We start from the raw sequence: 144,179 nt of genomic DNA, 5'->3' as shown, positions 1-144,179 counted from the left end.
GGAGCACAGGCTCCGGACGCGCAGGCTCAGCGGCCATGGCTCACGGGCCCAGCCGCTCCGCGGCACGGGGGACCCTCCCGGACCGGGGCACGAACCCGTGTCCCCTGCATCGGCAGGCGGACTTTCAACCACTGCGCCACCAGGGAAGCCCCTAAGTACTATATTTTTTATAACTATTACTTTGAACTAGTTTCCTTACTCCATATTAACAGTCATTGTTTGACCTGTTGAAGATTTAGCCTATAGGTCATTTTTTTTCCCATTACCTTCGACGTTAATGATGCCATTCTAGTTTTGTAAAACAATGCAATATATGACATGCTTTTTATGTCTAAAGAGTCTTTAGCTAATCCCTTGGTAATACGCTTTTGATAATTATTTTTGTGGAAGTTATATTCTTCAAGGATTTATGCACTGAGACTTGGCTGTAGATTTATTAATGATTTATTAATGTCCTCTTTTGCATTACCCTGTGTTGGTGGTCTATCGTGTACAATTTCTGCTGTGTTTTTCTCTTCCCTTCATGACAGGCCTGAGAGTGAAATTAATACAAAGATGTATAATTTCCTGTTTTTCCTTCCCTGTACTATCTTTTTGTAACCTTTAGCTCATATGTGGCCATTTCTTTAAATATATGAATTTGTAGGGATTTATACTGCATACAAAATTGACAGTGCACTGACCTTACTTCTTACTTATAGTACTGCAATTTGCAAAAATTTCATTGCAAACAATGGACTTTGACGGTTATGGAAAACATCCAGAAACACAATCTAGAACCTTTGGATTAAATAAGAAGCAAAATGAGCAAAGTAGATCATACAAAAGGGATTTTTTGAAGTGTCATTTTTAATCTTAACAATTCATGTGAAATTTGCCTTTTTGTCTAATGTAATCATATGAGTTTTAATATATATATATCACACTCAAATTATCAATATTTATTGATACAATTATGTAACTTTATCTCTCAAAATCTTAAAGTAAAATTAACTTGTCAGGAAGATATACTATATGTATCTTGTAGTGCTTACATATTCTGTGGCACAGAACCAATGGGGCGTAGGCCTCAGTGTTAGGGCACCATATACTGCTTTTGGTTAAATTGTCCTTAGGAGCATTTAACTTTGGTTTAAAGTTTTATCTACAACAGCAAAATGGGATAAAGATACTGCAAGTGTCTGTTTCATTCAGGCAAATGATTTGAACATAGACTCATAGTCAATTAAGTTTCATTTCTAGGAATTGAAGTTGTACTTCCAGATTATGTTGCCTAGTTTTTTGTTTTTTGGTTTTTTTCATTTTGTAGCATAAGTTCTTCGGTGATAAGGGTTGCTAGCTATTTGGTGTTTTAGCATCCAACACAGTATGTGGCACATAAGAGGTGATCAGACAATAAATGTTACATAAAGGAATGAAGATGGATAAGTGAATTACCTGTGTTCAGTATGCTCTAGCTGCAGTGCTTTCTGACCCACTTTTTAATTGGCTACTAATATATGGAATCCATTTGGACAGTGTTGAAAGGGTTCTTAAAAATAATGTTCAAAATTTCAAGTGTATTTTATAGATTCTCAGAACGTGCTAACATAGCCTCATAGCATACAGTTATTGGACATTAGGGGGGAAATGGTATTTAGAAGATGGAGAATATCCAGTTAAATTTCTAAATTAATTTTTCTTATAGATGTAAAAGGTTGAAATACAGGCCTCAAGAATAAATGAGACTGTGGTTTTCTAACTAAATGAAATTCATTTCTGAATATCTGCTTATTTTTTCATAAACTGTACTACATGTTGACATTACTTTGGAGGTTGTCTTCTACGGCTTTATTCTTAATTACTCTGAATTTTTTTCTTTTATCCTTTATTGTGTATTATCTTTAAAAGCTGTTGCAATTCTTGAATAGTTGCAAATTTTCAAAGACTGGACTCTAATCATTTAATTATCTCCTTAAGGTGGTTGTCTAAAAAAAGGTATCTTCTAATTTTAAATATAGTTTTAAATTAAGTCAGAGGAAGCAAGGTTTGAAGTAAAGATATTTTCTTAAGTTAATTTTAATTTTGACAGCCTGCAGCTATTAGCTAATTATGGAGAGCTGCCTAAAAGAAAAACTCATTAGTATGTGAATAATAAGGCCATGTTCCTCATGTTCAGTTCAGTGTTCTTATGAAAAAAATCTTGCAAGTAAATATATCCACAGTGTTTTGAATTCACTAGTGTCTTGAATTTACTGGACTTTCAAATTTTACTACAAAAGACAGTTTTCTTCACAGTAAATTACCTATCCCACCAAAGCTCCATGTTAATGCAAACTAAAGTTGAAACAGATGGAGTAACAATAGGTCAGTCATGTAGCTGAGATTTTGTGAAGCTTTGGAAACGTATAATATATCTTGATGTTAAAAAGGATTCATTTATATCATTTTTATATCTTTATTACGTCTTCATACGGGTCAATCAGTGAAGTAGATGAAAAGGATAATATATGAAGCCTTTACTGATTTTATGAGACATTAATCCATGTTTAAAAGGATGTCAAGGGCTTCCCTGGTGGTGCAGTGGTTGAGAGTCTGCCTGCCGATGCAGGGGACACGGGTTCGTGCCCCGGTCCGGGAAGATCCCACATGCCGCGGAGTGGCTGGGCCCGTGAGCCATGGTCGCTGAGCCTGCGTGTCCGGGGCTTTTGCTCTGCAACGTGAGAGGCCACAACAGTGAGAGGCCCGCATACTGCAAAAAAAAAAAAAAGGATGTCAAAACACTTCCACTTCCAGGAAGATGTAGTAAATACATTTTTCTTCTTCATTCCCCTAAGTACAATTTTTAAAAACTTGGACATTATACATAAAACGAACACAAGAAAACTGAAAAGTAGAAAGACCAGTTAGGGATTTGGGGACTGAAGGAATGATGCGTTGGTCAGTTCCCAGGGTTTTTTTTGGCCTCATACATTCCAGACTTGGGGCTGGAGAAACCAGAAACCAGGGATACCAAAGAGCTCAGACAAAAAAAAAAAGAAAAGAAACAACAAAACAACCCAAAACCAAAAATTCAACAAAAGTCTGCTTTTTCTAGCCAAGGACCAGGAAAAGGACAACCTAGCTAGACAGAAAACCTTTACATAATAACCTTCTATTACAGGCAAATAACACAGATTAAACTGTGGCCTCACTCCTACCCCACCAGCAAAGGTTGAGTGAGGCCCCTAGATTTCCACTTTTGCCAGGCTGTAATAAGGTGCATCCAAAACTTCATCCTCTAGAGAAAAACAAAACAAAACTCATGTTCGCACAAAAACCTACGCACAGATGTCCATAGGGGCTTTATATGTAATAGCTAAATCTGGAATCAGCCTCCATGTCCTTCAGTGGTTGAAAGATTACATAAGTTGTTGTATGTCTATACCATGGAATGGTACTCAGCAGTAAAAACGAATAAACTGTTGTTGACATGTGACAACCTGGGTGAATCTTCAGAGAATTATGCTGAATGAAAAAAGCCAATATCAAAGGCTACATTCTAATTAAAACATTCTTGAAATGACACCAGCGTAAAAATGGAGAAGAGATAATGGTTTCCAAGGGCTAAAGAGGGTACAGGAAGGAGGGGAGGGAAGTAAGCGTAGCTGTAGAAGGGCCACATGAGGGATCTTGGTGGTGATGGAAATGTTCTCTGTTTGACTGTATGAGTGTTAATATCCCAGTAGTGATATTGGACTATAGTTTTGCAATTTATTGCTATTGGGAGAAGCTGTGTAAATGGTACGGGGTTCTCTCTGTGTTAGTTCTTACAACTCCATGTGAATCTATAATTATCTTAAAATTAAAAGTGAAATTAAAAAACCTCAGGTGAAAAGTAGACATTTTCCATGAATGAGATCAGATACTACAATTCCTCGCACAAAGAGGAAGATTTCCCACTTACAATGATTCTTTAACATGTTCCTCTCATGGGCTGTTTAAGCCTCTAATACCTGGTTTGGCTCGCCCTGGATTTGAAATGTAGCGGGGATAGGTGGAGATATGGCGGTCTTAAAAACTAGAGGGGCCATGTTGCCAAGATCTCTCCTTAAACTTCCTTAAAGATTCCTTGGTTGTCATTAGGCCAAACTTTTAAGTACCTTCAAATCCCAGTTCTCGGTTATCCACTCCCTACTGTCTTAACCAGCTTCCTTCTTGAAATAGTTTGAGTCACTCTATGAAGAGTGCACACAGAGTCAGCCCATTAAAATAAAGATAAAAACCAAGAGTTGTGTAATGCAGCCAGGGAGAAATGGGAGAGAAGATACTGTATTAAAAAATTTACTATTAAAAAATCTAAGTCCCCCACCACTTTTTGGGTAAAAATGAAAAGAATTTAATCTTGGTTTTCTGGTATCTTTAGCAAAAGAGGCACCATGATGGTTTACATAACTTCCATCATGACATAAAAGTGAGTATATTAGTTTATCAGGAGAGAGAACCTTTTGCTAGGAATAAATTCTGAATGCAATTTATTGTATGGCTCTTAACTAGTGATCTTTAACAACAAAATTATTTTTTTTACAAATGTGCTTTTACAAAAACTGCATATTATAAACTGTGTGGCTGGTCAAAAAAAAATTAAAGACCAGAACCAAAGAGCATTGAACAAATGATAAGGCCATACATTGAATAAGGCCCAGGGATTTTTCCCATTGTAGATAGAGAGGGGAGGGTCTAGACTGAGTCACAGACTCAGGGCATCTGGCTGTCTGGTTGTTACCCTGAACTCACATCCCATCATCATACACTGGCCTCTGCAGTCAGCTTAGTGTCCTCACCATCCCCTGCCTGGTAGCCTGACAGTCACTCCTCTGTCCCTGCAGCACAATGTATCCCTTGAATAAGGGGTCCTCATTACAGTTCTCCTCTGCTTCTCTACATCCCTCTTTCCCCTGGCTTTCAAAACTGGGTCCTTCAGGAGTCATCACTGTCTACATAGATCCCCAGCTACCCAGGTTGCTTTCACTTCCATAACTCCTGTTAATGTAATTTCTAGAGCACAGTGCACAAGACGACTCTATATATGGCTTATTATTTTTCCATGCATGTGGATTATATATTCCCAATGAGACTGCAAATGTCTTGAGAGAAGGATATATCCAGCTATCTGCTGATCCACCTCTTTGCTTATAGGTGCAGTCTCCAGAGTGAGTCTAGCTGGATTCCTGGCTCTGCCACTTACTAGCTATGTAACCATGAAAAAATTGCTTACTATTTCTGGGTCTTTGTTGCCTGATCTGTATGGATGTGGGGATAGTTGAATTACATACCTCAAGGGTTTGTGAGAATTGAATTAAATTATACATGTATTGCCCATAGAACAGTATTTAGCACATTGTGAAACCTCAGTAAGGTTATCTATTGTCATCTCTTCTCTGTATTACTTAGCCCTGTGTGGGAGAATCGTTATCCAACCTTATATAATTAGAAGAATATCCTAAAGACAGAGCCTGCAAGCTTCTCACCAGAACATAAGTCCTCCTTTTCATTCTGTGTCCTCAGCTGGACCTTATTTCCCAACTCCTTTTGGGACTGAGGGTTGGCCAATAGAATGTAAGAAGGAGTGATATGTATCATCTCAGACTTGATTCATTAAAAACTTCCCAATGTACTCCTCCATACTTCTGGCCAGTTAGAATGGAGGTGATTTGAGATGTGGGAGTCATGTGTTGAAGATGGCAGAGTCTTTGTCAGCCTGTCACACCAAACTGTTCACCTACCTGGTCAGTTGTGTCAGGCTGCAAGAAATAAACTAGTCTTGAATAAGATCCATAATCCATTTCTTGGGTCTGTTTGTTATAGCAGGTTATACAACCCTGCTGTTTCTCACAATGAGGAGCTCTAACAACTGTGCATGTGAGAAGCAGCTTGACATACATCAATGCCTCTATCTTAGCGTATCTGCCCAGTTGTCTTCTAGAGTGGGCCTCCCATCAAACAGCTGCTTGTTTCCTGTCTACAACATGTCTACATGCATGGCTAATGTCTCCCACTCAGCGATCTCATGGGATTGCATCTGTGTCTTAATTTTAGCTCTATTAAATAAGATTGCCCATCTTTCTTGAGTTTATCTCAGGATCCTCTGAAGCAAAAATTGCCGTTGGCTGTGCAGCCCCAGTTTTAAGTAAGAGCATCCCAAACATTAAACACCACCCCCAAAATAGGTTTAGCATTTTTCAAATGACTTGATGACACAGACATGTATGTGTGTGAACGTGTGTATTGGTTTGTTTGTGACTTTCCTAGGTCATCTAGCACAGGGCTGGCTGGGCTCAATAATGTATAAATTCACTGATCAGTTGAACACAGCCTACTCCACCTTCCCATAACTGCCAGAGCTGAGGTAAAGTGTTCTGGGTAACAGAGGAAGTTTATAGGTTGGAAAAGATGGGTATGCTTGAGTAATCACTACTTTCTGTTCTTGGAAGCAGACTTTTTCTGCTTATTCGTGTTTCTCAATTCTCTTTCACTGCTTTGCTCATTCAGCAAACTTGGCTTTGTTTGAGGTGATGGGCAGACAAAGATGCATCAGTGCACGTGACATTCTCAGGAGAGGTGCCGATGCATCTTCCCATCCTATGACTTTACTGAAGAACCTATTCAAGAGCCACTTTATGGGATATTTCTACATGGGCTTGGAATTTTAGGATAAGAAAACATGTAAGATAAGCCTTCAAAATAATACTGACTGAGAAAAATTAAGTTCCAACATGGAAAAAAAAAAAACCCTTTAGTCAGGGTCAGAAGTAGATGCTTTCCTTGAGATATAAGTTTGTTATCCCTTTTAGCACCTCTCTGGTTTGGGAACTAAACTCCCTGCCCCGGAAAGTGAAGTACATAAGCTATTTCTTTCTGTGAGGCACCTGAATTATAATAAAGTGACTCTAGAATTACTACCAGCGTGACTCAGTCCAAGCTGGAATGAGGGGAATTGTGCGCCCTGTGACTGGGAATTCTCAGATTCCTGGAGTAGTGTCAGAATGACAGTATCTTGACTGATAGAGGCTTGTTTCTTTGCTGGTGCTTGACGGAGGGTGAACCAGTACTAGTAGCCAAAGAAAGTCAAGGTTGAGCAATAGTCACCCTCCTTTTCTCCTCCCACTTCCCTTCAGAACTGCCTTCTCCAAGTCCCAGCAGACGTTAGTGTTTGTGGGATGACATTGCAGATGGCTGTGTCAGGACAAATTTGTGAGTTCCTGAGCTCCTCTCTTCTCCCTTTCCTTCCCCTCCCTGCAGCTGACAGTGCTGGAGAAAAAGAGAAGTGTCCTGATGGTTGGGACAAAGCAAGGAACAAGTCATGAGTTTGCTATTTTTTGAGGGGCTACTGCAACATTGCACAGCGTCGCACAGCGTCGCTCACTAGGCTAGTAGTCTCAGTATGACACAGCATTTTTTTTTGACCCTTAAATGCAGTCTTAGAATTTTTAATACCACTTTAAGTAACTCATCATAAGACTGAAAGCTTAATGTCTCCTGATCCAACAAAACATGTGAGTCAAGTACCAGCTGTGTAGTAATACTTTTAAAATTCAGGATCTTGATCCTGAGGCTTGAGATACAAAACAATTGAAATATACCCATTTGGAAATTTGTTAAATGCTGTAACTACATATTCTCCTACAGTACTTTTTAGCTCCAAAAGTTAGTTCTTATAGAAATCATAGATAGTTATTCTAGGAGTGGGCCAAATCAGGTAGGCCCACTGACAATGGAGAAAGATAATCTATTTTCAACCTCAGTTTGAATGTGGATTCCTTCTCAAATAATCCTTTGAGCTTACTCATTGGACTTTGAAGGAAATAAGAGCAATACTATAAAATATGATGTATAAGCATGTGTATCTAAACATTGTTTAGAATAGGACTCATTGAAATTAATCTAAGTACCCACCAGTGTGATACTGGTCAAAAGAATTATGTTAGATTCATAAAATGGAATGTGTTGGATTCATTTAAAATAATATTTTATAAATATAAATTTATTTAATATATTTTATTATTATTATTAAAAATTGAAATCAATTTTTAAAGTGTTTAACATAAGAAAAGGGTAACAAACAAAAACTATACACTAATGTGGTAAAATAATATTACACATGTATGATATTTTATTTAAAATATAAATATATATATTAAAAGTTCTCACTATATTATCATAGAAAAATACTATCTCAGTGTTAATGATTATCACTTCATGGTAGAATTACAGATTTTTTTTCTTTCATTTTCATACATATAGAGGTGTGTGTGTGCTTGTGAGTGTGTGTATGTAAACATGTATTGCTTCTGCCACAAAGATAAATTAATATTAAAATACTATAGATTTCAGGCTGAAATGGAAGAATAAAGCTGGAGCTCAGAAACTCTATCTATAGCAGGTAACAAAAATGAATCAAGCATAGTAATATATAAATAAGAGTATAAAATATAAGCAACAATCAAACAAGTTCAAAATGTGATGTTTGAGACAAAACCCACAATTTCTCACATGGAGCCGAGTATAGTGGCTCCTAACGTTACCTCCACATTCAGGTAGTCATATTGTGTAGAAAGTCGAATCATCAAAATTCTCAGCATTCTCATTAAGATCTGTACCCACCACTACTAGTTTATAGAGCTGGAAGCAGGCTGAACTGGGAAGATGAGAAAGTTACTCCAAGAAGAGTTAAGGACAAATCCTGTAGAGAAATGGCCACATTAGCAGAGCCAATAGAAATGGACGCAAAAATCACTGGAGAGGCTTGAGATTATCCAGGACTTCCTGATGAATTTTGGAAAAAGTTCAAAGCCCCAGTGCATTCCCTTTCAGGACTAAAACACTTTCCAAACTAGGTGAAATGATCCAGAACATTTAAGAAAATCCCAAAGGAGAGAGCAGAGCTGGTGACCTTCAATGAAGTATACACACAGACCCGGCTGAGTCCTCCCCACTCCCGTTTCCCTTCCTCAACATCGCCAGTGCCTCTAGGCTACAGAAAAGCAGATGGAACACTGCTCAGCCTTCAAGATGGTAGAAGGGCAGACAAACAGGTTCTAAATCCAGCGTGGTAGGGATCAAGAAAAATTTAAACGCTTAAAGGAAAACCACTCTACTCATAACCCTTCTGATATCCAGTGTGTGGGTTTTCCACACCAAGCAGTTCTACGATTCTCTGTAGTCACCAAGTGGTGTCCTGCAGTTTAATTCCATTGTGGCCCTAACTATCCGAAGTTAGCACAGATCCCACAGGTTAATGGCTCAGTCCCACAAGACTACCCCCCGGCTTCAGATGCTAATCACAAGTCCCCAGGTTACCTACACTTCTGTCCAGCTTGGCTACCAATCAGAGATTCCCACAACCCCCTCCTCAGTTTCTATAATCTGCTATAAAGACTCACAGAACTCTGGGAAACACTTTACTTACATTTGTGGGTTTATTATAAAGGCTATTGTGAGAAATACACATGAGGAGGCGGATGAAGAGGAACACAGGGTAAGGTTTGGAAGGGTCCTGAGCTCTGGAGCTTCACTCCACGTGTAGTTGGGGTGTGTGCGTTCACCAATCCAGAAGCTCCCTAAACCCCATTGTTTAGGGTTCTTATGGAGATCCCATTATGTAAGTATGATTAATTAACTCAATTTCCACTAGTGATAAACTCAATCTCCCCTCCCTAGAGGTCAGGGGGTGGTACAGAGCATTCCAACCCTCTAATCACATGGCTAGTTCCTCTGGCAAACCCAGCCCTCACCCTGAAGCTCACCAGGGGTCACCAGTCATCTCGTTAATAAACAAAAGGATACTCTTACCACTCTGGAGATTCTAAGGGTCTTAAAAACTCACTCAAAAAATTACAAGGGTTTTAGGAGCTTTGTGCCATGAACTGGGGACTTAGACCAAATATATATTTCTTCTTTTTTTTAATAGTATTTATTTGGCTGCGCCGGGTCTTAGTTGCGGCATGTGGGATCTTTAGTTGCAGCACACGATCTCTTAGCTGCGGCATGTGGGATCCAGTTCCCTGACCAGGGATCGAACCTGGGCCCCCTGCATTGGGAGCGTGGAGTCCCAGCCACTGGACCACCAGGGAAGTCCCTATATTTTTTATTATATCAACATTACAATACTATATCCAAAATATAGGTCTGGGTAAATGTAGGAGAAATTCCTTTTAATTATGCTTGTCCATTTTGCCTTTCTCTAATATTTCATATTTAATTCATCAGCTAATTCTGTCAGCTGTACTTTCAAAATATATCTAGAATCCAACTACTTCTCACCATCTCAACTGCTAACGCTCAGGTCCAAATCTCCATCACCTCTTGGCTAAGTGGGGACTGGTCTCCCCACTTCTGCACCCGCATCCCCTACAGTCTTGTCTCAGTGCAGGATGATAACTATAAAGATGTTGGTCAGTCTCCTTCTATTTCATTAAATGGTGTCCTATCTTACTCAGAATAAAATCCAGGGTCATTACTAGGGCCGCAATACCCTACATGGAGTTTGTGATTTCTTGCCCTCTTTCTGCCCTGCTTTACTTCCCTCCAGCCACACTCACTGATTCACACTTGGAGCATATGCCAAGCACGCTCGTACCTGAGGCCTTTGCATTAACTATTCCACGACCCTGGAATGACCTTCCTCCACATGTCTGCATGGCATTTCATGACCACACTTCATTCACATCTCTGCTCCAATATCACTTAATCAGAAAGGCCTTTGTCAATCACCCAGAATATAAAAGCACCCACCTTTCTCTCTTTACCTCATTTTAATTTTTTCATAATAGACACCATATCCAGCTATAATTAATATATATGTAGTATATATTTTTATATGTATATAAAATGCATTATGTAAATACTACATTTGCTATACATCAATATATAAAAATACCTATCAAGAGTATATAAATATGTATACATGTTGCCTTATCATCTGACACACACGCCCACACACACAAGAATGCAAACAAACTCCATGTGAACAGGGACTTTGTTTTGTCAGTGCTATAACTCCCACGCTCAGCACAGTATCTGGCATATAGTGGGTGTCCTCACTAATTATTTGTTTAAAGAATACTCAACAATTAAGGAAAACCAAAGATATACAAAGAATCTTTAAATATCTAGTAAAACATATCCATGTAATAGTAAACTATTTTTGATTGAAGGAATGGCAAGAAACGTGCAGGTATCCTCATAGCTTTGCCCACGTGAAAGTGAGGTCCAGAGATATGGAATCATTTGCTCAAGGAGGTACTGAGGTATGAAGGAGACCCTGCCTGGGCTTTGGAGTCAGGCAGAACTGGAATCTACTGCTTCCTAGCCCTGTGACCTTAGGAAAGTTATTTACTCTCGTTGTCCCTTTACTTTCTCATGTGGAATATTTAGGCTTCACACCCTGCAGAACTGTCAAAATAATTAAAAGCAATACTGAATGCATGGAATTTTTCTGTTGCTATAGAATTAAGACAGGAATCCACAAATGAAAACAAAGAGGCATTAAAGACTCCCATTGTAAAGAGAGATGAAAGCAACTGGGTCCTCCTTCCCAGTCCCAGCGCTTACTATTGGGTTGGCCAAAAAGCTCATTCGGATTTTTTCCATACCATCTTATGGAAAAGCCCGGATGGACTTTTTGGCCAACACAATAAATGCAGCAGAGTTAAAACAGCCACCCCGAACAAAACCATTCTTTACTTCCAGAGTGGGAGAGGAATCGGAAGAGAGAAGGCCACTGGGGACATGGGCCTTCAGGGCAGTTTAGCGTTAGTAATGAAAGATTTTACTTTCCCACCCATGAAGGAGGAGGAAGGGTTCTCCTACCCAAGTGATAGGAAGGCTCCCACAAAATCATAGACACTAAGGATGTCCATGGAGGGGGAAACTGGTGTCTACTCCCTGGCTGGATGCTTACTGAGCCATGGAATGTTCGGGCCCATCATCTTGCTTTGCTCAAGTGAAATAGAATATGGTGAAGGAGTTCAGCATCACCTGGAATTTTAAATGTTGAATCCACCGCACTGGTGACTGCCCCTCTTCCCAAGATCCCAGGATGTTCAAAGCTTATTGGTGCAGAATACACTAGCATGGGTAGTGGATCTGGGGAAAGAAAAGGATGTCCAGCCCTGTTCTCCACAACACTTGGAAGACCTCAGTGGTTCCTGTGGCTCCATATGAAGGAGAACAGATTTCAAAAGAGGAAGCAGAAGATTCAAAGTTGACCAAGAGGCCATGACACAAAAAGACAGTGCTTACCAGGGAGGAATGGCCAAAGGAAGATGTGTATGAACTACACTTTGAGGGTGTTTTTAAAGATGGGCAGGACTCAGTGAGCTGCCTGTCATCTCAGAAAAACCACAGACAGAATTTATATTGAGACAGCATATCAGCAGAGGCCACCAGCAGTGATGGAACCAGACCAAGTCAGAGAATATCAGAGGTGCCTCTACACCACTGTTGCGGGTGGTTATGAGTGGAGATCCCTCCCTCCTCTTTCCCCTTCCTCACTCCTTCTTTTCTTTCCTCTCCTCATCTTCCTTCTCTTTAGTACAGATATATTAGCAAGAGAGAATGTCAGAGACTGATTTGTGGAAACTTGAACGGAGGTTTGTGTGTGAATGGGTGTTGGGGACTATGTAACCAGGGTTGGCATGGAGGAATATGGTAGGAGGCAGGATAGATACTCCTGATGCCACAGTGATAGTCTCAGAGGGGAAACTGCCAGGCCAGGTCCGGCTATTTTAGGCTTCAGCATATGAATAGGTGTTCCCACCTTGCTGAAGCTGTTTGCATCTAATGGAGGACGACTTAAACTTTCAGAAGACTCTAGTCTAAGGTACTCTTTTTTAAATAAATTTATTTTATTAAAAACATTTGATAAATTTTTTTATAAATTTATTAAAATTTAAAAAGTTTTAAATAAATTTATTTATTTTTGGCTGCGTTGGGTCTTCGTTGCTGCGTGAGCTTTTCTCCCGTTGTGGGGATCAGGGGCTACTCTTCATTGCGGTGCACAGGCTTCTCGTTGTGGTGGCTTCTCTTGTTGCGGAGCACAGGCTCTAGGCTTCAGTAGTTGTGGCACATGGGCTCAGTAGTTGTGGTGCACGGACTTAGTTGCTCTGCAGCATGTGGGATCTTCCTGGACCAGGGCTCAAACCCGTACCCCCTGCATTGGCAGGCGGATTCTTAACCACTGTGCCATAAGGTACTCTTTTTTTAAAAGCTGATGTGCCTGTCTTAAGACTTCATTCCTAGCAGAATGTATTTAAAGTAATCCTTTTAAGGGAATTCCATGATGGTCCAGTGGTTAGCACTTGGTGCTTTCACTGCTGGGGCCTGAGTTCTATCCCTGGTCAGGGAACTAAGATCCTGTAAGCTGTGTGGTGTGGCCAAAAAAAAAAAAATTAAGAAAGAAAAGTAATCCTTTTAAAATATAGTAGAGAATTTGTGGCAAATTCCAATTAAAAATGATAACTTCTGAGTAGACATGTTAGCAAGTAGAATTATTTTGATAATATTTTCACCAAATCTCTGTAAGGTAGAATATAGAGTTATTTAGTCAGTTGAGCTTTTTTGAAAATACAGTTTTAAATCCTGAATAATGGAGCATAACTTTTTGTAATTCTAGCATAAAGACATTTCCCTATATAGTTATGCAACAAATTAGACAATCCCATAGTCCACTGAGGACTTTAACTTTGTTTCACATGAAAACATGGACAGTATGTCAAGTTCTAGATTAGGTATATAGCTTGTGGCTATAGAGACCAAATGAGATAGGAGGTTTAGGAAAGTATTTGGTTAAAATTGACAAAAGAGTTAAGTAAGTGCTATGTCATATAAAAAAAAAAAAGTTTGGTTTTCTGATCTGAATTATTTGAATTAATTGCACAAAATGACAAACAGAAAAAAAGTAAGATAGAAAAGTGAAAAGAAAAGCACAATAGAATAATTCTTAACTTAGATGCAGATTTTATTAATATCTCCTTTCTCTACTCCAGTTTGATCTTTCTTCATATCACTCACACTTTCAAGTTTAACTAACAAGAAAAAGTGAAATGTACATACAATTCAGATACCTTTTCTCTTGAGCCAGAGAGACAAATCCCTTCCATTAAATTCCTGAATTAAGAGACAGGAAGTTCACCATGTAGGATAATGTGTTCACCTCTTACTCACAGAGAATGGGCTTTGATGAATAATCAGCTGGACAGCAGTTGTGCAATCACTTAGAGGACATCAGAAGTCAGTGCTGGGAAAGGGGAAGGAAGTCTGAAGAATACAAGAGGGGAGGGCTCCACCTCCGCTCCTGAAATCAGGATTTACAGGTTCATATAAAGGTAAGGTATTTTGGTATTTCTGGCTCAGAAATATACAGGAGGTTGTGCAAAACAAAAGTGAGTGGGTCCACAGTCATTAATTTTATTTAGGAAAAACAAAACAAAACTAGAGAAAAATTTTAGGAGCATCTTTACACAACAAAGGTTTAAAAAAAGAAAAGTGCCCTTTGCTACTCTATCGGATGCAATATTCAGAAGCATTACAAGGTATTTCTGTCCCTCTGCAGGGAACCCTGATGATTTAGGGAAGTGATTCATTTAAATCTGTAACCTTTTTTCCATTCCCTTTTAGATTCTCATTTTAGCATCATAGTGGAGAAGCTTAAAAGTTCTTACAACTCCCCTTGCTGGCAGCAAATAAGAAGTGCAGCTTTAATATGGAAAACTTCAGCATATATACCCTGAATATAATGGCTAAATGTTAAGATCAACTTTTTATTTATTTTATTTTTTAAGTTTTTAATTATATTTTATTGTTATTTGATTTCACAGGCATACAAATTCAGTCAGGGCAAAATTAATATGTGCATTCGGTTTCATTTCTATATAGGAGAAAAAGATATTTGAATTCAGACTTTTTTTTTTTAAACAATAAAAAATTATCTCTCACAGTTCTGGAGGCCAGAAGTCTAAGATCAAGGTGTTAGCAGGTTTGGCTTCTCCTGAGGTTTCTCTCCTTGGCTTACAGGCGGCTGCCTCCTTGCTGTGTCCTTGCAAGTTCTTTCCTCTGTGTGTGTGCATCCCTGGTGTATCTTCCTCTTCTTATAAGGACATCAGTCCTATTGGATTAGAACCCCATCCCGAAGACTTTATTTAACCTTAATTAACACTTTAAAGGCCTTATCTCCAAATATGGCCACAGTCTAAGGTACTGGTGGTTAGGACTTCAACAAGCCAATAATGATTGTCTAGTGTGTAGAAAGGTCCTGAGCCGGGCTGGAGACTGAATCTGGACTCCTGGATGACTCAGCTGTTAGTGGAATTTCCTTCTGAAACTTTAAAAAGCTTGAGGACTATCTTAGACCTTTTTTTTTTTTTTGCGGTATGCGGGCCTCTCACTTTTGTGGCCTCACCCGTTGCGGAGCACAGGCTCTGGACACGCAGGCTCAGCGGTCATGGCTCACGGGCCCAGCCGCTCCGCGGCATATGGGATCTTCCCAGACTGGGGCATGAACCCGTGTCCCCTGCAGCGGCAGGCGGACTCTCAACCACTGCGCCACCAGGGAAGCCCAGACTTCTTTTTTTTTAATTAATGTTTATTGGAGTATAGTTGCTTTACAATGTTGTGTTAGTTTCTGCTGGACAGCAAAGTGAATCAGCCATATGTATACGTATATCCCCTCTTTTTTGGATTTCTTTCCCATTTAGGTCACCTCAGAGCACCAAGTAGAGTTCCCTGTGCTATACAGTAGGTTCTCATTAGTTATCTATCTTATACATAGTAGTATATATATGTCAATGCCAATCTCTCAGTTCATCCCACCCCCGCTTCCCACCTTGGTATCCATACGTTTGTTCTCTACATCTGTGTCTCTATTTCTGCTTTGCAAATGAGATCATCCTTACCAGTTTTCCACATATATGTGTTAATATATGAAATTTGTTTTTCTCTTTCTGACTTACTTTACTCTCTATGACAGACTCTAGATTCATCCATGTCACTACAAATGACCCAATTTCATCCGTTTTTATGGCTGAGTAATATTCCATTGTATGGACCACATCCTCTTTATACATTCATCTGTTGATGGACATTTAGGTTGCTTCCATGCCCTAGCTATTGTAAATAGTGCTGCAATGAACGTTGGGGTGCATGTAGCTTTCTGAATTACGGTTTTCTCCTGTATATGCCCAGGAGTGGGATTTCTGGGTCATATGGTAGTTCTATTTTTAGTTTTTTAAGGAACCTCCATACTGTTCTCCATAGTGGCGGTATGAATTTACATTCCTACCAACAGTGTAAGAGTGTTCCCTTTTCTCCACACCCGTTCCAGCATTTATTGTTTGTACATTTTTGTGATGATGGCCATTCTGACCAGTGTGAGGTGATATCTCATTGTAGTTTCCATTTGCATTTCTCTAATAATTAGCGATGTTGAGCATCTTTTCCTGTGTTTGCTGACCATCTGTATGTCTTCTTTGGAGAAATGTCTATTTAGGTATTCCACCCATTTTTTGATTGGTTGTTTGTTTTTTTGATATTGAGCTGCATGAGCTGTTTGTATATTTTGGAGATTAATCCTTTGTCCATTGATTCATTTGCAAATATTTTCTCCCATTCTGAGGGCTGTCTTTTTGTCTTGTTTATGTTTTCCTTTGTTGTGCAAAAGGTTTTAAGTTTAATTAGGTCCCATTTGTTTATTTTTGTTTTTATTGTCATTACTCTACGAGGTGGATCAAAAAGGATCTTGCTGCAATTTATGTCAAAGAGTGTTCTGCCTATGTTTTTCTCTAAGGGTTTTATAGTGGCTGGCCTTACATTTAGGTCTTTAATCCATTTTGAGTTTATTTTTATGTATGGTGTTAGGGAGAGTTCTAATTTCATTCTTTTACATGTAGCTGTCCAGTTTTCCCAGCACCATTTATTGAAGAGACTGTCTTTTCTCCATTGTATATTCTTGCCTCTTTTGTCATAGATTAGTTGATCATAGGTGTGTAGTTTTATCTCTGAACTTTCTGTCCTGTTCCACTGATCTATGTTTCTGTTTTTGTGCCAGTACCATACTGTCTTGATTACTATAGCTTTGTAGTATAGTCAGAAGTCAGGGAGTCTGATTCCTCCAGCTCTGTTTTTCTTTCTCAAGATCACTTTGACTATTCAGGGTCTTTAGTGTTTCTATACAAATTGTAAAATTTTTTGTTCTAATTCTGTGAAAAATGACATCAGTAATTTGATAGGGATTGTACTGAATACATAGATTGCTTTGGGTAGTATAGTCATTTTCACAATATCGGTTCTTCCAGTTCAAGAACATGGTATATCTCTCCATCTGTTTGTGTTATCTTTGATTTCTTTCATCAGTGTCTTATAGTTTTCCGCATACTGGTCTTTTGCCTCCTTAGGTAGGTTTATTCCTAGATATTTTATTCTTTTTGTTGCAATGGTAAATGGGAGTGTTTTCTTAATTTCTTTTTCTGATCTTTCATTGTTAGTGTATAGGAATGCAAGGGATTTCTGTGTAGTTTTGTATCCTGCAACTTTACTAAATTCATTGATTAGCTCTAGTAGTTTTCTGGTGGCATCTTTAGGATTTTCTATATATAGTATCATATCATCTACAAACACTGACAGTTTTACTTCTTCTTTTCCAGTTTGGATTCCTTTTCTTTCTTTTTCTTCTCTGATTGCCTTGGCTAGGACTTCCAAAGCTATTTTGAATAATTGTGGTGAGAGTGGACATCCTTACCTTGTTCCTGAAGATCAACTTTTTGTTCTAAAAACAAGATCCCTTCCAGCTCCGATTTCTGAATAAGTTTGAAACATTATTTAAAAACATGAATAGTATCAATCAAATTTGTTGGAGATACTAATTTCCAGATCAGACCAACAATAAATCTTACATTAGAGCATTTAATTCAGTAGCTTAGCTTCAAAAATTTATATTTCTGAAATTTGATTCAGAATAACCTTATGATTTGGGGGGCTTTTAGGTTGTACCTCTGCTTTCTGTCATTTTCTCTCCATAGATCCATATTATCTGTGGCTGACACAGGAGGTCCACTAATCATTTAATGTCCTCCCACACACTTTCCAGCCCCTTGCTGTTTTTGCAGTTGGGCAGCCGTGAATGATGTGTGTCACTTATTGGTCCACAAGTAAAAGATCCAGCCCTCCACCCCAGCTGTCTCCTCCACTGCTGAGCTCACTGAACACATCTCAGGTAAAGTCCATTGGCCTAGGTACCTGAGTGCCTCTGTGGAGCAGAGTCCCCCTGTGTACCTCCTCCTCCCATTGACGTACAGTGGACTTTGTGTGAGTAAAACAAACCTGTTAGGAGTTAAGCAATGGAGATTTTGAGGTTCTTTTGTCCTGAAAATAACAAAGTATCTGAAGTTTATAGAACACTTGCAGCATATTAGGCTCAATCCTGAATACTGTATGTCTCACTTGATCCTTACAACAGCACTAGGAAGTATTTTAGATATTTTATTAGCCACATTTATCTATGACAAAACTGTGGCAAAGGTAGATTAAGTAGCTGATCCCAGGTCACATGGCTAGGAAGCGACAGAACTAGGAATCAATTCAGTCTCCAAATTCTTTCAATTTTTATGTCTGTGCTACACTGTCTCATAAAATCCAGATTTCACACTGATTTAAGGTTAATTAAATTAAGTTAAATGTTATCATTCTATTTAAAAAGTTATAAAAGCAAGTAATCATACACTGACCCAGTTAACCAAAAATATTCATCAAGAGTCTAGTTTGTTGAAAACACAGTCCTAAGCATTGTGAGATATATAAAGAAGTATGAAAGGCGTTCCTTTATCCTCATAGAGCTTATATTCAGGCTAGAGAGACCAATCAAGAAACTTGAAAAGCTCAGTAGCAATAGAAGAGACTTACAAATAGTCCATGACCAGTTGGCAAATTAGCCTTTCACATGGTAGAGTATCAGGAAATATTTGTCAGGGAGAAGAAAGAAGGATGATCAGGAAGGAAAGGTGGAGAAAAACTGGTGAAGAAGGTAAATGATGGGATTACAGTGCTTATTCCCATCCTTCAGGGTGGGGGTGGTCAGGCTCCATGGAAGAAGCAGGGCTTGAGCATTATCTTTTTTTAAATTTTTGGCTGCGTTGGGTCTTCGTTGCTGTGCGTGGGCTTTCTCAGGCTTTCTCTAGTTGTGGCGAGCAGGGGCTACTCTTTGTTACGGTGCGCGGCCTTCTCATTGCGGTAGCTTCTCTTATTGCAGAGCACGGGCTCTAGGCACGCAGGCTTCAGTAGTTGTGGCACATGGGCTCAGTAGTTATGGCTCGCGGGCTCAGTAGTTGTGGTGCATGGACTTAGTTGCTCCGCGGCATGTGGGATCTTCCTGGATCAGGGCTCAAACCTGTGTTCCCTGCATTGGCAGGCTGATTCTTAACCACTGTGCCACCAGGGAAGTCCTGAAAGTAAGCTGTTTTACCTGTCTCTTTTAGTTTGTGGTGAAAATTACCTTCATAACTCTAAATGATATACATCTACCCCTATTTCTTTCTTTTTTTTTTTTTTTTTTTGCGGTATGTGGGCCTCTCACTGTTGTGGCCTCTTCCGTTGCGGAGCACAGACTCCGGACGCGCAGGCTCAACGGCCATGGCTCACGGGCCCAGCCGCTCCGCGGCATGTGGGATCTTCCCGGACCGGGGCACGAACCCGTGTCCCCTGCATCGGCAGGCGGACTCTCAACCACTGCGCCACCAGGGAAGCCCTACCCATTGTTTAATTTCAAAATTCATTTCCATCCTTTCTGGCTTTCAGACAATTTTTGAAATTTTTTTCATTGATAACAGCTTTTCCCAGTCATCTTGTTCTCTCAGATGCTATGGGTATATTCTTTTTGTATTTTATCTTACCCCACCTCAGCCTGCTGCCATTGGAGGTTGAAAAAGATGAAAGGCAAACAGGGGTGCCAATCATAATGTCTTCTGTTTCTCACAGACATCACATGTTTTAGAATCTCAAATTAAAGAATCTCTTAGTTCCAAGAGGAAAATCAATATGAAGGGTAAGAATTAGAGGCTGCTACTTGAGGAGCCAAGTGGTAGGAAGGCTATGAACACATAGTGGTGATGTGCTAGTGATCATATTTCTCAGCCTTGTGAAGGGGAGCTGGCCAGGCTGATTTTTGATCAAGGAAATACACTTTTCTAATCCTGTATTCCTGCCCTTTCAACTGCATCTGTTTCAGTGTTTGCTCTCTCAGTGCTTCTGCACATTAGGTTTCCTGACTCAATGTCTTGAAGAGGAATATTTTCTTTCACATCTCTCTTCATGATGTCTCCACGAAAGAATTTATCCAGAGTTTTTGTTTTATCACCATCAACATCATTGTTATTATTACTTAAAGGGTTGGATGTTACCGATTCCTATTTCTAACTCCTTAAAATCCCTTTGGATTTTTAATCTGCAATTCCCAGTGTTTGCCAGTTCAGTACCAGCTGCAAATTAGTTAATGTGCAGTTTAGCCTTTCTTTGAAATCAGTAATTAAGATGTAAAGTAAGACCGAGCCCAGCACTAATTCCCTGGGCTTCCCACTGGGACCCCTCCTGAGCTCAATAACTCTTTTACCACCACCTCTGGTTTATCATCTTCCAGCCAAGGCTCAAGCCATTCCACTAGGTATATAATTAAGTTGATTTATGAGGGTCAGTAGATTAATTTTATTTTGTAAATGTTGTCTGATACATATATTTATTTTTCTGAGCTTCATATTTACTTATGTTGAAATATTATAGCCAAAGAAGGAAGCATATTTTCAGCCAGGCTAAGCCTGATATTTTCTGATAGACAATCACTTAGTCTGGAGATATACATAGATGGTCTCTTAATGTTACTAGTTCTATCATCTATCTGCAGACAAAGTTCAGCCTCTAGAAAAAAATTACAATTCAATGATCTTTTTTCTTCTATCTTAATTATTTTTTATATCTTTTCAGTTTTCTAGTATCTTTCCACTTCTTTAGGATAAAGACAATGAAAAAAAGTATCTCTATTTTGGTAAATTTATTCACTGATTCCCTGATCAACCATAGAAGAATCTTTTGTTTTCGGGTCTTAGGCATCTTCTATTAGCTGCCAATTATCTATGTCTCAGACTGACATTCAAATAATTAAATATTCAGGTGCACTGATCTTGCCACCAAGGGTTTTATGAGCGTTTGAGAAATTTGTTTAAGTTTAATTGGGAAATTAAGCCATGGGGCAACGTTACTGCAAAGCTATACTGCTGTGTTCTGAGTAACTAGACTAATCTAGGTCAGAAAAGCCCAACAGGACACACAAACACCCAAAGAACTCAAAATCGTGCTTTTGATGACTGACAAATTTTGAGATACTTTAATTTTCCTATTCTGGGACTCTTTCTTCTTTGGGCGTGCAGACTGGGCTCTGGTTTATAACCTAAATCTTCTGAATGATTTGTAGCCCTTGCCTCTTTCCTCTGGCTCTTCGTTCTCCCTTCAGAACTTACTCAAGGATTTTATTACTTGTGTGTTTGTGAAACATATTGCTTTTCTGTCTGTAGTATCAGATAACACTCCTAGCACTCTGAGTTAGATGTTGTTTCTCTGTTTCTGAGAAACGCATCCAGACAGTAAATATTTTTATTTCACTATAAATCCTTGAGAGTTTATCATGTATACAAGACTGTGGAATGATGGATTATTTTTTTTCCCAGCTGATTCTTGACCACCTCTTGGCAGAGAAGACCAAATGAATGGCCCTTTCTCACTTCATGTTTTCCTTAAGACCTGCTTAACATAAGTGAAAATTATCAAAAAGTAAAGGAAAAAATGGAAAAGAAGAGAAGGGAAGGGAAGGGAAGGGTAGGGAAGGGAAGGGTAGGGAAGGGAAGGGAAGGGAAGGAAGAGAAAGCATGAGAGTATGTAAACTTATTTCTAATATTGAACACAAACTTTCCCAGCTGTTTTCTACCATCTCTACAGTCACTAGGCTTTAAAAAAAATTAAAACCTCCTGAATTCTCCGTCTTAGTAAGTACAGTGATTAATTGAAAACATTAAATTGCTTTAAGAGACAATTTTACACATTTAAGATTTCTGAAATCATGAACCTCGTGAGATGGATCCAGAAGTATTAAATTCATGTTTTAATGGAAGCTTCTAAATTAGGAGTTTGAGTAAAATTGAAGAGAATTTTGTCAGTGTTGTTCCAAGCTCTGCTATTCTTTGTGCATTAGGTAGCTACCTGTCTCCGTCTGATTTAATGAGCTTCTGTAATCCTGATTTTAGTCTGTTATTATTTTATTCTTGTTTTTAACTATATACTATTTTATTCTTCTCCCCGCTATTTTACATTGATAGTGACTTAGAGCAAAGCTCTACTACACCTAAAATATACTATGTCAGAATAATTCACATGCTTCTTTGTTTCTCCATGCATATTATATAAACATAGCATACACATACATAGATAAAATATATTATCTTGAATATTATTTTAATCATAATAGGCTCATGTTTATTCTGTGTACATTCTCTTACTTCGTGGTTAAAAATATCATCTTGCAATCGCTTATTTTTCAGATAATATGATAAACCAGATTAGCAACATGGGGATAAGAGTGTTCTTAATAAGTAGCTAGAATTTATTTACCTGATGAATAATCATTATTTTCTACCTCTAGCTGTATCAAATGGTTTCAGGCACAGAGCTATGTCTGTAAAGACTTTTTGCCCATGATGTCGAATTACATTATGATCCTACACGTATCCTAGATGGATATGACATGAAAATGACATTCTTTTAAAGCTAATGACATTCTTTTAAAGCTATGGGGCAACTTAGAAATAAACTACCCTTTCAACTAGGAGGTAAGATAACTGAAGTTCAGGAAGTAAATTCCTCAGCCAAGGTAATACTGAGTGCTTGAAGCAGCTACAGAACTGGAAGAAACTAGAACTAGAGCTGGTCAGATTGCTTTTCCATTCTCCCTCCATAAAGATGACTACTTCCTATGAGTATGATAGAACCACTGAAGGAAATACATGCTTGTCTTTTAAGAGGAAATACCTATGGGTCTTGCCAGCCCCAAAGTAAAATCTCAGGAAATGTACACAAATGAAGAAATAAATCCATATGCTACTTGTGAATTATCAAATAATAGGGAGGTTGATAATTATTGAAAGTCTTTGGCTATAGCTCAGAGAGAAATGATCAGAGTACAAGCCTACAGAAGTAAATATCCTGGATTAATCTGTTTGATATTAAAATCAGCTCTAAAGAATCCACTATTTTAATATGCAAACAACTTAAAACATGAAAACTGGTTTTAAATGTGTTCATTCTTTTCATTATATAAAACATTTTTTCTAAAAATTCTTCAAATCTGGGAATTGTGTTTTAATTAATAACTTGTTCTCCTATTAAATATGTGCAATTGGGACTTCCCTGGTGGCGCAGCGGTTAAGAATCCACCTGTCAATGCAGGGGACATGGGTTCAAGCCCTGGTCCGGGAAGATCCCACAAGCTGAGGAGCAACTAAGCCCATGCGCCACAACTACTGAGCCTGTGCTCTAGAGCCCATGAGCCACAGCTACGGAGCCCACGTGCCACAAGTACTGAAGCCAGCGTGCCTAGAGCCCGTGCTCCACAACAAGAGAAGTCACTGCATTGAGAAGCCCGCACACCACAAGGAAGAGTAGCCCCTGCTCACCACAACTAGAGAAAGCCCGCAATCAACAATGAAGACCCAACGTAGCCAAATTTTAAAAATTAATTAATTAAAAAATATGTACAATTAATTATGGAAGAAGTCCAGCATCATGGACACCATTAGATGGCAGTATGACACAAAACTGTTATTTCCATTGAAAGTTTACAGCACAGTTCACATATTCATCTGCACTGCATTGACAGTAAGTTTTTAAGTTTAAAAAAAATGAAATGCAGATTGGAGATTCTGATACAAGAGAATGAGACAGAACTCAGGGAAAGTAAAAAGACTGAGAAAGAGCAATAGGAACATGAAAGCTGATGACAGGGAAAATATATATTCCAGGAAGGCAAACAGGACCTCTGTCTACCATGCTGGCTCCATGACCATGTGATGCAAATATTGCGAAGTTTGGTAAATTTTTTTGGACAAAATTTTTATATTGAAAAATAAAGGAAAGGAAAGTCATTTAATTTCTCTGAGGCATTCTAACTTCAAAATAAAAAGCAACTCATATTCCATCTATCATTAAGTGTGTCGGGATCAAAAATTTTGAGTTCCTAAGAGTTGGGTATTTACCTGAGTATAATTTTGTATACTAATAATTTAGCATATAAGAGAGAAATTTTTTAAAGAAAAAACTTAAGTTTAATAAATCTGTTTTAAAAATAATCCAGTTCTTTTTTGGAGATAGGTGTTAGCCTATACAAAATTGGACTGTAGTATATGGTATGTGACTTACTCTAAAAGTTTGACATCCCTTGTAGATGGCCTGCATTATGTGTTAACAGGAAGAAAAAAATTGAGGGAGTGACAGAAACATTTTTACATCCAAAAATTATTTTGTATAATGTGCAATAAACACCATGTCTAGAGAGTATTCTTTGCTGATATAGAAATACTGTATTTCTAGGTAAGGATGTAGCAGGAAGCAAGGCTGGAAGGCTCTACTCCTGTTTTACTCGGGCAATGGTGGACATCCGTTTTGAAAGGCACAACATGACTACTCCATTGTAACACTTTTCACTCCTCTACTCCTTCCTTTGTATGGCCAGCTCCTGACATAATGAGAGAAAAGTAGCCTATTGGGACCAGCTCAATTCCGTGACATGTTTTAACAAGGCAAGCTCCTCATTAATACCAGGGGCTTTTTGGAATCCCAGTGGTACCCTCTTATAAACATAGTTTGTCCAGTACCCAGATCTGCAATAGTATATACTTTACTGCCACGGTCTTCCTTCTTCAGTTCATTCCTCATAGTACTGGCTAGTCTGGTTAGTATTTTAGCCCACAGTCATAGACTGTTAAATAGAGAGTGCTATCGTTGCTGTACATAGAGATGTTTGAAGCTAAAAATTTTCCCCACCCTTTCAGAAAAAAACACAGTAAGGAGCTGCCTTATATTCAGGGTGCGCGATTCTTTCATGCTCCAGGGCATATTGTTATCACCAGCTGTGGTCAGGGAAAAAAAAAATCCCCATCTCTGTGACGTAATACAGTACAATTAGGCACATAATGTAGATTTTATGCTTTTCCCTGAAACATCTGGCATGTACTACTTTCTAAAACCAAACCTCGGAGAGCCAGGCCTCCTGTAGCATTTTAATATCAATGTGCCTTTTCACACATTAGTTATCTAATGTTTGTGCCAGTTTTTGAAAAAAATACCACATCCTCAATATCATCTCTTGAATGAGTGTAAATTTAAAATGCCTGCCAGGGGGTTATGTGTTTGGGGGAGAAGCTAATATCTGCCCTAATCTAAATACCAAATGAATTTTAGACTGTCATTCTAGCCCAGCATTAGCATCGGCCCTTGGGAAAATCATTGTTTATGTATTCTTTTCAGATACTAAGAATTAAGAATCAATCTATTTAAACCTTGTTGCTAATATTCCCTTTGTATAACTGACATATTAGGGAAATGTGTATGGAGTTATTACTTTTGTCCAGAGAGAAAAAGTTGGCCATGAAAAGTTTTAAACAAATTATCTCCAAGTTCTCAGGAAAAAGGAATTGAGTCACTTGGGGAAAAGATAAAATGTTATACTGAAATCCTTGTGAACAGAAAAGTTTCTCACTGAGATTCAGGAACTCTTCAAGTCAGGGCAGTGGGTGTGAAAGGAACTGCCTTAGCAAGGTAGCAAAGTGTACTTTACCTGTTACGCCATCTTCATAGGATTCCATCTTCCTGTAAAATCCACCTCAGAACCAACAAAAAATAAAAAGAAACACAGATTACACAAAAGTAAAACCAAAAATAAAATGAGAGAAGAAAATTTTATGTGATCCATATAGTCTGAGGATTTACTAATATAGTAAAATGTTGATAAAACATTTACAAATGTACCTGCAAAATGGCTTATATTGGTTTATAAAGACTGTTAGTTGGCATTTAGTCGTTTCCATGAATCACGTTGAAATTTTTAAAAAAATGATGAAATTGTTTGAACCAAATACAATGTAAGAGAACTCTAAAACGTTAGAAAATTAAAACAAAAATGTTATACATTGCATAGACAACTATCCACATGCCCAGATAATAGCTTTAAGATTTATTGTTAATAAATTTAATGGAGAGATTAATAAGTTTAATTAAAGAGATACTTATTTTAACATTAGAATGTTGCTATTTTGGTAGAGGTATTGCAAAGAATTTAGGAAATTGTTCTTGAACTCTCAGGGCCTTGGTTTTCTCATTTATAAAAGTTGGTTACAGTGAGATGGTTTTTAAGATACTTTCCAGCTCTAAAAAAATTGAGTTCATGGATTTTAATGTAATTCCGTATGATTGTGTGGTGAACGACTTGCTTTAGAAGAATATTGAGTTCATTATTTATACATTTTGGTACTCTCACACCCTAGTGGTTCTTAATAAAGGTCAAAAAGCATTGGTCACAACACCATAATATAAAACGTGTTAGAAACAGATGGCAGCACTGGATATGTCTAAGTAGAAAGACAGATGGAGCAGGACTTAGATTCTGACCCTGGAAGCTTGGAAGGGGTTGAATGACATGACTTATTTTTTTTCCTCTAATTCAAGAAGTAATTTGGTGTAAGGACAAAGAGACCACTTCAACTATATGAAACAACATATAGACAGGGAAAGAATTGAGTTCCAGCAATGTGGTAGACTGACCTAATATGAACTACTTCCCCTTAAAGAAAACTCACTTAATGCTGCATAAAATATACCAGTATTGTTTTAGTAAAAATACAAAAATGGGTTAGAAAGAAAGACAAGAAAAGTCCTAGCTGCAGAGTTAAGGAGAGTAACCATAGGCAAGTGTAAGCATATAAATGAAGTCTCTGGTCCTTGGGACACTGACAAGCAAATATAGATCCATGAAATCAAATATAGAAGCATGGAAGGTAAAACCAGCAGCCTGGGAGGGCTGCCTCTTTCTTAAAGAAGAGCCTGGGAAGAGTCAAGAATGCTTATCTCTGAAAGAAGATATAAATGTCCCATGAGAAATAAAACTCTCAAGTACAGAATCCAAACTTATACATCCATGTTGTGTACAATTCCCAAGTAGAGAAGTTAGTGGAAGATCTAGTCCTAGACTAACAAAATCTCTGGGGCATTCTGTGTGAACAAACACAGGGATTCTTCCATAATGCAGAGTGTACAAGACCTCCAAAGGAAAAACAAACAAACTACAAAAAAACTACGGCGGCAGTAATAAAATACTAACTGAAGATGAGCTCACAATAAAAATTATAAACTACATAAGGAAATGGTAACCATAAGGGAAAGTCAGCAGAAACACAAAACAAGAAGCACCTCAACAAAACACAATCAAAAGTTTAATACAAAATATGTGTACGTCAACAATATTTAAATCAGGTGTTTGGCTTCTTGGATGGATTCATGCGGTCTTGGATGTCACCTCTTCCAAACTAGAGCCTTCAGGGGCCTCTCTTACCCCCAGAGTTATAAATAAACTGGTATTTATTTTATAACAAGGAAAAGATCGTGAAGTTTTCTATTTTGCAGCATTCACTATACTGATTCTTGGGGAAATCTGTCACGTTGCTCTCAGGTTAACGGTAACACAAATGTAAAAAATTCCTGATGAATCTGTTTATGTGAAATGCTGTGAACACTTCTAATATTTTGGTTTTTCCTGAAATTCTATTTTTATCCTTGAATAAGCCTTCCATCGCTTGCTTTTTTTTTTCCTCTCCCTCCCATCCTCCCTATCCCCCCCTCCCCCTTTCATTGCTTGCTTTTTTAATCAATATTCTGGAAATACTTCTGTAATCATGGAAATCATTATTTTCCCAGCTTGATAGTATATCCCAAAGATCTCTATACCTGGTCTCTAATGGCAATATAAAGGGTATGGCAGGCTCAATTATGAAATGATATTTTTATTAGTACATTGTCTTAATTTGATGATTAAAATATGACACTTCATTAATATCAGGGTTTTCAGACATTAGTACGTTAGAAAGCAAAGAGTGTGGAGTTAGAGGTAGCCATAGATCTTCCCTGTATGTCTGTAGAAAAACAAATAACCTTTCTTTTTCTTCAAAAATATCTGCATGGAGCCCAGAGGGGGGCACACTCAGCTCTCGGTGAAAGGAGGGGGCAGGGCTAACCAGGGGCTGCCTTCAAAGATGGTTGAAACGCAGGAGGATTTTCATCACAGGTTTTTGGCATTGGAAGGTCTTTGAAGATTTTGGGATTTTCGCTTAACAGGTGGTCTCCGAGCCTGCTGCAGTCTGCTGATCTGAAGCCACACAGCTCTGCAGGACTCCTACTTGCTTGGTTTTCTGGAGGTAAGACCGCAGGAACCTCTCCCTGCTTTTATCCAATGATTATTTTCTTATGGGAGGGTTACGGTTTCCCTTCCCCACCTACTACCAACTGCCCCGCAATCGGAAAGGGGAAGCCCCGAAGGAAAAGCGGTAGCATGGGAAGTGCCCACTAGATGGCAGAATTGATTAAGCAGATAACGTGTTAAGGCTGTGATCTCAGAACAAAAACAGGATGGGAAAGGAGTCCCAGTATGGCTTCTAACCCGCCCATGGGTGCTGAGCTAACCATGGCCGCACTGCTTTTACCTTCCAAAAAGGAAGTGGCACTTTAGAGAGGGACATCGTCGTGGCTGCCAGTTAGCCGTGTTAAACGCTGTGGTGCTGCTCATGAGGGTAAGAGAGGCCCCTGAAGGCTCAAATTTGGAAGAGGTGACGTCCAAGACCGCATCCATCCATCCAAGAAGCCAAACACCTGTTGTTGAAGTTCCCAAGGAAGATACTGAGAACATCTCTTATTTTGAGAGAATGTATTGTCTACAAACTCGAAATTCTGTTTCAAATTGTCCCAACCGAAGCAACAGAAAGGAGACATTATCTCTTCAGTTAACAGCTCGGATTTACACTGGCACTTTTTGCATTGCTCTGTCAGCATCCATTAGCTTGACAGAGTACCTCAAGACTGAAACAAACATTATGGAAAACTATGTAAGAATTCAGCATTGGGAATGCAGGCTGAATTTTGTTCAGCTCTAATTTGGCCTCATCTCACATCCACCCACTTATATTGGCTTGCTACCTGTAGCCAGTTTCATTTAACAGCAGTTTTATGCTATTTAGAAGGCACACAGAGTGCTTTAGGGCCTGAAGTTTAGACCCATTCCCATCTATGACTCTCTGTTTTCACCAATAGCTTTTGCGTCAACAGCCCTGGGATTCCTAGTGATGAAGAAACTGTTATAAAATGTTACTGAATGCTTATGATCAGGAATGGGCCTCCGTTACCTCATTTAATCTTTTCAGCAAACCTAGAACCCACATGTTTTTATTACCAGCTCTGATTTGGGGGACTTTTGGATGAAGGAACTGAGGCATAGAGCAGTTGAGAAACTCAGAGCATATGAAAGGGATTTCCGTCTGCAGTGTGTAAATTTTATTCCTTTCTTAGTTGAATTTGAACATGATAGAATTATACCTCTATTTAATGGCTGTGTATAGGATCAATTTTAATTTTCCCTTATTTGTAAATAAACAGTCACCGAACCTTGTGCTTGTTCTGAATAATGGCTGGTGTACGCTATGGGGTCTCAATTATTTTTTTTTTTTTTTTTTTTTTTTTTTTTGCGGTATGCGGGCCTCTCACTGTTGTGGCCTCTCCCGTTGTGGAGCACAGGCTCCGGATGCGCAGGCTCAGCGGCCATGGCTCACGGGCCCAGCCGCTCCGCGGCATGTGGGATCTTCCCGGACCGGGGCACGAACCCGTGTCCCCTGCATCGGCAGGCAGACTCTCAACCACTGCGCCACCAGGGAAGCCCGGTCTCAATTATTTTAATTAATTGGGATCTAGAACATAGAGCTTATGTTTTCTGGACAAGTGTGGAATGATGTGTTAGACTCTATACATACAAAGCTGAGGGAAGAAAATGAAACTTGGACGTGAGTGGTTATGTGAACCCAGCCTAACAATAGTCAATTGTCTTTCACTTTGGCAATTATGGAAATTAGTGGTATTATAATTCCTGTGTCTGTTGATGGGATATGTTATTGAGTGATAATCTTATTTTAGATTTTATATTTCTTCTATAACAATGAGCCAACAGCTGAAGAGGAATCAAGAACTACCATTCTTGCTATCTCTCTCATCTCTCTTTTTGTTACTTTTTTATGTTGGAATAATTTTAGATTTAGAGAGATGTTGCAGAGACAGCACGAGAGTTCCTGTCAACGCTTCATCTAGTTTTATTTCATGTTAACACATCACTTAACATGATATATTTCTCAAAACTTAGACACTAACTTTGGGAAAATACTATTAACTAAGCTACAAACATTATTCGGATTTCACTAGTTTTTCCACTAATACTCTTTGTTCCAGGATCTAATCTAGGACACCATGGTTCATTTTGTATCCTTCTCTTTTTATCCAGTTACTGCTGAAATGTGAGGTAGCATCATGCACTCCATCTTCTGCTGCCCATTTGCTTTGGTGTGAACCACCTAAGCCCAGATATTTAATGCAAGTCTCCTGGGTATTGGGTCAAATGGGAGCCCTTCTCTATCAGAATTAGGCCTGGGATACTCAGATTGTATCAGTGCTTTTAAGCTCATTCCTAACTTCTCTGCTTCCCTGTCTTACTGAGCTACTTAAAAAGAGACATTTTCATCTCTTCTGTTGAAAAAAACAAAAACAAAACTCCAGGTAGTACTTTGCCATTGAGAAGAAGCAAACGAATTTTTATTTATTTATTTTTGGCTGTGCGGGGGTTTTCTCTAGTTGCGGCGAGCGGGGGCAACTCTTCGTTGCGGGGCGCGGGCTTTTCATTGCGGTGGCTTCCCTTGTTGCGGAGTTCGGGCTGTAGGCCTAGCTTCAGTAGTTGTGGCATGTGGGCTTAGTAGTTGTAGGTCGCGGGCTCTAGAGCGCAGGCTCAGTAGTTGTGGCACACGGGCTTAGTTGCTCCGCGGCATGTGGGATCTTTCCCGACCAGGGCTCGAAACCGTGTCCCCTGCATTGGCAGGCAGATTCTTAACCACTGCGCCACCAGGGAAGTCCAGCAAATGGATTTTTAAAGCATCCTTTGACCCTGTTCTTTTTCATTTGTGTTTGGTTTATGCAATGAGTGAAGCACTGCTTCTTTAGGAAAAATAGCAAAGAAGTCTCCTTATCATCAAGAGATTTTGATATATAAAATCCAGTTATCCTTACTTTGCTTGTCTTACTTTGTTTCCTTGTTACTTTTCCAGTATCACAAGTCATTCAGTATCTACACAGCCAAAGGTGCTGCAATTCTCTATTGGTCATGCAAAATAATTGTTAGCTAGAAAAAGAATTACACAGAATGGAGAAGAATAATACAGAATTAATGTAAATTTCTAAAAAAGGATCTCAGGACAAAATAACTTTTAATTTCATATGCAACAGGAGAGAGCTTCATACACTGACAACCACTTAGAAACAATACACTCAAGAGTCACTTGGGTGAATGAAAAGGTTACATTTTTTATTAGTAGTAGTAATTTATTTTTTTGGTATAATGAATGAGGCTGCCTATATGTGATTGAAAAATAACTTTCTGGTTTCTCAGCTGCCGTCTCTGTGCTGTGTTATGCCCGTGACAGTCACACAGATAGGAAGCTTATATTAAAACCAGAATCAAAGGCAACGGGAGTGGGAATCTGCCTTCTAATGAACCATTGAAGCTTCTCTCCAGCATGGATGAACACTAAATCACTGGTTAGATCTCTGGTGAGTTCCCATTTGAGAGATGTGAAGGAAATGGTACATTCAGACTAACAGCACAGCCTTAGAAACTTGTCAAAATACTTTCAAACATGCAGGCTTTAAAATTATTTTTAAAATTATCTTTATAGAGCTACTGGAAATATTCCCACCAAGGATTTGATTTGGCAGTGACCCTGGAAGGAGCAAGTCATTGCACATGGAAGCATTGGGATTCACCTGATAAGTCTTCTCTTGCATTATCAACACTTTGGTCACAATAAACAAGGGTTCTTTTTTCAAAATTCATTTTATTGAGGTATAGTTGATTTACAATGTTGTGTTAATTTCTGCTGAACAGCAAAGTGATTCAGCTATACATATGTATACATTCTTTTCCATATTCTTTTCTATTATGGTTTATCACAGGATATTGAATATAGTTACCAGTGCCATCCAGTAGGACCTTGCTGTTAATCCATTCTATGTATAATAATTTGCATCTGCTAATCCTAAATTCCCAATCCATCCCTCCCTTTGCCCCCTCTCCCTGGCAACCACAGGTCTTGAATAAGGGTTCTTTTAATGGCTCAAAACAGAGCTGAGAGCTAAGTGACATAAAATTATGAGTCTTTCTCCAATGGAGTAGATCATTACGTTGACTATTCTCTTTTGCTTGTGAATACCTGCACTATAGTTGTACCATCAATTATATCATTTTTTAAATACAGAGTGCTCCACATTGGGCTAATTTCTGGTGCACATTAAGAGACTGGTAGCAGATCTTGATGCCGATTGCTGCATCTTGCAATTAAGATTTACATTATAAAGATAAAATTCACTTTTTGGGGGACTTCCCTGGTGGCGCAGTGGTTGAGAGTCCGCCTGCCGATGCAGGGGACGCGGGTTCATGCCCCGGTCCGCGAAGATCCCACATGCCGCGGAGCGGCTGGGCCCGTGAGCCATGGCCGCTGAGCCTGCGCGTCCGGAGCCTGTGCTCCGCAACGGGAGAGGCCACAACAGTGAGAGGCCCGCGCACCGCAAAAAAAAATTCACTTTTTGGTTCTCTGTAAAGAAGTTGTACCTTATTTTAAATTAAGTCAAAAATATATATTGAGCATCTGTTCTGTATCTGTTTAGCTACACGCATGGTTTTTTGCAATTTAATTATCATGCATTTGTGGTACACATTCTGTGTACTATGCAATTTGGGGGTTTGAGAGTAGTGAAACTCATAGTCCTTAAATTTTTTAGTATACAGCTGGGGAGAGAAGGAAGGAAAGTAAATAAAATAGGGCAAGATGAAAAACAATATATCAATTATTATTTTGCTAAGATGTAATCTTAGTTGTGGAGAGGAAGAGTTTGGTTTTAGAAAGTCTGGAAGAAGAATCAAAGTAATTCCAAGTGGACATAATATGGCGAGAATAAAGTTTCAGAGTTACACAATTATCAGATGTGCCTTGGAAATTATAGTAGACCTATTTTATATGGGCACATAAGGAAATAAAATTACAAAAGTGAGGGCAGATCTTTAGTGCCATGTTAAGGAGTTTAGAATGGTCTTGAAAGCATTAAGAAGTCACAGGTTTTTAACAGGATGACATGATTAAAGTAATATTTTAGAAGGTTAATTTAGAAATAAACATGATAATGTTGATACGGAAATTAGTTAGAAGTGGGGTAACAAATTGGAAGGTTTTTGCAGTAGCCCAGCTATGTAGCCAAAGGCCCTGTACCACAGGGGAATTGGAAACATAAGGAAAGAAAAGGATGTGAGAGGCATTTCGAAGCTAAAATTGTCAGGATGAGATTTTGCACTTAATAGGATTTGAGAAATGAGGTAGGGAGGAGAGTTGAAAATAGTATGAAAGCTCTGAGTCTCCAAGACTGAGACAATGATGATAAAATGAATTCAGACTAAGAACAAGAATACCCGAATTACAGGGCTGTCATGAGAAGAAGTCTAAATAACAATCAATAGGGTGAGGAGGTGATTAATTCATTATGAGGAATCTTGAGTTTATTGTTACCCCAGTGGAGATGGTCAGAAGTACCATTCTCAATTATCTCCATGGGTATAAACATGAAAATCTACTATTAGGAATGAAAGGATAGAGACCAGCATAGAATCAGCTGTGAACATTACCGGAAACATGATCCAAATGTTCAAGTCCATTTGGTGGTGGGTTGAATGAATAAGGAAGGCAACAAGGCATGACACAAGGAGAAATAAAGGAAGAGTATTTATTGAGTGTGTACGCAACATACCAAGTGCTTTCACACACACATTTCATTTAACATAATCATTATGCTAAGTGGCAGGATCCTTACTTTAGAGGTGAGAAATGTGGCAATCAGAGATTTTAAGTGAATTAACCAAGACTTCTCAATTAATAAGCATGAAAGCTGGTTTTCTGATTCCAAGGCTATTGTCTTTAACTAGACTGTCTGTATCTTCATCTTAACATCGTTGGGAAACTCAACATGGGCAATGTAACCCCTCTGAACTTTAGTTCCTACATCTATAAGGTGGGAATGATAACTTTTCATTTACGTGATTGTTGTAAGATTAAAATAATGTGAAAGAGTTGTGTAAATTGTTGTATAGTGGGGAAACTTCGTTATTATTAGTGTGTGATGAGCAACACACTGCTTTAAATATGCATTTGTACCATTCTTCTTGGAAGAGGTAGCTATGAGATGACTGAGGTATGGGTGACATTCTCTAATAATCTGACTTAAAATTTCCAAAAGTATTTTTTATTAGACAAATACCTCTCAAATATTTCTTCTACTTGATATATTTATGTAAAATGGAACAACAGAATTGTTGTCTATTCTGCTGAGACAAAAAGTTTTAAGAATCACTTCAAATTAACTACGAAATTCCTTGATCTCAAAACTTAAAAATCTTTGAATCTATTATCCTAACATGGCTCTTTCATAAAGACCACACTCCCCTACTGAACTGATAGCAATGCTTATTTTAAAGCCTTTTGAATACTTAAGAACATGCCCAGACTTTCAAAATTATGGTTGCCATTTTGTTCCATAATATTGTTTGTCTTCTGTGAAATCCTGCCACATTCAATAGCCATATGTATGTTAATGAAAGAACAATCATGACAACTAATAGAAGACAAGAGCCATGTCAGTGTAGGACCATCAGAGCAAATCAAAAGAAAACTGCATAAAGACAATATGAATCAAGATCTGAAGCTTCGTGGTTTTTAACTAGTTTTATGTTAATGAAACAATTATTAGAACACACAAAACCCTTCCTTTTTAATTTGATAAATTGAGTGGTGATGTGAGTTAATTGAACCATTGGTGAGATAATAAGATGCAATTGGTATGATTTATCAGAGGATGACATGGTTACAGGCATTGCTTCCACAGAAAATAATGGCTGTTATTACCACTTCCTGAGGTGAGCAGGTAAGTCATAAACCTAGTTATTGCTACAGAGGTCAGAAAGATGAGGGGTCCATTCTGACTTTCATCTAAGTGACTATTTTAAGGCTGTCTTTTTAGAGGCACACATACCAATTTTGTACTTATTTTGCATTTCTCATAAACAATATCAATACTCTTTGTTTAGGCCATTTCATAATCTTAATCTATTTAGCTAAGTATTGAAGTGAAAAACCCCCAAGTCTCCAAGAGCTTTGAGTTCTAATGTTGGTAATTAAGGGGTCATCTTGGGTCTTCCTTTCTAAGTCGTATTATCTTGTGGAGATATTTTCACAAGCTGTTATTCTAGCAGAATAATCCTCTAGGGTTCTGTAGCTTAAGAAGCAAGGCCTGTGCTTTCTCATACGTGATTCAGAGAGAATATTACAAGCTACCCACCTTCTAGTGGGGGAGAAAGAAAGAAATGATCACAAAGCCCGTTGCATTGTACAAAAAAATGGCATTCACATTGCTATATTTTTTGATATAGCATTAAGATGCTATATCTTAAACGACTTCAAAATAAATAAAAAATAAAATCAATGTCATTAGATACCTGACATATATTTATATGGACATGGGATGTATTTCTGCCACACAGAGATACTGGCAAAAACACTCCGTATGTAAGTTCATACTATGATAAATAAGTCCAGGATCAGGGGATAAGCTTGTGCGTATGCTAAGGAGGAGATATCTTAAAATACCAATTAAATCTCCATTCTCCAGTAATCTTATATTCATTTGTTGGATTTCTTGTTTTTAAAATTCCATTTATATACATCTAGGCAATTTTTTGTGCACAAACACACACACACATTCATTGAATTCTTACAACCACTTCTGATGTTGGCATGATCGATCCAAGTTTTAAAGATGAAATAAGATGTAAGGTGATCAAAAAATGAATATAAATAATGAGAAACTGTTGAGAGGGTGAGACAGGACAATCAAGGACAACAAGTATGAACCAGGACTGCCCTGGGACCAGAAAATAGTCATTCTAGGTAAGAGGCTCATCAAAATTAAGAAATTTTACCAAGGTAATACATCTGGAAAGTGGCAGAGCCAGAATTTGGTTCCATGCCTTTAGGACTTAACCTCTCTTACTAATTTCCCAGTAGATTTGGTGATTTTCTTGTTTACTAATCATGACGTGATTAGAGGGAAACAAGTCAAGAGAGCCTCCCTGCAATATATCAGTGCTAAAGTAGATGCCATGTCTTGTTTATCTCTGCATATCTAACTTGAAACACATCAGGTCTTCAATAAACATTTGTGGATCTGAGCCAAATCGTATTGCTTGACACTTCATCACTTTGGATGCATCCCCATTCCTTCAGATGGTAAGGATTTTTCTGTCTCTGAGAGTCAGTGAATGATTGGAACAATGCACACATACATAGGGAGATACATACTCAGACCAGCCATTCCTTCATTGTCTGTTCATCTTGTTTACAATATCCTGGACAGAAGTTTTCTCCAGAATGATGATGACTGTCAGATAATTTCTAGGCTTAGAAGGATACAGAACACTGTCTAGGAAGGTAGCAAAAGATTAACTTTGATCTTTCACTATTTCTTCAAATGGCCAGTCCTTATGCCAGTTTTTACCTTGTTCATTTTAACAGCTTCACTGGCTGCACAGACAATGCAATTTGGAACATTTTCCTTTTATAAGACCTTCTGGTCTAGGTAAAAATTTTAATTTAGTTAACCGTATTTAACAATTAGAAAGTAGAAGCTACGACAAGGCCACTCTTAGTACTACATTAGGCCACTGCCTAATGAGATGTGGAAAATATTAAGGAAAAAGAATCAGACATTGTAATCATGACATATTGAATAAAACCCAGGACTATATCAGTAACTTCATTTTCTGGACCTCAGATTTCCCACCTGTAATAAAGTCAATTAGCTAAGATCATATAACATTTTAAAATAGTTCTAATACTCCATTGTTTTGTAAACCAGATGCAGTTGGTTGTGCAATATAATCCTTACCGTTAACACACGAGGACACTTACCTTGCCTCTGTCCCTTAGCACAAGTCACCTGGACACTGAATGTTGTTCTCTCTCTAAAAGAAAGAAGAGTTTCAAACATTAATTTTCCATATTGCTATCATACTAAGAGCTATAAATAAAAATTAAATTTAAGAGTTACAACATGGAAAAATCTCCACTTTCCTACATATTTAAATATTAGGAAATATTTCTGGAAGTAATTTCTGGAGGTGTTTTGCTACATTATCAGGTTGTCAAGATGACACATTCCCATTTAATATTTAATTCTATTATTTCTCAATTGTTCCCTCACCCCCTTCCTCATTCTGCAATGATTTACTTTGAACTCTAACTTGCCACACTACTTAGCGGTGGTGGGATGTTAGGTATATTTCTTACCTTTTCTGAACTTGTTTATGCATCTACAAAATGGGGTTGGTGACATCTCCACCTGATCTCAGAAGAAAGGGCTAAGCTTTCAATTTAACTTTGCATGTAAATAAAGCTTTTTGACCATCATTTAAAAATTAGAGAGCCACTACACTATCGCCCATGATTTATGAATCAGATCTTAGCTACTTATTCCCAGGCCAGTTCTTCCTAAGAGTTCTTGGACACTTCCAGGCATCAGTAGGAACTTGAGATATATAGTTCTGAAATGTTGAAGGATTTTTTACCCACGTTTTAAAGACGGCATATTTACAAGTTACAACAATTATCTGTTGTTGATCATATTATCTTCTGTTCACAACAGGACAGGGACCGCAGAAACATAGGTTATGATTCCAATTTCTTTATTTCATGTTTAGCTTGGGCCATATTTGTTGTCCTAGAAAATGACTTATTTATAGATAGCTTCTTACATTTGGATTCAATGAGTAATTTTTGACGTCCCATCTAACATCATTTCCAACACTATTAGCAGTCAACACTTAAGAGAAGTACATCTTTCTGGATTGTGACAATGCAAAGTTAGCTATGTTGCTGTGGTTGAATCATATCCTTATTATGTAGCAGAAGGAGTAGGGAGCAAGAATGAATTCTTCACATTATGATGAAGACATTAGATTGCAAACTTCCAAAGGAGAAAGAGGATTATCTCTTACTCATTTTCTGCCTCCTACAAATACATAAGTCACGGTCTTATAGATATTCATCCCTCAGGCACTTATGGAATTTGATGTTTCAAATAAGCAAGTTCAGAGGTCATAAAACTGAATTTAGTTTTGTGGCGAATTATAATACTTTGACTTTAGAGTGAGTGCTGAACATAGATAAACTTTTCTAAACCTTAAAATCTTTGAAGTCAGAAAACTTTCAAGACACTGAAGACGATTTAGTAAGCTCTCAACATAAGCAACTGGAAGGCAAACGTGTTTAACACCAAGTTTATAATCTGCAAATCTTATTGGCAAGTCAAAGATGTTTAAACAAACATGAAAAAATGCAGACACCCATAGTTTTAAGGTTTCTTTGTCAGTATTCAATCAATATTCATGAGTAAAGGCGGGCCTGGCATATGACAGGAGATAAATAAATGGTGACTCCCATTATTATTATTAGGCATCTTTCCAAAGGTTTATTTTAAGAAAACAATCATAATTGCCATTGATAGAAAAAAATGGTGAACAATGTTCTATTTGAGCACCTCGATACTTCCCTACTGCATGAAAATTCTATCTGCAAGTTCTTTGTATCAAATACTTTCTGTTGAAATCAAACTAATAATGTGATACTAGGTATCAGTGAAGTAAACTGATGTGATTTGAGCAGTATGCCATCAAATGAACAGTGCCAGGAACAGCCTCCAAGTATCTACATTAAATCATTAAATTGACGAAAGCATTTATTTTTTCTGTCATCATGAGCCCACATTCAGGAAGTTGATAGGGCTGCTTCCACCTAGAGGTATGTATTCATGAGCCAGGCTGGGCTTGCTGGGAAATGTGAGAGGTACAGCTAGTTGTGTTATGTTGTGTTGACGGTCTTTTGTGTGATTTGTTCTGTATCTCCAGTGGCCTGTGGAGAGATTATGTTTCCAGTCTTCTCGTACCCATAAGATGACATGAAATATACTGATGACCCTATTGCACTGTCAGTGCACGGCTACAGACCCACGATCTAACTTCAGAGGGTGGAAGTTATGCATCAGCTTGCTCTAGAGAAACCCGATACATAAAGATCTCTAAAGGTGATACAGCGCTTAAAACTCCCAAAGAATGTTTCTATGTTGCAATGTGATCTATAATGATAGATGTGCCAGACTAAAACCTAGCAAATGAGATCTAGGTGGTAATCTAAACTTCACAAAAAGCTGAAGACAAAGTGACAACTAATGGTCATGCTTGTTAATTTGAAATGTAAGCCATATTCCCGGCATCAGCTGACATTTCTGCTTTTAATTGAAAGAAGTATTGATATGCTATAAAATGCAATTAAGATGCATAATAGACAAATGGACAGAATAGAACAGAATAGAAAGCATAGAAATAGACTCAGATATACATGGGAATTTAGGTTATAGTAAAGATGGCAACTCAGATCAATGGAATAAAAATGGATTATTTTTTTTTTAATGGGCTATTTTAATAAATGCCTTTGGAGCAAATGGATAACTATTTGTGAAAAAGACAAAGTTGGGTCCTTTGTATTATACATCAAGATAAATAAATAAAAGATGTAAATGTGAAAAGGGAAACCAGAGAAGTCCTAGAAGAAAGCATGGGTTCATTTTTTTTTATAACCTTGGACTGGAAAAAAGTTTTTCTAACTACAACCCAAAATTCAGAAGCCATAAAAGAAAGGATTGAAAACTTTTGCTACATAAAAATAAAAAATATCTTGTCAAGACAAAAACAAAACAAAAACAAAAAACTCTCCATAAGCAGTCAAAAGACAAATGTCAAATTAGGGAAAAGTATCTACAACTTATACCAGATAAAAGGATTAATCTTCATAATATATAAAGAGCTACTAGAAATTGAGATGAAATAGTCCAATAACCTTATAGAAAAAATGAGCAAGCCTCATGCAGACAGTTCATAGAAAAAAGAACCACAACTGGTATTAAAAATACGAAAAGAAGATAAACCTTGTTCATAACGAGAGATGTAAAATGAAACTAGGTATCTTTTCTCAATTTTTGGATTGGCAAAAACCCAAAAAGTTGTTAACATGTTCTGTTGACAAGGCCATGGAGAAGCAGGTACTGTTATACATTTCCGGAAAAACGTCAAATGGTACAAACTTTATGGAGGTAAATTCGGCAGTAGTTATCAAATTTACAGATGCGTTTACTCTTGAACCCAGAAATCCTGTTTCTGGGAATCTAGCCTAAGATACACTGCCGGCTCAAATAACACAATTATATTACACTCTGATATCACTTATAGTAACAAAATATTGGAAACAAGGCAATATCAACTATGATATAGTCACAAATTGGAATATTATGCAGCTGTAAAGAAGAGGTTTGGATATTTCTGTATATAGAATGGCAGAGATACAGAATACATTTTTGGATGAAAAAGCAAGGTCCCGAACAGGTAGCATGCTATTTTTGGTATATGAAAACAAGGAAGGGTAAGACTATATTATATTAACATATGCATAAAAATATTCTGGAACATAAAAATTCCTAGGAAGATGAGAAAGACTAGGAAAAATAGTGGTAAGAGCATGAGGTGTAGCACTTGTTAATAAAAAAATTAAAAGAAAACCTGAAAACCATAAGATTTAAGAATTTTAGAGATGCACAGAGACATGGCTTTATTTAAGGTGAAAATTTCTTGAAGATAATCTAATAAAATGTGCTAATGCTTTGAGTACTGTGTGGTGCAAAAAAAATGTAATTAATAGATCATTTAGTAGCCTGTTGAATTAGAATTGAGAATTTTACACAACTTCATGGTAATCTTATTTTATATGACTCTATCTTAGGCACGTTTCAAAAATACTCCATAAGGAATACTTAGCTACCGACCCTTTACTCTTAACCATAGGAGGATGAAGATTTGGCCTCCTTCTGAAGCTCAACAAGAATTTGAGAACCTCTGATGATTGAGTCATCCTTAGGATTAAAGATACCGTTCAGTGTATCTATTCAAGACGTATTGAGATCTTACTAAAAGACAGCCAATGCTATAAGTGCCAAGAAAGTATAAATAAACACTGGACCTTAAAGGATTCCATAGTATACTAGGTATCCAGATATATTAATAGCTAACTAAGTATAATGGGACACATACTTGGAGACATAAATGAGAGGTGACAAGGTAACTTGCAGCATATCCAGAAAGCAAATATCTGTTTTAAAATCAACATTTTCTTTTATTTTATAATTGAATTTATTTATTTATATTATTGGGGTATACTTGTTTTACAATGTTGTGTTAGTTTCTACTATACAGCAAAGTGAAGTAGAGTTCCCTGTGTTATACAGCAGTTTCTTATTAGTTGTCTATTTTATACATATTAGTATATATATGTCAAACCCAATCTCCCAATTCATCCCACCCACACCCTGATTTCCCCACTGGTGTCCATACATTTGTTCTCTACATTTGTGTCTCTATTTCTGCCTTGCAAACCGGTTCATCAGTACCATTTTTCTAGATTCTGCATATATGCATTAATATACGATATTTGTTTTTCTCTTTCTGGCTTCACTCTGTATGACAGTCTCTAGGTCCATCCACCTCACTACAAATGACTCAATTTCATTTATTTTTATGGCTGAGTAATATTCCATTGTATATATGTGCCACATCATCTTTATCCATTCATCTGTTGATGGACATTTAGGTTGCTTCCATGTCCTGGCTATTGTAAATAGTGCTGCAATGAACATTGGGGTACATGTAGCTTTTTGAATTATGGTTTTCTCAGGGTATATGCCCAGGAATGGGATTGCTGGGTTGTATGGTAGTTCTACTTTTAGTTTTTTAAGGCACCTCCATGCTGTTCTCCATAGTGGCTGTACCAATTTACATTCCCACCAACAGGGCAAGAGGGCTCCCTTTTCTCCACACCCTCTCCAGCATTTATTGTTTGTAGATGTTTTGATGATGGCCATTCTGACTGGTGTGAAGTGATACCTCATTGTAGTTTTGATTTGCATTTCTCTAATGATTAGTGGTGTTAAGCATCTTTTCATGTGTTTGTTGGAAATCTGTATATCTTCTCTGGAAAAACATCTATTTAGGTCTTCAACCCATTTTTGGATTGGGTTGTTGTTGTTTTTTTGAATTTTAGAATTTTATTGTTTTTTTATACAGGAGGTACTTATTAGTGATCCATATTATACATATTAGTGTATATATCCCAATCCCAATCTCCCAATTCATCCCACCCCCACTTTCCCACTTTCCCCCCTTGGTGTCCATAAGTTTGTTCTCTACATCTGTGTCTCCAGTTCTGCCTTGCAAACCGGTTCACCTGTACCATTTTTCTAGGTTCCACATATGTACGTTAATATACGATATTTGTTTTTCTCTTTCTGACTTGCTTCACTCTGTATGACAGTCTCTAGATCCATACACATCTCTACAAATGACCCAATTTTGTTCCTTTTTCTGGCTGAGTAATATTCCATTGTATATATGTACCACAGCTTTTTTATCCATTTGTCTGTCAATGGGCATTTAGTTTGCTTCTATGACCTGACTATTGTAAATAGTGCTGCAATGAACATTGGGGTGCATGTGTCTTTTTGAATTATGGTGTTCTCTGGGTATATGCCCAGTAGTGGGATTGCTGGGTCATATGGTAATTCTATTTTTAGTTTTTTAAGGAGCCTCCATACTGTTCTCCACAGTGGCTGTACCAATTTACATTCCCACCAACAGGGCAAGAGGGTTCCCTTTTCTCCACACCCTCTCCAGCATTTATTGTTTGTAGATGTTTTGACGATGGCCATTCTGACTGGTGTGAGGTGACACCTCATTGTAGTTTTGATTTGCATTTCTCTAATGGTTAGTGGTGTTAAGCATCTTTTCATGTGCTTCTTGGCCATCTGTATGTCTCCTTTGGAGAAATGTCTATTTAGGTCTTCTGCCCATTTTTGGATTGGGTTGTTTGTTTTTTTGTTATTGAGCTGCATGAGCTGCTTATATATTTTGGAGATTAATCCTTTGTCAGTTGCTTCATTTGCAAATATTTTCTCCCATTCTGAGGGTTGTCTTTTGGTCTTATTTATGGTTTCCTTTGCTGTGCAAACGCTTTGAAGTTTCATTAGGTCCCATTTGTTTATTTTTGTTTTTATTTCCATTTCTCTAGGAGGTGGGTCAAAAAGGATCTTGCTGTGATTTATGTCATAGAGTGTTCTGCCTATGTTTTCCTCTAAGAGTTTGATAGTTTCTGGCCTTACATTTAGGTCTTTAATCCATTTTGAGCTTATTTTTGTGTATGGTGTTAGGGAGTGTTCTAAATTCATTCTTCTACATGTACCTGTCCAGTTTTCCTAGCACCACTTATCAAGAGACTGTCTTTTCTCCATTGTATAGCCTTGCCTCCTTTGTCATAGATTAGTTGACCATAGGTGTGTGGGCTTATCTCTGAGCTTTCTATCCTGTTCCATTCATCTATATTTCTTTTTTTGTGCCATACCATATTGTCTTGATTACTGTAGCTTTGTGGCATAGTCTGATGTCAGGGATCTGATTCCTCCAGCTCTGTCTTTTTTTTTTTTCCTCAAGATTTCTTTGGCTATATGGCATCTTTTGTGTCTCCATTCAAATTTTAAGATATTTTGCTCTAGCTCTGTAAATAAAATCAGCATATTAAAGAGGTCCTTCATATCTTGCTTTGTCCACTCTGATCCTCAGAAGTCTTGATGCTAAGAGTGAGATAGTGGACATACAGTATCTGGAGGCTACATACATAGTGTTTCCTGCTGGACAAGTTGTGCTCGCTGCACAAGTTTAAATTCAGATTCCACCACTTAACAGCTGGGTGAGGCTGACCATTGCATCCTCATTGGAAAGATAGAGAACAGTGCACTGAATCAATTAGTGAAAGGATGTTTACTTTAATGAAAAAAAAATGTGCTTCACATTGACAGCAAAAGAGAAAAACTTGAAAGCAGTGACACTTTTTTTTTTTTTTTGGCCGTGCTGAGTTGCTTATGGGATCTTAGTTCCCCCACCAGGGATGGAACCCATGCCGCCTGCAGTGGAAGCGCAAAGTCTTCACCACTGGACAGCCAGGGAAGTCCCAGCAATGACACTTTGACCCTAGCAGTGGGGACTAAAGGTAGAGGAAACAGTCTAGTTACCTTAGACATAATCCATGTGCACAAGCATTTTTGTACACGTGGAAACAACCTTGTCAGCCCAGGCATATCTGGCTGAAAAAGATACCCCATGAGAGAAGTAGGAGAAAAGCTGATCTGCCTAGATTCTAAAAGTATTAGCTCTTTTTTCCTTTGCCTCTAGTGAAACCATAAACATCTGTTCTGTAAATCCATGTGAACTTGTAAACATGCAGAGAATTAAAGAGATAGTAGGACTTCCCTGGTGGCGCAGTGGTTGAGAGTCCGCCTGCCGATGCAGGGGACACGGGTTCGTGCCCCGGTCCGGGAAGACCCCACATGCCGCGGAGTGGCTGGGCCCGTGAGCCATGGCCACTGGGCCTGTGTGTCCGGAGCCTGTGCTCCGCAATGGGAGAAGCCACAACAGTGAGAGGCCCGTGTACCGCAAAAAAAAAAAAGAGATAGTAGAACATCAAAATGATTAGGAAAATTAAAGGGACTAGATGAGTTTCAACTAGGAATTCTAAAAATACACACTAAATTCCCTGAATTGGACTGCTAAGGATATTGAGGATGTAAAAATAGGTATATAAGGTAGCTGGAGGGGCAGACAATATAAAATAATGTTGTGAATGAATCTTGAAGTTGTCATCATTATTGTAAGATTTTACGAAAAATAGCTTATCCAAAGTTTGAATTTAATTAAATACAAGTCAAGGAGTACTTATCAAATACCTACCATGTGCCATGTATCAATATAATCTTAGGTGCTACGGAAGAAGGGGACCAAATGACAGAATGTGGTCCCTCCTGTCAGTGCACATGAACAAGATGGGGGACAAACATGGGACAATTAATAAAGCAACATGGTAGGAGTGTTAGAGTTACAGATAGAAGCAAAGTGCTGTGAAAACAGGAAGAAGCAATTACGTCATTACAAAACCAAGCAAGACTTCACAGAGAATTTGGCAAATGAACTTGGTCTTGAGGAGTAATTGGAATTCTAGAGGCAGAAATGCTGGAAGAGGACCCTCTAGGGTAAAGAAGGAAATATGTAAGTATAGAAAAATATTGCATGTTTAAGGGCTGGGAATACTCTAGAGTGGCAGAAACCTGGGATGTAAGAAATAAAATAGGAAATTAGTATGGAAATAAATTGAGACCAGGTGATAAAGTGCCATATGTATATCCTAAGGGGTTTGTAAATAATTCCAAGAGCTTTTGAACTGTATTGAGAAGAGGCATGATAAGCTTTATATTTCTGGCATTAGTATGAAGGCCAACTAATTGATCAGCATGGAGGCCAGGCCAGAAGTCCATGAAAGATTCAAAGTCTGAATAAGAACAGCGAAAATGGAAATTGAAAGGAAGAATAAAATATTCAATGAAATAACAACTCTTCCTTCAATTTTAATCTCTATAATAGAACTTTCACTTTTTAAGAAAACATTCTATCAACTGAATTTTAAGTTCTGCAATTCAGGCAAAAATAGAAATTTCACTTTTTTTTTTTTTTTTTTGCAGTACACGGGCCTCTCACTGTTGTGGCCTCTCCCATTGCGGAGCACAGGCTCCAGATGCGCAGGCTCAGCGGCCATGGCTCACAGGCCCAGCCGCTCCGCGGCATGTGGGGTCTTCCCGGACCGGGGCACGAACCCGCATCCCCTGCATCGGCAGGCGGACTCTCAACCACTGCGCCACCAGGGAAGCCCTAGAAATTTCACTTTTATATACTTGGCACATAGTAGATGCTTAATAAATGTTTACTATAAAGTTTGATTGATTGTATTACTGATGGCATTTTCTTTGTTTGTGTTTGTTTAAATTTGGGGTATCTTTAAAAACATACTAAATTTTATAGAAAGATCAAGAGTTTTAATGAGTGTGGTATTTAGCCTTAGACTAGAGGTCAACAACCTTTTGCAAAGGGCCAGATAATAAACATCTGAGGATTTATGGACCATATGTTGTCTGTCACAAATACTCAGCTTTGCCATTGGAATGTTAAAGCATCCATAAATAAAGTTTGGCTATGTCCCAATAAAAACTTTATTTATAAAAATAAGTGGTGGGCCAGATTTGGCCTATGGGCTGAAGTTTGCCAGTCCCTACCCTAGACCAGTCAGAGGTTAACTATCTCATCTACAGTTAAAGGATTAAAACATTTATATTTTCAGTTTTTGAAAGGTCATAATTCTTGATAAGTTCTTATGTTAATTCCATGTTATTGCAATTTCAAGTTTATAGAAATTTAATTTACATATAATAAAATTTACCCTTTTTTAGTATAAAACTCCATGAGTTTTAACAAATGCATACATTTATATAATACTACTACAATTATGATATCAAAAAGTTCTTCCTTCATGCTCCTTAGTAGTTAACTGCCCCCAGCTCCCAGCCCTTGCCAAGCACTGATCTGTTTTCTGTTCCCTTTTTGCTTTGCCTTTTTAAGAATGTCATATAAATGAAATCATATACTGTGTAGCCTTTTGAGTCTGGCTCCTTTCATTTAGCATATGCATTTGAGATTTATATAAGATATTGTGTGTATCAGTAGTTTATAACTCTTTATTACTTTATTTCATTGTGTGAATATTCCCAAGTTTCTTTATTCATTCACCAGTAAAAGGCTATTTGGATTGTCTCTATTTTTTTGCCATTATGAACAAAGCCATCGTAAACATTTGTGAACAGGTTTATGTTTAAATATAAGATTGCATTTCTCCTGGGTGAGTACCTAGGAATCAGATTGCTGGTTGTATGTTGTTTGTTTAATGTTATAAGGAACTGCCAAACTGTTTACAAAAAGTTGTACCATTGAATTCCTGCCAACAGTGTGTGAGAGTTCCAATTGCTCCATATCCTCTCCAGTGCTTGACATTGTCAGTTCTTTTTATTTTAGTCTTTGTTTCCAGTAGGTGGGTGATAGTATCTCACTGAGGTTTTGATTTTTTTTCCCAGATAACTAGCAGTGTTGAATGTATTTTCATGTGTTTACTTGCTATCTACATATCTTCTTTGTCAAGTATCAGTCCAGATCTTTTGCTCAATTTTAAGTTGAATTTTGTTTATTTATTGTTGAATTTTCAGAATTCTTTGTGTATTTTGGATGTAAGTCCCTTATCAGATACATGTTTGGCAAATATTTCCTCCTGGCCTGTGGCTTTTCTTTTCATTTTCTTAACAATATCTCAAATTATTACATTTTGAAATGTTATCACTACTATTATTATGATTAGTTTCACATGTTTTACATTTTTCTGAAAGAAAATTCAACGAATGAGAATATTAGAATCTTTTCTTTGATGGACAATTTAAAAAATTATATCCATGAATATTATAAAACCAAATAGAAATTTTTATCATGCCACAGCTTTATCTTCAATCTGAACCTTAGTCTTGACAACAAAGTCTAGATTCACAGATACTCTTTATCATATATTTAATTGTGAAGAACTTTAAACCTTTGAGAAGTGACAAAGGAAACCGACACATCTACAAAATAGGATATCAATCTGCCTGCCTTGGCTTTCGAAGCAAAGTAAAAGGGAACATTTTCAAATAGTGAGCTGTCTCTTTTATTTATTGATCTTCAGCTAGAAATAAAGCTATAGTAAAATGCTCTCTCCATATCTTTCTCGCTGTATAAAAACAAGGTTACAGATCAATTGATTTACCATCACCATTGTTTAGGTACCTTCCCTACTATCTCTATTGTGACACAAGACATGCAGTCATATAGATCTTTCATTAGGAAAGTCATTGAAAAGCTAAGGCTCACTGCATGCTTAAATGGTTTGTAGCCCACTCATTAAGCCATTAACAAACCATTAATATTGCTTACCCTCAAACCTTACAGATAAAATAAGTTATTGCCATTTTATCTTCCCAGTGCACCTTTGCAAAGTGAACAAGTACATTATTTTGTTACAATCTGACTTAAATATTTAGAGACATGCCAAGGAACTCAGGTATCTAGACTATTAACACTAATAAGATTTATTGTGTGATTCCTTTAGATGTATACCCTGGAGCATAAAGAGTGGGAGAGCAACACAGAGGCATTACTTAAAATTGCTTTTTTCCCACCAATTTAATCTGTTTTTAATATTTTCTACATGTTATTACTACTATCAATAACATTCATTTCAATAAGAAATTTTCTTTGTGATGTTCTTAACCATACAGGAAAAATAAAGAAAAAAATAACTCTGTAAGGAGAAGTTAAGAATTTTAAGACTGTTTAACATCTTTGTACTCAAGCTTTAAGTACAGGTGAGTAAATGATCATGTAAAACATCTAACCATCCTCTACTGGTATGTTTCCCTTGAAATGCGAATGGGTCCTAGTTATTTCAATAATAATACAAAATATGTTGTATGCCTTGTACAGAGTAAAACATAATTGAGGATATCCACTCTAATCTTTCCATCGGGTGAACTATAATGAATGTACAATTCCTTGCACATAATTTTTTTTGAAGATTTCTTTTACATCCAGAAGGAAAAATGTAAATACTTGAACAAGAACTCCATATATTTAACGGCATATGTGCAAGAAGGAATATGAACAGAGTTGAATGTGCAATCAGGGAAAACTATAAATAGAGTTTCCAGTTCATATAAAAGAGAATCACAAAACCATAGGGGCTGCTGTACAGTATGTAAAATGTGAATGACCTTTACAGACCCTTCTACAAAGAGGAACAAATTGATATATATCTAGCAACTGTACTGAAATATTGCCATTCGATGTCACTCAAACGTCTACTTTGGTCAAATCAGGGGTGAATTTTATTTTTCAGTTTCTAACTATTTAAAACTTTTAGCATTTAGCATTTCTTGGGCCATAGACATTAAGTACCGGGTCATGTGACATCTCATTGAAAAATGACACTTGGGTCCATGTAATATCATTACTTCTATAAAATTCATGTATGCAGTTTACAGAATAACTTATAAACTGATAATCAACTTAAAGGGCCAACCATAGAAGACCTAAAATGTCTGGTTGTAGTTTGCATTTATTAAAGTCATTTATAACAGCTCAGCCTTCCTCCATGGCTGGTCAGAGGAGCCTGGGCTGGTTTCTTACAGGCAGGTGAATGTGAGAAGCAGGGAACTAGTGCCTTGGGCCATACCTTTCTGAGGCATTTTAATTATTTTCAATATGCAGAGAGGACAATGACACATGTCCAAAGAATCGTGAGAATATCCCTTTGCTGCAAATATGTCCTATACCTCGAGGCACTGGAGAGTGTGGAAATGAACTTTGTAAGAATTAGGAGTCAGTGCACCATAGCATTGAAAGGAGAGGGATGCAGGGACAACAGGGCTTTTTAAGTGTGGCTAACCTGCCTGTTCTTTCTCCATGTGTCTATTAAATCTTCTCGATCTTATACAGAAGTATGTGTGCCTGGGATTCTGTTTTTGAGAAGGAGGGACAGGATGAGGAAAGGTAAGATGATCACCTTATTTCTTTGTTAAATAAAGCCGACAGATAGGACTAGATTACCCAGAAAGCAAGAAGATGCGTTATCTGTAGACAAGTCCACATTTTCTTTGTGTTTTCTCAAGATTGATCCAAAAGAACAATGACTCACAGTAGATACAGGGATTTCTTTCTAGACTAGTGCCAGAGAAAAGACCACACATAGGAGGACCAATAGTCCTGGGGTTGGCTCCTGGATCTCCCCAGAGCATTTACATTGCTCAGAAAATTTCACATGCTACTAAGTTCCGCTCCAGCATTCTCTAGAGCTATCCTAAACTAGGAACAGAGCCTCTGTGGTATTTTCTTGAGATAATGACAGAGACTCACAGCGATCTGGGAGAGAACAGAGGCTTGGAATATGGTGAGTGTCCTGTGGAGGAAATCTCAGAACATGGTAACACTCTCTTCACAGAAGCTTTCTCTGGAATATAAGACACTGGTCAAAGTTTGGCTAAAGGACAGTGCTCCACATGGGGGCCATAGGCAGTGAAGTGCCAGCCCTGACTTTCCCTCCTTGACATCAGTATGGTTACATTCTATACCCAAGTGAGGAACTCTGGGCTTCCCGGGGGTTTTAGGGGCTAACCTTGGTCATCTGGCAGTTCTAGGGTATGCACAGTTAAGGAATGCTTGTAGAAAACTGATTTGACTTTACAATTAAGAGACATGAATAGGTATTTCCAGAATAGTCTGGTATGACCATGCAGGGGAAGGTTGATCAAAGTAACTTTATAGTTCCCCCAAGGCTATCTCTGGATGTTAATGGGATATTGACGCAGAGCTGACTGGGTCTCCTTTGTTGCTAGCATTAGAATGTCTCTTTCATCATCCAGCAGCTCAATGCTATTGTGCATTGGCTTAGCATTTTGGGGTGAGAAATCAGCCCATGGACTTTATCACGGAACTTCCCCCAACCAAATAAGTCCTCTGGCCACTAGATTCCCTCACATACTGGCAGTATCCTAAAATCAAAATAAGAAAATGAAAGAAAATTATCTACCATCTATCTATCTATCTCTCTATTTATCTACCCATCCTCTTTCACACCTGTCCCTCTTGTCATCCCCTTCATAAATAACGTAATGGCCTCTTAATGACCTAAGGTAGCAATTTAATTTAAGCAGTTCTTATAGATACAAATAACCCAGAAAATATTAGCAGAACTCCCTCTCCCTTTTTGTTATGTACAAGAATTTTAAATTAGATACTCAAATATTTGTTCTTTTAGATATTTATACTAAGAGAAAGAGAAGCTAAATAAGAGGGATTTTTGTCTATTCCAAAAATTTTTGTTACCTAATTTATAATTTTCCTTAACTTCATATTTTCTAAACAATATCTGCGATTGGGAAGACTGCATAATTTGCTATGCACTAAAATATTTTCAGTTTTCCGAAAATATTATTTTCATGAGAAAGCAGTTATTATAAAGTCAAGTGATATAAAACAAGATCTCTTCATGCTAAAATTGTATTAATAATTAATTGGAGGGAAGGTATTTCACCATGATAAATGAGACACTGTATAGAAGGAAAAATACCATTCTGTTGCAGAAATAATATAGTAACACTCTGTTAAATACAAGCCATCATATTAAATTTTACAAAGCACAAAGATATCAAAATTTATTAAAATGTGAATTGATTATGCTTCCTAAAATTCCTGTTCTGGAGACAGTAATTAGAGTTTTGTCAATATAATTATTAAAACAAGGGGAAGCAGGAAAAATGTTTAGTGGAAACGTAACAACAGTTTGCTAGAGAGAAAACTGGTTGCTAGTAAAGTAAAGCAATATTAAATGAGAGGGAATCTCATGCTGTAGGCTTAATGTAATAAGGTTATGATTTTAATCAAAATCAGGTCCATGGTCAACAAGGACACAGCTCTAATGGCAAGGTAGCCCGGATGCTAACTTGTATAGGAATAATTGTGCTAAATTGAAACATGATGGCTAAATTAACAATAGTTATTAACCTTTATAACAGAGATGTCTGTGAGAGTATAAAATATTCACTGAAGATTGTCAGAAAAGGCCCAGTTCCACAAATTTACAAGTGCAGACACTCCATTTGTGTGTTCTTTTACTAAACATGGTTTTTAAAGAACTCTTTGTTATTAAATACTATTTTTATAAATTGAATATTGAGAAGTTGCAAAAGAACACTTACAAAATATATGTACAATATAAAGATTCAAGAATAATGGTATAATATACACCCATATCCCCAGCACCGTGTCTAAGGAAAATAACGCAACTGCTTTGCTTTTTTCTTTATCCCACCCCATTCCATCCCTCCTCAGTATTAGTCACTGTTCTAAACTTTGTGTTTATCTTTATGGTTTTTCTGTATATATTTCTATTGCTGAACCATATTTTGTTTGGAATATTGATCACTTTATAAAATAGATGCTTTTGCTTAGGTTTTAGGTGTAAATGTGCCTTCCTGAGATTCATCCATATTGTTGAAAACAGCTGGAATTTATTAATTTTTAGTGCAGTATAATATTCAATTGTAAGGCTATACTATAATTTATTTATACTTTTAAAGTTGATGGATTAGTGTGGCAATTGTATATGTGTTTGTTCATTTCTTTTCAAATTTAATTACATTAAGTTTCTACAATATTTGAGCATCCCAGAACTAGGAAGAAGGTAACACTCTATGGACCAAACGAAACCCAACAGGCATTGGAAGTCAACGGATAAATGCTTCTCCCTTTTGTTCCTTAGGTGGCTGTTTCTATCACAAAACTGCTGCCTACAGGAACACACTATTTAATAATGTTCCTTTGTATTAGCTTTTCCAATTCTCTGTTTATGCTCCTTTTGTTCAGTACTATTTCCTGGAAACATGCTATCAGATAAGCTACCTTATAAAACTTTGTGCCAGTGTCTGCTTTGGTAGGGGTGAGGCACCCAGGCTAAGACCAGTATATTCACGTGCACATATTCTTTAGAAGTCTATATGAGGATGCACAGATATGGGTAGCAAATGAAATCAATGTCAAATGTTAATGAAAAGAGGTAAATGTAGCAACGTATCTCTGAGACTTGGTATAATGATATCCTTATATTCAGAACATTATGACAGAAACAAAAGGTTCTGTAGAAAAAAACATACTCTATTTCATGGAGATTTAACTTCATGGAATTTTACAATTTGCAGCTAAAAGCGATGTGAAGATAAAAGAAGAAATGGAAGTGATGTCACTGTGAGTGGGAAGTATATGTCCCCATTTAGATGGAGCAAATAGGTGATGCAGTCCACAAAATGATCACAGATCTTGAACATTATGAAAAAATGTCTGACTTCTTCTTAAAGTTTAATGTAGGTAAGGACAGTAATAGTCTACATAATTCTACATAATATTAATAGTAATGGGGACCTGGGCTGTCCAGACATCAGGTGAAACACTCACTAATTTAAAACAGAGAATCATATAAATTAATTTACTTTTCTCAATGAAAATTTACAGAAGGTAGTGGAATTAAGAAGAACTTTTGGTTGGAACAGATTTTGACCACTGAAGAAATATGTGGAATAGTAAATATGGGGGCAATAAAGCAAAAATGTCATCTTAAGTTTATTGAACATGAGGGATCAGTACACCATAAGTTATTTTGAAAAGATTTAGAGAACACATATATGTTCTAAAATTCTTTTTTTTAATTAATTTTTATTGGAGTATAGTTGCTTTACAATGTATATTCTAAAATTCTTAATGGGAAGATCTTTACAAGGAAAAGGACACTCTCTAAAACAAAATTCAATCAGTAAACTCAAGGATTATCTCTTACAGGAATATGTACAAAATGTGAAAAACTGGACATTTAATCAAGGATTATGTCTTAGTCTATTTGAACTGCTATTAAAAAAATACCATAAACTGAATGACTTATAAACAACAAACATTTATTTCTCACAGTTCTGGAGGCTGGAAAATTCAAGATCAATTTTTCTGAAGATATGGTGTCTAGTTAGACCGCCGCTCTCATTCATAGATGCCATCTTCTCCCTGTGTCCTCACATGGCAGAAGGGAAAGGGAAGTTCCCTGGGGTCTCTTTCATAAGGGAACTAATTCCATTCATGAGGCATCTTCCCTCATGACCTGATAACCTCCCAAAGGCTCACCTTCAAATACCATCACATTGGGGATTAGATTTCAACATATGAATTTTCAGGGGACACAAATACTCAGTCTATATCAGGTGGCTACAAGAGTGTTTCTTAAAACCATAAAAATAACATAATAAACTTTTAAAGTGGCTAGGGCTTTCTTTCAGAAAGATCCAAAGGAGCTAATTTTAATTTGTTAAAAGCAGGAAGGTTAAGAAAGGAATAGGTCCATTGCCTGGAAGATCTACCTGAAACAGATGGAGCCCTTTGTTCCAGGCACTCTGTCAGGCACTGGGATTCCAGCATAAAATTTGGTGGAAGAAAGAGATAATTAACTACAAGTAGTCCTCACCTTGCACGATCCAGTGGGATTGTGTAAGCTGGAAATGCACAAAGCAATCCTCATAATCAACAGGAAAAATTAAGATTGTCATTTTTGTCAAAATATTAAAAACTTTCTGTTTGTTGTAAATGTATAGGGAAATGAACAAACAGTAAAACTAATATTTTTAGTACACTATAATTTAAAATATTAAAACACTAAGAATTAAAGCATTTTATTTCTTTATAAAAAGTTAAGAATAATGTGATATATAAATTATGATGTGGAACAGGCACCTTCTTGATACATTGGTAAATTGTCAGGGTCCTTTCTAAGTTTGGATCAGTTTTCAGTATTTTATCTTTTGTACTTTCGATGTCCTGAAATATCTCTGGGAATTCCTTTAATGTGAAGTTTTTGCTGGGACATCACATATCCTCTTCATAATAACCACTTTCCTCATGTATGTTGACAAATTCACCTGCACTAAGTTCCTCTGGCATCATATCTAGAGTTTCTTAAACAGCAGCAGTATTGATATTCTCATGGTCAGCTATCTTTTCTAAAACTCCATTTACATACAATTTGTATTTCATTTCTTTTTTTTTTTTTTTTGCAGTACTCGGGCCTCTCAATGTTGTGGCCTCTCCCGTTGCGGAGCACAGGCTCCGGACGCGCAGGCTCAGCGGCCATGGCTCACGGGCCCAGCCGCTCCGCGGCATGTGAGATCTTCCCGAACCGGGGCACGAACCCGTGTCCCCTGCATCGGCAGGCAGACTCTCAACCACTGCGCCACCAGGGAAGCCCTGTATTTCATTTCTAACATGGCCACTTTTTGTTTCATTGCTGCACTTTCATTTTTGTTAATTTCCTCTTTCTATCATCCATTTTTGTAAAATGTAATGTGGGTTAATTACAGGGAGACTAGGAGCTAACAGAACTAAATGCTTTGTCGTCTATATGTGAACTGAATGACAGATGCACAGTGACCAATCATGGACAGACTTTGAAAGAAGTGCCGTGATTGGTAACTGATCCTGATGTACACCTGTTATCTATGTAGCAACTTGTGGATTGGAGAGCTAGCAGCGAAGTTTTTACATTATGCAGTTACAAATCGTTAATATAATCCGTTAACTTAAATTTGAACCATGTTGTTGGGGGACTGAGGTTAGTTAACTAAATCAAGGTAACCAAAATTTGTGCATACAGGAACCATGCAAAGTGAGGACTGCTTACATATAATTAAAACAAAATATGATAATCACCATGCTATGAAGAATTGTCCACTGTTTTGGATATAAGAGAAAATGACAATCCTAGATTTGGAGAGGGTTTTAAAAAATAGCTTCCCTGAAGAATTAATATTAACACTGTGATCCATAATCAACCAAATGAGGAATAAAGAAGAAAATTCTTATTCTAGTTCACACAGTGAAGAAAGAGCAGGGTAGAATTAAGTTTGACGTTGGACTTCCTGGTGTTCCAGTGGTAAAGAATCTGCCTTCCAATGCAGGGGACGTGGGTTCCATCCCTGGTCAGGGAACTGAGATCCCACGTGCTGCCCACGCACCCTGGAGCCCAAGAGCCACAACTAGAGAGAGAAAAACCTGCATGCCACAATTAGAAGCCCGAGCCACAACAAAAGATCCTGAACACCTAAATGAAGACCCTGCGTGCCACAACTAAGACCACACGCAGCCAAAAAAAAAAGGAAGAAGAATTAAGTTTGATGTGGCTGGAGTACAAATGGGGAGAGCTAAAAATCATGAAGGAAAAGTATGATATGTTTAGGATTTTGTATTTTATTCTAAACAGGATAGGAAGTCATTGAAGAATTTTAATGAGGACATGATTAGCATGATCCAATTTGAATTTTGAGGATATCAATATAAAGAATAGATTAGAAGGCACAAGACCAAAGCGCTAAGGAGCGAACTTAGGAAGTGGTTACAGTTATATGCCATAGGAGAGTCCTGATCCAAATATGTTTGCTGATAATAGAAAATGGAAAAGAAAATTTAGTGATTCCTTTAGGAGATAGAAATGTTAGCCTTGGCAATGATTAAATATGTGTTGGGTCTGTTAATCCCGAACTCCCAGTTCTTCTCTTCCCCACCTTCCTCCCCCTTGGCAACGGCAAGTCCGTTCTTTATATCTGTAAGTCTGTTTTTGTTTATAGATATGTTCGTTTGTGTCATATTTTAGACACAGTAGTTTGGGATTAACAGATGCAAACTATTATGTATAGGATGGATAAACAACAAGGTCCTACTGTATAGCACAGGAAACTATATTCAATATCCTGTGATAAACCTTAATGGAAAAGAATATATATATGTATAACTGAGTCAATTTGCTGTACAGCAGAAATTAAACACACATTTGTAAATCAACTGTACTTCAATAAAATTTAAAAAAATGTGTTGAGGAGCAGAAAGTATGAAATAGGGAATAAGTGTAGGATGATGCCAAGAGTCATTTAGTGTATTATGGTGTGATTCACTGAAAGGTCATCGGAGGAGGCAGTTCTTGAGACCAAGGTAGATGGAGGATGATGAGATTAACTTTGAAACAATTACATTTGCATCACCTATGGGACAGTGAGATGGAGACTTCCGGAAGGCTTGAAACTCAGGACCAAGAGCTGTAAGGTTTGAAATTCATCAGCAGGTAGATATTAATTAGAAGTGGGGGAGTGGATTAGATCTCCTCAGGAATGTGAGGAGAGTAATGGTGGAATAGAACCAGGGGGAAATGCTGTGTAACTTAGGAACACCATGATTCAAGGTATTGGGTGAGGAAAAAAAAGAATCTACATAAGAGGATATTTTATGTCTTCCCAAATTATTGTGGCTTAATGCCAATTTTTAACAAACAGTAATATCACCAGTTATACCTTAGGAGCAATACTTTCATTTGTATTCCTTCTACTTTTTAAACAGATAATTAAAAAACTCAAATCCTTAATTTTCTCTTCAATTCTTCCATCATTTTAAATTCCTCATCTTGTGGATGATGTGCTAGAGATGGTGTGCATCCATCCCTCCACTGTTACACTTAAGGCTCTGCTTTATTGGCAGAAACTAATTTTAGTTATTAGCAAAAATATGAGATAAAAATTGTGTATTTTTCAAGACATAAAACTACTGGGACAATTAGTGACTCAGATCATTCTCATTTTATAAGATCTTCTTTTTTTTTATAAATCCCTAACCATCTCTTTGTTAGGGGAACATATAATGGTTACAGTTCAGAAATCAAGAGGCAAAAAGGAAATAATCAATTTCAATGACTAAAATCAGCTTTTAGCCCTTTGTCTAAACTTTTACTTTCCAAAAAATGTGCTTTTGGTAAAGATTTATCAGTTTTTAAAAACGTGTTTGTTCAAATGTCTGTATTAAAATGTTACCATTTACATATATTTGTCCATGGTAATGAATTAGATAAATTCTCAAATTTGTTTTAAAACTAAACCTAATGAACATTCTTTTTCTAGAGCGTTAATGGAATAGTAAGTTTATAGATGTGTTTAATAATTTTTTGTGATACAGATGATAAGCAATATAATAAACATAATTTAAAATAGTTATAATACTGATAGAAGCTGAGTCAGACACCCATTATAAGGAAAGTAAATTAATAGTGAGTGGTGAGCTTATGTATATTAAAGTTTTGAATTATATTATGCTATCTAACTTCATAGTCCATGCGGTGATAGCTACCATTCAAGTTTAGTTTTCCTGGGAGATCTGCTCTTGGCTTTTGCTGTTCATAGACATGGTTCAGTGGATAAATATTGATTATACATGTTAGATGCATATCAGGGTACAACTCAAAGTGTCTGAAAGTGCCTCTGTTTGAAGAGTGAAAATATGGCATTGTTAAAGTTAATTCAAGCCAATCCCACCCCTCTGCCCGTCTCTGGGCAAAATCGAACTAAAAAAATATAAGTGAACTCTCTTGTCAAGCTTTTGTGACTGTGGCATTTTTAGAGAAAAAGAACTTGGAACATCTCAAGACTTCAGGTAAAAGCAAACTAATATCTTATTCAGAATTCAGAGCTGTAGCTAACTGCCTGACTTCAAGCTAAATCTTAAAACATGATATGTGATTATAGTATGGTACTTAAGGTTTCCCATAAAAATGAGGACCCGGCATCAACCACAGTTGCTGAAAGTCAGTCTAAGCAATCAAATCCTACTCAGCTCTTTTCTTCTCTGCTCTTTTTAAATGTCACATTATGCTGTATCACTTTGATAACAGCCTCTTCTGCTTTTTAAATCTTTATTAGCTGACTTTTGTCCCTCCTTTGCAATTCCTACACATTGCTTTTCTAACCTAATCCCATAGTTTATTTGTTACTGTAAATAACATTTAATTCTTCTAGAATGGCCACCCTGAAGCATTCCATCTTCTTTCTTTTCAACCACCTTAGTGGGTATCTAAATTTCCTTTATAAAAATATTATTTATTAAGTTTATTCTTTGTGTATTATCTGTTTATTATTTATAAATTTATTTCTGTAGCTTCCTCCTCCATGACCACCACCTATGAATTAGACTTATGTTTTAACAAAACAAAACAAACAAAATCCTAAATCTTCAAAACGAACTTTGGTAGATAATTCATGGAATCATCCATTTCTAGTTCTTCTGAGAACATGGGAAGTTACTCTTCATATCCCCTCACAGTCAGGTGACACCATGTATCTGATTCTATCCAGTAAATTGTGAGCAGACAAGCCAAAGAATTTAATTACCAGTGACAGAATCTTCCCAATTTTTCTCCCCTGCCAAAGGTCCCCATGGGTCTTCTCATAAAGAGGTTGTGTGCTCCAGCTGAATAAAATGAAGATGGCGGAGCTCCCAGAAACCAGGGTCCCTGAGAGACTATTTGGAACAGACCCTTGAACACATAGCATGAGTGAGAAATAAACCTTGGTTTTGATAAGCCATTGAGATGCCCAGGTTACTTTGTTACTGCAGCATAATCTTGTCTATTCTGACTAATACTCAAATAAAGCAAATTAAAAAATAAGCACATAGCATTTGATGGATACAATGTATCTATAATGCTGGCACAGGTAGATGCATTGTTCACAAGATGCCAGTGTCTAAGGTGCTTTAAGGTAATGAGATGTTAACTGTGCAATGGACTCCTAGAGAACAATGTTTGGCGTTATCTATTTATGAAGCTGAGAAAGTTATATAAAAGAAAATGTTGGACCCTTTTTTTTTTTAAAATAAGGCAACTTAAATAACCCAAAAAGTTTATATTCAAAAGTTCAGACCTCCTTTCTATATTTTCTTAAGTAGTTATTTACTCCTATTCAATCCTTTTGTTTGTAAAATAAGGTCTGAGGGAGAAAGAATGGGAACTTGCGTTTGATTCTTTTTGATCCAATTGAATCTGAATTACTTCAATTCAATTTAATCCAGATACTTTCAACAAAAGATGTAACACTTGAAATTTTAAATATCAGTGGATACACATACCTTTTCTTGTATGCCTCCCAATAATAGATGTCTTTAATCTTTTAAAATTTCTATAAACATGTATAGGCTCATTTTTCTGTTGGCTTTTCTTTTCTCTTTTCTCTTCTTTTCTTTTATTCTGGTTAACGACTAGCAAAAATCCGTTTGAGTCAATTAATGTATCTCTAATTCATGTTTACTGACTTTGTAATAATCCTTGAAATATGGGCCATACATTTTCACTTAGTTTCTCTATTGATGGACACTCACTTTATATCCAATTTGTGAAGAAACTAAAGTTCTTTGTATATTATAAATACTAATACTGTCATCTGAATTGCAAATATTTTGTTCAGATTTTTAAAAATTTAGTTCATTCATATGGAACTTAGTTTTGAATATAATGTTTAAGATAATGGTACAATTTTATATTATTTCAAATCAGTAGGCAATTACATTAATAGAATTTAAATTTTCTCAAAAACTTAAACTACTTTGTCTTATACTAAATTTTCTTCTGTATGTAGGTTTATTTCTGGAATACTAGACTCTTCTTCAGATGTTTGTCTATTTTTATACCAATACCATATTTATTTAATTTAAGTGGATTTATAATATTTTTCTATGATGGCTTGCAACAATTTTCCTCTCTAGTCTGAACGTGTTATTCACCTAGTGTTACTGATGAGATGCCCAGTGTCTGTTGGTTTCTTTTTCCATTGTGAGTAACTTGCACTGCTTGAAAGTGTTAAGATTGTCTCTTTGTCCTTCGAATTCAGAAACTTTAAATTTTCTGTCCTAATGCATAAATTTTCTTTGCAATCTACCCTGAAACTAGGGGAATTCCTTCTTCAACTTACAGAAATTTTCACCTATCATTTCTTTAATTATTCCTCTCTTCTCTCAGTACTTTCTTTCCTTGGGGAATTTCTAGTACTTCCATGATAGGTCTCCCGGACCTGTCCTTGAAGTATTATCTTTTCTTTCATAATTTTCATTTTTTAATGTTCTCACTTTATATCTTTGGAAATATGTATCACCCTTGATCTTCCAGGCCAACCCTGCATATCTCCTTTACCTCATGTATTAAATTGCTTAGATGGGAAATCATTTTATTATCTCTGCAAAGTATCATAAGTGATGTCCTTGAATTTTCTGCAGTGTTCTTATTCATTCTTTACTCAAGTTGTCAAGTGTTTGGTCACACTGCTCTTTTGGCTGTGCATGGGTTCTGTTTATTCTCCCTGATCTTCCTTGGGTAGATATTATTTTTCTCTCCCAGTGCACTAAGGGCTCAGGTCTGCATATAAGAGTTCCTAAGAGATGACAGTCATTGAAGTGAGGAAGTCATCAGTGACTCACAGCACTTCCCTTCTGCCAGACTGAGAGTGTATAACCAGAATTGCTGTCCATCTCCTATCAAAGCTCCCCAAGGAAGCTTCCGTGATGCCTCTGGTTCTTGATCCTCCAGCCTCAGAGGCCATTCAAGCAGCTCCTTCTTGGCCTCCGAGGGCAAGAACAATAAAAACACCCATGAGTGTATCCGTGCTTGCACTCTCATTGCTGGCTGCTTGTGTTTGTAGCTGTCCTTAACTCTTGTCATCCAGAGATTGAATTATTACATGTTGAGGAGCAGGGAAAGTTGATGGGGTTTGATAATTTGGTGAGATCAAAACTGGCACGTCCTGACTCCATTTTGGTCTCTCCCTTGCCACCCCATTTTTTAAACCTTCCTACCTATTGATTGTGTAAACTTTAGTGCAGCTGCTGTGGTTTCTGAATATGTTTCAATGCTTGTGTGTTAATGGAGACTTATTAGAAAGAAAGGTCTTTAAGTACTAAGTTCATTCACATTGTTGTGCGATCATCACACCATCCCTCTCCAGAACCCTTTTCATCTTGCAAAACAAAAACTCTGTACCCATTAAACAATAATTTCCCATTTTCACCCCACCCTTGCTCAGCCCATGGCAACTACCATTCTACTTTCTGTCTTAAAGAATTTGACTACTCTAGCTGCCTCATATAAGTGCAATCATATGGTACTTGTCTTTTTATACCTGGTTTATTTCACTTAGCATAATGTCCTCAAGTTTTATGCATACTTTACTAATAATTTTTATATTCTTAAACTTTGCACTTGTCTTAAACTTTGCTACAAGAACTGTGTTTACTTAATAATGTAAGTTTATGTCTACTAACAGTTTTTCATCCCATTTATATGTCATTGTTAACATTTGTTGACTTGCCATGTTTTTACTGTTATTATTATTTCTCTAGTTTACAAATGAATAGCTTGAAAATGGTTTTTAAAAAGTGAATGTAGTGGGCTTCCCTGGTGGCGCAGTGGTTGAGGGTCTGCCTGCCGATGCAGGGGACACGGGTTCGTGACCCGGTCTGGGAGGATCCCACATGCCGCGGAGCGGCTGGGCCCGTGAGCCATGGCCGCTGAGCCTGCGCGTCTGGAGCCTGTGCTCCACAACGGGAGAGGCCGCAGCAGTGAGAGGCCCGCGTACAGAAAAAAAAAAAAAAAAAAGTGAATGTAGTGATAAAATCTTAATGTTAAAGCTTCAGATCAACATTGTAATGTAAACAGTGAAGAAAACTCCAGTAAAAATGCACCATATAAACCTATTTATATTGGAATGGAAGCCCTTGGAGTGTAACAGATCTGCACAAGAGTCTGAAAAAGAAAAGTGCACATGAGTGGATAAGTTTATTTCATCCAACCAGCAGGTTGCTCCAAAATGACAGTGTACAATCTTTTGCAGCACTCTGTCAAAGAGGGGCATAAAGCTGTTGCAGTTTTAAAAACTAACTTTAAATAAAGGAACTCTTCTGATAAAGAGGAGTTTCCCAGTGCTTTGCAGTTTGATGGATTTTAACATTAAAATTTGGATTTAAAAAAATTGTGATTGCACACAAATGCAAGGGTCATCCTAGAAGCTTTATTGCTGTGTGATGCTTTCCTAGGTCAACATTCATTTACTGTGGCAGCGCTCCTTTGGCCTTCTTTTATTATTTTTCATTTATTTATTTAATTTATTTTTGGCTTCATCGGGTCTTAGTTGTGGTACATGGCATCTTCGTTGAGGCATGCAGGATCTTTTGTTGTGGCGTGCAGGCTTCTCTCTAGTTGTGACGTGGGGCCTTTTTTCTTTTCTCTAGTTGTGGCACACAGGCTCCAGGGCATGTGGGCTCTGTAGTTTGCAGCACGAGGGCTCTAGTTGAGACACATGAACTCAGTAGTTGTGGTGCGTGGGTTTAGTTGCCCTGTGGCATGTGGGATCTTAGTTCCCTGACCAGGGATTGAACCTGCATCCCCTGCATTGTAAGGTGGATTCTTTACCACTGGACCACCTGGGAAGTCCCTCCTTTGGCCTTCTTAATGCTACTTCTGTAGAGCTTCTTCCATTGCACAACAAGATTTTTATTTCAAACATCATGAGAATAGATTGCTTGGCTTGCTTCCTTTGTTTTTTGTTTTTTTTTTCTCTTCTGTTTTTGGCACTCATTCTTAGTCAGGATTTCCTATAACACATAGTCATGGACCAAATCTCAAAAACTGCCTTTTTAAGGTTGTATTCATCATTTACATTTCTGATATGAACTACTGCTCTGGACTTCATATTTATTTTCCATTTGAAAAATGACATATGTGCACTATCAACCTCTTGCCATTTTTAAAAATTCTTTGAAAATAGTAAGAACAGTTAAAATACTTCCATAAATTTCTCATCAGATGAAATAAAACATTTTAATAAAATGATAAAAACTTGACAGACGGTTTTTATTATCCAGAGAGCAGTGTTCTAGAACTCTCCTGAATTATTTTAAATGGGACAAAATAGTACTACTACTGTAACAGGAAGCCTATATGTATAAAGACATTGGAGAGGTGCTTCTTGTTTGTGGATATCAAGTCATTTTTCTTTTCCAGCATTATTATCCTCCATTTGGAGAGTATAAAGGGAAATACCATAAGGTTAAGAGACTTCCTTATGGCAAACAATTAATCTGTTGCAGGGGTCACAAGGAAACTTCCCAAGCAACAGTCTGGCCTTGCTAATCAGTAGACATGATTCCTTCGTGTAGGGCAGCTTGGTCTGAAAACACTACAGGGGGGAACTAAATAAATAAAACGTGAGCTCTCTGTGGCCAAGTGGCTTCTTTGTTTGCTGGAAGACAACCTGAGACAGAAGAGGCTCTATGTTCTGCAGGAAGTAAGGAGGCAAATTTGCTCAACTGTCTTGAGAACACATGCGCTTATTGCTACCTGCATGCGGTTGACATATACGCCTTCCATTCAAATGTACTCCAGCTCAGACTACAACCACATGCGGCTCGCTGGCTCTGTGAACGCTTCAATTTTAGATGTGTGACTCTCCGGAACTGTGAAATAAACAACTCTATTCAACATCAAACAGAATTCAAGGAAGTCTGTAGTCTTAATGATTGTGTGCTCAGTCCTGGAAGGAACGGACTCAAATGGGCAAGAACCCAGATGGGTGGAGATCTCTCCCTCCTGCCCACCACATAGGATAGTGTAGGAGAAGCCAGGGGTAGGACTTTAAGTAAACAGCATTAGCAATGAGGGAGGATGAAGAAGTTTTCTTGGAGAAGACAAAAAAAAATAGAGTTTAAAAAGAAGCAGTTTCAGAATCTCAAATGCTGAAGCTGGAAAGAACTGTTGGTTTACTTAAAAAATACCAGTGAAAGAGGCCACCCCTTTGAGATCACAGAACTGGAGTGGACTATTTAAAAATTTTTAGGAGGGCTTCCCTGGTGGCGCAGTGGTTGAGAGTCCGCCTGCCGATGCAGGGGACATGGGTTCGTGCCCCGGTCCAGGAAGATTCCACATGCCGCGGAGAGGCTGGGCCTGTGATCCATGGCCCCTGAGCCTGCGTGTCCGGAGCCTGTGCTCCGCAACGGGAGAGGCCACAACAGTGAGAGGCCCGCGTACCACAAAAAAAAAAAAAATTTTTAGGAAAAATTTAAGCAAACACAAAGCAGAACAGGAAACAAAAACAACCTCGTCATACTCAGAAGTCTTCTACTGAGTTAGAAAAGAACAGGAAAGAGAACAACTAATGTTCTCATAGGGAGAGACCACTGAATATGGTATCAAATGGGCCAACATTTCATCAAAATCTGGCAGTTGAATACCATACCCAGTATTCATTGCTTGTTATTGATGCTAGTTGCTACAGACAGTCCTTGGGACTAGTCATAATCCTGTCTTGCTCTGTGTTGGACAGCAAGGGTCATGGTGGGGTCTCGTCTGCAGGCTCACCCTGGACCAGCCTTGTCCTCAGGCTCCCACAGCACCCTGGGCAAACGTGTCTCACACATTTACCATGTTATCAGATCATTATCAGTGGGACAGTTCTATGTCCTGCATTAGAGGGTGAGCTCCCTATGGACAAAGACGCTGTCTTTGTTCATCTTTGTTCCCTCAGTGCCTAGCATAGCACATAGCAAACGTTAAATACTCAAAAATATTTAGCCCAAAGGAGGAATCAGCTTATCCCACCCCAAGTAAAAGGTGAATTTTACCCTAAATGTGATTCCTCTTTGAGTCATATATATATATATATATGATTATAGCTTGAGCTAGAATCAGCAACATTGATTTGGCTTATAAACAGCAACCTTGATTCCTTTGTTCAGCAAAGTTTTCTAAATTCTCAAAGCCTGGGTCATAAATCTGCCCCTGCAGCCTTCTTCATTCCAAAGTACTTCCTTCATATCAAAGGAGAGCACATATTCTTGAATGTTACTCCCTCTCAGGTGAATTCTTTACCTTCCTGCCCAGAGTATAGATTCCCCTTTACTTCAAGCAACAGTCTGAGTTCTAGGGTCCAGATACTTAACCAATAGCTTCAAAATATCCTTTGCATTTTCTCATAGGTGATCCACTCTCCCTCAAATTGTATCCTAATGGCTGTCCAGTTTATTCTAGAGGCCCTTGTGTGACACATGTACACCGGAGTGTGGGAGAGAAATGTCATGAAGATTCAGGGTCCTGCTACATTGGTGAAGTTTCAAGTGCATCAGTGGTCTAGGGCATACCAGACAATCCCCTGTATGACAAATGATAGATTATTACACGTCATACCTCTTACTACTAAGAAAAAACACAAAAGTTGATTTAAAAAACCCTGAAATGATTACTACAGGATAATTAAGTCAGAATGAAAGATGGCATTTCTGATTGAGTAAAGAGGGTAAGCCAAGGTCTAAAGGTATGAAACAGCATGTTTTCTGTGAATCAAATCAATTTGATATCATTAGAGCATAAACTGCAAGGCAAGGCATGTTGGGAGAGGTGACTGGAAAGGTAAAGTTGAAACAATGACTTTAACCACTGAAGAGACTTAAGCAGGAGAGATGTCTTATCTTTAGTTCTCCCAGAAAGCAGAGCCTGAGGCAAAGATTTTGTGTTACTAATTTATTAGAAAATATCACAGGAACACCCGAGTGAGAGAAAAAGCAAGTGATACAGGACAGAAGCTAGACTGAACTGAGATGCTATTGAGCTATCTAGTGCAATTGGTCACTCAGTCTCACAGAACTGTCTTCTGAGAAACCACAAGAACAACTGCATCTAAAGACAATTTGTTCAGGAAGAGAAGGAAGAAGAATATACCTGCCAGCTTTCCATTTCCATTGGTCAAAAGTTCACCCCATTGTTAAGTCCTTCAATTTGTTTGGTGTCCCAGAATCAGGTACTCAGTAGTATATCAAGAACTGTTTTCAAGTAGCAAGAATTTCTCTGACTCAGAAATCATGGCCTTGTCCTTGTCACAAATGGCAAGCTTTCATTATTTTTTATGGCTGAGTAGTATTTCACTATACAATGAATATATACCGCACCTTCTTTATCCATTCATCTATTGATGGGCTTTTAGGTTGCTTCCATATCTTGGCTATTGTAAATAATGTTGCAATCTTTTAATATTAGTGTTTTTGTTTTCCTGGCTACCCAGGAGTGGAAATGCTGGATCATGTGGTAGTTCTATTTTTAATGTTTTGAGGAACCTCCATAACATTTTCTGTAGTAGCTGCACCAATTTACATTCCCACCAACAGTATATGAGGGCACCCTTTTCTCCACACCCTCATCAACACTTGTTATTTCTTGTCTTTTGGATGATAGTCATTCTAATACGTGTGAAGTTATATCTCATGGTGATTTTGATTTGCATTTTCCTGTTGATTAGTGATATTGAACATGTTTTCATGTGCCTTTGGCCATCTATATGCCTTGTTTAAAAAAAATGTCTATTTGGGTCCTTTGCCCATTTTTCAATTGAATTTTTTTAACTTATGAATTGTTTACTTCTGGAATTTTTTTTTTTTTTTTTTTTTTTGCTGTACGCGGGCCTCTCACTGTTGTGGCCTCTCCCGTTGCAGAGCAACAGTCTCCGGACGCGCAGGCTCAGCGGCCATGGCTCACGGGCCCAGCCGCTCCGCGGCATGTGGGATCTTCCCGGACTGGGGCACGAACCCATGTCCCCTGCATCGGCAGGCAGACTCTCAACCACTGCGCCACCAGGGAAGCCCTTACTTCTGGAATTTTTCATTTAATACTTCAGACTGCTATTGACCATGGATAACTGAAACCATGGAAAGTGAAACCACAGGTAATATTTATCTTATAACTGGAAGTTTATACCTTTTGATCACCTTCATCCATTTCCCCCACCCTGCACCTCTGGCAACCACCAATCTGTTCTGTTTCTATGAATTCGGTTCTTTTAACTTCTACATATACATGAGACCATACAGTATTTGTGTTTCTCTGTTTGAGTTATTTCTCTTAACAATAATGCCCTCAAGGTCCATCTATGCTGTTGCAAATGGCGGGATTTCTTTCTTTCTCATGACTGAATAATATTCCATTATATATACATATACATATATATGTAAGTGTATATATATATGTGTGTGTATATATATATACATATATATATAACACATCTTTAGCCATTCATCTCTTGAGGGACACTTCTGTTGATTCTATATCTTGGCTATTGTGGCTAATGCTGCAATGGACATGGGTTATCTGTTTTCCTAATGTTGAGTTGTATGAGTTCTTTGTATATTTTTGGATATTAACCCCTTATCAGAAATATCATTTGAAAACAAAAGAAATATCATTTGAAAATATCTTCTCCCATTTAGTAGGCAGCCTTTTTGTTTTGTTGATAGTTTCCTTCCCTGTGCAAAAGCTTTCTAGTTTGATATAGTCCTATTTGTCCTATTTGTTTATTTTTGCTTTTGTTTCCCTTGACTAAGGAGACATACCACCCAAAATATTGCTAAGACCAATATCAAAGAACATATTGCCTATGTATTCTTCTAGGAGTTTTATGGTTTCAAGTCTTATATTTGAGTCTTTAATCCATTTTGTGTTTACTTTTGTATATAGTATGAGAAAATAGTCCAGCTTGATTCTTTTACATGTAGCCGTCTAGCTTTCCTAGCACCATTTATTGAAGAAGCTGTCTTTTCCACATTGTATATTCTTGCCTCATTTGTCATAGATTAATTGCCTACACAAGTGTGGATTCACATCTGGGCTCTCTAGTTTTAATAACAGTTATGGTAAAGAGTATTATTCATATTATCTACTTCCCCTCAAAACACTTCGGAAATGTTCTCAAGGGTTCCCTTGATAACTAGGTCTTTATTAAAAGTTAGTTTAAAGATTATTAACTTAAAAAAGTAGGTGTTAGAATTGCTTGAAATTGAAATATATAGATTCCTCAGAGTTAAAGGAAAGGCATTTCTTGGGCTGTGCCATAAATAAAACATAAACAGCTAACTCGAGTTATAACACCCATTAAAATAAAATACTTTGGTGTCATGTTTACGTATTAGGGCACTGTAATAGTTTCTCTCAAAATATGATGTTTTCAATTATATCAAAACTTTGTTTTCTTCAAGAGTATTTTATTGACGGCTTTGATTGCAAAGATCTGTTAAGACTGCTATTTATCAGTGGCCCACGGTCATATCCATGACACCTAGGGAGCACATAGGAACTATTTGTTCTACTCCCAAATAACAGCTGATACTGGAAATAAAGTAAGCCAGGTAAATGCTTATGTTATGTGAGATTATAGATGCTTAAATTCATTGCAAATTTTACTGGATAGCTAAAAAATACAATAATAGCCCAGAAAATGTAGGCATTTAGAATTGATACATGTTGCAAAGAGACATGTAAGAATGTCCAATTTCCTGAGAAATGTTCTAATTTAACAAATTTTGTAGTATGTAGAGTTACAAAGTTCAGAAATGCGAAAACTGAGAAGTCTGACTGTGACTAAGTGCCTCAAAATGTAATCAGACTTCTGGAATCTTCTCTCTGCCTGCACTGCTGGGTGTTTTTCTGGGGTATAGAAGTAAAAGGTCCTGGTATTTTCTTTTTAATTGCTCTACTTCCACAGTTCTAGGAATTTGGGGATCAATTTGGGACTAAGAATCATGCCAGGAAGATAAATTACATTCATATGTCAGATATTGCCTCACAATGCCATCTAGCTCAGCAGGCTATAATGAGCCCCCATTCACCAGGCCAAGCTCCAGCCAAAAAAATAAATATATATATAAATAAAAGAACACCTACTGTTTCTCCATCAAGGGCAACTCTCTCAGAGGGCAAACAAAAGCAACAGAGGGAGGCCAACCAGATCCATGCAGTTCTACGGGTTGCTATGCAACCTTCTGTGCACGTTGGGCAGCAACAGATGGACATTTTGAATAGAATTAATGCCCCTCTGACCCATGTTTTAAATGGTGCCCAAACCTACTGCCTGATAAATTCTATTAACTACAGGCATACTTATACATATAACATATAGCATCATAAGTGACATTGTTATTACCCTCCTTACTAACATAAAGTCATAAATCTATTGGAAAAATTTGAGACCGATAATATTCAATGAGATATTTCTGTTTTTTCTCCTTTTCTTGATAAATGAATCACTGATGTCTCATAACCTTGGGCTACATATTTCCTTACAGCGTTGCTCTGATTTCATATGCAAACCTGGCAATGCCTACTCTGAGCCTCTGCTTCATTTCTACATGGAGCCCTGCTTCTTCCTCAGCCATTGTCACCTGTGGGTGAGTAAGAGACCTCTTTTTATTGTAGCTGTAAGAAAGAACATGACACGGAATAAATATTTTATATGTCTTTGTGAGGACAGTGTTGTAATCATGTTTCCGATTGAACAATCAATCTAAAGTGTATACCCGAAACTGCAGAAGTTCTTTGTCCAGCCGCCTTCTGCCCAGGCCAAGTTTAAGACACTTTTCATCAATTCTGGTGAGCAGATTTTAAAGGAATCAGTATGCCACCAAGGATTATCAGGCTAAGATCTCCTCTTTAGGTCTTTTAAATTTTATAGGCTATGTGACTTACATTGTAGGAATCTAAAAAGGACATCAGTTCCAAAAATAAGCTGGCAGTACAGCATAACATATTGACGGTAAGCAGTTTTAAAATTTTAATGAAGCCTACCTATGATAAGATATCTTAATAAAGTGGTAGCATTGAGCTAGAGAAAGGAGCCTAGAGACGGTCCTGGACCTAGCTCTGTACCTAAGTAGCCATATAATATGAAAAAAAGAAAAGCTTCTCTACCCTTCTTGATGCCAATATCCTCACCTGTAACCTGAAGAGGTTTGGGCTACATAGTTCCTTTAATGTTTCCCTTAATATTTCCATTCTCTGAACAAAAATGATGTAGCTAAAAGTCAGATGAGTGGTAATTCCATTTCTAGCTGAGAGTGGAGACGATAATTTTCAAAGCCCAATATCCACATGTAATTGTAAAATTCTTCTTTTTAGGAAGAAACTGAAAAGCCCTTAGACTCCAGACCTAGAATATTTTGTGGCCTCTTTCTTAGTTCCACGCTTCCATTCCTCACAGGTGTCACATATACGGGAGAAGAGGTGCCCACCTATTGTTTATGTTACTTTTGCTAAGGTTTATATCTTGCACGGAAATCTCTTGCCAGAACCTTCCCTCTGTGGAGGGGAGCCATAATAACACGCGTGCCTCTGGTTTCCAAAGTAGTGCTGCTTCTCTGTCGGGCCTCCTGCGGCCACCCAGTGTATCTTTGTTTTGGAAATAGGAGCTCGGTTTTCCACCACTGCTGCTTGGGCTTGTAGTCCCGTTGCTGAGAGCATCACTTATCTACACTTATACATACATGCTTACCCAGGTCCCATAGAGAAATGTTTGCCTGGTTTTGTTTGCTCCTTCTTCCACCTCCCTTAAAGACCCTGGGTGTGGGAAATGTGGCATCGTGAATTATGTTGCCATTTCTGGTAAGATTTAGTGTTAAGGACTTTATGGGCTCTTACGACTTCAGCATCACCTGAAGTAATCACTTGACAGCAATTCAGTTCAGTAACAAACTGGTCCCCATCCTGTGGTTCCACATACTTTCTGATGAAACAGGGATTTGGATTTGATTTAGTTCTACAATTATTCTGGGATTTATCATACTGTATTTCATTGAATTTTCAAATGGTATATCTTTAAAAAACTACATCTCCCTATTTATTGTTTCATTCCATAATGTTTTTACTTTTGTTATATTTTATGTTATAAACTTCTTATATATTATATTTTAAAATATAAAATATAAAAATATTTTTATATTTTATATCTATATACTTCCAAAAATGATCTTATTTATTTTAGAGCGACTACTACATATTCGATAGTGGTGGATATGGAAAATCAAGACTATTAGGAACAAAGGAGTACAAATAGATTAAATATATTTGAAAGCTGTACTCCATATGTTTTTATTTAAATTCACAGTGAGAAGGGCCCCCTCTGCCGCAACTCAGTCATCTGCTTTGTAGAAGTTGAAATTCCGGGAATGATGTCCAGAAATAAATAGTGAAGAGGGGCAGATGAAAACGCAATTTTATGCATTGCTCATGTAACAATGTTGAGACTATGTCTTTAAAGACCATAGACTCCAAATCCTGAAATGACCTACCTTTTTGGAGGAGAAAGCTACTTCTCATTTAAATTTTCTTTTGATTAAAAAAAATGGAATAATTACTCCTTTCTAACTTCTTCGAGATATAAGGGCCTTTAACATTCTTCTAAGCCAATTATTTCTTTTTTTACAACTGAGAAAACTGAACCTGTAGCATGTATATTTAGGTTAGAACAAATCCGTAGTAGGTATTTTAACCTCGGGTTTTGCTCTGACTCAAATATTGTCCTAAAGTCTCCCCAAAGTAGCTGATTTCCTTTTTTTTCCCATTCTGGGAAAATTTTATTTTAAAAACATACTTAAAAAACTAACTTTGCTCTAAAAACATGTCTTAAGTTTAAATTTCTGTTATGCTAAATTTCTTTAAATTCCCCCTAGCTATTGTTTTAAAATATTTAAATTTGTGGATAAAGTACCAGTTCAGGAAAAGAATTCATAAGTAAAATCATCAGTGAAGAACTAAATTTCCCTTTGGACCAACTTATTTCAATTGTATTGAATCCTTAACATTTAAAAACTAATTTGAAATGTTTATCGACTCCACTGAACTGCTAAATTTTCCTATCTCCTATGATTTCTATATTCACTTGATTTTTAGGGAGTTCTACTTGCTAGAACCTCTGGGTAAACACAGTGAATTTTCAGGTTGGTTCTTATGTCAAGAGATTTGCTGTCAGAACATCATATGAGACACGAATCAACATATATAAACCTTCATGGCTGGTAATGGAACTTTGTTGGTAATTTGGTAGAATGGTGACTTGTCTGTGAGACCAGCCATCTTACTTCTGATGTGAGAAGAAAAAGAAATTAAGTCTAAATGCCAACAGTAATACTCTTTAGACTTCCTTTAGGACATCTATGCTCCATAAGGCATATTTAAAACACCCAGATCCTCTCGAGATTGATGATACTGTTTTTGGTCAACCTAACTGTTACATGATATAATTTAGTTTCTTATTCTGGAGACTTACTATTCCTTAGGAACTTTCTTTGCCTTACACTGTATCTGTGAGAAGTGTTTCAATATGTAGGTTGATCAAAGCAGTGGAATATCCTATATGATGAGGCTTATTATTCTTTAAACAGATACAAGGTGAGGGGACATACTTCCAAATAAACCTAACTTCCCAGTAAAATTTACATCTTCGGTATGAGAATGTTTATTTAAAATAATTTAAAATACATTTAAACATCAGGACCTTAAAACACTTTAATTTAAAACAATTATTTTCCCTAACAACTTGTTGTTATGGAAAAGTTTGGTGTTTTTTTCTAATTGAAGCATAGTTGATTTACAATGTTGTATTAGTTTCAGGTGTACAGAACAGTGATTCAGTTATACATATATATATGTACACACATACACACACACACACACACACATATATAATATATATTCTTTTCAGATTATTTTCCCTTAAAGCTTATTACAAGATACTGAGTATAGTTCTCTGTGCTATATAGTAGGTCCTTGTTGTTTATCTATTTTATGTATAGTAGTGTGTATCTGTTAATCCCAAACTCCTACTTAAGGACTTTTAAAACTAGGTATCCATTCTAGTTGTTTCATCTCCAATCTTGTCCGGGAGGCAAATTGGACTTAATGGAAATTTTAGATTTTTCTATAACCCTTTGGTTCCATCTGGCTTAAACTCAGGTCCGACTCATTGTTGGAGCAAATCTGAGCTAGTGAAGGGCAGCAGCTCCTGTTTCCTCACCAGTCATTGCTGTGCCTGTGTCACATACCAGTTTATGAGTGTTGTTGACAACCAAGTTCCCAATTCAATTCAAATCCTTCCTGTTCTTTAGTCAGCAGCAGAGAAGTACAATTTAATTTGGAAAGGATCTAAAATTGTCTATTGGTTTAAAAGGAGGTAGGGGCTATAATAGAAGAGTAAAAGTTCCATTGTATGTTTAAAATTTTTCACACGCCCATGCCTGTAATTTATGACATTCAGTTTCCTTAGTTTTAAGCAAATGTTAGTAATTGTCTCACTGAGCGTGTATCAGTTGAACCCATTGACCAGCTACAGTTAGTGATAGTATTCATTTCCATCTTCTATTTCAGAAGCCCCTTTCTTACTAGTCCCTAAAAAACATTTGCCCATCCTTAAAACCTATGTGTTTCAGGGTATTTTCTATCCAGCTCTTGTAGAGTACTAGTTCTAGGACATGCTCTTCGATATAAATGGGGGACTTCCAGGGTCAGAAAAGTTTGGGAAACACTGCATACTCTATTTTACCTCTCAAAGATATGTACATTAGCATATTAAAAGCTTTGAGGAGTCCTACAGTGACAATACCTATATTTATTTTTTTGCATGTAAGATTTTTTATTAGTCTCTTATTTCAGCTTTTAAAGTTATTTCTTTTGTATTCAGTATCCCATGTTTTACATATGAGCTCTACAGGCTTGTGAGATGTATAAGACCAAAAATTATTATTGCCAATGACTTTTTTAAAATTAATTTTTTTATTGGAGTATAGTTGTTTTACAATATTGTTTTAGTTTCCTGCTGTACAGCAAAGGGGATCAGTCATACGTATACATAAATCCCCTCTTTTTTAGCTTTCCCTCCCATTTAGGCCACCACAGAGCATTAGGTAGTGTTCTCTGTGCTGTACAGCAGGTTCTCATTAGCTATCTATTTTATACATAATAGTGTATACATGTCAGTCCAATTTCCCAATTCATCCCACACCCCCTTCCCTCCTTGGTAACCATAAGTTTGTTCTCTACATCTATGACTCTTTTTCTGCTTTGCATATAAGTTCATCTCTACCATTTTTCTGGATTCCACATATAAGCGATATTATACGATATTTGTTTTTCTCTTTCTGAGTTACTTCACACTGTATGACAATCTCTAGGTCCATTCGTGTCTCTGCAGATGGCACTATTTTGTTCCTTTTTATGGCTGAGTAATATTCCATTGTATATATGTACCCATCTTCTTCATCCATTCCCCTGTCAATGGACATTTAGGTTGCTTCCATGTCCTGGCTATTGTAAATAGTGCTGCAATGAACATCGGGGAGCATGCATCCTTTTGAATTATGATTTTCTCCAGATATATGCCTAGGAGTGGGATTGTATGGGGCCTGGGGCAGTAATACCTGGGAACTTACGGGCTAATTTTCAGGCCCCACCCCACATACACTGAATCAGAAACTCTGTAAGCAGAGCCCTGGCTATCTGTGTTTAAGATAATCTCCCGATGTCTCTGATGCATGCTAATTAGCACTGCTGGTGTAATTCACGAACATCAGATTTTTCTGATCAGGAAGAATGAGTAGGAGACATGGAGAAGTAAATTTTAATTTTTTCGTTTTTTTGAAAAGTAAATTTTAAAACAATGGCTGTACTAATCAGTACATAAGCATGCCTTGATTGTCAAGTGTCATAGCCACAGATAAAATTAAATTGGGCAAAACATGGAATATATTAGCTCTTATATTCAAACTGCCGGAACTCAGTGGTGAAACATCAAGGCTGGAATCAGAGACTGGGATGCCAGCAATCCCTTCTGTACCTCTCCATTCTCCTTTACCCTCAGAGCAGCTTCAAGCTCTCCTACAACCAATCAGCTCTCTCCATGCCAGGACAGGATGAACGTTCTATGATTGGTCCAGCTTGGACAGGTGCTCACTCGAGACCGGTCACTGTGCTGGCCTCGTGGTGGTTGGAATCAGGGAATGAAGAGGGGCTATTCTGCCAGAGAAGGAGGAAGAACACAGATGTGACCACTGAGGAAATAATAGTTTGTAGTTTTTGAAATTATTTTTTGCTTTGGGTTATCGTCCCTTCTAGAAGACTCACTTCTCTTAGGCTATTAGAGAAATGTTTGGACGCTAATTTCTACACTATTTACATTATTTATTCATACAGGCATACCTCATTTTATTGTGTTTTTCAGATACCGCATATTTTACACATTGGTTTGTGGCAGTCCTGCATTATCAGATGATGGTTAGCATTTTTTAGCAATAAAGCATTATTAAGGTATGTACATTGTTTTTAGGACATAATGCTATTGCACACTTATCTCCGAGGTATGTCTGTACACTAATATTTAGCACTAATATTTGGACTCAAATTTTGTTTCATGGATTTTTGTCTTCAACTGAAGGAGAAAAGTAATGCCAAAGAAGCAAAGGCCAGGATGGGCTCAATATTGCCAGTGCCTCTGTCAACCCCTGGCTTTGCTATTTACATATTATAAAATATGGATAATGCTACCCACCTTGCATGACTTGTTAGGATGCAAACAGTTGACATATATTAGGTGTTCAGTAAATGGTCTGACTTCTCACTGCAGTGATAAGAGACAGATAAGATGCAAGAGGACTGACAGTTGAGATATCATCGATTCTTATGACTAACTCAAAATGTTTATGTCAAAAGCCAAACACAGGCTAGCACTTCCTGTTGTTTTTCTTCCAAATAGTAAAACCCTGCCAATGTTTAGTGACCTTGGTAGTTTCATACTATTTTGGCTAATTTAAATGACTTTTTCTTCTTGCCACATATTAATTTTTTCAAATGATTCAGAGCTAGTTTCTACATCAGGCTTTGTTTGTCATTTTATAATTCAGGCAACATGAGTTTTGACTCAGGCGATTTTGTTTATGATGCCAAATAATAAGCTACATTGATAGAATTCTATTATGGTCAAATTATTCTATTTTCATTAAATTGTACAAATATATTTTTTCCCTAAGAGATATAATCAGGTGTACTTTTCTTATTTGCATTGATTTGATCAGCACATTGACATCTTTTGCCTGAAAAGTCTCCTTTGGGAATATTTGATGACTGTTTATTGGAATTGTCTTCAATAGTTGTTGAACACTAGACTCAGCAAATTTCCTTCCCCTATTTTAGGTTAACAAAGACAAAGAACATGTCATTATTTGGGGTTTTAATTATTTTTATCCATAGCAGAAAATATGATAGGAGTTTGGATTGTCTTAGTAACTTTGTTAGGTAAGTGAATAAATTATAGGCATCAAACATATATTAATCTTATTTTCATTTGTGACAGTCCCTCAGTGGCCCCCTTTGTGCTCTTAATGATGAGATTATCCTCTTCTACTATCACCTAGGACCACACATCTGGAAATTAGGTAAGTTTTGTATTCTTTTGGTCTCTTTATTATACATAAATCCCTCATATCTGTGTATCTTCCCATAGGATCAACTATAGAATGCTGTATAGAGTGGACACACGCTCAATACCTGTTCAATAAATGTATGGAAAATTAAATTGAATGAGCATTGACCGCCCTCAACTACCCTTGCCCGCTAGGCAGCAGCTTTGGACCAATTAGCTACAGCTTTTCAATGCAATTGTGTAATAGATACAACTAATATTGGGGGTGTTCAGTTGATCACACAATCATGTACTCATTTACACATCCATTCATTTAATTAATATTTACTGTGTTCTTACCACATGTAAGGTGCTGGAACTAAATGGACAAATTAGATTGACTCCCTGGTCATAAGGAACATACAGTAGTAGTAATTCCAAATATTAATAGAATGATGACTAATAGGTTTGGTCAAGTTTTAATTTCCAAGTCATTAAGGAATATTTGATATTTAAATATGTAGAAACAATATGTTGAGCCTTACTCATACTAAGGAAATAATGGCATTATAAGTGCCAAATAGGAACTATGAAATGCCTCACACAAGTATTTTCTTTCCTAAAATTCATCTAAATTAAAACATTTTAACTCATTCATTCATTCATCCATCTATTTGTTCAGCAGGAAAAGCATTATCCAGCAGCTTATTATGTTCTGGGTAATATTCTAAGTGTTGGGTATATGAAGATAGAAAAGAAAAAAACCAATAAGAAACAAAGGAAAAAGGAAAGGTATTTGAAATGTTTAAGCTTAAGAGATACAGCCTTATCCCCATGCAATCAAATAACTATGAAATCTCACAGAAATGCCTTTCTGTGGTCTGTGAGATGGATATATTGCTTTATTTCTGTTTCCTTAAGACAAGTAAAGAATTGAAATATTAGAATTAAAATTCAAGGTTTTTTTTCCCCCATCCTACAGGTATGTATTACATCCTACATTACTTGTGAACACAAAGTAGGATAATGTTTCAGAATACATCTATGATAACATCAAGGGTAGACCAAAATTCTCATTAAAAATCCCTTGTCTATGTCTATTCAAAGAGAAATCTCAACTTCTTTTGACTGAAACAAACAATAACTTTAGTAAATTCAATGAAATTACCAAATAAGTTGCCTGGCTGGATTTGTTAGTTTATTTGAATGATCAACTAAGCATAAATATTTACACTATTTATATTTATTATGTAGAGACTAAAATTGCTCATGTTTTCATTTATTAACAGAATTAAATTAAAAATGTCATTAGACCAGAAGTATGATGTGCAAAACAAATATTTTTTTAAACCTTACTTTTCATTTTTTTTTTTTTCCCATCAAAGAGGACATAGAAATTGTCAGTGTACAATACCTAATTTTTGACTTTTGGAATTCTGAAGATTGTTGTTCTGTTATGTTACCATTTCATTTACATTATAATTTTCTTTTCATTATGTTTACAAAATAAAATGAATTACTTCTCTTATTAGTATTTCTAACAATTTCTTTGTAATGACCTGATTTGCATCTCATCTGTGTTGTTGAACCACAGCATATAATAACCACCAAGACTGAATTTGTTTTGCATCGTAGGGTTGAACCCTCCTAATTTGTCAAATCTGTTATTTGAACAATTTGAATTACAGCTTTTATCTCAATTTCTTGACTGCTGTTTAAGAGGATTAGAGGCCTTGCTCAGCTTCACCAGGGTGGCTAACAGTAACAGGCACCATTGCAGCTCAGATCCAAAAATCAATGAACTGAGTCTGATTGACTGAGTCTCAATTACTCTTTAGAAAAAGTCTAATGCTGGTCTTTTCTACTTATGCAAACCAAGTCAGACAGAAACCAGCAGCGACCTCTTCCTTTTAAATCCAAATAGCAGGGAGGGAATAGGAAGAGAGAGAGAACAACAACAAAATATAAAGAAATGAGAATGTGAAGAGATGACTTTGTGTCCAAAGAAGTAAGGAAATTTCATCATTTTACTAAGAATTCAAGTTCTCTGATGAGATCATTTTTTAATTTTGAAAAGCACTCAAAACTCCCAATAATTATCATCTCATTTTTTCCCTTCTGGTTTTAGTAAGCAAATTTACCAATACAGACCACCAAAAGTAAGCTTTTCACTTGAAATATTTTATTTCCTTCTAGGGAAGTCATAAAGGAAAACTGAGTATATGGCCTTTCTCATTTTTCACTCTAAAAAACCTTCTGTGAAGCAAATGCACTTATTCTGATGTAATAATATGTTCTTTCCTCTGTTTAATTATAATGGTGCAAAATATATTAATGATCCTTATTGTAATATATGTTAGAGGTAAGGGAGAAGAATGATCTGATTTCATTTTGAGGGTGTTTTACAGAAAAGAGACAGTCATCTATTTCATTTAAAGGGGGATTTTTTTTCCCCTAAGAAAGCTTATTATTTAAAGAAATGGGTCCAAGGAACTAGATCAGGTGTTAAAATAATTCTATTAGAAGTTACACAACTTAAGGTACTGTAATCACTCAAAAAACCAAGGAGCCCATTGGCAAAAGCAATTCCTTTAACTCTCAACAACTGAGCAACATTTTCTGGGAAGAAGAGAGTCCTCAGAGAACAACAGCATTTTATATCATAGAATCAGAGTGTTTTAGAAATTTTCAAACCATCTAATTACAAAGTTCATAAAACAGAAATCCGCAAAGTTAAGGGACTTGATCCAGGTCACAAACCAATTGAAATTCTTAAAATGAAGAGTGAAAATCTTGGTGTGGAGGATTTTAAGAGGCTTTGAAAGAGTAGAAAGGTTAAACTGGAGACATTATTATCTGATTTGGAATGTCATTAAAATCATCAGGTCAACAATTTAAATTCAGAGGTTGTAATTCATTTTAATCCATGACTTAAAAAAAAATTGAGCACATTTTTGTGAAACATCCTAAAGTTTTAAGTGGATGGCAATTGAGACAGAAAATAGATTGAATAAAATATCACTAGGACATAATTTCTAGAGATGGTAATTTGTTTTATCTTTCTGTCTAGAAATTTCCTTTTAATGAATGGGGTCTTTTCATGTGGTGTGTGAGTAGATGCCCCTATTTCCAAAAGAAAAGGCTGAATGAAACTGAAGAGGATGGTCCTTATGATAAAACAAGAAATAACATTATCCTGCATTACAGTTTATAAAAATGAAATTTTCTGAAATTTTTTAATTATTTAAAATTTTTAATTATTTAAATTTAATTATTTAAACTTAATTATTTGCCTTTTCTCACTGTGAAGCCACTTTGCAGTAGAACAACTCAGTAACAAGTGAAATTCAGAATAAGTCAACATTCTCATTAAAGCAAAGTCATCCGATATTACCGAGAACCATAAAACAGTTATTGAAACTTGAAGCTTCAGAGAAGGAAATCTTTATTGTAATAAAGGAATCAGCAACATTGTTTATAAGCATCATTTCCGTGGGGAAAGATTAGTTCATTCAATAAGAATCTTGTAACATGGTGCCAGCACGGGTGTGATAAACTTTATGGAATGGCTCATAAGATTAGACTAATTAAAGATAATCTAATTTGGACAATTCTATCTTCTGGAAAAGAAATGTGATGTCATCCTCTGGGAAGAGAAAATGTTTAGTCTCTGGGGATGTGCTAAAAAAAACAACAAAAAACCTCACAAGATATGTGCAATAATAAGAATTAGGGTTGATCCAAAGACAGGCTTAGATCTACCCATTGCCTCTCAAAAGATCCACCACATAGACTGTTAAGCCCCATAATTATCTCCCCTATTTGTGACAAGCGTGAACTAATCAGTCTCTGAGGGAGTTTTCCAGCAGATTCTGAGGGAGTGTGTGTGCTTCACAGTGCTCATCAAGCTATTTTGTACTCAGAACCGCGAAGAGCTGACCAAAGTTCATTATCCTCATCTAGACCAGAATTAATTCAAATTAAGAAAAATAGACATTTTAAAAATGTCGGGTGCTTATGATTTAGAACAAAGAGTCTTCACTATTTTTATAACAGCACCATAGGTTCTAGCTGCCTATAATCCCATATTAAAAGATTAGAAAAAACATCTGAAGAAATCAGAGAGTGTCTAATTGAGGTTCTTGCCTTTAATCCTGCAAGCTGACTCCCTCTTGGATATCAAGATCTGTCAGTGGTGAGCCAGGGGAATTCTGTAAGGAAAAAGCAACCACAAGGAATATAATGTATTCTTTCCTATTTAAGAAATAAAAAGGGGAAAACACAGTTGGTGATATCAAAACATAAGCCAACACAAAATTAGAGGAAACCCCCCAAATGGATTTGTAAATAGAAGCTAGTAAAAAGCAAAGAAAGAAGCTTGATGTTGCTCTTTTATAATGCTTAAAACCATTGCACAGTAGAGGGTACACAAATAAATGAAGAAACTTCTCATGAAACAGTAAACAATAAAGAGTAACAATAAAAAAATGATTCCAGATTCTCACTAGTAAGCAATTCAGAAACTTTTAATTTAATGAATATACTTTACTTGGGTATTGATTCTTAGACTGTTCATTATCTGATTGTCTTTACATAAGTTATTCATTCATCTTGCCAGAGAATTATATGTTAATGAAAACTTTCTTATCAACCCTAGGAATGTTACTGTGAGACAAAGTTTTTCTGTATAGCTATTATATAATTGTGCACAATACCGCTTAGAAGCCTCACTTGTTCACAATTAATATTTCATGCTTATTTACTAAAGGACAGAAAAAATTAGGTTACAGTGCATAAGCAGTAAGTTAAATGAGTATAAGAAGGAATGAAGGTGTTTATTTTATTTTAAGAAATACAGAATCTTTTATAACATAATAAAGAAAACAGTAATCAAGAAGAAGGGAGATGAGACCTTCAAGATAGCAGAGGAGTAAGACGTGGAGATCACCTTCCTCCCCACAAATACATCAGAAATACATCTACATGTGGAACAGTTCCTGCAGAACACCTACTGAATGCTGGCAGAACACCTCAGACTTCCCAAAAGGCAAGAAACTCCTCCACGTACTTGGGTAGGACAAAAGAAAAAAGACAAAAGAATAGGGACGGGACCTGCACATCAGGGAGGGACCTGTGAAGGAGGAAAAGTTTACACACAATAAGAAGCCCCTTCACTGGTGGAGACGGGGGGTGGGCGGGGGGGAAAGCTTCAGAGCCACGGAGGAGAGCACAGCAGGAGGGGTGCAGAAGGCAAAGCAGAGAGATTCCCACTCAGAGGATCGGTGCCGAGCGGCACTCACCAGCCCAAGAGGCTTGTCTGCTCACCAGCTTGGGCAGGTGGGGGCTGGGAGCTGAGGCTCGGGCTTCAGTAGGATCCCAGGGAGAAGATGGGGGTTGGCTGCATGAACACAGCCTGAAGGGGGCTAGTGCACCACAGCTAGCTGGGAGGGAGTCCAGGAAAATGTCTGGACCTGCCGAAGAGGCAAGAGACCATTGTTCCAGGGTGCACGAGGAGAAGGGATTCAGAGGACCGCCTAAACAAGCTCCAGAGATGGGTGTGAGCCGCAACTATCAGCGTGGACACCAGAGACGGGCATGAAACACTAAGGCTGCTGCTGCAGCCACCAAGAAACCTGTGTGCGAGCACAGGTCACTGTCCACACCTCCCCTCTCGGGAGTCTGTGCATCCCACCACTGCCAGGGTCCTGTGATCCAGGGACAACTCCCCCAGGAGAATGCACGGCGTGCCTCAGGCTGGTGCAACATCATGCCAGCCTCTGCTCTGCATGCTTGTCCCACGTTCTGTACCCCTCCCTGCCCCTGGCCTGAGTGAGCCAGAGCTCCGTAATCAGCTGTTACTTTAATGCTGTCCTGTCTGAGTGAAGAAGAGACGCCCTCAGGTGACCTACACACAGAGACGGGGCCACATCCAAAGCTGAACCCCAGGAGCTGTGCAAACAAAGACAAGAAAGGGAAATCTCTCCCAGCAGCCTCAGGAGCAGTGGATTAAATCTCCACAATCAACTTGATGTACCCTGCATCTGTGGAATACCTGAAGAGACAACGAATCATCCCAAAATTGAGGTGGTGGACTTTGGGAGCAACTGTAGATGTGGAGTTTGCTATCTGCATCTAATTTGTTTCTGGTTTTATGTTCATCTTAGTTTAGTAGTTAGAGTTTATTATCGTTGGTAGATTTGTTTATTGATTTGGTTGCTCTCTTACTCCTTTTTTTTTTATTATATATGTATTTCCTTTTCCTCTTTTTATGAGTGTGTATGTCTATGCTTCTTTGTGTGATTTTGTCTGTATAGCTTTGTTTTTACCATTTGTCCTAGGGTTCTGTCTGTCTGTTTTTTGTTTTGTTTTTTTGTTTTTCTTAGTATAGTTTTTAGCACTTCTTATCATTGATGGATTTGTTTGTTGGTTTGGTTGCTCTCTACTTTCTTTTTTTAAATTACTTTTTAATATTATTTTTAATAATTATTTTTAATTTCAATAACATTTGTTTTATTTTATTTTACTTTATTTTTTTCTTTCTTTCTCCCTTTTCTTCTGAGCTGTGTGGCTGACAGGGTCTTGGTGCCCCAGCTGGGTGTCAGGCCTGTGCCTCTGAGGTGGGAGAGCTGAGTTCAGGACGTTAGTCCACCAGAGGCCTCCTGGCCCCACATAATATCAAATGGTGAAAGCGCTCCCAGAGATCTCCATCTCAGCACTAAGACCCAGCTCCCCTCAACGACAAGCAAGCTAAAGTGCTAGACAACTTCCCTATGCCACACAACTAGCAGGATAGGAACACAACCCCACCCATTAGCAGAGAGGCTGCCTAAAATCATAATAAGGTCAAAGACACCCCAAAACACACCAACGGACACAGTCCTGCCAAACAGAAAGAAAAGATCCAGCCTCATCCAACAGAACACAGGTACTAGTCCCCTCCACCAGGAAGCCTACACAACCCACTGAACCAACCTTAGCCACTGGGGGCAGACAACAAAAACAATGGGAACTATGAACCTGCAAGCTGCAAAAAGGAGACCCCAAGCACAGTAAGTTAACCCAAAGGAGAAGACAGAGAAACACACAGCAGGTGAAGGAGCAAGGTAAAAACCCACCAGAGCAAACGAATGATGAGGAAATAGGCAGTCTACCTGAAAAAGAATACAGAGTAATGATAGTAAAGTTGATCCAGAATATTGGAAGTAAAATGGAGAAAATAAAAGAAATGTTTAACAAGGACCTAGAAGAGCTAAAGAGCAAACAAACAATGAGGAACAACACAATAAATGAAAATAAAAATTCTCTAGAAGGAATCGAAAGCAGAATAACTGAGGCAGAAGAATGGATAAACGACCAGGAAGATAAAAGAGTGGAAATACTTACTGCAGAGCAGAATAAAGAAAAAAGAATGAAAAGAATTGAGGACAGTCTTAGAGACCTCTGGGACAACATTAAATGAACCAATATTTGAATTATAGGGGTCCCAGACAAAGACGAGGAAAAGAAAGGGACTGAGAAAATATTTCAAGAGATTATAGTTGAAAACTTCCCTAATATGGGAAAGGAAATAGTCAGTCAAGTCCAGGAAGCGCAGAGTCCAATACAGGATAAATCCAAGGAGAACATGCCAAGACACATATTAATCAAACTATCAAAAATTAAATACAAAGAAAGCATATTAAAAGCAGCAATGGAAAAGCAACAACTAACATACAAGGGAATACCCATAAAGTTAACAGCTGATCTCTCAGCAGAAACTCTGCAAGCCAGAAGGGAGTGGCAGGACATATTTAAAGTGATGAAGGAGAAAAACCTACAACCAAGATTACCCTACCCAGCAAGGATCTCATTCAGATTTGATGGAGAAATTAAAACCTTTACAGACAAGCAAAAGCTAAGAGAATACAGCACCACCAAACCAGCTTTACAACAAATGCTAAAGGAACTTCTCTAAGCAGGAAACACAAGAGAAGGAAAAGACCTACAATAACAAACCCAAAACAATTAGGAAAATGGTAATAGGAACATACATATCGATAATTACCTTAAATGTAAATGGATTAAATGCTCTAACCAAAAGACATAGACTGGCTGAATGGATATATGCTGTCTACAAGAGACCCACTTCAGACCAAGTGACACATACAGACTGAAAGTGAGGGGATGGAAAAAGATATTCCATGCAAATGGAAATCAAAAGAAAGCTGGAGTAGCAATTCTCATATCAGACAAAATAGACTTAAAATAAGGACTTTTACAAGAGACAAGGAAGGACACTATATAATGATCAAGGGATCAATCTAACAAGAAGATATAACAATTATAAATATTTATGTACCCAACATAGGAGCACCTCAATACATAAGGCAAATGCTAACACCCATAAAAGGGGAAATTGACAGTAACACAATCATAATAGGGGACTTTAACACCTCACTTTCACCAATGGACAGATCATACAAGATGAAAATAAATAAGGAAACACAAGCTTTAAATGATACATTAAACAAGATGGACTTAATTGATATTTTTAGGACATTCCATCCAAAAACAATAGAATACACTTTCTTCTCAAGTGCTCATGGAACATTCTCCAGGATGGATCATATCATGGGTCACAAAATCAAGCCTTGGTAAATTTAAGAAAATTGAAATCGTATCAAGTATCTTTTCCAACCACAGCACTATGAGACTAGATATCAATTACAGGAAAAAATCTGTAAAAAATACAAACACATGGAGGTTAACAATACACTACTGGATAACCAAGAGATCACTGAAGATATCAAAGAGGAGATCAAAAAATACCTGTAAACAAATGACAATGAAAACATGATGACCCAAAACTTATGGGGTGCAGCAAAATCAGTTCTAAGAGGGAAGTGTATAGCAATACAATCCTACCTCAAGAAACAAGAAACATATCAAATATACAACCTAACCTTACACCTAAAGCAATTAGAGAAAGAACAACAGCAAAAAATAAAAACACCTAAAGTTAGCAGAAGGAAAGAAATCATAGAGATCAGATCAGAACTAAATGAAGAAGAAATGAAGGAAACAATAGCAAAGATCAATAAAACTAAAAGCTGGTTCTTTGAGAAGATAAACAAAATTGATAGATCATTAGTCAGGCTAATCAAGAAAGAATGGGAGAAGACTCAAATAAATAGAATTAGAAATAAAAAAGGAGAAGTAACAACTGACGCTGCAGAAATACAAAGGATCATGAGAGATTACTACAAGCAATTATAAGCCAATAAAATGGACAACCTGGAAGAAATGGACAAATTCTTAGAAAAGCACAACCTTCCAAGACTGAACCAGGAAGAAATAGAAAATATAAACAGACCAATCACAGCACTGAAATTGAGACTGTGCTTAAAAATCTTCCAACAAACAAAAGCCCAGGACCAGATGGCTTCACAGGCGAATTCTATCAAACATTTAGAGAAGAGCTAACACCTATCCTTCTCAAAAATCTTCCAAAATGTAGCAGAGGGAGGAACACACCTAAACTCATTCTACAAGGCCCCCATCACCCTGATACCAAAACCAAAGACGTCACAAAGAAAGAAAACTACAGGCTAATATCCCTGATGAATATAGATGCAAAAATTCTCAACAAAATACTAGCAAACAGAATCCAACAGCACATTAAAAGGATCATACACCATGATCAAGTGGGGTTTATCCCAAGATGCAAGGATTCTTCAGTATATGCAAATCAATCAATGTGATAAACCATAGTAAAAAATTGAAGGAGAAAAACCACATGATCATCTCATTAGATACAGAAAAAGCTTTTGACAAAATTCAACACCGATTTATGATAAAAAACTCTCTAAAAAGTACCCATAGAGGGAACTAGCCTCAACATAATAAAGGCCATATATGCCAAACCCACAGGCAACATCGTTTTCAATGGTGAGAAACTGAAACCATTTCCACTACTATCCGGAACAAGACAAGGCTGTCCACTCTCACCACTATTATTCAACATAGTTTTGGAAGTTTTAGCCACAGCAATCAGAGAAGGAAAAGAAATAAAAGAATCCAAATTGGAAAATAAGCAATAAAGCTGTAACTGTTTGCAGATGACATGATAATATACATAGAGAATCCTAAAGTTGCTACCAGAAAACTACTAGAGCTAATCAATGAATTTGGTAAAGTTGCAGTATACAACATTAATGCACAGAAATCTCTTGTATTCCTATACACTAATGATGAAAAATCTGAAAGAGAAATTAAGGAAACACTCCCATTTACCATGGCAACAAAAAGAATAAAATACCTAGGAATAAACCTACCTAAGGAGACAAAAACCTGTATGCAGAAAACTATAAGACACTGATGAAAGATATTAAAGATGAGACAAACAGATGGAGAGATATACCATGTTCTTGCATTGGAAGAATCAACATTGTGAAACAATTTTCACAAATCAACATTTGTGAAAAACCCAAAGCAATCTACAGATTCAATGCAATCTCTATCAAACTACCAATGGCATTTTTCACAGAACTAGAACAAAAAATTACACAATTTGTATGGGAACACAAAAGACCCCGAATAGCAAAAGCAATCTTGAGAAAGAAAAACGGAGCTGGAGAAATCAGGCTCCCTGACTTCAGACTATACTACAAAGCTACAGTAATCAAGACAGTACAGTACTGGCACAGAAACAGAAATATAGATCAACGGAACAACATAGAAAGCCCAGAGATAAACCCATGCACATATGGTCACCTTATTTTTGATAAAAGAGGCAAGAATATGCAATGGAGAAAAGACAACCTCTTCAATAAGTGGTGCTGGGAAAACTGGACAGCTACATAGAAAAGAATGAAATTAGAACACTCCCTAACACTGTACACAAAAATAAGCTCAAAATGGATTAAAGACCTAAATGTAATGCCAGACACTATAAAACTTTTAGCGGAAAACATAGACAGAACAGTCTATGACATAAATCACAGCAAGATCCTTTTTGACCCATCTCCTAGAGAAATGGAAATAAAAACAAAAATAAACAAATGGGACCTAATGAAACTTAAAAGCTTTTGCATAGCAAAGGAACAAGACGAAAAGGCAACCCTCAAAATGGGAGAAAATATTTGCAAACAGAGCAACTGACAAAGGATTAATCTCCAAAATTCACAAGCAGCTCATGCAGCTCAATATCAAATAAACAAACAACCCAATCCAAAAACGGGCAGAAGACCTAAATAGACATTTCTCCAAAGAAGATATACAGATGGCCAAGAAGCACATGAAAAGATGCTCAACATCACTAATCATTAGAGAAATGCAAATCAAAACTACAATGAGGTGTCACCTCACACCAGTCAGAATGGCGATCATCAAAACATCTACAAACAATAAATGCTGGAGAGGGTGTGGAGAAAAGGGAACCCTCACGCACAGTTGGTGGGAATGTATATTGATGCAGCCACTATGGAAAACAGTATGGAGGTTCCTTAAAAAACTAAAAATAGAACTGCCATACGACCCAGCAATCCCACTACTGGGCATATACCCTGAGAAAACCATAATTCAAAAAGAGTCATGTACCACAATGTTCATTACATCTCTGTTTACAATAGCCAGTCCATGGAAGCAACCTAAGTGTCCATCGACAGATGAATGGATAAAGAAGATATGGCACATATATACAGTGGAATATTTCTCAGCCATAAAAAGAAACGAAATTGAGTTATTTGTAGTAAGGTGGATGGACCTAGAGTCTGTCATACAGAGTGAAATTAAGTCAGGAGGAGAAAAACAAATACCATATGCTAACACATATATATGGAATCTAAAAAAAAAAGGTTCTGAAGAGCCTAGGGGCAGGACAAGAATAAAGACGGAGATGTAGGGAATGGACTTGAGGACATGGGGAGGGGGAAGGGTAAGTTGGGATGAAGTGAGAGAGGGGCATGGACTTATATATACTACCAAATACAAAATAGATAGCTAGTGGGAAGCAGCCACAAAGCACAGGGAGATCAGCTTGGTGCTTTGTGACCACCTAGAGGGGTTGGGTAGCGAGGGTGGGAGGCAGGGAGATGCAAGAGGGAAGAGATATGGGGATATGTGTATATGTATAACTGATTCACTTTGTTATAAAGCAGAAACTAACACACCATTGTAAAGCAGTTATACTCCAATAAAGACATTTTTAAAAAAAACAAGAAAAAGGGAAAGAAAATAGTGTACAAAAATCAAAATATTACTTTAAAATAATATCATGTTTTAATCACAAAGTAAGAATTTTGCTTCCCTCACTAATTCCTTGAAAACTGATATGAAATGTAAATTATGCAAAGACTATACCTAATAAAATATATATATTTATAGGTATATGTGCATGGTAAACATATTTCTCTTCAGCCTATTATGCATTAATAATTTAAAAGGGTTAATTTGCTGCATATTAAGGAAGTTTTCTTTTATTTCCTTCATAAACTCACATATAGAAGAATCATTTAAAATATTTTAATAGGCAATTTAATATTTTTTTTACCAATCTTTTAGTAAAAGATGCCTATTTGTAGTAAACTGGATTTAGCGGGACAAAAAAGGTCATTAGGAATCATTCCACAGTACAGAGAAATTTGGAACTGAGCATATATATGGGAAAATTAAATGACTCTAATACTTTTTTCTTTTCAACTGAAAATGAAAACAGTTTATAGAATAGTACCTTTTCATCTGTATATACTATCTCACAAGAGACCCCATACCTCATCAGAAAACACCACACTGAAATACTCATACATTTGTGACATTTGAGCAATGTTGGCACAGATTTGCGTGAATGCTCCAAATAATAAATTTCAAAACACAGAATTCTCTGTAATAATTGATTTTGTTAAATATTATAGCCAATTACCATCTTGGCTATGATACTTGATAAAGGTGTACAATCATTTTCAAAATCCAAATTTTGTTCTAATATTGAAAGATATGATTGATTCTATTGAGTACCAGAGATTATGAAATTAGCATAAATTAATGACAACATATATACTATATGACTCATATAGAGTCAACGTGAAGGGGAAGATGAAATTCACAGACAATGACTGAATTCTTTATGAATAGTTTATATTAAAAAGGGCAGAGGGCAAAAATAAGTGGGGAGAGGTATCAAGCCCAAATCTAAATTCTCTAAATTCCCCATTAAATTTGAAGTTGTCCTTTTATGACTTTATGGAATTGGCCACTGCTTGAAGGAGCTGGTATATCTGAAACTCACTTAATCACTAAATGTCAAATGGGAGATGAAATTCACCCAGTTACTTGATTTAAACTTAAAGTAACATGCTCTTTCAGGAATGTAATTTTAGCCTGACTTTTTAGTTTGATCTAAGAAAGGAAAAATTATTTTATTTACATTTTTACAAAATACCAAATCATTCCTTATGCTTTTGTGTTGAAAAATGGGACCTAAATCTTTAACTTTGTAATTTAATCATTAAACTAGTTTAATGATTATTATAATTTAAGTTCAGTACTATGAATCATAAGGAAAAATGTGCACAATAATAAACCACTGGAAATTCACAAGTAATGTTTCAAAAAAAAGAGAGAGAGAGAGTACATATCAACTTAGGACATCATAGGCATTACCCAGAGGGTGGTGTGGGCTCTGTCCCATTGTAACTGACCCCTATGGGATCTTCCCAAGACAGACTGCCTCCTCCATGTCCTCCACCTGCCTCTTGTTTGTAGAAAAACTTTAGCCTCCTAGGCCTTCCCCAAGTTCCAAAGAATGCATTTAATCCAAAGGTGAGAAAATGCAAAAACAAAGAAAAACAGTCAAGCAGGACAAAATAATAATAGTTTAGCCATTAAACAAAGTCAAGGATACTTAGTTCCTCCTCAAGGGATATAGATAATATTCTGAGCCATATCCTTTGAGCTGTTTTACAAATACTGAAACACCCACCAGGTGGAAGATGTTAATGTATGCTGCCCACAAGCACATAGACCGCAGACCAGTTAGAACCAGAAGGTTGATGATGATGACTCCTGATTACCTCACCACCAACCAATCAGAAGAATGTCCACGCGCTGATCACACAAGCTGCAATCCTCCCTTTACCCTGCCTTTAAAAATCTTTCCCTGAAATCCATAAGGAGTTTGGGTCTTTTGAACATTAGCTGCCTGGACTCCTTTCTTGGTGCCCTGAAATAAACACTTCACTTTCCTTCACCACAACCTGTTGTCAGTAGATTGGCTTTGTTATGTGCGGGCAAGTGGACACAAGTTTTGTCTGGTAACACCATTTGAGTAGGCATCACCACACTGTGTGGTAGTAGTCCAAAACCTCCATCAGACTGGCATAGAGGAAGGAGGGTCTATCCCATGCACACCCAACCTTGTCTGCATATTACAGCTACATGGGAAGGTTTTTAAAATCCTGACACCTAAACAGAAACACACCCCTGCCTCTAAAAATAAAGACAATAAATAAAATAAATTTTAAAAAGCATCCTGGCATCAATATTCATTTAAAAACTGTCCAGGTGATTCTACTGCATAGCCAAGGTTAAGCTCTATTGATCTATACCAACCTTCCTCTCTACGTTGCTCCCTAGAAGACAGTCTTAAATGATGTCGTGGAATTGGAGGTTCCTAACAAATTAGAAGCTCCTGGGGTAATTCAGTGCTTTTCATACTTTTGGCCCTCAGGTCTCTTTTTCACAATGAAAGATTATTGAGGACGCTGAAGAGCTTTTGTTATATCTCTTGTTTTAATTTATTGGAAATTAAAACAGAAAATTTAAAGTATTAATTAATTAATTTTAAAGAATTAATTTCAAAATGAAAGCAATGAACCTATTACATGTTAATAAACAACTTTTTTAAAAATTAAAAAATTATTTTATAAAACAAAAAAAATCAGTGAAGGATGAAATAATGTTTTGAATTTTTGAAAATCTCTTTAATGTGTAGCTTAATAGAAGGCAGCTCAGCTTTCCTATTGCTTCTGCATTTTTGCAATAACACACACGTGGAAAACTTCACTACACACTTGTCAGAGAGGGAGGGTGAAAAATGTGAATAGCATCTTAGTTTTATTCTGAAAATAGCTTCAACCTCATGCACCTCCACAAAGGGTTTTGAGGAGCCCCAAGAGGTCTTTGGACCACAGCTTGGGAACTGCTAGCCTAATGAAAGTAACCTCCAAGGTGCAGATGAGCCCCAAAATAGCAAACCCTTACCCTGTCATACCCCAAAAGGCTAAAACTAAACAACTACTTGGATGTACCAAAGAAATACTGTCTGTTACCATTTGCTAGGTGACTGCTTAGACTATAACAGTTCAGTTGCTATGTCAAAGAGTGACATAACTGAACTAGAAAATTCCACTATTTCAAGCCAATAACTATTTGAAAAATATAATTCCTACAGTCAATGGTTTTTGCATGCTTAAAAGATTGAATTTTTGCACCTGAAAACTGTGCAATCTAGTTGGTGAGACAAGGCATATGTGAATAAAAAATTACAGGGAAGTGTTTGGTGAAGTCAAAATTTTACATAACAATAACTCAGATGAGTAGAAGCATATGTATGACTTCTTTAAATTTGTGTGACTGCTCGCATTTTGCTATTTTTTCACTTAAGTTGTTACCATCTTAGGTAGGTAGTTGACCTTTTAAAATGATAGGACATGAGGAAAAGACATTGGTATGGTAAGTGGTTATTTTGGCTTATCAATATGGCTACAGACAGGTTCTTATATAAACAGTCCACATTTGTTCCTAAGAACTGTCAGTTGTTGTTATTGCTGCTCTCGTAGTTGTTATTTTGCCCCTTTTTATAAAAAAGCAGATGACTTTCAAAACGAAATTAACATTCTATTTGATTTATTTTCTCACACCTTAAAAAAAGAAAGTGTTTCTGGTTGGTTTGTATTTTCTTTGATTTTTGTTATCTTACCTGAACATTTCATATCCTACATTACATATAAACCAGGAATGCATACACATTCAATTTTGTTCTTTCCATTTTTGACCACTGTTCACACATATTACGGTCATTTTTAATTCTAATTCTATTCACCAAGATATTGGCTATTTCTTTTACTTGATATCATCAGCAGACTTAACAAGCATACCTGATATTCCATCATCCTGGTCATTGGAAAAATGTTAGATAGCACTGAACTGGGAACTGACCCCCGCAAAGCACTTCTTGTTATATTTTCCCCTTAACTCATCCCCCAAATGATACTTATAATCTGCGTCTTTAGATGTGTTCCAGGTAAGGTTGGCCAGTAGTCCTTTGGTATGTAATATTTTCTAATAATTAAGAAACATTCTAATTGGAAATCTGTATAGATAGCAGTAGAACTCTTAGGGAACTGAATGTTCCTCATAAAAGAGAGAATTATACATGCGCATCAGTGGGCTAAAATTGGCCCTTATAAGTGTAATATGAAGCAAGGGAAAACACATACTGCACTGAAATGTCCATTGCTTGCTTCAGCCTTGACTAAAATATCCATATGACCCATGGGAAATTAGAAAGAAAAATAGCATTTTATAAATCATTAAGTTTCCGCTGTAGCTATCCTACTGGTAAATTATGTCTAAGTAACTATCTTTACTTCTATTTGTAATTCGAACATCATAGTTAGAGAAGCCTACGTTGTTTCTTTCCTGTGCTTACCTCTAACATCACCCCATCCAAATGGACATGGTATACAATGCACACACACATACACACACAAACACACACTTTATTAAAAAGTAATACAGAAGTATTTCTGACTGTTGGTTTTTATTTTCATATCACTAAAAATATTTTTTTAGTTATTACCTTGATGAATCAAACATTATTAGGATTCCATAGTATTCCCATATTAATGCTGCTTCCCAGACAGGACATGGTAAAAGATGATGGAGCAAATTGGATGTTTCTCAATACTTCACTAGGAAGGTCAAGTCTAGGATGGTTTGATGCTGTTGCTGAATAGGACAAACAACTAATAAAGATTTATTAAATGCCTAATATGTTAAATATTAGGCACAGATACATATTACAAAATAAGATAGCTAACCTCAAATAGCTCATCAGGGGCTGATAGCTTAGTTATGAAGATAAGACTAAAATGGATCATGCTGACAAAACAGCACAAGACATTTTACTGCTCAACTGTACTGTGAAGAATATATATCATAGGATTTTAAAGATGATTAGGTAGTTCTGGATTGATAGTTAAAAAAAAAAAGCTTTTATGTAAGAGGCATCACTTGAAGGAGGATTTGAAGGATGAGTAATAAGTAGATAGAGAAAAAGGTTGAGATGATTCCAGGTGGTAGAAAAGAATGTTTAAAAGCAGGGAAGCAGTAATGTAATGTAAACAGACCCTGACACATTTTCTGTTGGTGTGTGTCTCTTACAAATGTTGGTGAATCTGTGTTAGATTACAGTATTCTGAACGTGGTAGTTTTAGAAACAAGTGCTCAGAACATAAACCAGAACTAAGAAAGCACCTCAGTTCTCTCTTATGCACAACAAATCACCCCCAAACATAGCAGCTTAAAACAGCAAAGAGTTATTATTACCTCACAGTTTCAGGGGCATCCAGGAGCAGTTTATTTATTTTTTTATTTTTTATTTTTTTCGGTACGCGGGCCTCTCACTGTTGTGGCCTCTCCCGTTGCGGAGCACAGGCTCCGGACGCGCAGGCTCAGCAGCCATGGCTTCCGGGCCCAGCCACTCCGCGGCATGTGGGATCTTCCCGGACCGGGGCACGAACCCGTGTCCCCTGCATTGGCAGGCAGACTCTCAACCACTGCGCCACCAGGAGCAGTTTAGAGAATAAGTGGTTTTGGCTCAGGGTTCTCAGAAGACCATAGTGAAGTTATTGCTGGCACTGCAGTCGTTTCTAAGGATCAACTGAAGAAGGATCTGCTTCCACTCTCAGTTGTCAGCGAGCCCTGGAAGATCTCTTTCCAAACTCACTCATATGGGTCTCTCCACGGGACTCCCTCTGGAAAGGCAGCTGGCTTCCCTTAGAGCAAGTGAAGCAAGACCTAGTGAGAGCTTCCAAGATGGAGCCGGGACCTTTTATACCCTAATCTCAGAAGCAAAAATCCAGGAGGCAGAATACGTTGCAGGCCACCTTGGAGGCTGCTTAACACAGAAGGCAAGGTTTATATTAGGTGGGAGAGAGGAGAAATCTACTCTCTCTCTTAACCTCATGCTCTTGTGAGTAGAAGCCAGAGAATTGTGAGGCCTCTGAGAATCCTTCCTTATTTTCAGATACTACCTACATCACAGTGAGGAATCTGGGAATTAGGAAAGGATAAAATATAGGATACTAAGGCTTATCAAATGTAATTTAATCCCCCTTTCTTCATGTGATTTTATTTCCCTTTTGTAATTGTTTAGTCTAAGGATATGAAAGAGATTCTGTTCCCTTCATCATGTGTCCTGAGGCAGTGGTGGTCACTGTTATTCAGCGGTGATTCTCTTTCACTGAGCCCAGATGTGACCTCAGAATCTTTCCTGATACTGTGTCCCAGATGTTTACAATCAACTGATCAGAGATAAAATGTGACTTATCATTCCACTCCTAGCCTTTAGAGGAGAAATATTTCAGCTTTCGTTAATATACAGACGTTTGATTTATAAAAAAATTTTTTTCTCTCCAGAGCAACGAGGAAAATGTCACCTTTTTAATAAATGGTCTTGGGTCTGTTGGATATTCATATAGGAAAAATTCATTTACCTCACACCATATACAATTCTAGGTAAATGATAGATCTAAATATGAAAGGCAAGCCCATAAAGAAAAATATTTATAAAATAGACTATATTAAATTGACAAACTCTTATGTATCATGAAAAGGCAAGCCATGGGTGAAAATATATGCAACACATATAAATGATAAAGAAGTTATATCCAAAATAGATTAAACACACCTACAGATCAGTAGAAAAATGAGACAACTCAGCAGAGATAGGAGCAAAAAACTTGAAAAGGAATCTCACAAGAGACGCTACCTCAGTGGATAGCAAACCCACTGTAGATGGTTCTATAACTCTACACCCACTGGAATAGCTAAAATGAAAGACTGATGTTGTCTTGTGTCAGTAGAGATGTAGATAATGTCAGTTCTCCATATAATATGAATGTTAGGACAATAATTTTGAAAATTGTATATATCTAATTAGCTATCCACATACTATATAGCCAGGAATTTCATTCCTACACACAAACAGTAGATTAGATAAGTGGTGATATGGTTATAAAATACTATACAACAATGAGAATGGAAGAGAAAAACCAAAGTTGCATGCAATGATGTGGATTAATGTCACAAATGTAAAGCTGAGCCAAAGAAGCCAGTTGTGAAAGGCTATATATTTATATGTATTTATGTGCATATATATACAATGATTCCATTTATATAAATTAACATATGCAAAAATAATCCATGGTGTTGGAGGTCAGGAGGTCAGGAGAGTGGTTAAATTGGAAGAAGAAAGAGGAAATAGATGTTGGGACAAGGAGTATGAGGGACCTAAACAGGAATTCTGGGATACTGGTTTCTTTACCTGCATGGTAATCACCTGGGTGTGTTCATTTTATGATAATTTATTGACTATGACTTTTGTACTTCTCTGTACATAACTTACACGCCACTAAAAAAGGTAAATAACAGATAAAGCTTTATTCCAGTGGGATCAGAGGACATTAAGGAAAAGATTCTGTGCTAGTTTAGAAAATCAGCCATGAAAGAAGTCCATCAGCCATGAGGCCAGTATGACTCTGAATTGCAGAGTAACAAGGAAGCTAAGAGAATAGAGTACAGAGTTTAAGGGATAACAGTTCCTTGAAACAAATACATGAGATGTGTTTAAAGTTGCAGCCATCTCCCCGTAGTTTATTTGATTCAAGTGAAGAGTATTCTTATAACGTGTCCCAACTGTAATTTTAATAAAACTTTCAAGTTAGTTAGATTCAAGTTATATTTTACATGCATTAATATTTATCTTTCCTGACTTCTTGATGCATGAGTTTGGACCTCACAAAGTTTGGTCTAAATTTGAGACTAGGCTGGAATGTTAACTCGGAAGGGATTAAGATAACATTTCTTATTATTTATTATCAAATTAACAAACAAGCCATGCCAAGGGCGTATTCATGATTAAGGATGCGTGGAGTCGTGAGGGGACTCGGGTCCTCAGGACATTTGTTGCTTGTGGATGTAGACCTGAAGTTAGTGATCACAGCAGCCACACAGAAGAGGGAATCACCAGGTCTGAGAATTATGTATGAACTCACTGCCTTTTTATATCGTCTTAAACTGGGAAAGGAATGGAGAGGGGAACGTCAGCTCTCAGGGGTCCACTCTTTTACCATAAACGAAACATCTTGCTCTGGCATGCTTACTTGTTTCCATTCTAGGATATCAGGGGCGGGGACAGTTTATGCCTTACTTTGTCTTTGAGCCTGCTCTAAATTTCAGTTGCCTGCCATAATGGGTTAATTTCATTTCCTCATTCCATTGTTTCTTTATTCTTAAAATACATCTGTAAAGCCCAGTTATGTATCAGGAACTACAATAACCCCAGCAATTCAAAGTTAAGTGGTGCTTAGTCCCTGCACTCTAGAAATCTTTAAAACATACTGTCATATTCCAAAATATTTACCGAAAGAATCCTAAAGTGTAAAGTGAGTATTCATCTTTTAGCTAATTTCACGTGGCTGTGAATTTTTCCTTCAAATTTGTAAGGAAAGTAACCTGAAAAAAAAGCAGATCTCATAAACATGTTAAATTGCTCTCAGCAAAGATATGAGGAATTTTTAGAAGTGATGTCCTTTCTACCGGATAAATAATTTTCTAACTTCCTTCTTAGGTTCAGAGACCAATGCCCTGCTAACTTTAATGACATATGATTTAAGATAGTTACCCTTTTACCCCCTAAAAGAACTAACACACTTAGTTGTTTTTTCCATTTCAATTCATTCTGTCTAGTAAGCAGATTTTATGTGTGAAGGAAGCAGCATTAAAACCCTAAAATTATGAATCTACATGTAGAAAGAATACTAAGAGATAATCTTCCATTATGACCCCAGAGACATTTGATACCAATGAAGAGCTAGGTTCAAACAACACAGTAACACAGCCTTGACATTTATATCCAGGCTAGAACAGCATGCATCTCTATAAAATCAATTTTAAATTATAATTTTCATTGTAATTATCAAAATTTTCCTTCATGAGCTTAATAAAATTTTTTCCATAGATAAATGTACTTTTTAAATTTCTTGAAGCAAGGTCCTTAGGCGTCAGTTACAATCAAAACTAGTGTGAGGTGGGCATCTCCTTTGTTGCTTCATTGGTGCAGAGTGATGGTCTCTTATTCTATGAGAATCAGGCTTCTGGATCCTGAGGTCCACATATAGAAACAGGCATTTTATTATCTGTTTTGGCATCTGGTCAGTTTTGAATTTTATTTAACCAGCAGTTTTGAGAATTTACTATGTGCCGGGCACTCTGCTGGATGCTGGCAATTAGAAGGAGAACACGTTTCTAACTTCATGGAGAAGCCACTTAGGAAATTAATGCAAGAGTCCAGGTGAAAAATGATGGGCCCTGAACCAAGGCAGTCAGTATGGATGGACAATTTTAAGAGGAAGTGAGGGAGAGGAGTTTTGAGAGGTATATCTGAAGTAAAAGCGACAGAATGCTATAAACATCTATTTAGAAAGAAAATAAGAGGATAGGTTAAAACTGCTCTCTTGGGAAAATCTAGAATGCTTTGCCCCTTCAAATAAAGACACTTCTTTAGTTTCTCCCAAATTTACTTTGGGGACATGTATTGTTTGCCTCAAAAAAAATTTCCGTAGTGAGAAAGCTAATAGCAATTATTCTTGTATTACTTAGCGAGCAGTAAAATAGTTGGTTAAAATCCCTTAAAGGCTGAGACAGTTCATATGGCATGATAAGAAGGTAGATGCAACTGTAGGTAGGAAGTCAGTGGGCTGTGGGCTCTGTTGGAACATGCTGAGTCAGAGTGTACGTTCCTCTCAGTGGCCACCATACCCTATAGTCCAACACCCAGCTCACTCATGCACTTATCTGCCTGGCAATGGACTCATTTGAATTCAGTTTTCATCCATGTGGTTAAAATTCTGCCATCAACTATCTGTGTGTCCTCAGGCAAGCAAAACAGTACTGCCTTCTTCTCAAAATGAAGGGGTTGGTAATCTTCCTAGAGTCTTCCATTTCTCACCTAAGAGTGGATGGTCTGCACAGTGTAGCAGTTCATTTCTTCTACACTTTATGAAAATCAGATATCAGATTTCAGAATTAGCTTAAGGATGTAGGCATAATTTTATTACAGAAGTCACAATTTTAAACCATCACATGCTTTCATGAACAGTGACTTTGAACTTGAAATCTAAAGGCCTGGATTGTTTTGTCTACACCGATTGTTTCACTTTGTCACTTTTGCCATTTAACCATTCTATACCACAGTGTCTTAATCTATGAAACAGAAGAAAAAATTGTGTTTACCAAAACTTTGAGAGAAATAAGAGGATTATTAAAAAATTATACCCACTGAACAGACCTGGAGGCCAAAGTATGTGGGAATATTTAAGGGGAAGATAACTGAATCGATAAAAGGAAATATTTGTTCTAATCAGCAAATTTATTTTATTTATTATTTTTCCAGATGCCCGTCTGGACCATTAGAATTCTCTTCACTGTGTTTTTGTTCTGTCCCTCATGTCAACTATGAAAAGAAAGCCAATATAATGAAAATGTTTGCCATATGTCTTGCCACTCTGGAGAAGTTGCCAATTTGTGTTGCAAATCAGAACAGCTTATAAGAGGAAGCCTCTTCCGTGCATAGGACAAATTTGAGAGAGGAATATATTCTTTGGCTTATTTGAAATATGATAGTCTTCTAATGTCTCTTGTACCAATGAAGAATACGGTTTATCTGGGGGGCTAGCACCATTTTACAAAGATGGCAGTGATGAGTCATTTGCCATGTTACTATAAAATACCTTAGCAATGCTAGTGTGAATTACTGCTCAGTTAACATTGTTTACCACCTAATTATTGAGAAGCACTTCCATCCATCACTGACAACCTAGTTAATGACTCAAGACACTATTGTATTTGCAACTAGAACAAGGTCATAGCAAGTTTAATTAGCCACTATCCATTACAAAACAGCAAATAGCCTATGATGACAAGTAAAATTCCAGTTTCTGAATATGCCTCATAAAATGGTGGAGGAATTGCTAACATATCACTGATTCTAATAACAAGTACATGTAATATCATTTAAGGTTTTTTCCATTATGATCTGTAATGAGTGGTATGAGGAATAAACACAGACTACTCATAAGTCAAGTTTAGTTGGTTCTCAGTTTTAAAGGGAACAGTCATCTTCCTGCTTTTAGTGCAAGTAGAGATATCTTCAGTGTGTGACATGTAAAAATGAGTTTGAAAATTCTTTTTGGAATTTGTATGTGGATAAGTAAAACACACTAGCCTTTGTTACTGGTGGTTTGACTCAGGCTTACAAATATTTTGGAAATTATTCAACATTTAGACAAGAATACAATTTCACAAGTCTCCAGGACTTGCTCTGGTGTGCAGAATACTGCTCCTACACATTTTCTTGCAAGAGCTTTAAAATAGTTATATACCTGTCTGGTATATCAGGGGCAGAACCCTCTGAAAAGATGAATGAGTAGTGGTTTGGATAAAGGACAAAGTGTAGAAATCTGTCAAGGTCAAGACCCTGATGATTAGCTTGAACCGATCAAAATCATTATTTTGAGAGGCCGTGTGATTAGGACCTTAAATGATAGCTTTACAGATGGATGAGTTATTTCTAACTATTTTCTCTTTCCATTCTTTGAAACGTCAGTGGTTATCTTCTAATTCTAATTTCTTGGTGAATGGAATGAGTATTCTTTTATAAAGCACATTTATATTTAATATTTTCTTTTATTTCAAATGTTATTTGAAACACTTTATTACTTGATCATTTTATCCCATAACCGTGACCCAGTTATTTATGAAATCTTAATACTCTAAAACATGAGCATCAAGATGACTCTCTAAAAATGTCTCCCATAATGAGACATAAAGCATATCAGTAATGAAATTCCTGATTTGGAGAGAAATATAGCTGAGTTTTTGTTGAATATACAGTGAAATATGAATTTCAAATAGATTACAGAAAACTCAATATGTTATTTGTCCTCTTCATTGTTAGTACCAGGACAGAAGACCTAATTGAAAAAAAAAAAAAAATCATATGCAGCTTTTGTCTCCTCCCTGTGACTGGGTCAGAAGTGGGAATCCTATAACAGAGTTTTAAAAAGAGAGCAGTTGTTCATTGTCATACCATACATTCCACCAAATGCTATTAAACTGTGAACTTCTCTTTGCTTATACAGAGGCACTTTGCCATTTCTGCTAAGTTGGTCCTTTTAACACCAGACAGTGCAAAGTAGTAAACAATCCTGAAGGTCGTCACGTACATGGTTGTACTTTTTCGTGGGGTGCTCTCTGAGAGGCTGAGTGGACCTTCTACCACATTCCTCACTGTTATCCAAGAAAACTCCTAAATGTAGCAATTTATCTGTGTTTCCCGTGTCAAAAAGAAATTAAAAATTATTGATGATGAATATTGCTTTATTATGAACACTATAATTCATGTATTTAAACATGTTTCACAATATATTTTTACTGATATAATTCACAATTATTTACCATCTACAGTTTAAAAATAAACATTGACATAACCTATGGATTGGGAGAAAATATTTGCAAATGATGCTACTGACAAGGAATTAACTTCCAAAATATAAAAACAGATTATACAGCTTAATATCAAAAAACAAACAACCCAATCAAAAAGGAGGCAGAAGACCTAAATAGAGTTTTCTCCAAAGAAGACATACAGATGGCTACAAAGCTCGTGAAAAGATGCTCAGCATCGCTAATTATTAGAGAAATGCAAATCAAAACTACAGTGAGCTATCACTTTACGCCTGCCAGAACGGCCATTATCAAGAAGGCGACAAATAATAAATGCTGGAGAGGGTGTGAAGAAAAAGGAACCCTCCTACACTGTTGGTGGGAATGTAAATTGGTACAGCCACTATGGAGAACAGCATGGAGGTTCCTTGAAAACTAAAAATAGAGTTACCATATGATCCAGCAAGACCACTACTGGGCATGTATCTAGAGAAAACCATATTTCAAAAAGATACATGTGCCCCAATGTTCATTGCAGCACTATTTACAATAGCCAAGACATGGAAGCAATCTAAATGTCTATCAACAGATGAATGGATAAAGAAGATGTGGTACATATATATAATGAAATATTACTCAGCCATAAAAAAGAATGAAATAATGCTATTTGTAGCAACATGAATGGACCTAGAGATTATCATACTAAGTGAAGTAAATCACATAGAGAAAGACGAATATCATATGATAACACTTATGTGTGGAATCTAAAAAAATGATACAAATGAACTTATTTACAAAACAGAAACAGACTCACCAACATAGAAAACAAACTTATGGTTACCAAAGGGGAGAGTGGGGGAGATAAATTAGGAGTTTGGGATTAACATATAACACTACTATATATAAACTAGGTAAACAACAAGGACCTACTGCATAGCACAGGGAAATATACTCAATATCTTGTAATAACTTATAATGGAAAAGAATACATATGTATAACTGAATCACTTTGCTGTACACTTGAAACTAACACAACATTGTAAATTAACAATACTTCAATTAGAAAAAAAGAGAAAAAATAAACTTTGAATAGTTAATATGCAGCAGGCTAAGTATTTTCACAGCTCTGAGGAGTGGCAGTTAAGGTGGGGAAAGAAGAACAGACATATGGGGCTTCCCTGGTGGCGCAGTGGTTGAGAGTCCGCCTGCCGATGCAGCGGACACGGGTTCGTGCCCCGTTCCGGGAGGATCCCACATTCCGCGGAGCAGCTGGGCCCCGTGCAACGGCAGAGGCCACAACAGTGAGAGGCCCACGTACCGCTAAAAAAAAAAAAAAGAACAGACATATGATAAGGAGACAAGTCACTTATTTTCTCTTTGGACACAGAAGATTTTCTACTTTACTGATTCTCTAGCGTGCATTAGAATCACTTCAGACATGTGCTACAATGCAGATTCCCGGGCCCCAGCCCTGGGTATCTAACTCTCTACATCCGGGGTGGAGTCCAGAGATAGGCTTTATAAAGAAGTACCTCAGATCAATATCAGAGAAAACTGCATCAAAGTAAATCCAAACTCTCTAAGGCAAGAGTAAGGTGCAAAATTTAATTTCTATGAGAATCTTCTTAGAAGAATAAAGTGTCAAACCTTCTCTGTATATTTATAATAACTTTCAAGATAAAATGATAACAATGCCATTTATCTTGTCCATTGCCCTGATTGAGTTATGTTATGAAGGTTAAGTTTTCTGATCTAGACAAATGTCAGATTACCACTGTTATATATTTCAAAATCTTGCCAAATATTTAAGACTTAAATGGAAACCGAGATTTTTTAATAAGCTTATAATTTTAGTAAGGATATTTGTAGGCAATATAATGTTTTCCCTCATAATATGGCTTTGGTTCAAATGAAAAGCCTGGTGCATTAATGTAATACTGCTTTGCGGCACCAGAATACTTTAGAGGTTCTCATTTCTTGCTTTATTTCAGACTATAAATATATGCTCTTAGATTTTCCTGGGGTGAAAGAAATGATGTCATATAACCATGCAGATACAGTCTTTCTTGTTTCTTCTTAGTTTGCATGGAGAAGAGAAATGAAGTAGCATTTCAAAGGAGAAAAATTTTATTTTTCTTCATGTTTCTTTTCCACCAATTAAAATACCATTCTCTTACAGGTGTACCACTGCAAACTCCTGTCACTGTTTCTATCAAATAAGAAAGTAAATGACATAATGGTTCCAGTAAAAGTCATCACATGCTCACTGAAATCATTATCCTTTGTTTAATATGCCAGTATACTTAAAATCGTGAACAATTCTATCCTTAGAATAAAATCAGTTTTTTTTACACCCATCTTTGCACAAGTCTGGATTGGGTTCTTTCCCCCACTACATGCGCAATTCAATTAATTGATTTAATTGCAATAGTAATGTATTTCTGCTAGGCTATGTTGCTATGACACTTGTTAATGGTTCCATCATTCTCCAGTGCTCTATTACCCTTGCTTCCAAAACATTCCCACTTATTCATTCATTCATTCACTCATTCACTATATATTGACGGTCTACCTGGCACCGTTGTAAGGTCTGGGCACAGTTCAAGGCACTGTGCTACACATGACATGTCTTTCAAATCCATTTCTTCCTTTATAAATTGCCACTTATAGATTTCCGGTCTTTATTACCTTTATCACAATAATTTCCAAAAGTCTTCTTACTTTCTTCCTCTATCCACCATCCCAACTCTCTCCCATTCTTTTTTTTTTTTTTAAGTTTTTAAGATGGTTTAATTCGATTGTTTGATTTTTACAGGCCACATAATTTAGTAGTTAAGTGGGCAGGAACATGTCAACCCCAGCTTTGCACTTAATTAGTCATATGCTCTTTGTCAAATTACTTCATTGTTCTGTGTCTTCACTTTCTCATCATCAAAATGGGCTTCCTATTAAGTAAGTTGTGGTGAAAATTCAATGAGTTAATCCTGGCACCTGAGAAGAACACGGTCGATGTTATTATGGTTTCATTTAAATACACACATACCAGTTTCATAAAATGACCTATTAGCTGCGGCTGATGGCTACAGTCGCTTCACCTTCTGTGATTAGCATCTTCCAGGTTTGAGGAATACAGAGGCATCTGGGAAACATAAACTAAAAGGTGCTATGTCTATAAAATACCCTCTTACTTCTGCTTACCTAGGCTTCCACGTGCCCAGGAAAGATCTTTCACAAAAGGTAGTGCACGCCTGGATTACTTCACCACCACACTCATTTTCCGGAGTGTCTCTCCCATTCTTTTAACCTTGCCTGTACCCAGCATCCTTTGCTATAGAATAGTGTTTATGACGATGGGTTTTGGACTCGGTGCTTGGGTTGACTTACAAGTCAGCTGCTAATTCACTGAATGACCCTGGACAAATGAAATGCTGAACAAAATTGTTCGGCACACAGCCCCATGCAATTAAGGACTTAATGAATATATATTTTATTTTATAGATTTCTTTACTCATATATATCGTACTATTGCTGCATGTCAAAATTTTCTGCCTAAAGCTCTGAAGTATTCCATTTATCACATAATTTACATAATCAGAAATTTTCAAAAGGTCCATAGTGCTTACCTGAAAGTTTAAAACTCTTCACATTTGGGATGCTATCTTCATTTAAAGACTCTTCTTCCATTTCTCCTCAACATGAAAAACTTCACATCAGCCTGGTGGCTTACTCTGTTTTCCCCATGCTTCCAGTACTTCTTTGCATCTGAGCGTTTGATCCCCCAGGTCCCCTGCTTTTGCAATGCCCTCCTCTCCATCTGTCTAAACTCTGCCCATCCTTTAAAACAAATGTTTACCCTCTTATCTAGCCATCCCCATCTGGACTGACATCTCCGTCCTCTGAACTGCAACAGAACAAAATTGTCTGTAATGTTCAAATGACAAATATTTTCTGGTCTGCTATTGTTTTGAACTCTTCCTTAAAGATCTGTTTTGTTCATATTGTATTTAACAATTCATTTGATTATACCTTGTCTACCCAACTAGCTCGCAAATCCACTTAGGATAGGATCTGTCTCTAATCTTTCTATCCCCATGTCCACCTAGAACAGTATCTTGCTTCTGATAGCTGCTCAAGTCATGATTATTACTGTAATAAAATAATAAAAAGTGAGATAGAACCTAAACATACATTCATTCATAAAGTATACACTTGTACTTCTATCAACTTTTTGATAAAATATTGATGAATTTCCATTTCTTAATAATTTTGAGATAAAAAGATAAATGAAAAGAAATGATCGTTTTCTGCTTAGGTCCCAATGTGCACCCCTTCGGGGGATCTCAGTGCTCCACTTTAGACCCCAGGGACCTAGAGGACTGCTACTCAAAGTAACAGATACATGAACTCTGTGCTATTAACCCAAGAAGAGATAAGTCCCTTGGCTTGGAATTTAATCAACTGTAACATTAAGCCCATTATTTGGCTCAGCTGAGGCTTTATTCAAAGCACGATTTTCTGGATGAGAGAAGCAGCATGTTGACTGACCTAGGAAGCTTCTCACCTCTTCATGGACCGGTAACTTTAGGTACCACTAACCTAGCTCAACAATTTGATTCAATATTCTTTTATTACCACTTAATTTTGTGCAAGGCCATGTACTGGGCACTATTAAAACCAAAAGAATCAGATTAACAGTCTTTGCATTGAGTAATTTTACAATCTAATAAATTAACATATGGATTCACAACGTTCTTTCTAAACCAGTGTCTTTCAATAAAGTGTACGGACTCACATCTATTCTTATAAATAACTCTAGAAGTAAAATACTTTGTTTTGTTTTTGTTCTGCTGAATGCTTAATAATAAATAGCATAGGTGGAATAAGTCAGAAAGAGAAAGACAAATATTATATGATGTCATTTATGTGTGGAATCTTTTTTAAAAAGTTGAACTTATAGAAACAGAGAGTAGAATGGTGGGTGCCAGAGCTCTGGGTGGGAAAAAAGGGGAGATAATGGTCAACAGTACAAACTTTCAGTTATATGGTAAATAAATTTTGAGGATCTAATGTACAGCATGGTGACTACGGTTAATAACTGTATTATATACTTGAAACTTGCTAAGAGATTAAATTTTAAGTGTTCTTACCACACACACACACAAAAGGTAACTGTGAGGTGATGGATGGTTGATTAATTAACTTGGTTGTGGTGAATATTTCAAAATGTATGCATATATCAAATCATTACATTTTACACTTTAAATATATACAATTTTATCTGTCAATTACCCCTTAATAAGGCCGGGAAAAAATAAAATACTATGACTCATCCACTCAGATAAAACAGAAACTTGGGAGTCAGCCTATTCTTTCTCCTCTCCTGCCCCACATCTATTCATAAGTTACCGCCGATTTTACTTATATCTATTTCTTAAATCTGTATCGTTTCTCTATTTCTTCTCCCAGGATCTTACTTGAAGTAATCATCATGATCTGGACTATTTCGTTACTTTCTGTGTTTTTTCCTACTTCCAGTTTTCACCCTCTACCCCTTTAAACTTAAATCTATTGCAGAAAATTCAGATTGGATCATGTTTACTTCCCTGTTAAATACTTTCAATTTCTCCACATAAACTGCAGGATAACTTCTATGTTCCTTAGATGACATACAAGATCTTCTATGACCTCACCCCAATCTCTTTCCGTCCTTACATCCCACCTCTTCCCATCTCACACTAGACACTTTAATAATAACAACAACAACAATAGTAATTATTATTATCAAAATATCAAGGAGAGAAGGAGGAAAAGAAAGAAAAGCCATGAACACAAATGTGCTTGATGCTTCTCACTGTGATAGTATTTCACATTTAACAGCTTATTCAAGTTTCATAATCCTTGAAGTGATGCTAATTTTCCCCATCTTATAGATGCAGATACTGAGGCATAAAGAAGAGAACTTTTTTGCCTATGTTCACGTAGCTGGTCAATAATTAAACTGGAATTCAAACACAGATTCCTCTCCACCAAAACTCATGCTATTATACAAAAACACAATACTGTCTCAGGCCTTTTTTTCTTTCTTTCTTTCTTTTTTGCTTTTTTTTTAAAAAAAAATGTTGGCACCGAGATAAATGCTCTTCCCAATCTTTTTCTTTTTTTTTTTTCTAATTTATTTATGACTGCATTGGGTCTTTGTTTCTGCACGCAGGCTTTCTCTAGTTGAGGCGAGCGGGGGCTACTCTTCGTTGCGGTGCACAGGCTTCTCACTGCAGTGGCTTCTCTTGTTGCGGAGCACGAGCTCTAGGGTCGCAGGCTTCAGTAGTTGTGGCTCGCGGGCTCTAAAGCGCAGGCTCAGTAGTTGTGGCGCACGGGCTTAGTTGCTCCTTGGCATGTGGAATCTTCCTGGATCAGGGCTTGAACCTGCGTCCCCTGCATTGGCAGGCAGATTCTTAACCACTGCGCCACCAGGGAAGTCCACTGTTCCCAATCTTATTCAACTGTTTTTTTCAAAGATCAGCTTAGATTTGGTTAACTGTCCTTTCTCAAAGCACTCAGTGTACAGTAAAACCTATGATTTTGGACTTCGTATTGAAATAATCCTTTACTCTCAATCTTCTGCATTAGAATGTACTCTTTTTGGGTGCTGGAGCTATATTTGACTTGTCTCTCTGGTTCCAGTACTAACTCCAGTTCTTGAGAAATCTAAGTAGGGAGTCAATGCTTTTGTAAAGCAAGCTGTAGCCAGATTGGGAAAATATAATTGTAGTAAAGAAGTAATCATTATAAAGAATTTGTAATGAGCAGTGAACATACATGTTTTCTAGAAATATAAGACTGTAACTTTCCTTTTAAAATTAGAATCCAGAACTTCCAAGGTTTAATACAGAGAGGAAATGTTATCTGCAGGGTGGGTGCTATGTGCAGGGTGGACCATGGTGGCTGACAGAAGGTCTGGTCTGCCCACCTAGAGTCCATATTCTCTCTGGTGTCCTCCTACTCTCTTGATTTCTGCTTCACACTTATCCCCTAGGGTCATCCCGCTAACACTTCTGTCGATCACACTTTTGGGCACATTCCAGGAAATAAAAGAACTAGAATATCCTTAGACCATAAACTCCATGAAATCAGAAACTTTTCTTTTTTCGCTAGTCTATTTCCATGCCTATAACAATGCTGACACTTCACAAGTTTTCCATAAATCTTTGTGGAATGTGTGTTGAATTAAATTCTCGTTTCCTAATAATCTGAAAAACATGTATATAACTGAATCACTTTGTTGAATACCTGAAACTAACACAATGTTGCAAGTCAACTTTGCTTGAATTTTAAAAGAAGGAAAAAAATTCTCCTTTCCTTGTTTCCCTTTCCCACAGAGAAATTGAGATGCACTTCCAGAAGATGTTATTAATTCTTAAAGAATAAGAAATAAGAAAAAAGAGATAAAGGGGCAAGTTTATAACATACACATTACTGCTTTAATCCCTCCAACTTATTCCTCCACCTAAAGCTAGCTTGAACCCTAGGCTCCTTCCCTCAGCTGTCTTACAAGAGGCAACAGGTCAGACTAAACTTGTAGAAACCATGCCTGGCTCCATGTCTGATTTCAAGTGGAAGGCACCACCTCTCCCACAATCACCTTGCAGCTTCCTCCTAGACTTCTTTCATCTCTGTGGGCAACACCAAAAGCAACATATTCCTGCATTGTAACTTGAATTGTCACTTTCCTTCTCAGTTCTGATTTCTAGATAAGAATATCTAATTTTTTCTCTCATGATTGACACCAAAAATATCCTCACATTTGAAATAATTCTAGAGAGTTCTGGTTCCAGGTAGGATGGAGTAATATAGTCTACCCTGTCACTTCCACTGAATACAGAACAGAAAGCATGAAGTACCTATTTGAGAATTCTGAAACTGAACAGTAGCAGGGGCCTTCAGGATGAACACCGGAGTTAAAGTACCACAGAAGTAATATGAGTTTACCATTGAAAAATGATCTTACCAATACAAAAATATTCTTCCATTATTTCTCAGCCAACGTGGAAGTAGGCATAGGTGTGCAGCCCAAAGGAATTCAAGGAGAAGCTCTCAGTTCTGGCTCAAAAATCCAGGAAAGAAACTCATGACAAAGAAAAGATGTGAGAATCTTCCCTGTGTTTTTCTCTTTCTTTTCTCCATTCTCCCATATAGTCCTGTGATAGGAGCAGCACTGACTGGCAACAGACGCCTAAAGGGGGCAAAACTCTGAAGAAAGGGAAACTTCCTCTACATTCAGTGGGCCTCTGCATCCAACAGGATGAGCCAATTCTCTTCTTCAATTTTTTTTCTCCCTGACGCTTGGCAGCAGATGCAGACACCGTTGCAGAAGTGCACAGCAGAGAGCAGAGGAGGGTGAGGAAAGTCCCACCTTTATAGCCAGAAGACCAAAATGATGAACCTCAGCAATGGGAAAGTACCGAGGAGACTATGGAGATGGGAGAATTTGGGAAAGTGGTTCCTTAAAGTCATTTATGAATTTATGGGCTCAGCTCAGAGCTCACATATGTGGAACTGATTCTATCCATCATAGTGAAGACTTTGAAATCTGAACTAACAGATAGACCAACCTCCATATCCTAGGCTGGGTGGCTCATATGCGGGTCAGATCCAAACAGCACTTCAAAGGCCATGAAAACTGAACTGACAGCCCACAGAAGGAAGGCTTGAACCCACAGCCTGAACCTAACTAGATCAACTGTCTGCTAAAATAAAACTATCAATACTCTCCACAGTATTCAACAAGACTTAGTGTCTCATAAAATAACACTCAAAGCAGCCAGTGCACAATCCCAGATTATGCAGCATATGAAGAACCGGAAAAATCTCAGGAAAAGGCAATCCACGTGCACCAATGCTAGGATGACACAGATGTTAAAATGATCTCGCAAGGACTTTAAAGCGGCCATTATAAAAATGTTGCTTCAAGCAATCATGAACACTCTTGAAACCAATAGAAAAATAGAAAGTCTTAGCAAAGGAGTGGAAGATACAAAGGAGAGTCAAATAGAAATTTTAGAACCAATAAAATACCATAACTAAAATCAAGTGATTCTATCTGCAATATACAGATAAAAGTTCATCCTAACAGGGCCACATTATAACCATATCTTAAGACAGTACCATAAGCACATGCACAAAATACATAGCTATAATAAAAGAAGTGAGGACACTTTAAGTGTATATAATTATGGATAAAGAAATCTCTACATTGAAGTTGTTTCCATGAGTCATATTTAGTAATCTAGTTACCTTGTATTTTGCTCTCAAAATAGTAGAACTAAATCTGAGCTTTTCATAGTTTGTGGAAATTGATTGTTTTGCATTTACAAAGGTAGAAGCCCATTATTAAGGAGTACCATATGTACCTAAGCAGCAATTCCATTTACAAAGAACTGCCCTAATGTGTCTATTTGCATATCATTTGCATTTTTGTCACCATACCTGTCAATCAGCTCCAGCAATGAGCAAATCAGGTAGCCCACATGGGAACCTGGGCCAAAGGAAAAAAAAAAGAGCAAGGTGATCTAAGGTGGATGAAACCCTCATGTATTTACTTTTTAGGCAATATTTTTCAAAAAGCACATTGTGTTGTCTGAATGTAAGCAATCTGGATGTTTTAATAAATACAGCTTCTCATCTTTTAAGAACTTTTTAAAAGTACATTTTGTGAACTTTTTTAAAATTTTAGTCTTTCTTGGTGGTTTCTTCAAATTATCGAGCTAGGCTAAAGTACTTCCAACTACCAAATAATACTCTGTGGTTAATTGATTCTAAGAAACTCTTGGCATGTATTAGTTCTGAAAACATTCTTACACATGTGAATGCAGCAAAGTGAAAGATGTTTAGGAAAATTCTAAAATTTGGGATTGCTAAAAGATTCTTGGAAATACCAAAGTTATAGTTATGAACACCAACATCAGATCCATAGATTTGGTCATAAGTAAAAGAAAACTGGTATTTCTAGAACAAAACCTCCAGGATGTTGAATGACACTATCCCTTTCAGGTAGGATTTCTGTGGTTTTCTCCTGGTCCTTATATTTCAGCTTAGAAAATTAACCCTCTGTGAATGATGACAAGAATCTTGCTTGCTTAACAATGAAGCTTCCAGAACTGATGTTTCTTTTGGGGGTAATATCCAGTTATTGTGTCTGCAGAATCCTGGGACAGGGAAGATGCTTAGTTATCGTTATCATGATGATCGCTCGGTGTGGACTGTGAATTAGGCCTCCTAGATAGCCCAGCATTTCTGGCTGGCAAAAGTATTTTCCAATGGGTAAAATATTTCATTTAGTTTTACATGTGGCCTTATGAAGCCAGCTTTTGCACATGGGTACACTGCAAAATTAATATTTTGACCCTAATCATGAAAAAATAGGAAGCTGACACCAAATATATTTTATAAGTTAATTTGAAGTTGGGATCTTGGAATTCTCTCGGAAAACTGGTCCCTGCCAGGCACTTTCCTTTGCATTAAATCTGTGACTACACTAGCATTCATTAAAGGGGAGGGAAATAACCCAATCAACAAGTTTGCTTAAACAGCCGCTCTTTCTTTGTTAAAACTTGTACACAAAAGAGATGTTGTATGGAAGTAAAAACTAAGCAGAAAAAACATTGTAGCAATTTGCTGAACATGGAGACTTATTGAGGATGCAGTCCTGAATAATACACACTAGCTTTGCTCTTCCTCTTTAGTCTGTGTAGAGAAGCTATGAATCATTCATGGTCTCCCAGCTGAGAAGGGCTTCAAAGGGGATGGTTCTGATTGGATGTCCTGTGTGAATTGCCATGCTGCAGAATCCGCTACACCCTTAGCACTGGAGGGTGGAGGAAGCACTTTCATCTGGGCCTCCAAAGTGTTTAGGGTCACAGTTCACCAGGAGATAACGATGTAGATGTACATTCAGAATTAGCTGCAGAGATACCTGTGTAGTGCGGTGTGGAAAAGTGAGCCAGTTAGATCCCCAGTGGATGCTGCGAATCAATTACTGTATTCTGAATACAAGGTTGGCTGCAGGGGATAAACAGATGTCAGAGAATTTTTCCCTAATAAGACCCTGGTAATAGAAGAGCACTGTCAGCTTCATTTTGCATTAAAAATCTCATTTCCTCTTTATATGACCAATTTTATTAGGTCCCTAAACAAAGATATTTTGTGTAACTGTTAGCAGCATAATGTTAATGGTGTCACTAGATTTCATATTTTGTCACAAAAATCAAGAGGCCACGTAGGAGTCTATCTAAAGTTGCAGCTTGCAGAGATCTAATCAAAGAGGCTTTTTGTGAATCTGTTCACATGCTGGTTGGTAATGGTTAATTTTCATTTTCAATCAGAAATATCAACATTCTTAAAGAATATAATCCTCACCTCAGGGTATAAATTAAAACTAAATTTTAAATTTTCTCTGTGCTCTTTTTTTCATTTTCCAGTCATAGGTGACACTAGCATAAAACTGCCCTAACTAGAAGATCAGGCACTATTGAAGTTTTCTGGGTAATTTCGTTTTTAAAGCCTCGCACATTGGGACATACCTCTGACACGCTGTATTTCCTATCCTAAACATCAGTCTCTCACAAAAAGAAATTGACACTCGGACCCTTCCTTCCATATCCTTTGGAGGCTCAAATTGAAGTAGAAATATCATTTTGAAGTATCTGCTAATATCCAATTAACCTCTCCCTGCATCTGCAACTCTTTTGAAAGAGAGATAATCTCCTTTAGGCTCTCAGGCAGTATATTTTCTGCAATCAGCTCCAAGTGGAAAGAACAGAAGCAGAGGAGGTGATGTGAGTTCACTTTACAATGTTTTCTATAGATTTGCTGAGAAAATATCATTTTAAGATTCACTGGACTTCAGTCTTCCAAATGTAAAAACCTTTGTTCCCAACAACTAAAAATGAAGACAGCTCAAAGAAGAGTTGCTTCTTCATGGCAGGAAGAAGACCAAATGAATGAAAATCACAAAGTGAAGTTACTCAAATGACATAGAGAAATAAATTCAAGTCAATTGGAAATACAGGATGACAAAGCTAGAACTCCAGGGAGGAACAAGCATTAAACAAAATACATATTTTGCAATGTTATTGTATTGGAAAGCTTAAATATGTTGACCGATCTGAGGTTATTAATTTTGCTATTGGCTATTTATTTTCAACCATTATGTACTCTCTGATGCTGTGTTAGCAGAACTCAGATGATGGAGCTAAATAGAAAGGAAAAGTACTCTTGCAATACTACACAATTGGTCAGCAAATTCCCCAACAGAAATTTCACGGGGTGTAGAAAGGACTTTGACAAAGTTGCGGTAGGTGGCGCTCTTCCACAGGCCTGGGTGCGGACAGGGCCAAGTCCCTCAGGAGGAGTTCCCCAGTTGGATGTGCTAAGTTGGGGTGAAATGTTCAAACAGAGTGAAATTTTAATTGTTAAAGATACTTTGATGTGTTTTTAAAAAGTAGTGGTATCTTATCAGTATCCCAAATTGGGTACTTGTATTTTTCTTTCCATTACTCTTTTTCAATTTCATTTTAATTTGGGATTCTTCATCTATTGGTCTAAATTTTGGGTAACAAGTTGCTGATTCTCTTGAATACCTCCTATGTCTCTATTCAGAAGTGGATAAATTTCTGTTATTATTTCAATCACTTTTGTGTAGAAAATATTCTATATGATTTCTTTCAAACAAAATGAGTGGCATTATTCATTGACCACAGGTTCAGATTAATTAATAACAAATAAATTAAGAAAGGTGTACTTTGAGTAAAGTTCTCATGGAAGGTGAGAACTGAAGTGGCATTAGTCCATAAGTAATAATAAAAATCTCCACTGAGCTTCAGAGTTTATTTTTCATGTTTACTCATCACAGCCAAAAAAAAAAAAAAAAGAGTGAAACTCCAAATTAAACCCATTCTTATAAACCCCATTATTTTGTTACTACAACACACCCCTTTTATTGTTAGCAGACGAATGCATGTATTTTTCATGTCTGAGGCATAAGATTTTTATGGACAATTAATATAGTAGCTATAAAATAATAATTGGTTATAAAGAATTTAATAACAAATTAACTAGCTACTCTGATTCTGTTTGGAGTCTCCTTAGCTACCTTTGTCTAATGCACAGGTTGCTTTGCCATCTCAAATAAAATGTGAAAAATATATAAAATAAATTGTTTTGTTCAGTTTCCAATGCAAAAAAATTGGAAAACCAGTCTCTGAGGGAGTAGAATGAACATCAACACAAATGCTGGAGTAGGAGATTACAAGTGCAAAGTAGCCTATCATGCAGCGCTGAGACAGTATCTGTGGAAGGGTGCACCCACGTGCCAGGACTCTGATTTCACCATGTTTACTTTCTCAATGTCTCAGAAATGACTACTATAAACAGAATTTCTTGCTCGTCCGTGAATGCCGTTAACAAAATTATCTTTCATTTAATATTATATATGAGTCACTAAAACCTCACTTGCACATTAGATTAAGAAAAATTCTAATTTTATTTATTTGCCTAGGTAAGAACCTCTTAATGTTCATTACCATTTCTTCCGAAAAAGCAGGCATTTCCTATGGTAACATTTTATGAGTAGGAAATGTGCATATATTTGCATGGATAGTTAAATTCAAGGTATCAGAAGTATGATAGGTTCTCATAAGAGGTCTGAGAAATAAAATGTGACATAAGGTGGAGACACATGATATTGAACTATACAACCTAGCCAAAGGTTAAAAAAAAAATCTTTGCAGTCATTTGTCTTATTCTGTTCACTGAGTGGATGGGTCATGATGTGTATAGTCTTTAGAAAGGACCATGCTGTTTACTCGAAGTGTCCCAGGGTAGGGATCATGCCCTGTGAATTCAGTGTTTAGTAACATACCTAGCACACAGTAGGTACTTAATCCATATGTTTTGGATAAATTAATAATGAATGAACATATAATTGAGTCAAAACCAGTTATATTAGGAATAGAGTTGATTTTTTTTTTATTCCTAATTAGATAGTATCATCTGGTGAGCAATGGACTAGTTTTCCAGGAAATGTAAAGATTCATTTACTCATACCCTCATCATTCATTCATCTATTCAACTGCTGTTTTCTGAAATATACTTACTATTAGGCAAGGTAAGATAGTTGGATTTTAAAGATGTGAAGATGAATGAGTGTATGTAGGGAGAATGATAAACAATTGAATGCAGTGTGGTAAGCACAATGATAAGAGAAAGCTCAGGGCACTTTAACACACCCAGTCTGGTCCTTGATGTCAAGGATGGCCTTTTAGGGATGATGACATCTAAATTGAGCCTAGATCTGAGGAACATGTGGAAGTCAATTGACAAGAGGAGGGTTCACAGTGTAGGACAGTAAAGGGTGATCCAGACAGAAGGAAGAATATGTACATGGGAGCATATAATTCAATGACCTGAAAGTCATTAAATAAGGCCATGGAACAAAATACAATATCACTTAGAACTCTACATAAATCTGAAGATAATTATGAAGCCATAGATGGGAAGAAAGAGCTCATGAATTAAAACTATGATTGGACAAACAGAAATGATGCAAAAGTGGTCTATCATTTTATAGGAATTTAGTGTTCTCTCTACTTTGAGTTGTCCAGACATGATAATAACCAAAAAACAAAAATTTACCTTAATCAAAATATGATATTCAAAAGGACACAGCAAATGACAATTTACAGCTTTAAAAATCAGCAAAAAACAAACAATCCCATTCTAAAATGTGAAAGATAAAAAGGTGGTGTCACAAAAACATCAAAATTAAAATCAGATCATAGGTTTATAATGTTATGGTGATATTCAGTGTTCTTTATGGTCTAAGTTGGTCATGACATGCAAGGAAATTTAAGAAATCCATTATGAAATGAGGGAAAAAAGTCTTTTTTTCCAACTCTGGTATTGTGTTCCTGGGGACAGAGCAAACCTGTATAATACATATAACTAGTCTTCTATTCTGCTCATGAATTTGGTGATAGAGAATAAACATAGAGATAATCCATACATTTTAGGATGATGTGGCCAACAGTGATTTTTCTCTTAATCCCTGGAGGGGCTCTGACACAGTCATGCATCTCTCATCTCAATGCCACCCCTCCATTGCCTACTAATTTTGGTGTTAGCTCACCTTCAGTACATTTTGTCAGAGGAAAGCCACAACTGACATTTTTCAAACAAGTGGGCTTATGGAAAGAATTTAGTAAAATTATTAGAAGAGTACTATGACACAGTTTTATGTCATTTGATTGTATTCTCTTTTATTTTACTTTGGGTTTTAGGGAAATGGATGATGCTTCTTGGCAGAAGCAGTTACATTATTTTGAGACCCAGCACAAAGTGCAGTAAAAGTTCAAACATTACTAAAAATCAAAACTCTAACATTAGAGCATTAAATCAACAGCAGGACACTGTGCAACCAAGCAGGTCTGATGTCCATGAAGATAGTCCTGGTTCCTAGTGTGATACAGGGATCTAAACTACACTTTATTGATGATAATATGATGTTGGCATAAATGTTCACTCTGGAAAGGAAGACCCTGAGAAATCTACTCTTTTTTTTTTTGGGGTACGTGGGCCTCTCACTGCTGTGGCCTCTCCCGTTGCGGAGCACAGGCTCCAGACGCGCAGGCTGAGCGGCCATGGCTCATGGGCCCAGCCGCTCCGTGGCATGTGGGATCTTCCCGGACCAGGACACGAACCTGCGTCCCCTGCATCGGCAGGCGGACTCTCAACCACTGCGCCACCAGGGAAGCCCGAGAAATCTACTCTTGAAAGAACAGTGGGTGCTGTTGAGACTTCTCCGTTAGAAAAAGAGGTAATCAGTTTCTCTATACCAGTATGTGCGGAAATGGAGGGAAAGACAAGTAAATCACAAAATGAGATATCAAAAGAGCTGGGTTCAAATCCCTGTTCTTCCGCTCTCACAGCAAACTTGGGCGAATCTCACACTTCTTTTAACTTTGACTTGCTTACCTGTAAAATGAAACTAATAATTCTTATACTGTCTATTTTGAAGTGAAACTGTAAAGAAAATATGAAAAATGACCACAACTTTTTTAAAAGCACAAATTATTATATAGATCTAAGATATAATTATTGTGGATTAAATAACTATGGTAACAATAATAATAAATAACAAGAATAACAGTAACATAGTCAAGCATTATGCTCTTTTGGAAAAACTATGTAAATTTATATAGTCCTTATTGGATGAGCTCCACAGTATTATACAGAACATACATTTCTTTCTCTGCCTCAGGTGATGGAGGATAAGGTACTCTGAATTTTAAGGTAAAAAGTAAAGTTCATTTATAAATGAATTCATGTCATAAGTGTAATTTAATTGTTTTAATCTGAACATTTCACATTATGAGAGTCAATAACCAATTTCAGTGAATATTTGCTGGAGGAAAGGAATACTCAGAAATATACCTTGAACTTGCCATAAATAGTATTTGTTCCTTCACATTAAAAGATAACTAGTATACTGTAAAAATACCAAGCAAAGAAAAATTTTACCGTCAATAAAATGTTAATGTGAGTGTAAATATACATACATTTTTATTTTCCAAATTTCTATATGCACATGAGCCCAGGTATCTGGAAAAAATTATCAGCCATGAACATAATATATTTACAGAAAGCAATTCCCATTTGTCTGCTTGCAAGCAAAAGATTTATTTGAAAAGAATTATCGCTTCACGTTTATAAGCAATTTGGTGTCTGTATGTGCCTATTGGTGGGTGCTGCTTTCACAGTTCAGCACTAATTATTAATTTGTGTTTTCAGGGGGTTATGCATAGAATTCTCATTATTCTCAAGGGATTTTTGTACATAACACTTTACAGCAGAGGCTGAAAATGCGTCTACCTCTCCCTTCTGGCGGCACATTACCTCACACTATAACCCTGTTGAGAAGTGTTCTCTGGTATTATACCGCCACATTCGAGGTGCCTGTATTTCAGTGAGAAGAGAGAAGTTTTCTGTTAGAGGATTACAGAATGAGAAGTCGGTCCCTGGATCCTTTTTCATTTTAGTCACATGCCATTAGCATCTTGAATATTTCAACATGAGCACAACAAAGTTCATAAGGAGATTAAATAACTATAATAATGTCAGACTTATAGAGAGTCTTATCCTGAAAACCCTTAAACTGCTTCCAAAGCAGGATCAGATCACTTATCTGAGCTCCTTTTCATTTTCTTTTTTATTTTTGGTGAAAGACAAACATAAAACACCAGTCACGTACGGTTACATTCTTTCTTTTACTGGAAGTATTCATTTTATCATTCAACTATAATGACTTTTTTAAAGGGGGCTGAAAACATATGGTGCTTTTTTTTCTTTCTATTTGATCATCAGTAACTGAAACATAGTTTTGGGTGGGTAGGCTGTTTTTTGGTTTTTGTTTGGTATCACAAGTTAATGCCATTATTTTAAAGTGTTCAATAGGTGATGCTAGAATTTTATGGTAATATGTCAAAACTAGCAGAAGGAAATATTTCCTATCTAATTAAATTTGATACACATGTACTGGAGGGTACCGTGACCAGGTATCCGAGGGATGCTAAAGGAACAAGGCCTGGAGCCTTGCCCTCAGCATATTCATCATCCACCAGGTAGCGCATCCGCAAGCCAGGTCAGGTGTGGCCAGCTCTTGGAGACACACATGACGTGATGAGAGGACCAAGCAGGAAGATGACATGGAGGGTGAGGGGGCTGGAGAAGAGGAAGAGCTTGAAAGGCTACCTGGAAAAAAATGGCATATGAGCCTTAAAGGATGAGTAAGAATTCAAAACATGTCCAGCATTGCAGAAAAAGAGATGATTCAAAGAAAGCATATGGAAAGATTAAAGATGAACTGGGAAATAATGATGAGCAGGCTTGATTGGCTTTTAAGACATGTTAGGAGAGTAGAGGGAGAAATATGTCAACTGCCATAATCGGCTTTTATAATTTATTCTATGTACAACGTTGAATGCTTATGAACTGCAGAGTGATACTATACGAGCTGCACTTGAGGGAGACTACCATGTCAGAATTGTGCAAGATGGACCGGAGGGGAACCACACTAGGATTGTGGAAGACCCGCCCCAGATTGGATAGCTGTCAGGACTTAGACATTCTGAGGTCTTTCCATCTTTACAGAGAGCAGGTAATGTTGAAGGTGATGATGGTAGTGGTGAGACACATAACTAAAAACATGTCCGGGAAGCGTAGGGAGAAGGTTTTGCCAAACAGACATACTCTCATGAAAAAGTAAGAATCATATAGTTCAGTTGTTTGCTAATAGCAATTTCAAAGTGCTTTATTTTTTTTTTCACACACACACACTGTATTTTATTTTTAAAGAGATAAATAAACTGACACCAAGCATTGTCAAAGTGCTTTTTAAGAGTACATTCTTTCATCAAATAAGAATTTCCCTGTTTGTATTACTAATTTCAGGCAGAGATAAATTGAAGTCTGAACGCTGTGTAAATAAGAAATCAATCATTCTTAAATCAGCGAATTTTAAATTAATCTAATTCTTTTCAATTTTGCAGAATATTTTGATATATTTGTGAGGGACTGAGGGACTTCAATGAAAACTGTCTTGATCTGCAGTAATCATGTTATTCTGGAAACGAAATAATAACTTTTTCAAGGATAAGGATGAACGTCATCCCTAATAATTCACAAATCACAGTATCTATAAAAATATTCTATCTCTATCACTGAAACAAATATTAAAGAAAACCTTCTCCATGGACTCCAAAGTCCTTCAGTACAGCTGAATTGGGTGAGCTACATAATTACAAATTTCAAGTTTAAATTTCTGCTTCTGACCTTGTTTTCTTTTCTTCTTCAAATCTTATTTCTTGGGGCTTGCTCCCACCCTCTGTGGTTTTATATCTTTTCTCCTGAGTATATGTATAACCTATTTGTTTGGTTACTCAGACAGAGGCTTCAGACCAAGGAATTGGAAGTTGCTGCCTTGACAGCCTGTGCTTTATTCTTCTCTCATAAAAAGGATCCTAAGTAAAGAACACCAGCAGTGACTTGTGTAGCTTCTGGGCATTTTTTTGTTCTTGTGATCTGAAGTCCACTTATTGTGTTTTCTGTTATTTGGAGGTCATCAAACTTTGATCACTAGGGGAGAGTGTGGGGTTTTGCCTTGATCTTTGAGATCACACTACAGGCTGATTTTTAAAAACACATATGAAAGGTTTATTTTAAAATAAAAAAGCCACAGTTCGTTTGTACCCATGTAAAATGCTTCAGAATGGTGAAATTCAAAACAGCACTAATTAAGATTCATTTATCAATGGAGATAGGAGCATGACCAGTGATACTCAAACTCCTCAAATTCATGTGGGTATTTCGTGAAATAAAAGGATGCTCTCCTTTTCTACAGATGTTTGACCAGATGTGCACATGCCTACCATTGGGTTACCGCATGTAAGTATGGCATGGAGGTGGTAAGAAGATTTGCCATACTATGTGCCCATTTTCTCCACTATTTACCCCATGTTACCAATCAGACTGGAAAGATTAATTTTCCTCTTGTTTTTGAATGATAGTATAATCATTTTTGAAAGTGTACATAAATGCCCTCTAATCAATAGAAACAACAATTCCTATTATCCATTAAGTCATAGAATCTTAGCACCGGAAGCAATCTTAGAGGTCATAAAGGAACCTGGTCCTCAATGACCCTCATGCTTGCCTAAGATCACTGAGCTAGATAAGAAGAAAGAGATGTTTCTGTAGCATCCAGTTCCTAACATTGGTTCACTGTTTCCTTTTACCTCAACCTGTATTGCTATTTATTTTTACAGATTCACTTCTGAGTAATCTTTTAGCAGAAAAGGATTTTGTTCTATTATTTCAATTGCTACTTTCCATTATATAGAGAGAATTAACAAATGTTTCCCAAATCTATGTCCATTCCATTGTATTGATAGATTGCCTACTTTGGGGGAACCATTTCATGAGAGTAAAGAGGAATCAAAACCATTTGAAACCCAATGTGGATTAGATTATATATGAAAGGATAAAATTTTTTCTTTTCTTTCATGTTGAAATTTATCATTTTAGACTTATCTCTTCTTCAGTATTTTGAAATTCCTCTTATTCTATTTTTTATTCTCTAACAAATGGGAAACAATTAAACTAAGTAGTGAGGAATAATAAGATACCTTCTGATTAGTCAGAAAAGCTAGATAATTCAAACTAAGATACATGTCTGGGGCCCTCAGATTCGCCAGTCATCTCTAGCAAATGGGTTTAGTTCTTTCTAGCTGTGAGGAGTGTCTATGTTCAAATGTTCATCTAATCATTCATGAAGAAACTAAATAATGGCTATATTCACAAAATGCTGCATCAAATTCAAGTAGAGCTCTAAAGAAAATATAAAGCATATAGTCCCTGGTCTCAAAGAATTAACCGTCTTATTAGGAAAACACACACACACATTCAAGTTGAAAAACAATAAAAACCAAGATATGATAGAAATTAAATATGTCATAAATATCATAGTCACTAGAGGAAGTCAGAAAGTGGATAGGTCTTGAAAATTTATTAGAATTTCCTAAGTAGAGAAAAGACAAGACTTTTAGGCTAGGGATAAAGATCTACAAAGACTTAAAATTGGCAGTTCATGAGCCGCGTTTGAGGAATCATGATTTGGTCAATCTGGCTCCAATGGAGAATCCATAAGGAAGCAGCTGAAGTTAATTTTGAAGCAAAAGTAACAGACCTTGAATGACAACAAGAAGCTATGGATTTGATTCCTATGGATCAGCGTCTCTCAAACCCTGTTAGGAATAGAGATCTCTCAATCCTATATTCCTCCTGGAGACTTAGGTGCACACTAGCATGTGAAAGACTCCGAGAAGATCTACTATTAAAAATGCCATCTCACCATGTATAATTTACCCTTTTCTCGCCATTTAAAATCTAAAAAATTTTAGCTTTGCCTAATATTCTTGGCACCATCTGCTCCAATGGGGAATATTTCTTAGAATAAAATTCGGGTATTTCTGCAGAAGTTAGCAATAAAGTCTTCTAAATAGGAAAGTAATACAAGGGAATTTCTCTTTTCATGAGGTAAATATGAAAGTTGTATAAATTCAAACAACCTCTGTCCAATTAAGCAGGAATTGGGATGTACAGTCGGTCCACTTTGTGTTTGATGGGTTGTTCTCCACAGTGTTCACCATTTCAACAACTGGATTCCTAGATTTTATTGTTTTCAGGCACTATCCAATGTGATAAATTATTGTAATGTTCAATATATTTGACACAATTCTCCCACCAGAATTTATAAAATGATGAGTCGCTTCAAGTTTTAACATGCTTAACAAATATTGAATGACATCCTGTAGCAAAAACAAAACTTAAAAAAAATTTTATTTATTTATATTATTATTATTATTTTTTGGCTGTGTTGGGTCTTCGTTGCTGCATGCAGGCTTTCTCTAGTTGTGGCGAGTGGGGACTGCTCATCCTTGCAGTGCACGGGCTCTAGGCATGCGGGCTTCAGCAGTTGTGGCTCATGGGCCCTGTAGTTGTGGCTCGCTGGGTCTAGAGCACAGGCTCAGTAGTTGTAGCACACGGGCTTAGTTGTTCTGCAGCACGTGGGATCTTCTCGGACCAGGGTTCGAACCCATGTCCCCTGCATTGGCAGGCGGATTCTTAACCACTGCGTCACCAGGGAAGTCCCAAAACTTATTTAGAAAGCAAAGGGAAATAAAACAGAAGCGTAATAATCATAACTTCCAATCGATAAAGATGACAGTGGAGCAAATAAGAGTCTTTGGACTCTATACAGTGATGAATTAAAATCAGTTAAACCATTTTTCAACGTGTTTGTTATTATTGCTGTTTTGAATAAGATGCTTACTCATGTCTGGTAATTGTACCAGAGTTGGATTTTTAAAGAATATCTATGAGCTCTATAAAAGAATGAGAATTTTTTTAGGAAAGAGATTCTCTGAGCCGGGTTCACCCCAATACTTAGCTCTGCTTGGGGTTTTGCAGTCAGATTGAAAGGCATTAAGAATTCCTCTCCTGAAAGTTTCTAAAACCACAGACATCACCTAAATAAGCATTTAGCAATGTCAACATAACACTAGGGTAGTAACTCTGCCATAAAAAGCAGGTCCTCTGAAATCTACTGAAGAGCTAGGGGGCACGAGTAGACGTTAAAAATAAAAGCTTATTCATAACAACAACACAAGGGGCTGTAAGAATGAAGAGCATGGCATAACAGGAACTTACTTCTCAGCTGTGATTGCCTTCTGAAAATTCTTAGGTTTCTTAATTCTTTAGTAAAAATTTTTGCAGAGAGAAACTATCAAAGTTATCATTACTAATTTCTATTCAACAAGGGAGAGAGGGAATGTATATTTACACACAGGGACACATACACAGACCAGCAAAGAGCTTTTGAAAAAGGCTTCTAAGTGTTCTATTGACTGGAAGATTAATTAAGGGGCTTCCTCCATGGGATGAGGGGAAGTGAAGGAAAAAGCAACACTTTCATTTGAGAGTAGAAAGATCCTGAGGAATTCGTGCATAAAATTCTGATATAACAAAATTTGTCAAAATCAATAGACAATACATCTGGATCCATGGGGGGTTCACTAGAGAAGCAGAATCAGTTGGATATATATGTAAAGAGATTTATTACAGGGAATTGGCTTGCACAGTTGTGACTAGGTTAGTCTGAAATCTGTCCATAAGGCCATCTGGAAGGGAGGACTGGAAACTCTTAGGCAGGAGCTAAAACCTCAATTCTGTTCCTAAGGTCTTTCAACTGATTGCATCAGGCCTACAGAGATCTTCCAGGAAAATCTTCTTTACATAAAGTCAATTCTCATGATAGGTGCTAATCACATCTATAGAATGCCTTCAGAGTAACATCTAGATTAAGGTTTGATTGAATAACTGGGAACCTATAGCCTAGTCAAGTTGACACATCATACTGACCATTCCAGTACCTTTCTCCTTTAGTTAAGGATCTTTAGCATCTTTGATGCTTAAGGCTAAATCAATTAAGTTGTTCATTTAGACTGGTCTATGTGTGTATTTGATCAGAGGTTTCTAAAACCTAGTAATAAATATGTAGGTCACACTTAAGGATATAAGAACTCCCATTTGATCTATTACAATTAGTTATTATTGAACACTTTAGTATATAGTAGGGTTTTCCTAGTGAGCGAGGCAGAGATGGTGGCTGGCCTCATGGATCTTGCGGTATAGTGGGGCAGAGAGATTGTTTATATAAATGTCTTCAATTAGTGTTTTCTCAGTTAATAATCATAAGCCTTGAATGAAAAAATTATTCTGCTTATTTCTATAAGCAAACGATTGAGTATAAAGCATTCATTCATTCAAACAATCCATACTGAATGATAATTATTCAATATTACTTTCAAAACATATTTTGCAATCTCTACTTTGTACCAAGTCTTTACAAGTGTTGGAGATATCAAAATCAGTGAGAAACTACTCATAAGGGATAGAAGGTTGGAAAGGTCCTCCAGATATGGATTCAGTGAGGACAGAGCAGCTTCACTCTATTTGGGGAGGCCCTAGGAAGAAATGACTCCGAAAGTAAGGTATGAGCTGTCTTCGGAGCAGTCTTTGCCGAATGGGGAACGGTGGACCAGGCTTAAAGGAGAAAATCATATTCACCACCACAGTGAACCCCGGAAAAGGCACATCCAGAAAACAAAACTAGTAAATTTGATGTTAGCTGGTCCCCATTTCTTGTCTTATGTCCTTTGTCAAGGAGAACGATAAATGGATGGGAAACTATTGATATAAGGGGAATTAAGTCTACCATAGTTGGAGAGATTGCAGTTCTTTCTTAGATGGGCAAGATGATGAGAGGTCTTCAGTTCTCCTGTTGGATCATTCTGCAAGTAAAGCTGTGTGTCTGGAGAGAAGGTGTAGAGGGTAATCTGAGAGGGAAGCAGAGAAAGGAAGGAGAACACATTTAGTAAAGGATATCTTCCTACTAGACTCAAGAAAACCTGGGCTCCAATGGAGCTCTCTGCCCTTTAAGGGATAGTGTCGGCAGCCTGCTCCAGCTGTTTCACTTCCACTACAGCGTATGAAACTTGGATATTATTGATAAAGAGACTGAAGCCCAGTGAGACTGAGTGATTTGCCCAAAGTCATCTGTCAGAGAGCTTGTGATTGGAGGTAAGTTGGTTCATAGTTAGGGCCGCAGTACTGTTTTCATTATACCTCTCAGTCAAATCTCAGAGCAAGGTATGAAATGAGGTTATATTAACTTCTCTGACAATTGGTAATAGCTGTTTCTTATCATCAAAGCCAGTAAGTATCCTGCACTAAAGGACTGACCTAGAGTTAATAATTGCTTGAAATGGGAGGTTGGTTGGTTCTCCATTAAATATTTTTGCTAAAGAATAAAAATCATTAATATCAGTTCCCTATTTTAATGAAATTTCTAGATTTTAAAATAGGAAATTTATCAAAATTGTTGATTGGTTCTCCATTAAATATTTTGCTAAAGAATAAAACCATTTTTAGTTCTCTATTTTAATGAGACTTCTAGATTTTTAAAATAGGAGATTTACCATTCTCCCTCATTTTGCAAAATGTGATATAAATTTATTGACAAATCTACAATGAATTTATTTAGAAAAAAACCTTATTTTTCTACTTTAAGCATTTTGCTGATTTTACAAATGCATTTGGAGTTAAATTTATAATTTCCTCCTATCTGTAATTTAGTTTGTGTAGTTTTATGGATTTTTTTCAATATTTTCCTGACAAGTGTTATTCACGTAAAAATGATACTTTTATTTATATAGCATAATTTTCCATCAGTGGACTTATAAACATGTGTGTATACAATGTATAGACTCTTTATATTTTAAATATTTATGGTGTAAAATTAGAATTAAGGTGGTTTTCTTCTTTCTTTTAATTAAAAAATGTCAATATTAAAAGGAAAGTATTGTAATTGTGGGAAAGAGATATCAGATTCATTATGTTTTCTGTGCTGCTCTTAAGGGGTTTTCTATCCTTCTCACTCACCCCCTTGTCTTTTGTTCAGAGTAATGTATTCTGCATTAGTATCCGTTGCAGGCTCTCCAGTGCATAGACTGCCAAAATTACAAGATTATGTACAATGGGTTTATGTTGTGGACGTCTGTCCACCAGGGACTTAACAAGCTGAAATTGTCAACTTGGACTTAAACCAATGGCCTCAAGCTAAAAGGTAAGTGAAATTTCAGCTGTGCTGTAGAATACTTGCAAGAGTGTCTTCATTAAACCAATGATGTTCTCCAAAAGAGAGTTATTTCCAGTCAAAAATACAATTTGGCTCCACTATCAGATGATGTGAAAAAAAATTCGATAAACAAAAAAAAGGTTCAGCCAGATGCCAAGAGGCAGAATGTACCTTGGCACCTCTTGCACTTAGAGATAATCTTCATAAGAAGTGGCACATCGTGTGACGTCATGTGAGCATCTTCTCTGAGGGATTGTACTTCAATCCCTAAATGGTAATTAGTCAGATGGAAGCCTCAGAAGTACAGTGTCTAGTGGGTTACCATCCCCATGTCTATTCTTGAGAACCCTTTTGATCTGTTTAGACCTAGAAAGGAAATACTTTTCTCTATTCTATCTAGTGTTTTGATGTACTGCAAAGACATATGAGGAGAGCTTCATTGTACAGTTACTCATTGTGACTTGATTTGACGTTTTGCTTAAAACTCTATCTATTAGCTTTCCACAAATTAGAAAATCCATACGTGACTGTTCTGTGAGCAACCACATTTTCATAGTCATTCTAAAATTTACTGTTTGACTACTGAAGCACGAAAGGTAGATGAAAGCAATTTCAGATCAAAATCGTCTCCTTTAGGATCAAAATACTCCTAGTAAGCATTCTAGGACTAGAAGTGGATTCACTTTATTAAAATGGATTTTTAGGCAATATGAAACACAAGAGTATTAGTTGTGAGTATTTTGGGTCATTTGAAAATGAGGACATGCAGATCTAGATGTGAGTGAGACTTTGAAATCTGGAAATAAAATATGAGTCAGTTGCCCTTACTTTCTGGAGATGCCTTCTAAAGTTAGGATCTTCAGATTAAACATAAAACTACTAAATATAAGGCAATCCTTGATTTTACTATGTTATTTGTTGCATATGCATTGGGGAATCCAGTTCTGCAGCTGACATGAACATTGGGGCCTCACTTGGCATTTATTCATTCCATGCTTGCTCATTTATTTTATTTATTTGTTTATTTATTTAAAAGAGAGAGAAAGAAAGAAAAAGGAAGAAGGGAAGGTAGGAGGGATGAAGGACTATTATGAGCCAGGCTGTGGACTAAGTTTAAAAAAAATTCTGCCTTGTAGGAACTTAAAGCTTAGAGGGAAGACTTGTGTAAACAAACATCTTTGGAAGATGATAAGTCCAATTATAACAGAGTTCAGTGCAAAGGGAGTACAGAAGTGAGATTACTTATTCTGGCTGGATAACAGAGGATTCACACAGGAGATGACCTTAAGCTGAGTCTTCAGTGACGAGCAGGTGGTTTACAAAATATGCAGGTGGTACACTCACAAGACAAAAGAATAATATTAATAATAATAACATTAAATAAATAAAAGAGGCGGGGCTGAAGTTGTCAACAACAAAAACAAAAAGCTTCTCCTCATTTCCCCCTATATTCATCTCACCTTGCAGATGTAACTATTTATTTCTGTCTTTAAGTATTTCTCTACTGCCATATTCTATTATATTTATACATTCATTAATATTGACCCTGCCCTGCCTCATATGTAGGAGGAAGGACATTACCAACCCATTTCCCTTCCTCCTTTTCCTCCACCTACTTCCCCACCTTCTTAGTTTTGTCAGACATACATTTCCCTATATTGTCAAGATAGATGATATTTAAATGCCATCCTGGGTGCCTAACGAAGTCTCCTTTGCCTGGTCTATAGCTGATTCTAAAAGTTGAGAGCCAATTACAGATATTTATATCATCAGGATTAAATTATATAGTGTTCATTTTTAAGCCAAGTGGTGCGCACAGATTTCTCTACAAATTCAGGGCACCCCTGGCCCACTCTAAGGTGAAGGATGCCTACAACATGGTTATATGGATTTCCTTATGCACCATGGAGTGCTTACTATCATGTCACATCTTAGTTTACTTCTAATATGAGCTGTGACGTCTCCTATGGAGTATTTTCTTCTTGCAGTTTCTAATCGCCTCTCAGTTTCCTTTTCTTGTGAAAAAGTCATATAATGTCTTCACACTATTACCAAAATCTTTCAGTTGTTCTTTATCTTCTTTTGAAGAAAATACATTCTATTTGCCTTAACAGTTTCTTGGAAATCATCATCAAGGTTTTCACATGACCTGAGGATGGCTTTCCAAGCTTGATGCACAGCTGTCATCCTGGGATATTTTTTACATCTGCTGAGTTAGTTCCACTGTTTACCAAACCTTGTTATTTGTCCTTTTGTACTTTTTCTGGAGTATCTATCAAGTGAGTATTTCAGAAAGGGTAATTGGAAGGTGACTATCCTGATTCTGTGTATGTCTAAAAATGCTTTACTTGTCTTCACATTAACTCACACTTTGGGCATAAATTTTGTATTAACTTGTTATGTAACAAATGACTAAACTTGGCCTAAAACAACACAAATTTATTTATTTTACAGTTCTGTAGGTCTGGCACGGTTCTCATTGCACTAAAATCAAGGTGTCAGCAGGGCTGCTTTCTGTTCTGGAGGCTGTAAGGGAGAATCTGTTTCCTGCTCATTCAGGTTGTTGGCAGAAATCAGTTTCTTGTGCTTACAGGACAAAAGTCCCCATTTTCTTGCTGGTTGTTAGTAAACTGAGGGCCATTTCTGGTTTCCAGAGACCACTGCATTCCTAGGCTCTTGGCCCCCTGCTTCCATCTTTAAAGCCAGCAATGGTGGGCTGAATGCCACGTCACATCTCTCTGATCCTTCTTCCAACATATCTGTCTCTGACTCAGCCAGAAAAGTTCTTTTAAAAAAGTGGAACCCGTGTGGACATTCCAGGATAATCTTCCCATCTCAAGGTCCATGAACGTAATTACATCTGCAGACTCCCTTTTGCTATCTGAGGTAATATATTCACAGGTTTTGGATATTAGCTTGTGAGCATCTTTAGGGGCCATTACTTTGCCTAGGTTCGAAAGCACTTGCCCTTAGAAATTTGGAAGCACTGCTCTTTTTCCTTCCGTAGTCAAGTGTTATTGATAAAGAATTTTATGTCAACTTTATTTTTATTCCCCTGTTGGTAACTTCTTATCTCTCTGGAAGATGTAAGAGTCTATCTTCATCCTTGTAATCCTGACATCCTAAACATCTACTTGTGGTCCGTTTTCAGTTCCTCCTTTTGGCCATCTGAAGGCCCCAGCAATAAGACTTCTCAGGTCTTTGTGTCAGGAAATTTTTCATCTAGAATGTTTTGAATGAGTGATCTTCATTCTACTTTTCATATCCACCATTAGGTCTTAGTAAATATTGCACTTAGTAAATATTGATGTGAATGAGAGATGTTTAGGCTAGACGTATGGATTCGGAAGGAAGCATAAGGAAACAGAATGTGAATACATTACGAAGAGAAAAAGCCCAAGGAAGAAACCAAGAACACTTCCGTTTAAGGTTAAGCAGAAGAAAAGGAAGGACAGCCAGTTATCTTGTGGAATGGCAACATGAAACAGGAAATTGCTTCTGGTGGAATTCTATACCCTGAAGTACCCAGATCTCCTTCTGAATTAGAACTCTACTTAATTTTTAAGAAATATATACTTTTTCCTGATCTGCTAAAAGGAGTTTTTTAAGGCTGCATAATTTGCAACTGCATTGTAAACTATAAAGTACCAGTTATACAGATTTAAATTGTTAATGAGATTGCTATTATCTCAGAATGCTTTTATTTTTTCTATAAATACCAACATTTCTGGGTTTTTAACCTTATTGAGGAATAATTGACAAATACAATTATATATATTTAAAGTGTCCAATATGATGATTTGTTATAACTATACATTGTGGAATGATTATCAAGATCATGATCTTTAACACACCCATCACCTCACATAGTCAGCTTGGTGTGTGTGTGTGTGTGTGTGTGTGTGTGTGTGTGTGTTGAGAATGCTGAAGATCTACTCTCAGCACCTTTCAAGTATACAATACAGTATTAATTATAGTCACCATGCTGTACATTCGTTCCTAAGAACCAGCATTTCTTATGAGAGTCAAATTAAGCCTCAATTATTCCAATTCTTTTTTTCTCCCTACTTTCTCTTGCCTTAGTATTTCTGTTAGATCATATCTTATTTACAGTGTACTCTATCAGTAAGATGTATATGAGGTCCTAGGAAGGTGATATTTGAAACTGAGATTCCAGCTCCAAAAAGAGAAAAAAAAATTGGGATAATTGTTACCTGTTTGAAAACATTGACAGAGAAAAGTTTTTACTAAAAAATACTCTAATTTTCGATGCCACCTGAGCATGGATAATCATCATTGCTCTGTGTGGCTGAGACATAATGAGCTTTCAGTCCTCTCCCTATAGGACGGTGGTAAACAGTCCCTACCATTTCAACAGATGAATATTTTTGCAACACTGGCCCCAAATAAATACTTTTATCCAGAGTCAGTCTTCTTGTTCTGGTGATTACAACAGCAAGGTAGAGAAAATAAATAGGTTCTGCTGTACAAACGAACATTGTAATGGAGATCTAAATTTGCCTGTTATCCCTTGAAACAGCAGTTCGTAGGTACAGAGGGGCCAGGATATTGCTGTTCTTTTGTGTACTGTGCAAGGAGAAGGGAGCAATTTGAATAAAATATCTGACAAATAAACTGTGGGGAATTTGTCAGAAGCGCGTTCGTGGTCTCTGCAGGAAGTCTGTGAGGAGAGTTGAAGGCCTGTAATGATGAGGAAGCCTTTGCCACAGTCTACGATACATTGAGTACAGGAAGGCAGCTCTTCTAGAGCTATGTCTGTATCTTGCGTGCCCTAAGGGGCCACTCCTGCCTCTCCTCAAGCTAGTCAGTGGGCTCAAAACCAAAAGATTTCTCTGAAGGGGTTATTTAAGATGTGGTGGATTTTCCTGTATGACTCATACTTACTTTGTACCCAGATTTGGTGACCTGTGTAATCTATGCCTGAACCAATTATTTATTTTCAAGTATATTTATAGTCTCCACTCATCACAGAGAACTGAAAAATAGTAGTCATCTTTTAGAAAGCTGCCTTTAAAGAGAATCATAAAAATGGCTTACTATTTTCAAGGCCACATTTTAAATAAGAAACACTCATTCCTCAAATATATCACTCAATAATTTAAAATACAGTGGAATATGTGTATGTTAAGAGTTTATTGTGATTTTTTAACTTAAAATTTTAACTATTTGGTTAAAATAATTTTTTAAAGAATTATTCAAATGTATTTAAAATTATCTCATGGTCTTAAGGTCACAAGTTGAAATATCTACACAACAATCCATAAGAAATTGCATCTGATAAAGACAGGGGGAGGGGTGGTTACATCATAACATACAATAAAATAAATATAGCTTCCATCAATCTGAGCTCGAAAGTGAATTATGAATTTGAAGTTCCTTCATAAAGAGTAGCTATTCTGTTCCCGAGACTTAAAAATTTTCTTGCCAAAAAATAAAATTTCTTAACGTAACAAGCCAAGGTATAGACTTATATGTGTATTGAGAAGGAGAGTGGAAAGTGCCTTGGCAACAGAAAAATATATAAGTGAGGGTCTTCAGTAACAGACTCTGTCTTTGTGATTTTTCAAATATATTTATTTTTTACTGTCCAGCTGGAAATTCTTTTTGGTTACAGACAGCTCATCAGAGAGCTCAAGATTTCTGTTCTCACTCCTGTGTGGGGAGGGTCTAGTCTGAAAACTTTCAGTCCTAGGGTCATGGTGTCCTTTTATTCCCTGAGACTTTACTGCTCTCTATTGAGAGAAAAGACTCTTTTTCTAATTAATAATTCTTGGAGTCAAATTTACGGCCTTACAATTCCTACGAGCTCAAACTCAGCTCTTCTCTCTGGATTTCTCCAACTCCCATAGAACATGAAGGCTTCCTGTATTTCCTGTGACTGCGTAGTAGCTTTCTGAGCTTGATTATTCAGAGACCTGTTGGAAATAGGAGAAAAAAAACACATAATGATCTCAACAGAGACAGAAAATTACTTGATACAATTGAACATCCATTCATGATAAAATTTCTCAGTAAGAAAGTATCGAAGAGTACTTGATAAAGTGCTTTTCCCACTTGATAAAGGTGTAAACAATTAATAAAGAGAAATCTCAATTAAATAGAGTCAGGAGACCAGAGGGCCTGTCACGCCTTACAAAGATAGCAGAACGCAACAAAGAGAAGAAAGACTTCCTCTTCTTTCCTGACAACATCCCAGCCAATGAGAAACTGTCACAACTCAGCCATCGAAAAGCCATGGACTCTTTGATTACTATAGCCCTCCCAACTGCCTTTTCTCCCTCTATAAAAGAGTTCTCTCCATTTTTGCAGGGGACTTGCATTTGGTTTGCTATGTTTGAAGACCCCAAATTGCAATTCTTTGCTGATCCCAAATAAACCCATTTTTTGCTGGAGCAGTAATTTGCAATCTGTTTGTTTTAGGTCAACATTTTGGTGACATGTGTGGGAATCCAGAGAGGACCCCTAACAATTCCAAGGCTGGTAGGCAACCAGGTGCAGTACCCAATTAAGCCCGTTCACTACTTTTCTCATTCTGCCCTGGAGTTTGAAGGTATGTCTTTCTCCTGGATATGAGGGTCTGTGCTCTTTGCATTTTGAAGCTCTCTGGGCTTTATTTGGAATCATTTTAAGGCTTCATCTGTTCTAGTTAAGGCCCTGTGCTGGTTTAGTACTTTGACCTAATTTTGAAATCAGACTGTTCCACGGAAACTATGCTAGCCTTTGGCCCTTTCCTTTGGGAACAGAGGCTGTTTCATTGGAACTGTGCTGGTTCAGCTTTTGACCAGGTTACCTTTGGAATTGGGGCTATTCTATCGGAACTGCACTGAGCACCTTTCAGCCTGGTTCCTCAGGGACCAGACTGTTCCCTTAGAACTGACTGGTACTAGGTCTGCAGGCTGTTTGAGTTGTTCAGGCTGTTTGAAAATTATTCTCTTACTCTAGAGAAAAACCTCAGAAATGGGATCCCAGTTATCCAAGTATTTTGAGGGCAATCCCCCTTACCGTGTCCCTGGACAATTTTATGTTTGAAAACCATGGTCCTTCCTCATGTGCATGCTAACTAGATGGACCAAGCTAACTAAAGGCAACTGAGAATATCAATGGGAATTATGGGGAACTTTTGAACACCATCTGGTGACCTGAAAGTAAAGATTTCTTTGAATTAAAGTGGACAGCATCTGACGAGGCAGCTTTCCCAAGATATCCAGACCAGGCCTGTTGGAAGTTTGTCACTAGGCCTTTGGGGATGACTTAACATCTCAGATGATTCCAATGTCCATGATCTTGATAGTATATGAACCTTAGATTAAAAGTGCCTGGGCTTCCCTGGTGGCGCAGTGGTTGAGAGTCCCACTGCCGATGCAGGGGACACGGGTTCGTGCCCCGGTCCGGGAAGATCCCACATGCCATGGAGCGGCTGGGCCCGTGAGCCGTGGCCGCTGAGCCTGCGCGTACGGAGCCTGTTGCTCCGCAACGGGAGAGGCCACAACAGTGAGAGGCCCGCGTACCGCAAAAAAAAAAAGTGCCTGAATATTTTCCCTCTTGCCCCTTTTTGTTACTCAAATGTGACCTCCGTAGTCTTGCTCTTTCTTGACCATGTGAAGACACAGAGAGTAGGCAGCTGTAAACTAGGAAGAGGCCCCTCAGCAGAACCTGACCCTGCTGGCACCCTGATCTTGGACTTCCAGCCTCCAGAACTATGAAAAATAAATCCCTGGTGTTTAACTACCCAGTCTACAGTATTTTGTGACGGCAGCCCGAGCTGAATAAGACAGTGAGGAAACAAAAGGAAGGGGGGTTTGACTCATCCTCTGTTGGTGAAATGGGTTCCTTACAAGTCTAATGAGCTCTCTTCCAGGGCAGCTAGGCAGAGCGGTGCCTTCAACAAGTGCTGACTGAACCCCTGATTGAACCCCCGTTGAATTCCCCTTGATCCACATTTGATGATGCGCACTGCTTTGGGAACTAGGCAGTTCAATAAAGGTACCAATTTATCCTAGAATTAAATCAAGAGGAAACGAGAATATTATCACATGTTTTTTTTTACTCTACTGAACACTTTGACAACATTGAGGGAGGGGGATGAATACCTTTGACAGTTTATTTCAATTCATAATAATCTGGGTGTGGTTTTTTCCACACTTTCAGGGTATTTTTCTCCTTTCTGAAGAGTTTTTCATACATTACTATGATAGTCCCATCATTCATTAGTATTTAAGATGGTAAGTTTAGAAGGGTACAGTTAGATCTCCCTCAGATTCTGTCTATAAATCGTATCACCAGGTGACCTGCAAGACCCCTTGCTTCCACAGCTGATGGGGGTCAACATTTCCAGCCTAGACCCTGTATGGCTGACCAAAAGGGTAATACCACACAGGAATAGCTAGGCATGGAAGTTTTGCAGCAAATCACATAAAATAAGTGTTTCTTCTTTTAATCCCCATTAAATATAAATAATATAAATGATTATAACACAAATACCATCAACAACACCAAGTATAGCAAGACAAAAGGCATAGAGCACATAGCTTTTGAATTTGAATATGCATCTCTTTTGAATAGCCCTAGCTCTGTCTCTTTATTGAAAACCCAAGTCCCAGGGTTTTAGTGTTACTGTAAAGAGTCCAAAGAATCCGCTTGCTATACTCCTCTCTTAGCCTTAAACTACAATACAGTCCACAAGCAACTCAAGAAGTGAGCATCCTATTTATATCATCTAAACAATTAATCTTACAGCACAGTAAAACCTGAAACAAAACAGTTTACACCAGATGAACTGCTATCCAGCTGCCTGCAGAAGTGTGCAAAACCTGCAAAATAAAGCATGCTTTATTTTACTGGTGTGCTAAAGCCATCTTGCAGGTACTGTGGTAAGAAAAAATTATATATGTATATATAAATTATATACATGTGTATATATATATTATATATATGATACACACACAAACATACACAGGCTTTGGAATAAAATAACACAGATCATTTAGTCTTATCTTCTTGCTGCTTTAACTATGAAATCACATGTCATTAAGCCTAATTTTTAAACTGTTCAGTGGAAGCCTATTTCTGGGGTCTCTGACTCTGAGACCATGTTAGCTGCTGGCCGTAGGTGCTGACCACTGCTCAACCCACGCAGCTTTGGAGCAGCTCGGAGCAAATCCTTTCTTAGTCTATGGCAGGCACTTAAGATGCCACTGTGTCACATATGTTTCCAATTAATCTCCTGCCAGGCTACCTGATTGAATTACACAATCACTGATATGTTTTAAAGGCTTAGCTAATTTGAAGCATAGCCATAGGTTAAACACTACTGAACCATCAAACACAAAATATATGTTTAACATAAACAAATCATTTCACAGATACAAACACGGCTAATGGGGCGCTATCATAAGGGGAGGTTAACGCCTTTGTCTTATTTTGTCCTTATACCCAAAACATTATATTGCCCATTTTTTTAATACTAAAAAATAAGGTACAAGAATTTTTCATTTATTACAATATAGACAAACAATCTGAATAATTCAGGCTGTGTTTACAGAGCACAAAGTGAGGTTCAGATTTCATAAATATTCATGATTAGTGTGGGTAAGCCATCCAGATAATTCAGAAGCCGTCCTATCCCTGAATGGTTCAATTTGCTGGAATAGAGGAAGCCAATTTACCAGCTAATTATGACATCTCTACTGCTAAGTATGGAACAAAAGAGAAGAAAATACCTCTTTATTTTTTATCTTAATTCAGATTGTTGTTTCAATTTGATTATGTGGAATTAGGTGGATTTGGTTATAAAAGATTATTCAAGTTCCTGGCCTCTGTTTTAAACATGGCATTTCTCTTTCCCTCCATTTTCTTATCCTCATCTTTTGCCCTTGGTGTGGACAGTGTGCAGGCAGAACCAACACTTAGGTCTCAGCTCCCTGTGATTTCATCCAATTATGTTATCTAGCATCTGGTGAAACTATTACTCAGAAGGCAGCGACAGTCTCTACTCGAGGAAATGAATGGTTTCCTCCACAAGGTCATTCCAGAAAAATCGGTCTACTTTTAATTATAAGGCACGCTGAGAAGGAGGTAACAGAATGGCATTTAAGATTTAGGCCAACATTTTAAAACTTCTGTCCTTCTACTTATCTATTCTACTGTGGTTTTTTTTAAGTATTTAAAAAAAATATTTATTTATTTAGTTGTGCCAGCTCCTTAGTTGAGGCATGCGAACTCTTAGTTGTGGCATGCATGTGGGCTCTAGCTCCCTGGCCAGGGATCGAACCCGGGCCCTCTGCATTGGGAGTGTGTAGTCTCAACCACTGTGCCACCAGGGAAGTCCCCACTGGTTCTTTTAATAAATCTGTTTAGTAGGTAGAAAATAGCTATACAAGAGAAAAGACTGATGAGAAATTACTGGTGGAAAACAACAGGAAGGAAATTTTTTAATATGATAATGAAAAGTAAGAACTATCAATGTAGTTCTCAGACTCAAGCCTTGTGTTGTATTTTGAACATATCAAGAACATTGATCTCAGCTGGAAAACTTGACTTTCCAGAAGCCCTCAGTTTTACAGACCTTTTCTTCCAAAGCCTTGTGAGTTTCACTCGTATCTCCCCTGTTTTATCTAGTAGTTACGGAGAGGCTGTTGCCACAACGACACAAAGCTAGACAGTCTGACATATTATGGTGGGTCAGAGCTGTCAAAGAGCTTCTCCATCCAAGGAGGCAGCAAAGCTGACAGAAATGCAGGGACAGCATCAGGACTCCCCGTCTGTTTCCACAGAAGGTGACAGAACTCTGCCATTTCCTCCCATGAGTAAGTCTGGCTGAGCCTTTAATGCCCATTTTCTGGGCTTCACATCTTTTTTTTTTTGCGGTACGCGGGCCTCTCACTGTTGTGGCCTCTCCCGTTGCGGAGCACAGGCTCCGGATGCGCAGGCTCAGTGGCCATGGCTCACGGACCCAGCGCTCCGCGGCATGTGGGATCTTCCCGGACCGGGGAACGAACCCGTGTTCCCTGCATCGGCAGTGGGACTCTCAACCACTGCGCCACCAGGGAAGCCCCTGGGCTTCACATCTTAAGCAACAGTCAGAATAGGGCTCCCTAACAGACCTGTGAGAAGGGCATCTGTTTTATTTTTACAAAATTCAGAATTGTTGTTGGAAATTGGTAATGATAGAGGGGTGAGTATGGGGTAGAAGGCGAGGTAACAGTGGGAAGAACAGAAAGAAACAAGGGGAAAACAATTGGGAAAGTAACTAGAACAGTATATCAGAGCACCTGGAAGACTCTGGCAATGCTTTGTTTATATCTCTGTTTCTCTCCTCTAGCGGAAAGCTCCTTGAGGGCAGGAACTATTTCTTATTTGTATTTGCAATCATTGCACCTGGTATAGGCAAGTGAAATATCCCCACCCCTCCGTCCACCTTCCCTCTCATTGTCTTTGTCTCTCTCCTCCCCAAGGGCAGAGATGTTGCTTATGCATTTAGTCTGAGTTTACAGCATGACGGGGCCATATTATTCGGAAGATGGGGTCACTGATCATACTCATCTGTGGGATAGGAAGCTAAATGAACCAAGATCAGTGAGCTCTAATAGAACAGCTAGAAGGGACGAGAAGTCAGTGGCTTGAAGCCTGGCAGATAAACATTTCAAATGACAGCAAGCAGTGCATTTACATTTGCTGGATATGAACCTCTAGGCAGGTACATGGAATCACTGACTGAAATATGTCCAGACTGTATATTCCCTATCAAATATGGAAAGACCAACTTTGAAAATAATTTTTTAGAATTCTTAGATTTGTTGCTATTATACATACACGTGTCAGAAACCAGTATTTCACTGTTTTAATTTCATTAATTAAAATATTTATCCGGAGCTTATTTCACTCATTCACTTACTCCTTTATCTGTGCTGTGCAGAATTGAATGTTCTGTGTACACTGTGATGCTCTGCAGACACATCAAACCCATGTCATCACGCTCCACACTCAGAGGGACCCACACTTGGTTTATTGCTCTGTTGTCATTGTCTGGAAAGTCTTATCAACTTTTTTTACGAGGGGCCTCACGTTTTCATTTTCCACTGGGGCCCACAAAGTACATAGCTGGTACTGCTTTCGGAGTCATGATGAGGAAATTCAGGTAAGATTGTCTGAAGGTCAAGGAACCACAGTCCAAGCATTCCTTAAAGAACCATTGCATAGTAAGGATATACACAGTCCGTAGGGTTATCTTGAAACTCAGTATTCAGAAACTAGTATGTCCTGGGATTAGCCAGGTATCAGGTAAGCCAGTTAGGAAATGTGAGAACCAGGAAATCGGCAGAAAAATCACTGACCCAAGGCAAGTCCAAACTCCCAAATATGTGAGCTTTGGAGTCTTTAAAAGTTAAAATGGAAAAAGAATATTGATTCATAATAAGAAGGCATCGTCTCTGAAGCAGTTCCCTCTCCCCACTTTTATCTGTTTTATTTTAAATATATTTTTAAATTTTATTATATAAAATTTCAGACATCTTAAATACATGGTAATAATAGTATAATAAATCTCCCTATACCTGTCATCCAGCTACAATAGTTATCAACATTTTGTCAACCTTGTTTCAATCATCCCTGCATATTTGGTTGAAGAATTTTAATCAAAATCCCTATATTTCACCCATTAATACTTCAGTATTGAAGTCTAAAAGGTAGACTCTTTTTCAATATAACCTCAACACCATTGTTACAGCTAACAAAATCAATATTTTAAAGAATTATCTAATGTTCAGCTCATGTCCGTATTTCTCAAAGATGCGTTTTTTACAGTTTTGTTGTCCAAATTAGGATCCATGCAAGGTTTGCCTCTGTTTGGTATTGTTATGTGTCTCTTTTAACTGATCACATGTCCTCCTGACTCCATTTTTTCATGTTACTGATTTGTCAAAGTATCTGGGTCATCCATATTCAGAATTTGGCTGATTGCATCTTCATGGGCCTCTGTACCATGTTCCCCTAACTTTAGAATTTTTCTGTTAATTGGTTTTAGATTCAGGGGGTAATTGGGTTTAGGTTATTTTGGGAGGCAAGAAAATTTCGTAAGTGCTGCTATGTATTTTCTTTACATCACATGGGGAAACATATAATGGCTGATTGTCCCACTTGTAATACTATTAAAATTGGGTTGGATATTGCCAGCCTGGTCCCTCCATTTCAAATTTCCTCATTGGCTGTTCAGATAAGAGCTTTAACAGCTATTGATTATTACTGACTTGATACGTTATTTCATTAGAAGTTGCAAAATGGTGTTTCTAATTCCAGCATTCCTTCTGTTTTTATTAGCTAAAATTCTTCAACAGAAAATTTTCTTTCATCTCCTTATTTACCATAAAATAGGGTTCATACAGGAAATTTAGTATAAATGGTCCTCCTACTCCAACTTTTCTTTTCTTTTTTTAACACTCTTTAGAATAGTAAGTGGGTACCCCAGCAAATTCTATTGATGATCAATGAGAGCTTTGTTGTTGTTGTTAACATATACTGATGAAATTTTAAAATATTTGACATATTTTAATCTACTGCAGTCATTATTATTTTTCATACTGCAATTACCTAATCTATGGTTAGTGGGATCTCTTCAAGTAGGGTCCTGCCTCTCTTTGATATGTCCCCAGCAGTCTGATATCTGTTTCCCTTTCTGACATAAGATGTTCCAGATTCACCTTGTATCTTTTCTTTCCCAGGCCTAGAATCAGCTATTTCTCCAAAAATTTTAGAGACCATGCTCTCTGCTACTTCTTTTTAAACAACTTTTTACTGTATAGTTAATTTACAATGGTGTGCAGCAAAGTGATTCATTTATATATATATGTATATTTTTTCTTTTTCAGAGAAAGACAAATATCATATGATATCACTTATATGTGAAATCTAAAAAAATGATACAAATGAACTTATTTATAAAACGGAAATAGACCATACACTACTCTTTTGAATTTTTCTTCCCTTTTGGTAGAAGCCAATACTGGCAGAACTGGTTTGAGACCGTTCATGTATGAATATGGTTTCCTCTGAGCTAAGACTATCCAAGACATTTAGGGCAATTGTCTCAGCTATGTTGAGGTCAATCTAAGAATAAGATTTTGTCTCTACAACTAATGTACTACTTGTTCCATTTTCAGGAGTTATTCTATATGTACAGAATAAAGAAGAGAGATAAAACTAGGAGAAATTTTTTAAAGTTCTCTTGTTTTAATCTTTTGTTTTCTGCAGATTCTTTAAGAAAAAAAAAAAAGAAAACCTAGTGCTAAAGTGATTTTGTCTTAAATCAGTGAGGGTTTCCCAATAAATAAACTTTTTTTTTTTTTTTTGCCGTACATGGGCCTCTCACTGTTGTGGCCTCTCCAGTTGCGGACGGAGCACAGGCTCCGGATGCGCAGGCTCAGCGGCCATGGCTCACGGGCCTAGCTGGTCGGCGGCATGTGGGATCTTTCCGGACCGGGGCACGAACCCGTGTCCCCTGCATCGGCAGGCGGACTCTCAACCACTGCGCCACCAGGGAAGCCCAAATCCTTTTTTTTTTTTTTTTTTTTTTTTTTTGTTACGGTACGCGGGCCTCTCGCTGTTGTGGCCTCTCCCGTTGCGGAGCACAGGCTCCGGACGCGCAGGCTCAGCGGCCATTGCTCACGGGCCCAGCCGCTCTGCGGCATGTGGGATCTTCCCGGACTGGGGCACAAACCCGTGTCCCCTGCATTGGCAGGCAGACTCTCAACTACTGTGCCACCAGGGAAGCCCCGCAATAAATAAACTTTTGATATGAGTTTTGTTTCAATTTTTTGACCACAGTAAATGAAATTACAGTAGAAACTCAGATTCTTGATGCAAGAGTTGATACATAAGTAAATATTTATGGAACTTCTTTTTGATTATTGCCTATTGATGATGACAATGACGATGATGATTCACACTCATCCTTGTGGCTAAAGGAAGCACTTGTAATTAAGCAGCTCTGGGGAGCCAGGACTGTCTCATGGAAATCCTTTGATCTTAGTAGATCCGGGTACATGACAAATATGCTGGTAGATGTTTATCCACTACCATTTCAAGTGCTCACTTGTTGCTCCAGCCTCTTTTCTGATCTCCTAGAGTACCTGCTCTGTGTAAGACACTGTCAGGGGCAGTAATAAAAGTCCTAGCAACAGAAAGAAAGAGCCAGAGCCCCTTTCTCTTTTCTTTCCCCATTTCCCAGTACAGATGAGAGCATGTGCTATATAACAAACTGGTACCTATTGACTGCAAACTTCCCTTCTGTCATAGAGTGAAGCAAGGGTGAGACATCCACCTGACCTGTTTACTGTGGAGTTTCAATGCTTCGAATGGGAATACATGACTACATTTATACAACTTTACCACCTATCAAGATGTCAGATTCACAGATGCTTCTTTCAAATTAAACATTCTTAAAAATTTCTTTGAATTGTTTCTAGTTCGTCTAAACAATTACCTCTCGGTTTAAGGCTTAACATTTTTAGTATTCCTCTAAGTTTCCACAAAAATTACAAAATTCCTAAGGTTATAGAGGTATTCTTTTTTTTCTGAATTCTTCTTAATTAGTGTTAGGTTCTCTCCTTCTAAATGTATCTGTCAGTCATATACCTGATTTCATTACACAATACCTTCAATTTCCTTTTTCTTGTTATATTTAGTCTCTAGACTTGTTTAATAAAATAACTTTAGGAATCTTTTTCATTTTAAAAACAATTCTATAGGACTGCATTATCACATTTAAGTAAATGAGATTTATATTTTTACATTCTTTCAAAGGAAAAGAAAAATGTTGTTAAATTATTAACTCTTTTGTCAAAATGCTTTAAAATTCCCTGTGTTTTTATTTATCAGATACTTTTAATTGAAGTTGTTTCTTAGAAAATGAATTCCTTGTGAAGAAAACTTTGAATTCTCCTTTTATCTATACATTAAATGGCTTATGCCTCTTTTATTCCTTTAATGTTAAATGCCAATATTTTACTCTTGGGTACTTTCTATGCAGAAGATCCACAACAAGAACAATGCTTATTCTGCAATTCTTTATATACAAGTGACTAACTATTCAAAAATTATTATAAGCTGATGATCAAAGTCTAACATAGGTTGCTGTGCTGCAAAGTGGATGATGACATATTTGGCAGGCTATGCATGGCCAAGTTTCTTTGCAACCTGGATGATATGGTAAAAACACAGAAGCAAGAACTCGTATATGTGATAAAGCTAGACCCTTGAATATTGACAAGCCCACGCTCCAGCCTAATGATGAGAACTCAGCTCCTGAATCCACAAAGTTGACCATCCACCTTCTGGAAAGAAGCAGGAGGTATGTCTTCTCATTGATTTCTGTCATTCCCTCATATAGTTCTTACATTGCTGATTTGGTAGAAAAACAAACTGAAAGCACTTAAGCCAACTTGGAAGATTATTTTCATCAATCTTTGAACCCACACCAGAATTTATTTGTAGCCTAGCTTATGTATATAGTGAAGGAGTATAGTAAACATTTAATAATTCCTTTGTTCTCAGAGATGTGGGAGACTGAGGTAAGATTGCCACCATCTCCTTTGGAGTGGTTTGAATTGCTTGGCAGGTGTGCACTCACATGTGTATGGCTAGGACACTATAGCCTGTGACAGTTACTTTATCAATGCCACCTTAAGTCCTATTTCATATTTATTGGCAGTTGGCAATTTTAAATTTCTTTTCGCAGTTGAAGATAAGATCTTACAAATTCAATTGACTTACTTTTCCTTAAATCATCTGCACCCCTCTCCCAACAAACAGCCAGAGACCCACACCTCCTAATCTCTTGCTATCAAGAATGTCTTTTGTTGGATATGAATATCAGGTACTTACGAATAGTAAAGGCTAGCATTTGTTCGAGCCC

This window comes from Delphinapterus leucas, chromosome 18, assembly GCF_059928025.1.
Source record: "Delphinapterus leucas isolate spDelLeu-1000000601 "Yukka" chromosome 18, BTC_Dleu_Yukka2, whole genome shotgun sequence".
NCBI classification, from domain to species: Eukaryota; Metazoa; Chordata; class Mammalia; order Artiodactyla; family Monodontidae; genus Delphinapterus; species Delphinapterus leucas.
This window is presented reverse-complemented; position numbering follows the sequence as displayed.